This window comes from Sinohyriopsis cumingii, chromosome 13 (genome assembly GCF_028554795.1).
Source record: "Sinohyriopsis cumingii isolate HCF-2022 chromosome 13, ASM2855479v2, whole genome shotgun sequence".
Classification (NCBI taxonomy): domain Eukaryota; kingdom Metazoa; phylum Mollusca; class Bivalvia; order Unionida; family Unionidae; genus Sinohyriopsis; species Sinohyriopsis cumingii.
This window is the reverse complement of record NC_142973.1, coordinates 18,638,174-18,782,352: the sequence shown is the minus strand read 5'-3', so window position 1 is coordinate 18,782,352 and position 144,179 is coordinate 18,638,174. Positions and strand designations below refer to the sequence as shown.

Sequence of the window (144,179 nt, the reverse complement as noted above, 5' to 3'; positions counted from 1 at the left end):
GCGGTTGAGAAACTATTGATATCTCATAAATCTCAAATGTGATAGGCTGTCACAGGAACACGTCTTAATCGTATGCCCTTGCATTGTAAACTAGCTGTAGACATTACAATTAACGGGCCAGGTGTAATTCTAGTTGTGAACAACTCGAAAGATATTTTTGAATAGTTCCATTTTTATGGCTTTGGTAATATGAAAGTTTACCCATTAAATGATTGTAGATTAGGAGTACAAGTAGATTATCTTTCCTGGGAATGATATTTAGATGTGGGGGGGGGGGGCAGAATTTGAAAATACCTTGCACATTAAATTTGAATTTTTTCAAAAATGTTTTTCAATATATTGGTAATGTTTTGAGTATAAACATTACAATTTGAACATTTTCTGCTGCTGATCAGTAATTATTGTACATGCATTTCCTGGTCATATTTGTAGCATTAGTGTTCCCCAAATAAAGTACAGTAGTCAAGATATGATTGAATGTAAATTTAGTTAAACGTAACTAATGTAATGGTATGATGGCTTTGATTTTCTTTTGAAGCCAAATATAAGAATTTATTTCCTTTGACATGATTTTAATGATAAGAGTATTTCAAGTTATTATTTACCAATATTCGAAGTATTCTATCTAAACACTTGATTTTCAGACCAGTCTTATAGAGAAATTGTAGTACATCATTTGCAGTCTTGCTTTTTGTGCCTTGTTGTTATCAACAAGAGTTTTGGTTTTTTTTCCGTTTTTAGGATCACACCATTTTTCTTGCAGCTTATTAGAAGTCTGTTGATAGCAGTTTGAATGATGTTTTAACAGCTTCTGTCTGGTTGCTTTGAGCATCGAATAAAGTATTGTTTTAAACATTCATGTCAGTTCATGAGGCAGCATCTGCAATTATAGGGGTAGGTAATTTATGAACAACACAAATAACAAGGGCCCAAAGATAGAACCTTCAGGTACTCCGCAGCTGGTCATTTTAATTTCAGACAGATGTCCGTTTAATGTTACCCGTTTAGACGTATTTCTCAAGGAGGATGTGAATCACATAAGTGTATCTCAACTACAAAGATAGGTGTAGAGAGCCTTTCGAAAATCAATTATGACAGCAAAAGCTAACTTCAGCCACTTGTCTGCAATAGAGATCAATGCAGTTTCGCAAGAATAATTTTGCGAAAGCCAGAATGTTTGTCATGAAGTAGATTGTGATCATTGCCATACTTCATTAAGAAATGTGTACAAGCTTTCCTAGTAATTCGGAAAGGAATGGAAACATTGAAACATTTACACTGTTTGTATTGCTGTCATTTTTATCCTCTTTGCTATTTGTAGACCCATTCTTATGCATAGTTTGTTTCGTAGTCCTGTTCAATGTATTCTATACCGTATTTAGAGTCTCCTTATTCCTGGTATAAATTTTAGCTATATTGACATTTTGACTGCTAAAGATATAATAACAAGTACAGGTAGATTTATTACAGTAGCAACATACAGTAGTTAATATGCTGAAATGGTTTATGTAAGTGTGATCTGGATTTGCTAGACAGCTTTTGGGATTTATCCCTTGACAAGATTCTGGGATAAATCTATTTGCTAGACAGTTTTTGGGATTTATCCCTTGACAAGATTCTGGGATAAATCTATTTGCTAGACAGTTTTTGGGATTTATCCCTTGACAAGATTCTGGGATAAATCTATTTGCTAGACAGTTTTTGGGATTTATACCTGACAAGTTTCTGGGATAAATCTATTTGCTTCACTGACGGAAACAACCGTATCGGTATCATTGCCTGTATACTATTGACCAGAATTATGAGGTTTGGCTTTTTGGCCTATGTCAGAACAAACCCAACGTCTGAATTCTTTACCCCTACGATTACAGTCAGCAACAAATGATTATTTTCTCACCCAGATTACATCTTTTATTTGTCATTAAATATCCATAACATTGGAACTGTTTACCTTTGTTCACAAAGTTTTGATTTTGTTGTGAGTATTTGATTTTTCTTCTGAAAATGTAATTATTTTAATTGTTCGCAATTCTGGTGACTTTGTTTATGTTTTGACAGGTCATTCTACTCGTTTATATAAAACGTGGAATAGTTCAGTTTTACCACAAAGTCCATTCCCTGTATAGCCATCTTTAGTAATGAAATCCTGATACATGTAGGCCAGTTTACATTTCCATTGTTGTCTTAGACTTCCGATAGGTTCGTTTGTATCCCATACATCACAATCTTAACGTTGTTCCAGTTCATAAAGAACTACGTCACGTTTAAGATTTTGAGTATGTAAGTTTCAAAATTTGATGATATTTTTCTTCGGTCAATTCCAAATCATGAACTTATTGTTTGGCATTTATCACTATAACATATCTGACAACGGTGGAAATGTTTCTGAGATTGTAAAGCTTAATCTCAGCGTGTATTGTCTGTACAGTGGTATTGTACAGCTTAATCCCAGCATGCTTGATGTTTAACTTTGTATATGTTGGTCCATCTTTGGATATACTTTGTGTATTGTTTCCACTGGCATGGGACACATCTTTCAGTGTACTGGCTACATTATAGATCTCTGTACTGGACTTGGGTACGTTTTTTAGATTTCTGTGAAATTCTCACTGTAGCAGTAGTCCAATCTGTACGTTGTTTCATCTATTTTTCTTTTGAAGTGTGCAAATTTGCTCCTTAACTATTTTCTCAATTCGTTTTTGAAATTTGCCTACTTGTCTTTGACGAGACCACCAATGATACTAATTTATATATTAGTAAAACTGTCAACTGATAATGTTTTGCCTGGAGCTGGATTTATTGGGGTACAGCATTTTGGAACTTGGCCCGCCTAAGCCCCATTGTAGGTAATTTGTCCCAGCTGGTTGTCATGTTCACTATCAGTAATGGGCCTTTGGTTTTAAGGCATAGTATCAGAAGATAAAAGCGTCTCTAACATTATGGTCACATCTACAGAGCAATGATCTAAAATTGCACTAGATGCCATTCTAAAAAAAGGTTTCGTCACTTGCTAATTAACTGATTGTGCTTTACTGAATAAGAAAATGCAGTGAGCACATTTTAAACTATTAAGAAGTGTTGAAACAAATAATATGTCTAGGACTTTGTCATTTGTTTGAATTCCTGCACAATCACTTCTAAAAAATGTAGAAACACAAAGATGTGAATGTTATCAGGATCTGTGAGGAATATTGATCTTTCACTGTGTAGATTATTCCTTCTAATAAATCGTCATAGCTGGATCAAAATTTCTGACAGAACCCTCAGAAGATGAGCTGATACTAAATTCATTTTTATCCAGGCTAGAATCAAGGTTTACAGACATCGTGGCGATATAACTAAATTTTTAAGACTGTTAAAAATCTGAGAGTTCAGAGTGAGAGTTTAAGATGCATGGATATGGCTTCGATACTTTATATCCAAGCATGATAGTTTTCCCTGCCAGACTTGAGATTTATGACTATACCGAAATATTTAAATAAAATCCCTAACGAAAACAAAACAAACAAGATTTTGATGAAATCTTGATCTGTTGGGGGTGGGTGGGTCAGAATCAGGACTAAGTATGCATGAATATGCAATAAAAGTGATAATTAACTCTACACACTATGTGCGAAAGCTACCACTATCATTGTTGTGGATTCGGGACGACACTGAAAAGAAAACGTCGAACAAAAGCTACTTTTAAAAATTTTTAATGACACTGCCGATGCCTGAAGGTCGTATGTTGGGTATGAACGAATGGTTATATAACAGCCTTAACCATTTCTATTATACAGGTGTGATAGCTAGGTCTTTTAGAGTTAGACTTACGATCGCATAGAAACGTTCAAGCAGAACTATTGTTGACGAGGCCACCGTCACTAAAACGATTGTAACAAATGTTCTGCCTATAAAAAGTTGCTGAAAAAAGGCAATAGTCTTCTTGCTCTAATTCAAGTAAAAAAGATTCTTAAAACATTTTAAGTTATTATTAATACACAAAAGTCTTATTGATCAAACGCCTATTTAAATTAAACGGGATTGACCATTAAAGACCATATTTCAAAGTGCTCAACAATTGCTACAGGAATTCCGCCAGTTTTCAGAAACATTAAAGCCACGGGACAACGATTATAAAGAACGATGAAGATGAATGTTCATTTCTTTCTCGAAGAATAATAGATGAAATCAGATTAGATACTTTGTTCCCGGAATATAATTTTAAATTTTTTCTTGGAACAGAGCAGACGTTAACATAAAATTTCATACTCATAGACAATGCTTATCAGCTGTTTTCTTCAGAATATTATACATGGCAAATTCAGGACTGGGAAACAAACAAGAAAAACTGATATATATATAAATGCAGAATGTACATCGTTACTACTGCCCCAAGGACGTTGTTCCTCTGCTCGCGGCCGCACTGGACTACCTTTGCTAGCTTTTCATACGTGAGATCTTACTGATAGGTTAGTTAAATGAACAGTTCGAACTAATTCACCTTTTAAGATAGTGTCGACCCTCCAAGGTCGTGTTTATGCATTGCGATGCATTGAAACAAGTTTTACTTGGAGATCGGAAGAGCCGTCTTTTCTTGGTGCCTTTGGCTATGGTCGTAAAACCACATTGGTCCAGCAGTTTGTCTGACTGACACCTAAGTAAATATCTTTCTTCCATCTCAGGCAGCATTATAAATACGTTTACATGCATCGTTTATTTCTTATGCTCAAATAGTTATTACTGACATTATGGTATAAATTATGCTTTTCACTGAACATAAAAATGGAGAAACAGTGAGCGATATCTATCGGTAAGAATTAATTCTTAATACCTTTGTCATGTTACCGCTCGCTTTTCTCATAGTGTGGCGAGAGTCTACTTAAACGAAACTGTATCCATTGTCGTGCTAGTCTCATTAAACCGGTTACCCTGTTTATCTTCGTGAGGTCTTCATCATACGAGGGTCCATTTAAGAGTCCTCTATACACACGAATATAACACTCCAAATGATGCTTCGGAGCTACCGAGTATGCAGTGGAAGGGAGCTAATGGAGGAAAGAGCCACTGAACTTGCGGCCCAAATTGCCCTGATTCGAATCCTACTATGGGATAAATCTGGCAACTACCGTAACCTGTTCGTGCATAAGATACTTTATTGCAGTTGCCAATAAACCAAATTAATCTTCATTTGTTGATGTGGCGTTTAACACCAAAACCACAACAATATGAAACAGATATATAATTTCACAAAATGCTTCATCTGTGCTGTCAGCTCTACTGATGAATATTTCCTAGCTTTCTGCGCGCGAAAACTGAATGATTCAAAAGGTCAAACAAACAGTGATCGCGTTTTAAGACAGTGTCGCCTCTATGGGACGTGTTCTGGCTGTTCTCTTCTCAGGAACAAGTTTCGCCTTGGATGTCTGCTGGGCCATTTGTGGTTATATGGTGTTCCGGAATCAGTTCGATTAAAGTGTGACCTAGATTGTCATTCCGTGTTTAGTCAATTGACCGCTGACGACAATTATATACAAATCAGGAAACCCAGCTGATGCTAAAATCCAAGCTGTTGAGAGGTGCATTGTTTCCGATGTTAAGTCACGGATAACACGTAACAAGCTGATGCTAATATGCAAGGCGTAGAGATGTGCAATGTTTTCTGAAATCATTTGTCAAGAGCTGTCGAGCTTCCTTACCTGGCTTATATTAGGCTTTGACCACTCGCTCAGTCTCGATGGATTGTAGAGTAACGGCTTCCTGTCTCGCTCAGTCTCGATGGATTGTAGAGTAACGGCTTCCTGTTACCATGGTCAAGAAGTATCAGTTCTTTCGTTCTGTAAGGGGGATAACGGACTCAATGTCAAGCGCCACGCGTTTCAATGGAGTTTCAATCAAGGGCATGGTTACGCGCTGAACTCTCTCCTTTTATCGTCTTTTTTGACAAATCTCACATGATCTGCAATATCTCGTTACATCACCATGGGCAACTGGCAAGTAAAACGCCGTAAATACTCGGTCTTTGATTTTCTTAGACCCCAAATACCCCTCTCGTTGAATCGTGTGCTAACTGCAACACATTCTGTCTATAGTACTGTGGCACCACTACCTGTGTAAATCGTCTGCCCTCACGAGTAGTGTGCTCTCTATGTAAAATATTGTTGTTATAGTATAATCTATGACTACCCCCCCCCCCCCTTTGCATTTCATGACTTCCCCTGACACGGCTTTTTTCTGATTACTTACAATGACTCGTCTTTAGTTTGTTCCTCAATTAACGCCCCATTATTTATCAGTGATATGGCGTCCGGTACTTTTAGTTTCGGCAAAGGTTTCATAAACTCTGCGGCTTGCGATCTAATCTCAATCGACATGGAAGCTGGGACATCGGCCATTACTAACCCTGGCGCTACGGGATTTACTATTCCTTCTATGTTACCTACGTTAAAATCATACAACGTTCATTTCACGCAACACGCTGTCACCGCGCCTGTCCAACTGGGTGTTTTGATATGGACGCATGCAGTCGGCACCTATTCTGCAGTATTTTCCATCATTCTGACCGACATTTTTTCCCCCAGGTATTGATCTGGCCTCAACAGATTCTGCTTATCAGCAGCCCCTATTACATCCATTATTTCTAAGAACTAAAGCTCTGATCGCGTTTACTAACCTCTCGCTCTGTACCGCAACATTTAAAATGTTTTGATTGGTGCTGCCTTCATTGCTCTCCACACATGCTAATGAACTACCATGTACGAAATTCTTCTTACGCTTCGGAAATGCACTAAAAATATGTCCCCCACACCCCGCAACTAAAACACTGCATTTTCTGTCTAACCTAAGTTCTAGATCTCGTCTGATCTGACCTACCCAATTCCTCTTTTTGGTTTTGTGGAAAAATCCTCCCTAAACTACTATCTGAATTCATCTGCTTAATTTCCCGAGGTCCTCTCGTATCCCGGGCCACCACATTCAGAACCCCTCAGCGTGCGTCAGCAAATACATATGCTTGCTTAGCCATCTCACTTGCACTATTGATAGTTTTCCCTCTTACGTGTTTGAACAGTTCGTTACTAGTGCCAGCAATTGATCTCTGATGAGAAAATTACAAAACACACCATAAGTCTTTGCGACTCGCACACAAGCTAACCAAATGAATAGGTAATTAGATATCCTATACACAAAATGGTCGAAGCTTTTTCCCTTTTCTGGTTTACTTCATCGGAACCTTTACTTAAAACTCTTTTCAGTGATCTCAAACCTTTTCAGCAACGCATCCTTCAACGAATCGTAATTCAATGCATCTACACTAGTTATATCTGAGTACACTTCTAAAGCCATACCTTTCAGCAAAGTGCTACGGTGTAAAGCCCAGTCTTCCTTTTCAAGTTTCTGTGCAGTAACATACCTTTAGAATTTTAAAAAGTAACTATCCTAGTCATTCTTATTTTCTTCGAGTGCTGGAAGTTATTTTCTTTAATTTACCCAGTTGCGATTCCCTATCGTTCTCCAGTCGTAATCGTTATAAATATAACTTCATTCTCTAAAGTTTCCATCTGCGTTATTTCTTTTCTCGATTTCCAACCACTCCTTTTCAATATGCGCACTTTGCCCTAATGTATCACGCTCTTCCTGACGTATCTCCTTTTCAATACGAGCGCTTAACTCTAATTTCTCTTTTTCAGCTTGAAGTCTTTCCTTTTCGGCTTGTCACTCTTCGGCGCGTCGCTCTCTCTATTTTGTTCTTTAATAAACTGTCGTAAGATTTACCATTTATATCCCAGTTGTTTACTCAGCTCTGCTAATTCGCTAGTGGATGATGTGATTTTGAATATAAGTATGTTCTAATACCAGTACCAAAATAAATTGCTCACTTCCTAGAAGGAAAATGAAGTTCAGTTTCGTTAATGCTAATAGATTATTTCTCAAAACCATCATACCTCAAGGCTTTCCCCGACACTGTTAAATGGGTGAATTTAATTAGTAATAATCCAAGAGTATTCTCTCGGACAGAAAGTATCCCACCGCTGGCACCAACATTGTAATGTATTCGAGCTTTGACCCTTTGAGACTGAATGGGATTAAATGAAATAACAAACACGTCTGTGAGAGACAATGAAAAAATGTATTATCTTCTGGCACTAATGATTGTAAAAAAAAAGAAGCAAAACACTGAAATAAATACAAAGGTACATAGTATGAATCCAATGGAAAACAATGATGATGAACAAATAAAACATTATTTGGAATATTCCATAACTATGACGTTGTCTAAGATAGTCAAATACTACCGTGCCTTTCGTCTTTATAGTCAACAACTATACTGATATTTCTCTTATTGTCAGACACTATAATGACAATCCTCTTATAGTCAAATACTATAATATTTCTCCCAATAGTCAAACACAATAATGATATTTCTCTTATAGTCAAACACTATAATGACGTTTATCATACATGTGACAAATGTTTACTTGATATTTCATATGACGCTGATGACTCGCTTTCTCGGCTCGGTCACTTTCACCACCCCGGCTTTCCATGCACACACACGTTGGCACTTCTCTTGGCGGCTTTTCATCTCTCCTTACTACAGCGGCCTCTAGCTAAATCTAGTTATCCACGACTAGTCATCTGAACCTAGTTAACTGAATATGAGTAAACAACTTTCCAAAGAATCTGTTTTCTGATTATCGTTCAGATTATTAACATCTGAACATTTTAAACGAACCGATATCAACACACCGGAAAAATTTCCTTATGTACGACCGTCTGTATTGTACGAATAACATACCATTGATTGACTTTTAAAAAAAGATATAATAGCAACAACAACAAACGAATACAAAAAGGAATACTGCATATATGCCTTTATCCCTGTCAATAAGCTGAACCGTACGTACCACCTATCGCTACACAATTACATAAGCCATACACTCTTGGTGAATTAAACTAAAAGTATGATAAAACAACGCAAGCATATAATTTAACATTGAACGTGTTTTGCGAAACTGAGCATTAATTTGAAATTATAATAAAAAAAATTCACCCAACTCGTTGGCTGGAAATAGGCAAACCATTATAGCGATCCCGCCCCAACAGCTAAACGTACATAGACCTTCCCTCATCTGGTAGTCCCAATCAATATCCCTAAGTAATATATATAGTCACGCGCGGTAACATGCATTACGCACGTGCCGCGCAAGCAATGTAGGCGTCACGCGACGCAAGGAAAAATTATATTTACAAAACTATTATGGTGCGCCAAACGCGCCACCTTAATAATACTGGAATCTATGATGGTTTGGCCAAGCCATATGGGGATGTCCATTAATTATGTCAACAATTTTTAGGCAATTTTTTAACCCCCATCCCCCCCCCCTTGTCAACAGCTGTCAAACTTTCAGTGACCCCTAATAAAATGTTACCCCCACCCACAAACTAACAATATTTTAAACGGCTGGCTTTTATGCTAAAAATAGAATTATGGAAATTAAAAGGTCTACAAATAAATTTTAATACATTTTTTGACTTGTTTAACAGATTTCAAATTGACTATAACACTTTGAATTTATGAAAAAATCGACAGTTTATATTCTAGCTTTCGTATATAGGCTACAGCAATTTTACAGCACATGCAAATTGGGGGGGGGGGCATTTGCCTGAAATGAACAAATGAACAAGAGTCTGTTATCAAAGTGTACAATAATTGTAAGGCATTAAGGTTACTGCATCTGGTTGAAGAAGTTGTATGCTTGTGTAGGCTACATAATTTATTTTATGTATTATGTTAAAGATGACTGTATAATAGTCAAGTTCTCAAGTTTCCTAGGCTCAGTTATCCATCCTTTGAGGGATAGCTCATGGACTTCAATATATATAACATCTATACATATAACATAGATGCTATTTAATAGAAGTCCATGGATAGCGATACTATTTAGATGCCTATGGCTCAGTGCAGTCTTTGAATTTAGTAACAGCTTCCCTTAAAAATCTGTCTACAGTCTACAGTCTACATTGAATAAAAACAAAATATGATGATGCAAGACTATGACATCCTTGGCAAGAGCTCAGCCGGTTTAGGATTAAACTGGTGGGCTGTTGACGGGCGAGCGAGTGTGTGCCATACCAACGCACCGACTAATTTCTTATTTTTTGATTTATTAAATTTATTGTAAAAAATAACATTTTTGACGTAAATTTAACTTGATCTCCCCCGTCCCCCATCTCAACAATTGTCAAACTTCTTCAAACCCCCTCCCCCCATTTTGTTGACATAATTAATGGACCACCCCTATCAGGTATTTCGTAACAAACATATATATAAAAAAATGTGGTTAGCTTCGATGCCCACAGTGAAGTAATCAACTGTTTGTTAAATAATCAAACATATACGCATTGGGGTCCTTTATACCAGCACGGTTTGGGCATAGCGGGCAGTTTTTCCGTTTCTGTGGAAACGAATGGCAACAAGTGATCCCGAACGTTCATGCCACAGTTGGTGAGCGCGCACCAAACAACAATATTCACTTGACATTGCCAAACTTTGTCTCACCCTCTGATATCGACGATGGAGAATTGGTATTCGCAAAATATATGGAAAGCAACGCCCAAGTTAAAATCAAAATGATAGATATTGATTAATGATACCAGCCACAGCACACTAAGGTAACCCTTAATCATCTGTTAGTAATTGATCATTCAGTGTCATAACAAAACCTAAAAGTTCAGCCCTTCGCGGATCACGGGCGCGACAGCTACACCGTGGAATGTGGCGAAACGTGGTAGAGAATAACCTTTCATTCGGGGTGTTTAACACTTTCTATAACTAAGCTCACCAGACTAAATCTAGTGAAAGATATATTCTGTCTCATTACCGTCATCGGTCATAAAACAAGCAATTACTAAGCCTGCTATCAGAAAACACACTGGCTTCTTGAAATTTCATTTGCACTGATCGTTGTTAGTTTCACACACACACACACACACACAACTACGAACCTAAATAACACAGTCAATTGCTGAATAGACCTTTTTTCACATTGCCAAATTTTTAATTCATCATTTGTTTAACTTAGTATACGTTCAGTATTTAGTTCGTTAGGAATTTTTTACGCTGACCAGAGTAAGCAGAGCCATAAGCTGATAGTGGATGTTTACAAAGAGGAAAGTACATCGCTCACCCTCACCCTCACCTAGATCCATGAATTATGATTAAAAAGATCGGCCTTGACTTCTTCTACAACTGATAAATATTTTTTATCTGATTAGGATATGCACCAGTAAGTAAACACGAGGGCTTCCATCTGTTGTCCAGAAATTATATCAATATAGCCATCAAGGTTTTTATACAATCGGTCATGCGTTTCTTGAAGGCTTTAACAATGGAGGGATAGGGTGGTTTATGATTAAAATTCATACATATAGCTTACGGCAGCGACATTTTTAATTGAGGTACCTAATGGAAACAGTTAAATATGGAAAAGAGAGAGGGCTAGCGGGAAGGATATATATATATATATATATACAATTGTATGACTAAATAGAGAAAAACAGATTTATTGATATTTTTGTTATATATATATATATATATATATATATATATATATATATATATATATATTATATCTTGATATATGTCTAGATATATTATTGTCGAATGTTCGATATTTCATCAGAACGCAATTTATATAATAAAAAATTATGGCGTGCATAATACTTACTATCAAGTATTTTATAAATAATTAATCATAATTTATTGAGAATTAACTGAAAAACGCACTTTAATTTTTAAAGAATTAGTAATCTTATTTTTATGATATTAGTTTATGTTTTCACCAATTAAGTTATTCTGCAAAGTAGAATAATATAAAAATAGTCTTAACTAATTGTAAACAGGGGACATAATTAAAAACAAAACAAAAACAAGAACAGGATTAATGAATGTCGTATAGTGTTTTTGAATTGAGACCTTTCGGATATACCGTAATAAGACGGTGCATCCAATAGGTTTCCTTTAACAGACGTTCCATCCCAGAATCAGCTATAACAATAGGTTGGAAGAAGAAATCTTGCAAAGTATGGGAAATTTTGTTAAAATGTGCGGCAACATGAGAGGAAAATGATTGATCGATATAATTATTTTATAGATATGATCTATGTTGGTTCATCCGTTTATATATTTGTTGACTGGTTTGTCCAATATACTGGATGCCACATTTATTGCATGTAATCAAATAAACAACATTTGATGTTGCACAGTTAGTATCACAACGCATATTTAAAGTTTCTTTCGTATTACTACTATTGAAATAAGTATTTTCTTTAATAAAAGACCAGTGCGAACATCTAGGTCTATTACATTTAGTTGATGATCCTATTTTATGTGATGTATTTTCTAATTTAGAATTAGTTATGAAATCTTTATGATTTTTAGTCCTTTTATAAGCAAGTGTGGGTTTGCTTTCGTGTAACAATTTAACACTTGCTTTACATGATAATTTTAATAAATCCCAATATGTATTGATAATCTTACCTATATTAGACAAACTTGGATTATATTCGATATCAAAAGGAATGATATCTTCATTTCTATTTTTGATTTTACATTGTAAAGATTCAAGGTGTGAAAGAGAAGATACTTTTTTAATGATTTCAATAGGGTAATTTCTATTTAAAAGATGCTGACCTAACTCTGTCAAAGATGATTTAAAAACAGCTTTATCCGAAATAATCATTCTATATCTTTTTGCTTGTCTATATGGTATCCCATTTTTACATGATTTAGGATGACATGAAGAATATTCAAGATATTGATGAATATTCGTGTTTTTAACATGAACCATGGTAGTGTTGTCATTATTTTCATTTTTCACGACATCTACGTACAAAAATGATATTTTAGTTTTAGACACATGAAATGTAATTTTATTGTTTGATGTAATTTGTTTAAACTGTCTATAAAATAATAAGGTCTTCTAATGAATAACTCCAAATCATAAAGATATCGTCTAAAAATCTTAACCATACATCTGGTTTTAAGAGGCATTTATTTAGAACATCATTTTCTAATTTTCCCATAAATGAAAATGCATAAGTAAGTGCCACAGGACTACCCATTGCTGTTCCCATTTTTTGGAGATAGTTTGTATTAACAAACTGAAAAAAAAAAGTTATCTTCGAGCACAAGTTTTATCAAATCACAAACATGTTCTTTTGATAGTTTATATGTATATCATTTGTTTTCTCAAGATAATATTTACACGCTTCGATACGACCATTGTGTGGTATATTCATGAATAGTGAAACCACATCAAGTGTAACAAGGAATGAATTTTCAGTTAGTTTCGGTAAAGATTTCAATTTGGTAATAAAATCAAAATTATCTTTGACATATGAAGGTAGTGATTTCATCAGTGGTTGTAAAATGTGATCAATATATTGCGATATATTGTCTGTAATTGAGTTATATGTAGAAAAAATGGGTCTACTAGGATATCCTGAAGGTAGTGACTTATCAACCGTTTTATGTATTTTTGGTAAAATATAAAACTGAGGTGTGCGTCTCTTATTTGGGAAGATATCTAGTTCATCATATATGAAACAATTGTGTGTAGAGATTTGATTAATACATTTGTTTTTTTTCTTTAATTTAATCAGAAGGATTATAGGAAACTTTTGTATAATATTCTTCATCATTTAATTGTCATTCTACTTCTTTAATATAATCCTCCGTATTCATTATTACTGTGGTGCTAGACTTATCAGCTTTTTTAATAATAATACTTACGTTTTGTGATAAGGTACGAAAAGAATTTAGTTCTTCTTTAGATATGTTGTAAAATGTTTTCTTTTAGGACTGCTATTTAAAATTTCTTGTTTAGTTGCTTCAATATAAAAATCGAGATAAATCTCTCGTCCACTAGAAGGTGTAAATGTTGATTCTTTTTTGTTGACAAAAGGCTTATTTTGTAGATGAAAACTACTTTCATATTGTGAATATTGTACATAATTGTGAGAAACATTCTTTTAATTTTAATGATCTTGTGTATTTGAAAAATGCTTCAGGTAAATTAATATTATCATGCACTTTTGTTTTCGGACAATATGATAATCCCTTACCTAGTAGATGATAATCACTATTAGTTAGAATTCGCTTAGAAAGCTTTAACACAGTTTCTTTTCCACTTTTGATTTCCTTTTTTCTTTTCTTTCTTTCCTCAATCTGTTCTTGTTTTGTATTCTAATAAATCTCCTATTCGTTCTGCTGTTTGTGTTGTTTGCAACAGATCCTTGAGGGTTTCCATTAGTCTTTGTAATCCCTCAGCTTGTTTGTAACGCGACACGGCACGTCGTTGCCTCTTGCTTTCTTCTAATTTCTCATTGCAATCGTTTCATCTTGATTGCAAAATTTCATATGACTCAGGTTGATACTCAACAGCTCCCTTTATATAGGGCGAGTGGGTTACCCTAACAGTACTTATTCAGCCCTCAAAGATGAAGACGCCTGAGTCACACAGCTCGCCTTTCTTGACAGATATGTAGTACAATCATGAATTTAGAAAAAGACATTATAATTATGCTTTAAAGAAAACAACAGCCAAGAATCTTGTTATATCTGTGAGGAAAAAGGACATTGGGCCCCAGAGTGCCCACAACGACGAGCCAAAGGAACGATAGGATAAGGAGAGACAAAAGTCAGTATGCCTTTTATCATTGACTGGAGAAAGACAATGGTCTTCAGGGTGCTCTAAGAAAAAAGAGAACGAGGCCGATAAGAAAAGGTCTTCAAAAAATGAAGAACACATCAAGAAGTCCAGGAGATCCCAATCACGTGACGACGCTGAAGACGCGGAAGGGCCAACGCCAGTCAAGAAATTCAAAAAGGGACAAAGACAGTGAAATAAGAAAATGTACGTTTGAGATGTGTTGTGAAATTCATATTAGATTTAAAACAATAAAGGAATAAACAAAAGAAAATGTATGTGTCTCTTTGTGAACTCACGTAGTTACACATTCTGTCTAAATGGGGTTAATTGGTTTTGGATTGTGCTTATTGGGTATTGAATTGTGTGGATGGTTTGATGGATAGTATGTTTGTGAGGTTTCATCTTCTTTTTCACAATACTCTTTTCATCTGACAGTATTTATGGGGACACAACACAATGGGCTTTCAATTTTGTATATGGGGTGTTAAACCCTACAATAACAACAACACCAAAGTCACCGCTATTGAAGTCTGTCCCATGTAACAGTGTTACCGCATTGAGGCTATAAACCCTTTTGTCCATGTCAAACCGAAACATAGGGTTTCCCGTATTGCACCTGTCCCCATGTGCTTCTCCATGAGTTTTCCTTACTCTCTCCAAATGCTTCTCTATGTTAATTTCTTATATTGCCTCCAAGTGCTTCCTTTTGCCCCAATTAGACCATATTACTACTTCGACTATTTATATATATATACAAGTAAATTGCAAATTTATATAACTAGATGGAGGAAGCGCTCCAATGCCAACCGTCACTACATAGCCCCCACAGTTGTGAAGTGGGAGGGTCTAGGGACAATGGGACTTTAATGATAAAAGGGGTATATCCACTCTGGGGACTATGCAAATTTAACATGGGAAGCACAGGATATCTACTCTAGGGACAAGGGGAATTTAACATGGGAGAAAAAACTATCCACTCTAGGGACAATGGGAATTTAACATGGGAATAAATCGTGGGACTGTCTAGCGTCAAGGGAAATGGAACAGGGGAAAATTGAAACAGGGAGGGTCTCTATTTTTTTTTTTAAATGGGGTAGGCAATGAAAGTCAAGGTCTTTTCGAGATATAGGAGTGGCCCTGAAAAGGGCCTTTGGGTTTCTTCTTCTTCTTCTAACTCTTCCACTTCTTCAACCATCTTCTAACTTTTGCCACTATTCCTGTCTTCTTTATTTCTGACTTAGGCATCCAGTCAGGATGGCCTATCGCTCGGAATTTCTCCTGTATTCTTATCCAGTTATTGTTGAGTTTATCAAAGCTTTCTTTTCTCTTTCTATTTTCTTCTTCTTTTCTTTCCTTAGTCAACTTTTCTTTGATGTTCTTTACCTCTTCCGTCAGCACTTTCCTCATTACTTCTTTCGTTTTTGTCAACTGGTCGAACCCCCATTTTACGTATGCCACTCCGTCCAATTCAATACTTTTTCTAGGAAGCACCTGACTTGGATGACATGGTCCAGTGCTTCCTTCAAACTTCCCACTCTGACATAAGGTGGGTCAATAAATCCTATTGACTTGTTGACTTCTTCTTCTATCATCCCTGCGATGAGATCTCTGGCTACCTTTAGTCCTTTGACTTGAATAGTTAACACGTCTTGCCTATCTCCATCACTCCATTCCTTTCCTATTCTTCCTACAACATATTCAACATCCATTATCCATAAATAGATATCTCTTAATAGATTGAATAATTTTGTCACCTCCATCTTCTTTGTTTATTCCGTGGAATGGTCTGAACGACGAATACTGTGGGTTCTTATATAAAAAGCGCGGACGTGAAGGAAAACATCCCCCTCAGACCCAAAACTTATATTACCTAGATCATCACTTAAAAAGCGCGGACGTGAAGGAAAACATCCCCTACTTTTCTCATCTCATATTATCTACTATCCACATACGCAAAGCAGCAATAAACAAACCCAAAATCTACTATCCACACACGCAAAGCATTAAAATGAAACCCAAATCTACTATCCACACAAACTTACTTGATCACTTACAAAACCCAACAATCTACTATCTACACAAACATGCGTGAGCGCTTACAAACACAAACACATACACTCACACGAGGAAAAAAGAGTCAGTGTTTATAAATACACAACTTCACACACACACATTGGCAAATTGATTACTATTTCTTTTCTAGAGATTTCGGTAGCCCTGAAAAGGGCTGTTTGTTTTGAACTCCAGGACACCTGGTTAATGGTTGCACCTCCCCGGTCTGGCACCGCAAAGGCATCTTCTACTCCAATCTCTTTTCACTCTATTGACTGGGAGCGCAGAGGGAAGATGATTGGCTTCAGCACCCCAATCCTCTGTCTCTGGTATCTTGTAAGTCATCCTCTCTCCTATTTTCTTTTCCTCCTCTTCCCTCTGTCTTCTCTCCTCCTCTTCCTTCTTTATCCTTCTCTCGTCGACTATGGCCTCTGCAGCCAGCTCATTCACTATAAGCCTGGCATATTCCAGGTGCATCTGGAGTTCTAGAAGTTTTACAATCCTTGTATTCATTGTCTTGCTCTTAACAGGTCAACGATGGGTAGCCCAAGTGACGATTAGTTTTCAATTTATACGAAAAGCGCGGACGTGAAGGAAAACATCCCCCAAGACAAAACTTATATTACCTAGATCATGACCAAACAGCGCTCGGATCTAAAAGAAACACTCACTGACTTTTTTATACTACCCATCACTATTCTAAAAAATTTTCATTAAACAAATAATATACTATCCACATACGTAAAGCAGTCAAATCACACCCAGATCTGCTATTCCCACACTTCAAACAACAAAAAACATTATCATCATCTACTATCTACACAAACTTACGTGAGCGCTTACAATGACACACATACTTTTTAACTAATAAAAACAATTCATGTGCTTATACACTCCTATTTTTTAACTTATTATAGGCAATCGATTGTTATTTCTTTTCTAGAGGTTGGGGTAGCCCTGAAAATGGCTGCTTTTTTGTTTGCTATGGCAATTTTTTTAGGTTCTAAGATTGCGGCCTCCTTTGACGATAGGCTTTCTCGCAGGATAAGGTCTGCTTCTTCGGAAAGAGAAGAAGAACTCTTTGGTATCGATACGACAATCGACAAAGCCTCTGTCAGGTTCAGGTTGCTGCTGCTGCTGCTGCTGTTGCTGTTGCTGCTCTCTCTGCTGTTTCTGAAGTCTGTACTTCTCTGTCCATTCTTCTTTCTCCCTGTTAATTTCTTCTCTGAAGAGCTCTTCTATCAGGTCTTCAGTGACTTTTAACATTCTCACATTCTCTATCTCTTCTGGCTTCGGTATCAGACTGTGTCTGACCCAATGCAAATTCACGTAGGCTTCGTTTAACTTAGCTAGTCTGGAGCACATATTCGTAGGAGGATGAGTCGATAATGAATGGTTAGACTGGAGACTGCCCCCGGTTTTAAAGTCAAAGCGCTGACGTGAAGGAAAACATCCCTCCACGGTTTTCGAGCCGGAACGTTCAATGAGTGTCATGAGAGGGATAGTAAGAAGTCAAAGAGCATGAATCAAGATTCCTATAGCAAAACAAACCACAAAGGCATTTTTTCTTCAAAATAACATTTTTTTAATTCAAAATCACTTAAAACTAACAAACAACTATAACATTTTTAACAATAATCAAACAATATGACATCAAACATTTTTGTCATATTACAAACATTTTTTTCAATTAACACATTATTTTGGACAGGGCTGACAACGTTGTGAATGAAATTGTGATTTCCACTGTTGGAAGTCATTAGGCCTTTGATGGACACTACGTTTCCTAACTTGAGACAAAAGATAAGCATAATGGTCACAAAACCATCGATCTACTTTCACATCGTTTCTAGAAGAAGAACGAGGATCAAAATGAGTCACTAAATGTTCTAAGGAATAGCCCAGGCTGCGATGATGTAGAAAATACACACAATATTGTCCACACACCAAGGAATTTGTGCCTTGTAATTTCACATTATTGAATCGGGTGGTCTGAGCATTTCTTCTCTTAAAGTCAATGATATCATCTTCCAAAGGAGGCAATCCATACGAATTGAAATATTCCACACATCCTTCTTGAGGGAAGTAGACGGCTACCCAGTGGGTTCCTGGGAGATGACTGTCGTCCGTGTTGATCACATAAGCTTGATGGTCTTGAGGTTTGCGGTGCGGGAGTTCATCTTTTACACAGACGACAGGATTCCAAGAAGCCGTGTACGAACTGTCGTTCAAGAGATAATAAAGTTCCCAGGCATCCATTTATTTGTGTGGGTTTTTTTTCTTCTTCGCAGGTAATGATAAGTGATTAATTCGATCCTGATTTTCTCTTGGAAAATGTCTGAAAAGTAAAAGGCGTTTAGCTCTGACTTCGGACCCTGGTTCACGAGAGTTTCGATGCGACCGATCTCCAGAGGCGTTAATGCAGGACAAGAATGTTCACGCAAGCCTTTATACCACTGATGCAACACGACTTCTTTCGAGATGAGACGCCAAACTTAGTCCAGATACTCGTCCAATTTTTCTTCTTGACTCAGCATCCGACATCTATCGTGTTGAATTTGACTGGGATGATCGTTTTGACATCCATAACACTCTTCCTTGATTAATTCCTTCATTTTTTCTGCCAGGACTGTAGCAAAACAGGAGACTAAATGCGCTTCTTGTTCTGGCCATCTCAACTTCATCATAAGTTCGTCGTCTTTGTCTTGAGATTCTTCTTCCACGGTCTCCTCACATTCCATGTCCAAAGTTTCTTCACTAGGTAAAGAGGGTTGACAGTCTTCCATGACTTTTAATAATCTAGAATGACTTCTCTCAAACTGCTGATTTATATCGAATTATCGAATTCTGCATACAGGATGACGTTCACCGTTACATCAGGGTCTCGGTTTGCAAACTGAAGTTCCACACGAATCTGACCAGATTTTATAGGGTGGAAATGTCCTTCGTTGCTGCCTTGGTCTGGAGTGAAATCAAAACCCCACAAAGCATAACCTCCTGCATAATCGTCGTACGAAATACCGTGACTGGTGTTGGTTCCTAACTGTCCCGTGGCTTCGTACAGGGACAAGTACGATCTCAAATAATTCTTCGCGGCACCAAAGTTAGGCTCAAAGGGTCGGGTACACAAGGTCTTGCCGTCGCGACTGACTTCGATCTTGGACACGCCAAAGTGTTGAAACTCAAAAGGATTTTGATCGTGGGTTCCGTTGAAGGCTGAATTCCTGACGATACCAACGACCAAACGCTTGGGTAACTGGCCTTGGAACAGATGACCTTCGATCATGGATCGCTGTCCAGCAGGAGCAGTGAACGTTTTCACTTCTTCGCGTCTTATCGGATACTTGGCGGTCGTTCTGCTCAACGTGTGACTGACGTCGTTTCCCACTTTGGGTAACACTTCGACACGACGCACGTAGAGTCTAGTTTCTTGAATGATACTTTTGTATTCATTGGCATGGGCCATCAAATGGAAAGCGGCACTGCTACGATTCAGTCTCAGGCGGACATCCACCCCGTTTAGCAAATACTTTTCTTGTAACCACATGTCCAAATGCAAACGATCCATCAGTTCTAAACTTCGCCCTTGCAGAATTTTCTTACGACGGTCCATTGTGAGGATTGTCATCTTCTGTCAGGGCTGTGTTGTTAAACGTGGCTACACCTGACATGTCAGGTTTCCATACCACGCAAACATCCAGATGAGTATTCTTGGCTTCTTTTCCGTACGTCAAGAGATTTTCCAGGTAGGCACGATAAGGGTAAGTATCCATGTTGCTGCTGACCAGTTTATTATTCAAGTACAAATCCACTTCGCTGAACAAGAAATGCATGAAATTGTTGACAGGAGTTACTCTTGCATCGCCTCCTGGATTGGTGTACTCCGTTTTGATCACTTTGACGTTCAAATACAGGTAACTACTACTCAGATCGATGTAATCTTCGGATTGTCCTTTGATTTCAAACTCGATAGGAGCGGAATCCGTCAAAGAGGAGACGGGATGAAATTCCACCCACTGGGATTCTTGCATCGTCATCATGATGGGTGACATGGCAAACAGATCCAGTTCCGACTTGGAACAACCGCAAGACTCTCGGTGCATCATTTTTCCCTGTGTCTCAATACTTTAAAAATCGAAAACGTCTAAGTCTCGGACGGTTCTTCTTTTCTTTGCCTTTCTAGCTTTAGACGTGTGAAGTCTGGTGAAAGGGTGTTTTCTTCGTCGTCTTTTTCTACCTTGTCCTTGCTGTGGTGTCAGGGAAGTAGGAATGCCTGACTCGGTAACGTGCAGGGCATTTATTGGTGTTTCTCGTCGGCCCAAAAGGTCTTTGCACGTTTGCAACAAGACATTTTTGCCTGCCCTCAAGAAAGCTTCTTTGGGGTTTTGTTTGTCGATGATGACATTTTGGAGAAATTCTTTGCCTTGTGTCAGTGCCGCATCTTTCAAGGCGTGCAATCCGCGTGTCACCATCGGTTTCAACACCGGAGCCACCGAACGAAAAGTCGATTTTAACAAATCTCCTAAACCGTGTCCTCGCTGTACAGCAACCCCTCGGTACACTGGATACATGACTTACGAGTCGTGAGAGAACCGTTTTCGAAAATGGATTTTCACCGTGACTTTTCCTTTGGTGAATGAAATATTTTCTCCCATATCTCCTTTTATAGCAATGTTGACCGTGTCCAAATACGACTTGCTGACAGGCAAATAGTGAGGATGTACAAATTCGCGGTGGACGTGATAAGTGTTTCCACGTTCTTCGTCAGTGACCGTGGGAGAATCCACTTTGAAAGGAATGACACGCAGTAACGGTACAGAGGTGTGTCCACCACGTTATACTCCACTACATCGGAGTACACAAAAATCAAATTCAGTCCTTGGTTCAGTTCTACCGGAGAACGAAATAACTTGGTAAAAGAATCGTTGTCGGAAATGACTGGTAATTCGTTTTTCTTGATCATGGTCATTCTCATCTCCAAGTACCCGCCCAACATGTCAAACAATTCAGGACAAAATAAAATATACATGATTTTACCCCAGTCAAATTTCATCAAGAAGCGACGAGCTACTTTGTGGTATTCCATGGTGACAGCTTTTTTGACACTTTCCAAAGCTTTCAGAAACACGACATTAAACCTGGAGGTAATGGTGCTGACCAAATGTTGACCACTAAAATAATAGCATGGGGGAACGAACAAGTGGTAGGACCACTTTTGTGTTTGTCATCATAGGTTTTATTGTCATATTTGACATGGGTATTCAAGTACTTTTGCAATGGTTCGTCATGAACTTCAACTGAAAAATAATTTTGATTGGGAAGGACAATGAAGACTTGGGTCGGGTGAATGATTTCTACCAAAGCCACTTCCCAATGGGCATCGTGATCTAATTGGATGGTCTGAGATAATTTGACCGTGTAATAGCACAACGTGTTCTTGGGAAACACCTCCATGGAACTGTCACTGGGTAAGGTTAAGTAAAATTGGTTGTTATTGCTCTTAATTCCAGAGTTCTGTGGCTGTCCGAGGGGTTACTGGACGTCAGAGGCGTGTCTCCGACTAAAATGGGATTGTTGTTGTTGGAGTGGTGACTGCCACTGGCACTGGACATAAGGTTCCCGTTGTTCCCGTTGGAAGAGAATTTCAGGGAGGGATTGGGAAGCAGGTAACCGATGCAACTACTCAGTAAAATGGTCCACAATTGTTTGTCTCCTTTTTGCAAACTCAAATTGGCGATGGCTGCCCCGATGACACAATACACCACGAAGATTTGGCAGAAAAAGACGATTTGCGTTTTAGGCACACGTTCTCCACACCACACCCACAAGGGTTGTTTTTGTAAATCTTGCAGAGAAGAACTGGGTGAAGGAGTGGTCGCCGTAGCTGCGTCTGTGTGACAGGGCATGATGGTCACTTCTTTTTATAGTCGATGACTTGCGAAGCGTCGATCCAAGAATCGAAACTGGGTGGATATCTTTTCCAACGTACTTTGACTTCTTTGACACGTCGTTTGCCCACTTTACGGGTTCTGCGTTCGAGAATGCTTTCGATGTCGTACACGTCGTCTTCTTTTTTGGTGACACGTTGTAACTCGGGCAAATAAAACGTTCCTTTGAGCACTTCTCCGTTCATGTCTTCCAATGTATAGACGGCAGCATCACGGCCATGCACTCGTCCAGTGACACGAAACAATTCGGTCGTCCAGTTAGGTAAGTAACCTTTGTCGAAAGTGCGTTTGGTTTTGCCAATGCACACCCAATCTCCTACGGCCAACACTCCACTTTTCTTGGGGACAGCCATCGTCGGGGACGTACCAAACAGGCGATCATACACCAGCACTTAGTTCTCGGGAGTCAGCTCTTGCGGGGCACGTCCAATGCTTCGATGGTAAGATTTGTTGTACGCTTGCACCAGGTGCGGTAAGATGTCGATGTACTTCAGAGTGTGATGGTGCGTAAAATATTTCCACATGCGTTCTTTCAAAGTGCGTTGAAAACGTTCCATGATGCTGGCTTTGGTTTCGGGATTCTCGGTGGTAAAAAAATGAATGTCACGTTTCTTTAATTCTATTTGGAAAGCTTGGTTCAGAAATTGTGTATCTTTCTCCGTTTGCCATCGAAGAGGGTGACGACCGCTTTGTTTCAACACTCGTTGCAGTGCTCGCACTAACTCGTTGCTCGATTTGGAAGTCAAGGGTACGACCCAGGCAAATTTGGAAAAGACGTCGATGACACAAAACAAATATTTGTACCCGCGATTGTAGCTGGCCAAATGAGAGACATCGGCTAAATCGGCTTGCCATTGATGATCGATGCCTTCCACTCGGGTGCGACTTCTGGCAAACTTGCGTCGAATGGGTTTGTGTAAAGTGTAAGTAGCTTGTTCTTGTAACCATTGTTGCACTTGAGGTAAACGGAGACTTTTCAGTCGAGTTTTGGCAGCACGATACAATTTTTGAACTCCTGCGTAACATGCAGGATGGGAGGGATCGTAATGAATGCTGGCTAACACCTTCTCCATTCTGTTTTGTTTGTTAATAAGGCACCCACTCTTCGAGGATGCTACTTTGGGTGGGACGAAACGGTGGTTTGGAAACGGATTTACGTGTCCGATGGGCTACGGGAGTAGAAGTCAAAGGTAGTGGTGGAGATGGCAATGGAATGGCTTTGGTCTTCTTTTCTTTTTTAACTTCTGGTTTCCCTTCTTTCTTTTTCACTTCTGTCGAAGGAGGAGTGGACATCATCTTTTAAACCCAAGCTTTCATTTCTTCTCGTTGGGGTGTGGGGGACGGGGTCAACAAGGATGCTGCAATCTTACTTGACATGGGAGCTGCTGACGGTGTTTGAAACACTTCTCGTATCTTTTCTTCCTCAGGCCTTTGTGGGGTAGCATCTCTGGTGACCACTGGGGATGGTAGTAGTGGTGGTGGTGTTGGTGGTAGTGATGATAGTGCTGGACTTTTCATCAAGGTCTTAAAATCTTTCAGAGTGAGTAGAGCTGTTTCGTCTAAAGCTTTCGGATGAAAGAGCTGCAGTCGTTGCAAGAGTTGACCGTACTTTTGCGATTTTTCTGTTTCCGACAAATCTTGGCGTTCCATCAAGGACTGCAATTCGTGTTGTAACTGGGACATCACGCTCAAATTGGGATTGGGAGGTAAATGCGGGGTCCGTTGTTCTTGCCAACGATGGTATTCCATCCATCGTTTGTAAGGCACTAAAGCTAGTTTTCGTTCTTCCATGGGATGACAGGGGTCAATTCTGAGATCTTGGGACTTCAGAGGGCCTTTTTATCTTGCACCCACTAGTCCTCCCCACTTGGTTCCCAAGACTTCTTTCAGTAATGGGCCTAACAAGAGGGGTAAAATTCCTCCACGTTGGACCAACATCTTCTTTCTTTGTCCAATGGGAATTTTCTTTTGAACCATTTGGCGAAGAACGTGACGTTTGCCTAAGCATTGTTTCTGGTGTTTGGACAAAGGGATCGTGCCTTTCAAGACGTTCAAACAACATTCGCACACGGTATCGATGACCTCTTTGGAGGCTGTTTGAATGAGTTTTTTCGTAGGGGTGGAGAAGCTTTGGACAGGACAGATAACATGTCCCCATGTTTGACTAAACGAGGAGGCATTCCTTTCCTTTTCTTTCCTTGAGTTTTAGAAGAGGGATGTTTTCTGGAGGGTGACATCTTTGAGTCTTCAGAAGCACCAAAAACACTGATACCCCTACTTGGATACAGACCTTTTTTATACTGGAACGCGTCGCCACTGATTGTCTTTACGTCGTATTAACTTGAGGACAGGCATGACACGTCGTGCAGGGGTACGTAACGGACTAAATCGAGCCAGTTCTTGCTTGGACAAATCCAGTAAACTTTGTAACACGCACGATCTCTCTTGGACTTTGAGTTTGGGAGAAGGCACTTTGCGAGCAGCAGCCACTGCCACTAAATTGGAGGGTCCTGCCACTGGGGAAGTTCTTGGGGTCATCAACGGAGACGTTCTTGGTGTGATCAACGTCTCCAAGTACTTTTCAGTTCTTGGTGTCATCAACGGAGAAGTGAATGAACCTGAGGCTACCGTAGACGCGATCACCGTCGTTACAGGTCGTGCTTTGCGAGTGTAAGGTTGCGTCCTGGCCGAAGTGCCTCTCTTGCGACTAGTTTTCTGTGGCCTTTTCTTTTTCTGGGGACTTTTTCTCTGCTTCTTTTTCTGGGGACTTTTCTTTTTCCGGGGTGGTGACTGGTTAGAGGAGGGTCCCGCCACTGGAGAAGTTCTTGGAGACACAGATCTCCTTGGGGACCTGGTCTTACCACCTTGGCTCTTTATCTTATTCTTGGAGCTTCGTTTGTCTTTTTTCTTGGGGAGAAGTTTGGGAGCAGTAGGATCCCATCTTAAGAGAGAGCGAATGATGACCCCTCCTAGAGTACCGCTCCCTCCAGGTTTCAAAATGATTTGTTTTTTGGTTTGAGTGTCGATGCGGGGATCGGCCAGTTGGGTCAAAGCGACTTTGTTTCGATCAAAAAAGCGTTCGGTTTGATGAGGAATCTGAATGATCCCTTGTAGTAATTGACGAGCTATCATTGCGAACCATTGTAAGACTTCTTTGAGACTAGCTTCTAAGACACGAGCCGTATTTGTGGATTTTGTTCTCGACGAATCAATTTGACGGGAAGATGCGACTGAAGGGACGTCATGTTCAAACTGTGTGTGAGACAGACAAAAAGGGTCTGAGGTTTTTATAGATTTTTTATGGAGTGAAATTAAGTCGAGGACGGAGACGTGTACAGGACAGGCCCTCCGTCTTGACACCAGTGGTGAAACAATTGGGTAGAAATCGCAAGTCCTCGGGGGTGGTAGGTTTCAAATCGACGAGTAAATAAGCGTGTGGAGTTTGAGTGGCATCATCGTACACCTGAGTCAGCAAAGGCGTTCCTAACTGTTTGGCTAAGACTTGGACTTGCCATTTATCTCTAGGGCTTTTAAACAAGACCACGTAATGCGCATTGAGACTGATGGTGCGATGGGCTTTACTTTGTTGAAACAAATTTTGAGTGATGTAAACGACACTGGCATTACGATGATGCCCTTTGCGCGTGAACCACAGTTTAATTTCTTCTTCGTCTTCTCCTAACATGTCGTCGAAAATGACCAAATGGGTTTGACGGGAGTCTCAGACGATGCCGTCGTCTTCTTTAGGAATGCCTTCCACAAACACGATGGAATCGCCTTGACTTTCTCCAAGAGGCTGTACGCCGATTGCCACTCTTTGTAACACCACACGATGGGTTGAGGTGGACGATCGATCAAATGATGTTTATGTTCAATCAAACGTTTGACTAATTCGGTTTTGCCTGAACCGCTAGGTCCAGCAATGAGCATGTTAAAGGGATGGCGACGATACAAATCCTCCCAACTGGCACAATCTAAGTGTTCGTCGATGACTTTGACAGTGGAGGAAGAGGGAGCAGAGACAGCAGAGGTAGCCATAGTGTTAGGAATGACACTTGTGACACGAAAACAGACAAGACAAGAGTTTTTATACTTTTTTCAGGACACGTTTATTGAATGTTTTAACCATGAACACGAAAGACAAAAATACATAAAAGACAAAGGCTTAAGTACAACGATAATAGGCACATGAAAATCATCAACGTGGAATAAAAACAAGTGTCTGTACAACATGTTCTAGGTAATGTTCTGACCAGTTCTATAGTGGGTAAGGTCACACAAGAGTTCTCCCGAAAGGGTCTTTCAGGCATGCCCACGACAGTCCTGTCCTGAGTGACGGGTTCTTCTTCTGGTACTGTCAGTAACACAGGTTGAAAAGTGACTTTTTTCCTTGAACAACTCTCGTGCATACTGGGCCACTTCTTGGGTCCAAGCCTCAAAACCCCCTTTTTCCCAGGCACGTACATCTGTCCAATGGGGGTGTAAGTCACAAGCTACACATACATCGTCATAAACGTCTTGGATAGCTAAAAGTTGATGAATCTTTTTTTTCCTGTTGAGGTCGAGAAGTATCCAGATGAAAACGCAAGGCTTTGAGCAAAAGGAGTCTTTCGTGGCATTTAAGGCCATTTGGGTGGTAAGTACTGTTCGTAAAGAGTCCACAAGGAATCGGCTGGTAAACGAAATCTCAGAAAACACATCACTAAGACACACACTATGCGTCGTCCCAAATTGAACGGATACAGTTCTTGTAATAATTGATGGTAATGATCCACGGTTTGAATATGGTCATTGAGTTCCTTCCACGGAATCTGTTCAATCACATGTGATAAAGGTCGTGGCATGGATTCCTGTTTTTATAGTCTCTTTGTTTCGGAAGGAATACACGTACTTTCCTGCCAGAGATCTTCGTTCTCCAGTGGAGAATCTAAGACTTGCATACTGGAACCTAAACTTCAGAGTTCGATTAGAAGTTTCCTCTTCCGCTATGTAGATTCCACGTAAAATATGTTGGTAATCCTTTAACTCGTCTTCCTCAATGCGTTGCTCTATGTGAATCTCGAAGTAACCAAAATGATGAACATTTCGTTCATTCAATAACTCAAAGTGTTGAACAAGGTCTGACCACTGAAACAATTTCTGACGAATCAGTCCTCTTATGCCATTCAGGTACCAGTGGTTAAAGATCTGGTGACGTAACGGATGCAATAGTTCTTTACGTTGGACTTGCATTTTGACCAGTTCTCGGTAAATGCGTTCTCTCAACTCCACAGGCAAAGCACAAATGTTCTCTTGTAAAATATCCATGAATAGGTCATACTAAATCCTCTTTCTGACACAAGAAATGTACCGTTTGCACAGACATGGTTTTAATTCATTGTCGAATCTAAATCGTTTAATCACTAATTTACACAAACAATTCGTTCAGAAGTTTCCTCTTTCACTAAGTTGACATTGTGTAAAAGATGTTGGTAATTCGTTAACTCTTCCTCTGGAATTCGACGCAGTAAGTTTACAATGTAGTACACAGAATCATCAACAGCAAACCAATCCTTTTTTAAACCAGGGGGTCGTTGATCAATGTCTGTCCAATGGAACACTTTCAACTGAATCAGTCCTTGTATAGCATTCAGGTACCAGTGGTTCAAACACCGGTGACGTAACGGATGCAATTGTTCTTTACGTTTCACTTGTATTTTGACCAGCTCTCGGTAAATGCGTTCTCTCAACTCCACAGGCAAAGCACGAATGTTCTCTTGTAAAGTATCCATGAATAGGTCAGTCAGTACAATTCCCAATCTTCTCCTAGAGCAAAAGTAACCCACATAGTGAGCAATTTCTGACCACTTCCATTCAGGGTAACGTCCAAGAATCTCATTGAGCTCTTTTGATGTAAACGGTCTAGAGTAATATAATAGGATGAATGCACACTTGACCCAGAGAAATCTAACACACTGGTTGACTTTTTTCACTTTCCTCCTGTGAATTTCTCGACAAAAAAGTTCTACAGTTACCCATTGAGATTTCACTCTGGCAAGTCCCTGCCAAACTTCCTTGTAAATCTTCTCTTGAAGTTCTTTAGGTAATGATTCAATATCGTTTTTGAAATGTAGTTTAAATACTGGTCTCGTTGATGTCCAACATTCGACTCCTAGCTAATCTGGTTTCTTCTTCTTCGTCAACGACATGGTAAGTTACTTCAATGTCTCGGTCCCACTAAGGGTAAGTAATGACAATTCGGTGACCATCGAGCATGTTCTAGGTGGGCCGAATCTTGTGGTTCCCAGTGGTGAAGTGACACACCGCAACTGAAGCACTTGACTTTATCCCCTTCGCCCAAGTAGAAAAATCCGGCTCTGGCTAATTCTTCAGGGGTCGGTCCTCCCAGATACTTAGGCCATTTTCCTTTGAACGATTGAAGACGACTTTCAAAGTCGCAGTATTCCGACAAACGCACAGGGAACGAATATTCGTCTTTCACAGGTTCGTTTCGATGAGGGTTGGGTGACATGGACAGGAGTTTGCTCAGGGCTGGATGACATCCGTAGGGAGGTAGACGTGAAGGTGGACATCCACATTTAAAACGAAACCCAGTAAAGTGTCCAAGAGGACGAGCGGCATCGCTTTCGCATCCCTCAGGTTTGACACGCACAGCATCACTTTCCATGATAGGGGTAGTGACACTAAAGTTCCCATGATGCTTTGCGGCATCGCTAAGGTCACAGCGTACAGCATCGTTCCCATCGCAAGGCTCACAATCGCATTCCACTTCAGAAGCCCCAAACTTGAATTGTACCTGTCTGAACTTGTTTTGTGTTTCTCGGAAAGTATTCATCTTGTTCGCTTGGTCTTGGTAGTCACAATGAACTATCGATCTTGATCATAGCCCCTTTTTTTACTAGTCGCAATGCAGTCTCAAGCTTGTACATCGTTCCTTTTTTATGTCTAGTTTTGGAAGGTACTGTCTCTAAGGTACCGCCATAATTGTACCGTAGTGTAATGGGTGGAAAGGCCATAGAAAGGTAAGGGCAGTGCGGAGACCATCGAGTATGTTCCAGAATAGCTGAATCTTTATAGATACATAGATCCATTCGTAACTTCAGTCCGCAAGCGGAACACTGTACTTCGTATCCCAATCCTGACTCAGGTCCCAAGTAGACAAATCCTGTTCTAGCTAAAACATGCGAAGAAGGTAATCCTTCCCTATCCGTACGCCATTTTTGAAACGTGTCCAATCGACGGGCACAAGCACAATAGTCAGGCAAGAAGACTGGAAAATGGTAGGGTTTGAACTTGGAGTTCTCATCGGGTTTCGCACTCGATTCTTGCTGTGGCGAAGTCATGCTTCTGGTGAGTGGCTATCCACTTACAACCAATGTTTTATACCGACATGTCCATACGGTAAAGTGAAGTGATTGGGAAGTCGCACTCGCTTCTGGTACACGATTTGACATACTTTTTCCAAGGGTCGACTGACGATGTGGTGAGTGGGTAAACGTACAATCTTGTTGGGTTGATAGGTGGTCACTTTAAAGTGGTCATCTTTTCTAGAGTGTAAGGTTTCTTTAAATACGCCTAAGTTCACCCCTCGACTGGTACGATAATTCAGAGTCAATTCTTTCACTTTACACTTCGTGTGCACTTCTCCTTGTTTGTCCCAGTATTCGTAGCCGTAATTTTTAGGACCGCCACTGACGAAACTTAGAATCTTGTCGTCGGGGTGCTTGTCTGTCCAGGCTCCGAAACGGTCTCCTTCGATGTCAGGGTGCTGTTGACTCGGGTGATCGATGTAAATGCAACTGTCCGTGTCAAAGTACAGGACACGTTCCTCTAACAGTTCTAAAGCTTCGTTCAATTTTAAGTGAGCACGAGCTGTCACATCAGCCGCAATGATGACATTTCCAAATGGGTCGTCTTGTACAAAATCCAGATCTTCTTCGTAATTGACTAAGATCAAATCTTCACGAACGACGTCCACGTGTTTCATGAATTTGGTTTTGCCATGAATCATCTGGAAATAGCGGGAAGGTTCTGTCAAATATTCCGTCTTGGGTAAACACGGTCGTTGTGCCATTTTAGGGCACAAGCAATTTAACATCACTTTGGCAAACGATCGCCTGCCTTCGTTTTTCTCGATGTGATCTAAAGTAATGCCTTCTTGTGCCCAGTATTTCTCTTTGAATGTCTTTTGGTCTTCGGGAGTGTGACACCAGGAAGGATAGCCGCTGGCTTCTTGCTTCAGTTTCAAAAAGGCATCCACGTAGTCTGCGAAAATGCCTTTCTGCCTGGAGTCACCCTTGTGGTATTGTTGTGTCTTGGGAAAGTGGCAAATTTCGTACACTTCTAACAGTTGGTATCCCATGTCCAAAGCTTTGAACAATTCTACGCTGACCCACGTCCCCGTCAAGGCGCGTTCTTCCTGGGTGTGCTGACAAGGTTGGTCTTGGTTGCACGTTTTAGCACAAGTACGGCACAAAGAAAACATCAGTTTGTCTTGACAATCGTGAGGTAGCACGAGATGGTACAAGTCGGTGGGAGTCAAAACTTTACATTTGATCAAGCCTTCGTATTGTCGAAAGTGTTTCGGGTCGATGTGTTCCGTTAACAATTGTGGGTACCCTGCAGGAAAGCGACAATATTTGTACACGTAGTGATACAGCGAACACACGTCCAATTATTTGATTTCTTCTCCTTTCTCTTCGTCAGCTTGGTACAGCAAACAGGTGGCATTGGTCCTTCTTCCGTACAAACTATCCCTTGGGTTCAGGGGGTCCATGAACTGGTAACTTTCCACGAGGCGTTTAAACTCGGGATTGGTTTTCATACGGTGATCGTACTCGTGTTCCCACATTTCCACCACTTGGTATCCTTGCTGTTCCAACTTTAGGCGTTGCTGACAAGTGGCCTCGTAAAGTCTTCCATGGTTCGATGTAAAAACTGATTTTTAGTGTTATGATCAGGGTAGCAGACAGGACATCCGTGAAATAAGCAACCGTTAAACTCGTACACCATCTTGGGGTTTTCTAAGTCCCAACCATCGACCGAATACGTTCCGATGGTCCTTTCGCCTCCTCCGTTGCGGGCATGCTGAATCGATTTGTCTTCCTTGTCGCACAAGTAATGTAACCAGCGTCGGGCTTTGACCGAATATTGACGTTTGACATAGTTGGTCGTTTGAGGGCTGATGACAGCCACGGTGTTTTCAGGCATGAATCGTTGCCGGTACACTAAGGAACACGCTTTGGCAGTGGTGCAAGATTCTTTCAAAGGATCGACCCCTCCTTGTTCCATGAACAGTTCTCGAAATTGTCCACAGCAACGTCGTAAAATGTTCACGTCGGAACACAATACTTTAGCATTTCTTCCTGAAAGTCAAAATTGTCTGAGGCATGAGCCTGGTACCAAGCGTAGAAAGCTTCTCGTTGATCGGTACGCATGTTGTCGGGGTCGTAATAGTGAGCCTCAGGCAAATGGGGTAGGATGGCATGTTGATTGGCTTCCGTATTGAAAAAGTGAGGAAAATACCCTTTAGCCATTTCTGTCATTCCAAACGTTTTAGGCATTCGGCTCAAAGGCATGGCCTAATAGCTCATGGAATCTTTAAACTGTACTTGTCCCACTTGCATGGAAATGATTTTGGCTCCGTTCAAAATCACTTTTGGACGTTCGGTGCCTTGTTCCGTATAGTACCGCAAAAGAAACTGTCCATCGTATCCGGAAAAAATTGTGAGCTATGACTGTGGCATGGCGATGACAATCTCGGTAACGTTCGATGTCCTCTTGGCTCCACGTCTCGTCAATGGGGTCTAAGACCCATTGAGCAAAATCGGCTAACGTGTTAGGTCCTCGAAAGATTTTTTCACGTCCTCCAGGAATCTTGTTGCAGTGAGCTCAATAACTCAAGATAGGCTCTTGAATGCACTTTTCGCACGCTCGATCAGCCACGCAGAAATTAGGAATGTGAATGCCGGTCTCTTGCATGCATTCGAAATCGAAAAAGATGAAATTGCCTTTCTTCTTCTTCTTGTGACCGTCATCTTTCTCTGGTTGGCGTTAGTATTTTTGCACGTAGCATTGATGTTCCAAGTCCACGGTGTGATGACAAATGTGACATTTTTTTTTCCTTGACATACGTATGCCTTCACATTATTGGTACATAGACCTTGTCCAGAGGTAGGGCACAATCTCAGGAGTTGACAAGTAGATCTTCTGTGAACCTTGTGTCTTCAAATATTGTTGGTAACAGGCAGGGCTGACAAACGTGCGCAGACAAGCAGTACAATGCACTCGTTCTTGTCCTTCGCTCAGACAGGGTTGAGAGGCCAAACATCCTGAGCATTTCGATCCACAATGTTTGTGTTGCTCTCGATTATTATAACCATAATCACATTTCTCACAGTAATATTTGTATCGCAGGAATCCAGTGATACTGGTTTTGGTATCGAAATGGTCATCGTGATGATAAAGGTGAATGTATTTTCCTTCCTTAAAGTCTTTCCCTCGAAACAACAGAGACCCGCGCACTTCTTGAGGGTGCACTTTCAAGGTGTCGCGTGGAGCTAGGACATCTTGCAATTTTTGCATTTCAGGAATGCCACAGGGTGTGTCTTTGGACAGGCCTGCTTGTTGTAACAGAAGTTCTGCTTTATTTCGTTGTTTGGTTCTGTTCGATTTTCGAATGTTCTCCCAGTCTCTTTTCCATTCTACCGTGTCGTTCTTGTTAGCATAGGTTCGTCCCACCACGATAGTCCTGACTAAACATATGTGGTCTTGAAAATTGTTAATTTGGACGAGACTTGTTTTGGTAATGCGAATGTTGTTGACCAATAAGGTCTTTCTGCGTTGTCCGGTCCCTTGAGGAGGAGAGACTTGGGTCATGTCCAGTGTGGCTTTTCCATCGGTGATGTCAAACTGATCATTAGATTGTTGCACGTGTTGAATCTTGTCCATGACTTTGGAAGCGGTCAATTCTGCAGGGCTGCTAAACTCGATCCAAACAGGGGATTTCAAGCCGTCCTGTTGTATGGAAAGTCTCAAGCGATCGTCCTCTTTGGGTTGACATTGTCGCTTGAGTGTGGTGAGCAAAGAATCCCACATCTCGGTGATGAACCCTTCTGCTTTCTCTAACAGTACTTTGGACTTGAAATCTTTAAACTTCACCGTGTATTTGTAAGCCGTAGTTCTAAATTTTCTAGAGGGACGCTTTTCCGTCTCTTGAATGGAATAGTACTTTTCAGGGTTGACTAAGGGTGGTGAACTTTCTTTAGAGGGTTTGGATTCTGGTTCACTCAAGTCCTCTTCAAAATCACTGGCATGAATTTGTGCCAAGACTTCAGCCCTGGTACGAGGCGATAGATCACGTTTCTGCCTATTACTTTCTTCTTCTTTCTTCTCAAATGAATTGAATCGTTTCATCTTGATAGCAAAACGTCAAATGACTAAAATTTAAACACCATGGGTTACTTTATAGTCATGACAGACCACCGTATTTAAAGGGTATATGTGTCTTGTCCTTCCACTATTCATTTCACTCTCAAACCGAGCACAACGATGGAAGAGACTACACAAATCGAACGTTTCATCAGAGCTTTGCGACGGGTCATTAAAAAATTCTCTTCAGACCAGTCGAGGGACTACTGACCCTCCTATCGAGATAAAAGTCAAGATACTTGCTATATCTGTCAGAAGAAAGGGCATTGGTCTTCAGAGTGTCCAGGCCGTCATAAAAGCAAAAACAGGGGTTAAAAGAGACAAAAGTCAAATACCTGTTATTATTGTCAAGAAAAAGGACATTGGTCTCCAGATTGCCCTAAGAAACAAGAGGAGTCAGAAGAAGAGAGGGATTCTGAAGAGGAAGAAGAAGAGGAAGAAGAAGAAGAGGAAGAAAGCAGACAGGTGAATAAAAAGAAACAGAAGAAGAAAAGAAGAAGGGAAGAAAGTGAGGATGAAGAGGAGGAAAAGACTGTGACGATGAAGAAATTAAAAAAACAGAGAGAGTGAACAATGAGACAGAAGAAGTCTGTGGACTTTTTAAAAGTGTTATGTTGTGAATTGTGTATTGAATTGTAAATATTTATAAAAGAATAAATTAGATATAAAGGTAAGTGTTTTGGGGTTGTGATTTTAAAATAAAAAGCTATACTCACGCACTCATACACAAACACGTACTATAGGGGTAAAATTGTTTTTTTTTTTTCAGTTATTGGCAATTGAAAGTCTATCTCTTTTCGAGAGATAGGAGTTGCCCTGAAAAGGGCCTTTTTGGTGTAGAGGTGAGTTTAAGCAATCAACTTTAACTGTCTTAAGCCTTTGCCACGGCCAAGGCCTACTTCTGGACTGCGTAATGTTGATGATGATGATGATTTGGTTGAAATCACTAAGGGTGGTACGGTAGGCTTAGTCACAGGGTTGGAGTGTTTAGCTCGGGAAGGTCGTATTCTCTTCGGTCGTAATAAAGAAGTCTGATACATTTGTTTCAGACATTTTAACTCTGCTAAAATGTCTAACAATACCGTGACCGTTTTACTTTCACACCCTCGTTTCTTTGCTGCTGCTTCTTCTTCCTGTTTTTTTCTTACCTCTTCCTCCTGCTGCTGTTGCTGTAGAAGAAAAGCTTGTTCCGCTTCCTTTTGCTGTTGTATAAATTTCTCCAATTCTTCTTTCTGTCTCTGTCTAAAATTTTCCACGTGCGGTAATGAAGGAGAAGGTGGCGAAGGTTCCGGAACAAATTCTTGCGAGGTAAGAAAATCCACAAAATCCCAATTCATCTCTTCTGAAAGTAAGTCAGAGTTCCCTTGGGTAGTCTCCGCGGCTGGTGCACCCTAATTTATCGTTTTCTGAGTTTCCGTCATGTTGAAAAACTGTCGCATGGATTGACTGCGCATAGGCGCTAGCAAATCTGTATAGGACATGTGACGCCACAGACTACTCTTTTCGGATTGGACATGGGGTGAGTGAATTTTGTAACGCGTGTTTGGATTGGTTAACCAACTCAGTCCGTTTTAATCATTCCTCTCCCTATAAATAAGTGCAGTTCACTGCATTCCTTCACCTGCTCTCGGCACCCCAACATGTGGACCGACGTACAATCTTCAACTCTTGTGTCTTCCATGATGTTCCGGACGGACATACCAATGTATGTCCGATCCAACTGGACAGTTGTCCACAGGACAGACACCAGCCTGTGGATGCGAAGAATATATGTGCAGAGGCAAGGATGCCTCAAAATAGTCTTAATATATGGCCCTGCAGTCAGGCGCAGCCTAAGAAGAAGAAGAAGAAGATCTCACAGACGCCCTTTATGTTTATATACCCTTAATATTAATATAAAACCAAAGGCCCTTTTCATGTCCACTCCTATATCTCGAAAAGACCTTGACTTTCATTGCCTACCCCAATTTTAAAAAACCAAAACAAAAAAAACAAAATAGAGACCCTCCCTGTTTCCATTTTCCCCTGTTCCATTTCCATAGACCCATTAGGTCGGGACCGTATTAAAATAGGGTCCCGACCTTGTTCCATTTCCCTTGACGCTAGACAGTCCCACGATTTATTCCCATGTTAAATTCCCATTGTCCCTAGAGTGGATATCCTGTGCTTCCCATGTTAAATTTACATAGTCCCCAGAGTGGATATACCCCTTTTATCATTAAAGTCCCATTGTCCCTAGACCCTCCCACTTCACTACTCCCCACCCCCATTCTGAAAACTTAACCCGTATCTCCGTGAGTTATAGCACACATCCAGTAATTTAAATTTGTCTTAAATCTAGGGAAAGCACTTTCCTCTCGGCATTCTGAACATTTGTAACTTTGTGTATGAACTTCAATAGGCCTTGATTGGTGTCAGAAGAATCCATAGTGACTGTGTACTATAATAAGAGTTAATTATTGCTTAGTCACGAGACTGTTTCTGCTGTATATGTCGCTTTTACACATTTTCATGTTAGATTTAAAACAATAAAGGAATAAATTTGCAATTTACTTGTATACTTATATAAATAGTCGTCATGCGAGTATCTGATACGTGTCGTCATACGAGTGTGTTTGGTAAGTGCGTCGCCATGATACTATATCTGCTGCGTTCGTCGTCACGTAAATGTGTCTCTTTGTGTGTCATCACGTATGTCCTCTCAGCATAAACAATAATTCCCTTTATATGTGATATGTGACACATTAAAAACTAAGTTATATGACAATGTTCTTTATCCGTCTAAATAGGTTGTTATGTATCATCGTGCATGTGTAACCTTGCACGGTTGAAATGAGATATAGACAGATGTGTCGATTAATATTTGGATATCTGAATGATTTTATAAGGTTGATAGATGTAGGACTGAATGAGCATTTCTTCTATGGCGTAGGTCCTCCTTTTGACTGCATGTCTGAAAATTACGAGAAATATACAAAAATTTCGAATTAAACTTTCATATATTGCAACTATGTTTCAGACATTGTTTATATTTAAATCCACTGTATAACAATTTATATGAATGATTTCAGAACTTCATAGTATATCCAACCATTCTGACTGTCTTAAGAAAACAAAAGTTTACATTTACCAACAAAACAAAATAAGTTTTCACATTATATTTCGCAACAGATCAAGTGAAAATTATAGTTATGACAAAGCCGGGTTGACAGTTTTCTGAATAATGAAACAACATGAATCACTCATTTTGACTTGATCTATTGATCTATTGTCATTGCTAATATCGTTTGATTCTTTCGAATGCTAACTGTAGAAACTAAAATCTGACATTTCTTTTTATTAACGGATATTCATTGACAAATAGTACAAAACGTATTTTCGTCTAGCATAAATATTTTATTTCAGGACGTCATCCTTAGGAATGATTAAAATGAAAGCGTTTGAAGTTTTTTGTTGTAACCTTAGCTGGGATTTCAGTAATAATAAATTAGTAAATCGACTACTATTTGAAGAGATATTCAAACTGATCACACGCACATATATAGATAGATAAGATAGATATATAGATAAGATAGATAAGATAGATAAGATAGATAGATAGACTCATCCTTCTCTTCGTGTTAAAACGAGCACAGTAACTAGAGAAAAAGTAAGCATACATAGTCCAAACTAAATGTGCAAAATATAGAATATCATTTATCTCATCACATATAAGATCTGTAGCCTTCAGTATGTAGGAGAAACTGAACAGCTACACAAAAGGATCAACCTTCATAGATCTGATTGGATGACAAAGTAGCTGCACAGAAGCCCGGTCGCAGAACGCTTCTCCTCCCCTGGCCACACTTTCAGTGATATAACACTTATTGCAATTGCTCACAACCCCAACCAGAGTTTCCAAACTAGGAAAGAAAAGGAATCTTACTGCATACGCCGCCTTAGAACATTGAAGCCATGCGGTTTAAACCAAGAAGACTAGAAAAAGACAGCCATGAACAAATACAATTATTTTTTGCAGCCGACGTTCTTGTAAATAATTCTCTAAATTAGCATATAATGACTACTATAACAATACAATATCCGGGAAATAATTTGTGCTTACATAAATTTACATAAAATAACAGATGTCGTTATAGATCGCTGATTTCTAGGTCAATACAAATAGTTTACAGTATCAGCAATAAGTTGAAATAAACTAGTTGAAACATAATAAAAGTTAAATTTTTAATTCCTGTATAAAGAGCCATGTAAAGTTATGCAAATTTAACTGTTTTTCTGTTTTATATATTTGTCATCTCTGTGTTTTGTTTATGTCTTTGAAAAAGACTCACTGAAGAGTCAAAACCGCTCAGGCAAATTAGACACTAGTATCGCACTGTTCGTTGTCAGGATATATATATATATATATATATATATATATATAGAGAGAGAGAGAGAGAGAGAGAGAGAGAGAGAGAGAAGGCAAACATGTAATGATTCCTCGCACGTTCAATAATCGAATTGGGTCATGCTTTCAGCACATAGCTAAGTGAATTCGCAAGTAAACAACAAAATATTCAGTACATAAATTACCGGTTGAAAGCAGACTTATATCAGACATCTAGTTGAATGAGGAGTCTTCATATGAAAATGTATTTATATTTTTGTTTACTATGTGTTTCAAACTTCTAGGTCAAAAAGCAGTCCTTAATGTAACAAATTATAGTCCCATCAGATAACCGGTGCAGAACTTTAGTAAGGCCATGTGATCAAAACCTCGTCCTAGGGAAGCGTAAAGTTATTTTTTATTACTTGTACAATTAAAATATATAGAAATATTATTGCACTGTATGCTCTCTCTCTCTCTCTCTCATTTTCTAGTGGTTTAAGTTCGATCAGAGAAAAGGATTTTCGATAAAACTCAGCTCACTAATGATATTGATTTACCGAATATTGTTAATTAACCTAAATTTTCTGCGAGGATATATTCCGAGATATTTAAATATTGGGTCTTTTTTAAGCAAGTTTAATTTCTGAAATGCTGAGAGACTCCAAATTGAATGTATGACTTTGTTTTCAAATCGACAATATTTATCATGTGATATATTTATGACGTTAAAATTCTAAGACAGAAACAATTTTTATTTCGTTTTCTTTTTTTTTCTTCTTTTTTTTCTTTCTTAATCCATGTGCTTGGATGTATCCTTTTATTTACGTTTTTTTTTAGTCTTCGAGGAACATAGAAGTAGAGAGAGAACTTTTACTCTCAGAACCAATTTGTAAGCACGCTCATTTAACATGTAACATAACAAATCATTTCTACAAACAACTTTCAAATATCATGCATTACATTATGTCTTACTGAGAATGCAAAGTAAAGCAGCCCTTTAGCCTTTCAGCCCCTAATATATTAGTCACCAACACTCGCTCCCATTGTAGGGCAATACATGATGTGTTTACCCGATAGATCCATGCGTGCTTCATTGATAACAGATAACTATAAAAGAGTAACATTTGTAAACCTTGCATACGTAACATGTTCGTTGTCAATTCAGTATGATTAGGATTATGAGTTTTAGTTAACACCTTTGCTCCAAATTGTTTTATTACACATGTAATCATGCATCCATTGTAAGAAAGTATGTTTTAACTTTTCGGAGATAGAAATCTACATGTTTCTTTCTTTGTGGACTTAGGCAATCATATTATCCGAATTGTTCCAAATATTAAGTCTTTTTTATGCAGGTTTAATTCTTTTAAAAGAACGCTGAAAAATTCTGATTCGTATGAGTGATTTTGTTTTCATCTACAAAATTAAATGAGGCATCAAGCTCAGTTTGTTTGAATGGAAATTACTCATGTTCATCTAACAACTGACATTATTTATTAAGCAACATGTTTAACTTAAGACTCTAAGACATAATCCAAACCATCCTTCTTTTTTATTTATTTATTACTTATATGCTTGGATATATCCATTGTGTGCCATTCGTTTTTACTCTTTTGGAAGCATACCAAGAGATAAAACTCGTACTCTTCTTATTTTCAGTAATAAAGTGCATGCACACTCATATAATGTCACACATAAATGATTACTAGAAACATATTAGAACTACCATTTGTTTGTATGGCTCCAAAGTAAAGAACCTCTTTAGCATGTCAGCATCCAATCTATCAAACAACGACATTGACAGCCATGATAGGGCACCTAAAGCTGTGTATACAAGACAAGGTATTGTATACTTCATCCATAATAAAACAGTCGCATTTGTTCACGTTATATACGTAATATGTCCCTTGTGATTTCAAGATGATCGGTATTACGTTCCATTTCGGCTCCAAAGTATATAAATTATTACGCGTGTAAACATGAACACTTTAGGTAACACTTCCACGCGTCGCACATAGTCTCGCTTCTTGGATTATGATTTTGAAGTCGTTGGTATTGGTCATCAAATGGAAAGCTGCACTGCTAAGATTCAGTCTCAGATGAACATGCACGCCGTTCAGTAAATATTTCTTATGTAACGACATGTACAAATGTGGGCGTTCCATCAATTGGAAACTTCGTCCATGCAAGATTTTCATTAGACGGTTGTAAAACACAGATTGTGAAAATCTGCGTCGTCTACTGACAGTTCTGTGTTGTTAAACTTGTCCATGCCTGCTGTGTCAGGTTTCCATACACGCAGGCATTGAGATAAGTGTTCTTAGCCTCTTTTCCGTACGTCAAGAGATTTTCCGGGTAGGCTCGGTAAGGGTAAGTATCTATGTTGATGCTGACCAGTTTGTTATTCAAGTACAAGTCCACTTCGCTGAACAAGGAATGCATGAAATTGTTGAGAGGAGCTACTCTAGCAACGTCTGCTGGATTGGTGTTGTCCGTTTTTTGAACTTTGACTTTCAGGAACAAGTAACTGCTATTCAGATTGATATAATTTTTTTTTATTTTGGGGGGGGGGGGTCCTTTGATTTAAAATTCGATGAGAGCTGATTCTGCCGAAGAGGAGACGGGATGAAATTCTACCCATTGGGTTGCATCGTCATCATGGTGGGTGGCATGGCAAGCATATCCAGATCCAACTTGGAACAGGCGCAAGACTCCCGATGCAACACGATGGCACGGGCTAAACACATCTGGTCTTGAGGATTGTTAATTTGAACGAGGCTACGATTGATGCTGCGAAGGTCTTCCACCAATAACACTTTTCTGGTTTGTCCGGTCCTTTGGGGAAGAGAAACGTGGGTCATGAACAGTTTCGCTTTTTCGTAGGTGAAACTTGTCGTTGGATTGTTGCGCGTGATTAATCTTGTAGATGACTTTGAAAGGTGTCAGTTGTAAGGGGCTGCTGTACTCGATCCAAAACGGGGGACTTTAGACTGTGGTGATAAATGGAAAGTCTCAAGCGATCGTCTTCTTTGGCTTTATATTGCCGTTTCAGTGTGGTGAACAAAGAATCCCACACATCGGTGATGAATTTCTCCAACAGTACGAATCTTTAAACTTCACCGTGTACGTGTTGGCTCTGGTTCTAAATTTTCTAGAGGAGCGCTTTTCCACCTCTTGAATGTGGTAGTGCTTTTCAGGGTTTAGTAGTGGCGGTGTTCATCTTTGGTTTCGTGTAGACACTATGTCTGGATTCCGGCTCACCTATGTCATCTTCAAAATCGCTGTCATTAATTTGAGCCAAGACTTCGGCTAATGTGCGAGGCCATAAATCATATTTATGCCTCTTACTTTCTTCTCCTTTCTCCACGAAATGATGCGATCGTTTTATCTTGACAGCAAAATGTCACGTGACTACATTTCAAACGTCATGGGTCCCTATATCAATGCAGACAATTGTCTTCCCTAAATTAAGGATCAGTGTCTTCCCTTCCAGTATTTATATCGCTCTCAAACCTACCAGAAAGATGGACGAGCAAACACAGATCGAACTTTTGATCAGAGCTTTGCGAGGTGTCATAAGAATTTTTTCTTCACAGAAGCCGACTGACTACTCTCCCTTCTTTCGAGATAAAAGTCAAGATACTTGTTAGATCTGTCAGAAGGATGGGGATTAGGCTACAGAATGTCCAGACCAAAACAATACAGGTGTCAGAAGAAACAAAAGTGATGATACCTGATATCAATTGTAAAGAGAATGGACATTGGTCTTCAGACTGTCCTAAGAAACAACAGGAGGAAGAGAGGGTTTATAAACAGGAAGAAGAAGACATACCCTCCGAAAAGGAAGAACCCAGATACGCCCAAAGAGAGAAAAAAAGAGAAGAAAATAAGACGAGGAGAAAGTGAGGAAGAAGAGGAAAAACCTGTGAAAGTGAAGAAATTCAAAATAAAGAGAGAGTGAAGAAGGACACAGAAGAAGTCTATGAATTTTTTTAAGTGTTGTGTTGTGAACTGGATTGTAAAATTTGTACCAGACTATAGCAGAAAGCAAACATCTAAGTGTCTCTTGCTTTTGATTTTTGAAAATACGGACCTACAGCCACGCATTCACACATGTTCATCATGGGGTAAAAAAAAAGTATTATGGGTTTTAGTTGATTTCGACAAAGTTGGGTGTTTTTTGTTGTTTTTTAAACTAAGGAACGTGAAGCATTCAGCTTTAACTGCCTTAAGCCTTTGCCACGGCATAGACCTACTTCTGGACTTGCTCCTGTCGATAATTTGGTAGAAATCACTAGAGCTGGTATCTCAGGCGTAGTAGGTGTGTGAACATGGTTGGGCTGTTTGGCTCGGGAAGGTCTTTTCCTCTTGGGTCGTATTTAAGAAGTCTGATAAATTTGTTTCCCACTCCTTAACTCTGTCAAAATGTATATGAGTACCGACACTGTTTGACTTTCACTGAACTCCATCTCTCCTATACATTGTTTCTTTTCTGCTGTTTCTTTTTCCTGTCGTTTCCTTCTTCTTGCTCTTCTTTTTCTCGCTGTGTCTGTTGAACGACAAAAGCTTGTTCTGCTTCTTTCTGCTGCTGTGCAAATTTCTCCATTTCTTCTTTCTGTCTGTGTTTGAAATCATCGAAGTGTGGTAAGGAAGGAGAAGGTGGCGAAGATGCTAGTACCGGAACAAATTCGTGCGAAGAAGAGAGAAAATCCACTAAATCCCAGTTAAAATTGGTCTCTTCTGGAAGTACTACCATGTTGACTTTGGTAGCCGCTGCTATACCATCGCTTCTCTTCTCCATGGCCGGTGCACTCCAAGTCATCGTCTTCTTCGTTTCTCTCATGCTTGAAAACGATGTCGTATTGATTCACTGTGATAGATCGATGTTCATCAATCTATATAAGTGTTATATATACTGTATTTATCTCTATTATTTGTATTTGTATTTGACTCATATTGTCCGTATACAAAAAACCAAGCTATCTTCAACATTCCCTTGACACTCTTGTGGTCCAAGGTCAGTTTTGTCGCTATAGTGTCCCACGATCTTTTTGACAGGATTTTCCCTTGTTGCTATACATTTTGTCGCAATATCATCCCAGGGTGTGTGTCTTGTAATGCTAATTCCCTTTGTCGCTTTATCGTCCTAGGGGGTCTCGAAATGCTGATTCCCATTTCGCTATATCATCCCTCTTCACTACTCACGATTAGCAAGGCTCTGTCTATCAACATGCTGGTAGTCCTTTAATATATTTACATCAATCATGAGTGTTAATATTGTATCTTAGCTTGCTCATTTTCTTTCTAACTGTGTACGGAAAATGATGCCTAATCTTACGAACATTTTGAAGAATGAACAAGAGAAACACAACTCTATCACCAGACTGAGAAAGTTGCCTCCATTGTAGTTATTTCGTATTCTAATTTCAATTTTGATTTGACTTACTGGATGCATAATTCATATATAACTTAAAATTGGACCTTTGGTTGGACTGGGACAGGCCAATTGGTGTTAAAAAGAACCACTTAAAGCTTTATCGTTTGTTTTAGTTTCAATATTTCTCAAAGTATTTGAATCTAGGAATTTTGTAGACGCACACATTATGGTCAGCAAGTATTGATTGCTGACATATTCTTGGGTAAGGACCGACACAGGCAACCATTAATCTGCTAAATCGCCTCTCAAATAGGTTTCCTACAATTTGACATGTGTGACAAGATCAGCAGTATTTAGAAATATCACATTTTAGTTTTGTCCTTTAGATCTAATTCGAAATCGTGATATATGTGAATTTGGTCACTAAATGACCAACCAAAGGAGATTCATGGGCTAAATTAGGTATTGCCTGATTATGCGACATGTTATTACGATTTGATGGTTCACTGACCACTCGTCACCAGCTGGTACTTCATGTATGTGGTCTCCATTTTCTTATAAGGGCCCCATTTGTAACAAAATAAAAAACATTTACTTCTGTAGCTTCGCTAATATCCCTCTGTAGCAAAGGGATCTGATGATCATGTTCTTGTTACACGACATGTGATTGTCGTTTGTCACACTGATTGGACTAAAGAGAATGAGTATTTTAAATAATGAACAGTGTAATCAGTAACTTCAGATTGATGCCAACGAGGAGCAAAATTAAATCTAATTAAAAACCTGATAAATACATGTGTCAGTTTAAAAATTAATTTCCTGACCAACATCATTCTCATGAGCTTTCTTTGCCATGTTTCTAGTAACTGCACAAAATGGGTAAAAGTCATGGATTTCTTTTTTTTTTCAATAGGGTATCTACTTTCTGATGCGAACAAGGCTCTCAGTTACAACAAGTTTCACTGATAGGTCATTTCGAAACAACGTCATCAGCTCTCATATTCAAATATACGTATCAACTCATTGACAATGGCCTACCAATATTGAAATCGAGCATGAAGGAACTGTCAGTACAAAACAAGACCATTTCTCATATATAAGCACAGATTTGGACAATGTAATAAACGACTACTTGTTCTCAAATCGGGCTAAATGAGTAGGTTGTTTCAAACAACAGTTTCAAACATAGAGATCAATGTTGTATTAATGTATAACCTATTTTGATATGGAACTAAAAAGATTGGTCATTTCAAAAACGACACTATTTATCTGAGATTCAAGCATAGAGATCGACATTGCATTCATGGACTAGCTATCCTTAAATCGACTTCAAACAATAGTTTCATTACAAAAAACAAAGCCGCTGTCATAATCAAGCATACAGGTTGACTTTTTAAAGAGTATCTTTCTTTTTGAAGCTGATCTGAACAATCGGTCATTTGAAAATTTCGAATTTCTTAGGTTCAAGATGAAATTCAATAGATGGTATAACAATATTAAAAAACACCTCCTCATTTAGAACTCAGTAAAATAATCCGACATTAACTTTAAGAGTTGTCTCAATGGTCATCATTCTTAACTGATTTAATCACAGAGGTAATCATTCTTAACTGAACAACCTATTTAATCATTGACAAATGTGCAATCGATCGCCATGTTGCTTATTAATCAAATTGTGCCGCAAACGTCAGTCAGTTTTTCTAGACGGTATTAACTACGGGAATCGAGGTTTCTTGTGCAAATTTGCAATTTCAAGTACCAAATGGAGTGTTCAAATTTAAAAATGTAACGGAAAATGAATTGATTATGAACGCTACTGACTAAAAATGTATTTTAATCATTGGGATAATATGGACGCTTACTTATTCTCTAACTTTAGGATTCTTCCTAGGGACCAAGGAAAAATGTCTTCTAGATTTATTTCTTCTCAATTATCATGTATATTCGTTTCAGTTTATAGCAAAGTTTACCAGCATTGTTCAATTCCGCCTGCCTCTCGTCGTAGTTCTGGTAGACAACACATCTAAATTCAAGTGGGATATTATTATGTGCATGGCATTAAAATTAGACTTGACGTCTCCTTTTACAAGTCCTTCAACAAGCTCTTCTGCTTCCATGGTAGTTGTCTGATTCCCACTTTATTAATCTCAAGGTATGAAATCTATGATTAATGCTTTTGAGAATCTCACCATACGACCGGTTAGAACTGGATTAATGAATTTTTAATGTTTTAGATTACGAGAACATTAAAGCTCACACTTAAATTTGCTTAGAGAGCAAAACGGGGGTGTATCGATGAAAGTGGATTCGAGCATATTATTTCACAAATTATACAATACTTGACAACAAACTCGTTTCTTGAATGTAAATGAATTACATGTTACTAGATCAGGTAGACGCCATCGTTTCACGCATGGCAGACTCGTGGATATATTTTACAAATTAAAATCCAATCTGGACAATATATTATTTTCTTGAAGGTAAAGAAATTCAAATTTATGGTACGAGCGTGTTTATGTTGACAGTTCGCAATTCCATCATTAAGTAAACATTGTGGACACATTATACACAATGGTACATATTGTAATAAATTCAAACGTTTTAAGCAAAGACATCTAAATATAAAACGACAATATTGATATGAAGATATAATTTACATTTCTTGACAACCATGGACATGCTTAAAGTACGAAGGAAACAATTTTGCTTCAGAAGGACATTCAAGAGAACACAAGTCGTGTTTTGCTATCCGCAAGCATAAATGTATGTTTCAAAAGTTTCAGAAAAGATGCAAATTACTTTCTCGTAGTTCGAACTTGGCAGATACCTGGTTTGAGAAAGAAAGCACGAAAACAATATTTAAGATAAACCTTTAATTAGTATGCATATTTTCATATGTGACCTGCAGTTATTTAGTTCCATAATTAAAAATCAAGAATTGTTAACTATACATTTATGTGCATAAATAACGACAAAAAGGGTTTTATCGGAAGCGCGTTTTTAATAGTACTTCTGAGAAAATTGCGCTATCCCACTATACATTCTTTTAAAATTTATCGTGATAAATACTTTGTCCCATTAAGCAAAAGCGTAAAAAAACAACAGAAAACTTAGTCCTAAGATTAAAATCAAATTCGCCCTAAATGTCGCACAAGACCGGTGTGAAATTAGGACGTATTTGGGTATTAGTCAACTAGGTGTATATGTTGATATAGAGTAGAGACACCGAATTCATTTCTGGTGTATATGTTGATATACAGCAAAGACACCGAATTCATTTCCGACAGACTGTCAAAACAATGTTTGGCCATATTACTATGTTTTCGTGGTAAGACGACAAAACGAGTTTACGTTCTACGACGAATCTTCCCAGTATAAACACTGCTAAATGGTTGAAAATGATATGATGTATGGCTCGTTATTGAAAAATATTCTTTTGTAGATCTCCATGTTTACATCTAAAAAATTTTGTGCATCTACAGTGATGAAATGAAAACGGTTTCTGCGTCAAGTCTAGGGAGAACATAGTTTACCCCTAAACAGACTTGTAAAAACGTAGTCATTTTTTCTGATAAATACTTTTTAGCCAGTTAGTCACCTTACATCTATAAAATACGGTCAATAAGATACACCCATATACAAGCTTGTTCCTAAACCCACAACAATTGGTTACTTGTTACCATAACCTTTTTGTTTACTTATCCCCATATACATTGTAACATGCTGCAGGTGTCATTCAAGGGTGCACGTATAACTGTTTTCGAGGTGATGGGGAAACGTATAGTGGTCAGCTAATAAGTATTACGGATGCAGGCAAAAACAAGTTTATAGGTGATATCCTGGGGTCGGGTGAGGTGGCAAGTACCTCTGCCCCTTTGTGTGGGAGCCCGTTGTGTCATCTACCTTATTAAAACTGAAGAGGTGATCAAATCCCTCTTCTCACTCCAGCACAAATTAGATAAAGGGAGGTAAAAACGGAATGTAACATAAAGAACTACGTGTTCGAGTTCAATACCCATAAGTAGTGAACAGAACGAAATACAAATGCAAAACACTGCAGTATATTAATAGGAAACTGCGCCAAACATATTGATAGCATATTGCCGTCGGATATATTGATAGCATATTGCCGTCGGATACCAAAATAATAACTGCCATGAAAATTCTTAAACACAAAATTTATCCAAAAAGCGTTGAAAAGGATATCTTTTGTGTACATATGTCTTATGGGACGGTTGTTGTCTGAAGATTCTCATTAACTATAGAAAATATAATTAGGAGCAGGGAGACTTGTCACTGGTCAAACAAGAAGTGTATCCTGTTGTATGAAATAAGAAAATGGCTGGTCTACCTTGGCAGGTGGCACCCCGGGTGGCAAAGTGTCAAAGGCTCTCCCCTGTACCGATCATTGTCATCTCATCTCTTGGTTCGAGTGAACGGCTCGGCCAATGTGGTTGTGTGAAAAAGCTTGGCAGTAGCTTCCCTTGGGTCGGTGGTTCCTTCTCTGAATTTTATAGGGTACTTCCTCCAGCAGATATGATAGCGGCTATATATAGCTTGTCATGTGCTAAAAGTTGGCGTTAAACCTATAAAACCATAAAAATGTGAAGCTAGGCGAAAAATGTATGAACCGTATTACCTTCATAAAACAGGTGTAATATTTGGAATATGAATAATTTTATTCGAGTTAATGCTAGACTCTAAATAAATATAAATTCATTCTTACACTCTGTTATTATTATATGGCATTTTAAATTCTTGTCTCGTGAGATATAATTCGATGTATGCTCGTGATGAAGATATGCAAAATGAATACCATTTCGTATTTAGTTGAAAATACTACATTAAAAAGCGTAATATATGTGTTCAGACCCAAAATCATCTCAACATACAAGCGATTACAAATGTGCTGTCATACTGATCAGCTGATTTTAAGGCGAATGTTAATATCGGCTTACTTGCCATGTTCCAAACAAATCGGCTTACTTGCCATATTCCAAACATATCGGCTTACTTTACATGTTCCAACATATATTAATGACACGAAATGCTTTCCATAATTAAAGATGATTATTCCAAATTTGATTTCTCCGCTCAGCTGATTATTGCCTTCTTTAGACCATCAATTTGAGTAAAATTCAATATGTGTGAATTGAATTCCAAAATATCCTAAATGTCCAATCAAATCCCCAAAGGTGTATAATGTTCCAAATGAATTTGAATAGCCATGAATGTCCTGATGTACTCTCGTAGTCAACATGCGACATGGATCAGTTAGGTACTTATTGCGAAGTGGAGTCGTAGGGTGAATATAATGACTAAATGAGAATATATTCATAGCTATTTTCCTATGATCGTATTTTAATATCAGACTGCAGACGTTCTAATGTGTTGTATTTGCATATCATTTGAGACGAATCGTTTGTTTGGATTATTCCTCGGAATTATAAAGTGCTCGTTAAATTTGGATTTAAATTTTATTCTGGGAATTTGTTCAAACAGATTCTGCGTAATGCCACTGCGATACATAAATAGTGTTGATATTTCGTTATATTCAAATATATTGGCTTTACTTTCTGTACCTGGAATTCATTCATAACACCCCATTCTTTTGTACATGTGATATAACATTTTAGGATTATTTTGGATTTAATTCACAATACTGCAAGTTTCTCATATGTTTTTATTTTACAAGTTAGATGATCATATTATTTGTTAAGCTATAAAAACCCTGATGGTTTTGTTTTCTTTCTGTTCTTAGTTTAATGCCATAGAGTCGTACCAATACGTTTTACGATGATTAGGATTCATGACACTATGTGGTTCTCTTATGCATTACTAAGTTATAAGCGTAAAATTGGAGTCTATTCAATATTATAATAGATGAGGATGTAAATCAATAATAGTTCAGCACACCATTTACTATAGTAACTAGTTTTGCTGTCTTGGTCTGACCTTCAAATCTGATTGAACTTATCAAATACTAGTGCGCGCGTTAACTCTCGAAAGGGCAATTGTATTATAAATTCCAAGCTTGTTTACTTAACCCACATTCATTCTGGACGTAATGTTGATTTCATCAAAGGTCGGCTTTGTGAGGAACGGAATTCAGCAATATACTTAAATTTCCATTATTTTGATGTTACTGTTTTAAATGTTATCTCAGTGTCTTTCTTATTATATTGTAATAATTCAAGGAGTTCACTTGACCGAGAGATGTCAAACCCTGGCGCGATTGAGCTAGAAGTCATAACTTTCTCCTAATTCCAAAGACCTCAAAACAACTACTGTTGTAAACTGGAAAGTCCAAAGTGTGCATTCCATAATAACTATACTCTAGTAAAAGATCTCACAACTTTCCCAATTGTCTATCAACCGCGCATCTGCATGGTTTCTCTTCATTAACTTCCCGTAACGTACCGTCAGCATTTCACGCCGTAAATCTATACTTATCAACCACCTAATACAATGAACTATTTTTACCATGCCACATTAGGCCAGACAAATAATGGTTTTAAGCCACATTTCGCCTGTAACAGTTTGATGAATAGGCCAGATGATAATCATTTGCACAGTTAGCAATGATTACATCTCTTATACATTTGAGAAGACGGTCAATTTTATTTAGGATAATTCTGCTCAAATATATAATTGAGGATGTGCACTTTAAAAATGTTATGTCAATGCCTTCATCTCAAATTGAACCTTAGAAATTTGATATTTAACCGATTCTTTTGTTCCGTTACAAGAAGAAAGGTACACTTAAAACGTGCAGATCTGTAAGCTTGAATATGAGAGAGATGATGTTGCGAAACGACCCCACGAAGCTCAGTTTCAAGGCAAACGATCCGCTTAAACAGTGTCGGTTTGTACGCTTGGTTGTGGAGAGATGCTGTTGCTTGTTTTTAAATAACTTATATTTTAGTTCAATTTCTATTACTGAGCATGAGAGATTGTGCTGTTTAAAAACTACTTGTCGCTTTTGCTCGTTTTCAAGTTGCATAGTTCATTAATAATTACAGTCTCTACCCGTGAGAGACACAGTGTTGATGGAAAAGATTTATACTTTCAAATCGATTTCAAGATGAGTGTTCCACTCGGTTTAATTATGTAGAGATAGTGTTGGTCTTAAAGGACCTCATGTTTTTGCTTTTTGTTTATTGATAAACACCCTGAGACAACATAAAGCTTCACGATGCTGGACATGGCACTCACCAAATGGAACCCATCACAACCAGATCGACTACACACTGGTTCAAAACCGTTACCGATCTGGCATCAATAGAGCAAAAACAAGGACATTACCAGGTGCTGATGTTGGGAGCGATCACGACCTCGTGATTATGAACTTCCGAGTGAGGCTGAAGAAAATTAACAAACCAAAGAACATCAGGCTCAAATTCAACCTTGAACAACTGAAGGACCCTAACATCTGCAAGTCATTCCAAGCCACAAGTGGAGGAAAATTTGCTCCACTCCTTGTGATGGATGGTGATGTCAATGAGATGACAGACACCTTCAACACAGTCATGACAGCAGCTGCCAAGGACATCATTGGCCTCCATCGCCCGAAGAAAAAAACCTGGGTTACAGAAGAGATTCTGAAGTTGTGTGATGCCCGAAGAGAACTAAAAAGCACCAGACACACAACAGGGGCATTGAAGTACCGAGAAATAAACAAGAATATCAGAAAAAGCTTGAGCAAAGCAAAAGAAAATTGGATTGTACAAAAGTGCACAGAAATGGAGAACAGTCTGATAAAGAATAATAGCAAAAAGGCATTCCAAATTGTGAAAGACCTCACCAGACAGAAACAACCAAGAGTCAGTACCATTCAAGACAAAAATGGAAAATGCCTCACAGAAGCGAGTGACATTGCAGAAAGATGGACTGAGTATTGCAAAGAACTCTACAACCATCAGTCTACAGGAGACCCAGAGGTGCTTGAAGTTCCAGACTCCTCAAATGATGATGACTTCCCTATTCTCAAAGAAGAGGTGGAGTCAGCAATAAGAGCACTGAAGAATGGGAAGGCAGCTGGAGTAGACAACATCCCAGCTGAACTTATCAAGAATGGGGGAGAATCAGTGAAAGAGCTACTAACAAAAATCTGCAACAAGATCTGGCAGACAGATGTATGGCCAACACAATGGACCCAGTCACTGATTATAACACTTCCCAAAAAAGGCAATATCCAGGTGTGCCAAAATTACAGAACTATCAGTTTGATCAGCCATGCTAGTAAGGTAATGTTGAAGATCATCTTGAACAGACTGAAACCACAAGCAGAAGAAATAATCGCTGAAGAACAGGCCGGGTTGCGGAGTTTAAGAAGCACAACAGAACAAATATTCAATCTCAGGGTTCTGTGCGAAAAGTACTCGCAACACCAACAATACATCTATCATGTGTTCATAGATTTCAAAAAGGCCTTTGACAGAGTGTGGCATGAGGCATTGTGGGTCACAATGAAGAAGTATAACATGGGTCAAAAGTTAACCAATACCATCAAGCAGCTGTACGCCAAGGCTACCAGTGCAGTAATTGCCCAAGGTGCTGTGGGGGACTGGTTCCAGACAACAGTGGGAGTGCGTCAAGGCTGTCTCCTGTCACCCACACTTTTCAACATCTACTTAGAGCGCATCATGAGCGAAGCCCTGGAAAATTACTGTGGGACAATCAGCATTGGAGGGCGTAACATCACCAACCTTCGCTTTGCAGACGACATTGATGGGCTGGCAGGCAGTGAAGACGAGCTAGCCAGCTTAGTGAAGAACCTGGATGAAACATCTTCCAGATTTCACAGGGAGATAAGCGCTGAGAAGACAAAACTGATGACAAATAATGGCAAACAAATCTCAGCCAAGATTAAAGTCAGAGGACATGAACTAGAAACAGTGAGCCAGTTCAAATATCTTGGTTCCAAAATCACTGAAGAGGGATCAAGAGCAGAAATTTTGTCAAGAACAGCACAAACAATGGCAGCTATGTCAAAGTTAAGGCCCATCTGGAGAGACAAGAATATCTGTCTGAAAACTACAATCAGACTATTGCGAGCTCTAGTCATCTCAGTCTTTTTGTACTCATGTGAGGCATGAACCCTGACAGCAGAATTACAACGAAGAATCCAGTCACTTGAAATGAGATGCTACAGAACCATCCTTGGCATCTCTTACATGGATCACATCACAAATGAAGAAGTGCGTAACGCCATCAGGCGTGAAGTAGGCCAATATGAGGACCTCCTCACCACCGTCAAAAAGAGAAAGCTGAAATGGTATGGCCATGTCACTAGAGCCAACAGTCTATCCACAACAGTCCTGCAGGGCAGCGTCCAGGGTGGCAGAAGGAGAGGTAGACAGATAGAAAAGTGGACTGACAACATCACAGAATGGACCAGGAAAAGTTTTGCGGAGACACAGGCATTGGCACATGATCGAGAAAAGTGGAGGGAACTGGTCAGATGTTCAGCAGCACAGTGCCTCAACGACCACACTAGGTCATGAGACTGATGATGATGATGATGATGATGACTGATAAGTAGCCCACTAAAACGGAGCATATATATTTCCTCAAATATTAAAGAGATAGTGTAATTTAAAATAACCTATTCTTTAACCTCGATGTGAAGATAGAAAATTCATTTATATAGCGTTAGTCACTGTCTTTGAATCTAGAAGAGATTATGCACCTCTTTTTCTTATTTTTCAGTTACAAACAGCGTTAATAAGAGTTAGAGAGGACAATGTGATTTACATTATGTTGGATATGGTAGAGTGAATACTCTTATTTAAACAGTCAGTACTTTGTGGATTATGTGATTATATTCACGGAGTTGAATATTTAACTAATTTTCTAAGGTAATCCTTTCAGGACTTAAGTGACATTCTATGTGTATGAGATTACATTGAAGTGAAAGCATTTGGGTTGCTAATTCTTTTAAATGCAGTGGTTTTATCGTGGTAACACACAAGCACTATAGAAGCTTTTTTTCGGATTACATTACCACAGTTTCTGCATTAGTGAGAATTGATAGTACACTATTATGATTACATTTTAGGAATTAATTCACTGCAAATTATTTTTAATTCTTTCCCTTATTTTGACCTTTAAAAATATATATGTTGGACACTTGAATGCTTGTTGAGTATACCTTGTTCTGTTACTTACGTTTAGGCCCCTAGACGAAGAGTTATTAATCAGGACGAAAGATACTATTATCCTAACCTTTGATGTGATATAGATGTATTTATACAGATGACACATTAATGTGATTGTTTTATAAATTATAACATTAACGCATCTGAAAACGGACCAAGAAATCTACTAACGTCATTATCATCTTCCTGGTTCTGATTTTGGTTCTGGTTCACAATCCATCATCCTATGTGCCTGGCATTGGGATACTGATCCCGTTCTGGTTCTCGTTGCGCTTTATCGCCGGCTTTTCGTTGCTTCCATTATGATAGACTTGGTGTCTAATTCCTTCAACAATGTCTTGTTACCGAACTCCAAATTTCTCACTATGAGGCCATGTAATTGATTGTTAATGAATTTAACAATTTCATCCTCCTTACGTCAGAGCATTGTAGTATAGGAACGCGGAGAGCTTGATTAAAAATGATTCTTTTTATTTTAATGTTTTCGGGTACAGAACAGGAAGAAAAAATATCAAACTTAAAAATTGATAAATTAGGCCACACGGCGAAAAATCGCTGAAGGTGGATTCGATGATATTATTTCAGAAAAGTGAAAATTTACTGGATAACAGACTATTTTTTGATCGCACCTTAAAAAATTACATGCCCAGCCAGATGGTGGAGCCTTACACAAGGTAGATTCGAAGATATTTCACTAATTATAAAAAATAGAAATAAAAAAAAACAATAATGGATGACACATTCATTCCCTCTTGCGAAAAAATTCAAATTTACATAACTGGCAGGATCATGTAGACGATTTGCAAACGGAATCACCTGTGAAATGATATCATTAAAGATACGTTTTTCAGACATCATAATTAATGGAATAATGTTGTTGGTAATCAATTCAAGCGTTTGCGGAGGAGTCATATAAATATTTAACGAGTTTTATGTGAAACCTGCAATATTGTGAAATGCGATACTTTGTATTTGTTTACAAGTTTGGGCTGGCTCAAAGTATGTTCGAAGAAGTTATGTTACAAAACGTCACTCAAGAGAACATACATTTTATTTTTTGACATCGAACATAAAAAGATGCATATGTGCAGATTAATTTCCCATGGTGATTATTTTGACGGCGATATCATTACTGGTAATACTATTGGCTTCCAAAAGTGAACACGTTACTTTTGGATAAATATTGAAAGGGAAACTTGAAAAAGGTAAAGTTTAGAATAATTAAAAATTCCTAGAATATATGAAAATGTTCATTAGGAAAGATAGTCTTATACATGCACAACATACAAGTCTCTATTGATCAAAATCAGAACCACAAAGAAGATGCAGCTAAATCCATCAGAGGTAAACAACACAATGTCCCAAATGCGTAAACGTTCTAATGGGACTACAGGGTAGAAAATGTCCTAGCACGGTAATAAATGGCACTACGGATAAAAGAGATAACTTTCAAAATCATTAAGTTAAAATCTCGCTACATCTAACTAAAAGTTAAACAAACAAATACAATGGAAAAACTAAAATATGTTTTAAGACACCTTGAACAAGACAAACGGTAATTAAAATCACACATAAATTGATGCATTTATGGAACATTTAAATTTATCTCAAACGTTATAACACAAAGGTATAGCGGCAAATTGTAGATGCATCCAGCGGTAATTGAAACTAATTTACATAAATACAATTTGTATTCACTATTTGAGGTACAATTGGTTTTAGAATGTTACAGATGCAGTAACTAAAGCTGAGAAAGGAAATGGAGAAATGTAAATTCAGACGTCAATTAAATTTTCATTTTCCCATCTTCATGATGAAGGTTTTATTCAAAAGCTACCCAACACAGCACTTTTTCTTGCCTTCAGCTCAAATTTACTTCCAGTCCCAATAGTGATATAACAAATATATTTACTAAGATGCAAAGAAACTAAAGATAAAAGTATTTTTGCACTTAGAGTATGTTTAACATATTTGATAATCACGCATCACAATTGTATAGCGAAGATCCAGAGAATAAATACAGAAAAGCAAGGCAACATGAATTAAACTTCATATATGGCAACAGATGTATCATATGGGCATTCATCCTTCTAAAGCGTTCTTTGGCTTGTTAATCTGTTTACGGATTTCATATTTACTTCCAAATAATAAACCTGACGTTTGAATGTCTATTCTATTTCCTGACTCAGGTATTCAATCCATCTAAATATAACGTTTTACTTCAAAAATTGAAGCAGTCCTTGTAAACATGATAAGCGTAAAACTTTGTTTCTTTTTTATTATAAAATAGCTCGACTTATCACGTGACGAGAAATAAAATTGAATAGGGGCTGGTGTTTTCGTTTCTTTTCCTATTGGTTAATATGCAATGTATTCAAAAGTAAACGTACCAGTCGAGGAAGTAGGCCAGACATTCTGTTTTCTAGAATAAACCAAATAATAAACGTTTGAATGTTTATTCTATTTCCTGACTCAAATACTCAGTCAATCTAAATATAACATTTTACTTCAAAAATATTTTCTAGAGTAAACCAACCGTGTGACAGATGAAGATATTGTAAGACTGAATCAAAGCTAAAATTTAAGTCCTGTAATTTCCTATGAAAACCAGCGACGGGCTTACTAATAAAAAGATCCCTCAAAATCACTAAACATTTAATTTCCCAGTAAATACTGAACTAAAATATTATTTCTCTTCTGTGTCTCATGAAAATTATATATATTGCTGTGAATGACTAACTTGGAAGAGCACTTTCAGAAAAGACTTTTGTATCTACGGGCAGTTATTTATGCCTGATGTGTTTACATGCTTTAATCCCTGAACACTGAAATGTACACGTTTTGCATAAACATTACACGTTTATCAAATGCACAAAATGCCTTGTGTCTTTGATGGCATTCTCGGAATTCTTAGCAACATCTGTATAGCTCCTTCTTCCTCCTTCTCCTCCTCTTCACTGCTGTGAAAGTGATTGACGAAAAGTTAGAAACACAACGTTGGTAGGCCAGGTATCTTCGCCATCTTTTTAACATGTTGATTGCAGTATCAAGTGACTCAGGCAAAAACGAATTTGTCACACGATTGATAGAACACAAATCGCAATTGCTTGATTGTCATAGCCAATGTATCGTTTTGTGATACAAAGAGTGTGAATCGACTTACAAATAACTCCAAGTAAGTCAAGGCGAATCCATTTGTGTAAAAGATGAAATAGTCTCTGACTTCAGTCCAACACGTTTTGTTATCTTTGATAACATCTTAGAAGGAGACAAAGACAAACTTAAATATTGGTTTTTACGAAAAAGACATTGTCTTAATACCAGTATTATTTACATTACCCACAATTTCTTTCTAGTTTTGAGTCGACATGACTTCGAAATGACCCGTTGACCACTTATCACCAGCGGCTACCGAATAATGATATTTTTCTTTCACCCATTAACACACTGGTATTTTAGGTGGCTTCAGTGCACTTGTGTGACCTCATGTCCGATAATAACTCTCCGAACACAAACAAGATATATCAGGATCTTGTTCTTGGTCTACAAGTGGTGGTTGTTTTTTTTCTTACCCTAATTAGAATAAAGATTGAATAACAAAAATGATCACTGTGATCTATGATTGACCAATGCCAGGAGCAAATGTGATCTCATCGAAAAGCTGACCAATATTTGTGTCAGCTAAAGGAGTACTTTCCTGATCAACGTCAATCTCAAGAGCTCTTTTGCCATAGTTCTGGTCAATACTAAAGCAGGGTATGAATCAGGGATGTTAATCTCAACATGATCCAGTTTATCATGCAGACGGATAGTATCAATTACTAGTGGATTAACCACGACCATATATCCAGCTAGAGTATTGCCAAGTAATGAATGAATACCTCAATAAGGAAAGAACCACTGCTCCAACAGTCATGGGATCCCATCTTAATACAATGAAGAGGGACATTACCAAAGACTCGCTCTACTGCCTGAATAAGAAACGTTCACTAGACGACGACTTCCCAAACCAACAAAAAGTACATAAAAACAAAATAATCCGAGAGGATGTCGTGTCCTTTAATATTTTAATTTGGACTGGATTGGCAGAATCACCAAAACATTATGTGAAATCTTTGGATATGAATGATTATTCTTAATTCTTCTGAGTATAGTTAGACTGGTATTTGTTTGACACAACCATTATTTCGCTTTAATGCAAATCCATGACACTGATCTGTTTGATATATAATCATACGGAACAGCTCCTTCTGTATTATGCTGTTCACGATGCAATTTGTAGCAGTTCAAATCGACGTTCCATTTCTTCTTGAAATATATCATTGTCAATATATCGTATGGTACATAAACCTTCAAGACACAATCCTTAGCCACATCATAGTCAGCACTCTACTGTACCGAGAGTGACATGTACAGGACACAAGCTTTGCCAACAAGTACACCTTGTAACAATAACGTCCAAAGATGTCTTCGCCATTATACGTTTCCAGCAAATTTCTCAAAATGAGGAAAGTATTTATCAACTTAAAATTTCTGATAAGACCAAAACCTGATCTAGTGAGTAAAGATGGGGAGAGTTTTCTGCCTGCTGGAACTAAATCTTTAAATTTCCTACCAAAAAAAAGAAAAGAAGCAGGCTTACTAAACAAACCCAAAGCACTCTAACCATAATTGTATTTCTCGCTAAATACTACCCAAACTATTTTTTATTTAATGTGTTGTTAATGATACTTTACCTACCAAATGTCAAAATGTTTGGCAAGCTCAATTGAAAATTACACCAAATTGTAAACAACGTCAGACCTTAAACTTAAATTCAAGTAAGCATTATGACAAAAATCAGATACACAATATAAATTGTAAGGCAAGACAAATCTATTTTTAAAAATTATATTCATTAGCTAAGCTCAAACTCCTTTTCAAAATGAGAACAAAGGCCAAGCAAAGAATGCAAATTAAACATGCATAACACTAAAAATATTTGAACTAGAATAAACTGCGATCAAGTGTGCCAGGTAGCTTTTGTGCCGGTTTATATTAATAAGAATTCAGTCCAAATAAACAATTCTGGTAGAATGTTTCTGAAAGATGACATCCTATGATAGCTTCAAGTAGACTGATCGCAACGTCTTCCTGTTTAGTAGCTGTGTGGTTATCTGATTCATCCAGAGCAAACACAAGTCAACATGGCATTGGCAACGATAAATTAGGAATTTTGTGATCAAGAGGGGTTAATGCATAAAACATGCCGATAAAGAATCAATCAGATATGCAGTATGTGTATATATATTTAACATACATATTGAATGTCAGACACTAACAGATCCTCGTCCACTATATATTTGTCAACATAGCATTGCTCTACGATGATATTGGTGGTACAGTAAATTGAAGGGCATAGTGATTAAGAGTGCCTTATAGTGACAATAGCAGCAAAGTAAATTAAGCAATTGAGGGCACAGTGTCAAGGTTCTTCATTATCGTGCCAATAGTATTAAAGTAAAGTTAGCAATAATCGAGGGAACAGTGTCAAGGTTATCCATTATCGTGACAATAGTAGCATCGTAAAGTCAGCAGCTGAGGGCACAGTGTCAAGGTTCTGCATATGGTGAAAAATATAATGCATAATAGCAAAATATTTGCTTTGGCCTAGCTATGTCGAACACATGAAACATCTTAGTAGACATATGTTTAGATATCACATAGTTTTATAAATATTCATCGTTCTCAGACTGAATTAACAAATGAATGAACAGAGACGAATCATTGTAGTCGACGTGAATGCATAGTAGTTACTTTAATCTTAGCAATGTTTAATATGGGCATCAAAGAAACTGTTAATACATTATGAAGTTTCAATTATATCTAGGTCATTTACAGCTTTGTTTATAATTTTTCCTAAGATTTTCTTGGCTGAGGTCTGACATAGCAATGTATTTCGTATGTCAACCAGCATCTTATATTAACGTGAATGTTATGGTTTTTAGTTACCTTTTAATCAATACCATTTTATTTCATAGCCTTTAGATTTGGGGTGCACATTAAGCCCGCACTTGTCTTTATCTGTCTAATGATAAACCTCGTGATCGAAGCTCCAGGATGGGTTTATTGTGATAGCTATGATCAGAAGTGTTAACAGCACGTATTGTCGTGTTTAGTAAATGTAGCTTGAAATTGATTTATTCTAACATGTTATTTTCATTATTGTTGCCGTTATTGTTGGAAAGAAAATGATCATTGGTATCATAATAGTTTATTGTATTATTATTATCATTATCATCATTATTATTATTATTATTATTATTGGTGGTGGTGGTTGTGGTAATTGGGTTCTTGTCGGTTTCGTTTTGAATGACATAAACATTAATGTATACACTTCGTAATGATCATTTATGTTATGCCCTTAATGTTGTTTTCAGACCAGCACCTTTAATGTCCACTGAATCGTAAATAACTTTCCTGTCATGTTCGGTGCTTGTTCAGAGACATTATATTAATGGTGAGTTCCTTCTCGTAACTTGAGTTACTGCTGGCCGAGAAAGTACTGTTCTTAGATTCTGGCACAAATTTATGTTATTTTATATTTTACTTGTTTTGACTGACATTATGTAGCTGATACATGTAATTTGTATTGGTACACTAGTTCTAGACAATAATTAATGTCATTGTAAGATAAAAAAATGCTAGTCTGGTTCCCTGCTTAGTATGTTCCCTGCGTTGCACTCCGCTATATTAAGTAATTTGTATTGGTACACTATTGTACCAATCGTATTAGTCCAACGCATGGAGCATACTAAGCAGGGAACCAGACTACACTAAACCTGGTGTAGAATTCACAATTAGTGACAATCCTAACATCCGACGTTTCTGTCAGAACGACCTTTCTATAAAGTTTAAAAGTTTCAGTCATGGGATAACACTTACTACAAGACGACCGATACGTATGTATTACCTCGTGATGGTCGCCTCGTTCTGTATTCGTAAAGCCGTGTGTATATGCAAAATGGCGGCTTCGATTGCGTTTCACGGCCATGTTTGCCTCGTGCTGTGTTCATAAAACTGTGTGTATATGCTAAATGTAATACTTGCTGTTCATTTTTAAAGCTTTATTTAAAAAAAAGATGATTACATTGCAAATGTTAAATTCTATCTCCATGTCGTTATCTATTTCACGTAAAATGCAAAGTCAAATTTCACATTTTGACTATAATGTATATATTTTCTGCAAAACAGTATGTACCGGTACATTCGATTGACAGTCTTGTTTTATAAAAAATAAATAGTGTAGCAAATTTCCATTTATGGCGTTCTGTATATGAATTTTAGCGTTACTACACCCACCTACCCAGCTAGTCAATCCTGATATCATTTCCAACAGACCTTAAACGAGTATCTAAGCAACTGCATGCATATGATACGAATTATGAGGATACGTGTTATAAGGATGCGTTTTATTAAGATACGTGATCTTGGATTTTTACAAGTGCATCTCCTGCGTTGAATAATATCTTCCTAAGTAGTGGAGGTTAGATAATGATCTTATATAAAAGTTTAATAACATTATTCACGAAAGCATATTAAACACATCTCTGGAAATGTATAAAATAAACAAAATGCAAAACTTGTCAAACTTAAATTTTATGCATGCATATGTATGGAAACTGTTATACTGACCACAAAGGGTGTATTGGACAATACACAGTTTAAATGTTATATATAAATATAAATATATATATATATATATATATATATATATATATATATATATATATATATATATATATATATATATATATATATATAATTAATTATTTTATTTAATCTAATGCTAACACGACCGAGTCAGATTAATCAAAGCACTACTGAAGAGCTCATAAATATTGTTCCCGATTTGTCAAATGATCTGTAACAGTAGAAAGAAATCTTATATTTACTACAGGAATACTAATAATAATTATTTCATGGTTTCACATTTACCCATGTTACAGTTCATTAATGCAGCTAATAGTTGTTTGGACGCAAGTGTTGTAATCAAGCCAAATGGGCCCATTCTGATAACGAATTTACGATGACGCATTTCAAACGAAAGCAAGATAGCTATTGTCATTAGGATAAAACAACCTCATTAACATCCGTGTAGGCAGTATGGTCATTGTTTGGAGAGGTCAATGATGTCGGCCAATCTCCTTTTTACTGGAATAATTGTTATACAGTTATACAAAATATCTATTAGAGAATATGTAAGTTTTTGGCGAGTGTGCAATCTGGGGACCAGAAGGTCTTTTCATTTAAAAATGAAGCGATCGTTCTTTCGTCAACCAAAAATGGTCACAAGAACAAGTGAGTCCTTGCTGGAAAAAAGACAACGTCTTTATTGTTTTTGTTTTAATTGAGTCATTATTGGTTTTACATATTCGTTCTGGAATTTTTTTAACCGGTTTGGGTTCAGCAGTGAGTTCAACTTCATTGTAGAAATAATCCCTGAGTGAGTTCGTATCGGGTTGTGCATTCAACGACTGCTCGTTTTCACGTGTAATTTGCCAGCGAGTTGGTATTGATATATTATAGTGGTCCCAAGTGTCAGTTTCTATTTGACCCCTAGCAAGATTATATTGCATTGTATAGGAACGTTTGTTAACACCGTTTGCGTGCAGATATGCCTTGACAAATCGGAACAATGTCACTATCAATGTTAGCATCACTAGTCATCTTATCGAACGCTTTGTCGGTAAATGCCGCAACCACGTCATTGCGGCCAGAATCCATCACTCATACATATAGTGCTAATCACAAAGCCAAGGACGGTTAAGTGCATTGCAGTCTCTTTTAGCAGATGTGTCTCTATTCGTTCATCCTTATTCATCTTAAACGGTGCAGTGACCAAAAAAGTTTTTTTTCTCTTCAAATTCATTATTAAACATGTTACATATTTAACTAATGTCCTATCACGAAGTGATGGTCGGCTTGGTGTAAATAGACTTGCGAAAATACAAAAGTGCAATTAAACATTATTGTGGGGTCATACTGAAACTTAATACTTTCAAATTGACCGGAAATGGCCCCGTATGGTGGACTCAAACACAACTCGCTCAGCGAAATCTGCCAATCACAAAAGCACATGGGTGACATTAAAATTATCCAAGACAGAAGTAACAAAAGTGCAAGCGACCGGTAGAATATTTCCATTCATTGTAGCGATTCCAGCGCTGTTAGCAGCAGGGACTCTAGCGGTTACAAAAGCTACCGTGATAGGGCTGCGGAACTGCATCGGGAATGGCACTAAAAGAGGCGGTTGGTGGTCCTATAAATAAATGAAAAGTCTTTCCATTACCAGAAACAAATCCTCGAAGACTATTGGACAAGACACAGAAGATCACGCCGTTGACCAATCTTGATTTAATTCAGATGGAAAAATCATTCTCGCGTTTAGGTTTCGTCTTTATGCGAAATGAACTTATATCGATAGTGCCACTCACATCTGAAACTGGTATTGTCAACTTGGATTTGACAGGACATGGCACTCATTGTGTTGCAAACTTGTAGACACCTCAGCATCAATTATATTTAGACTCGAATGAATTTTCACCTTCAGTTAAAGTTGTTGATTATTTAACGAATGGCACTAGCGAATTGCGCGGACGACAACCACTTTTCAATAGAATATATGAGACCAAACTTGGAAGGATGGAAACATATGCGGTAATCTTGTTATTGTAGCGTTGCATGCACTTCCGGAAACCCGATCACCTCACGCACATATTGATTGCACATTAAATTAATTTTAATATTATACAAAATGCGTATTAACATCTACAGACTTTACTCAGCTCGGTGATAATGTGGAACTGCGCCGATTTGCCACCAACGCGGATTTGACCAAGTTTACTAATCACGTTGATGGCGTTGACCCAATGACCTTGTGATTGTTGAAGATCAAACTGGAAAACTTAAAACGTCCAGCGTTGGGTCGTTCAAGATATCATTGTCCAGTTGAAAGGTACTGTCGCACAAAACCAAGATGAAATCATTGGAAACGACGGATTCATGGACGCTGATATATCGATTGCCTATATCAAAGAGTATGCTGATGATACTAATTGAGGCATGACGGGGTTGTTATGCCGCCACGGTTGTAGGTGTGTTATGGTTGAGGTGGGGTGCTCCCGATATTCTTTTTAAATTATTATAGAAGTCCCATCTAGGCTCGATTTTGGTTGGAAGTTAAATTAGACAAAGATAGATGTAAAGCTCCGAGCCCCCAGTCAGCAATGCCGACGGTTAAATGACTGAATAAAAAAAAAGAAATTCAACGAATAACAACGTAATAATAACTAAATAGTCAAGTGCTTCAAATTTCTCAAGTACTCTCCTTCCGCTTGAACATGTGATAGCCTATTACATCTTTTGATTAGTAGTGTGAGATAACTTTCCACCTCTCCTTGTATTCTATACATCTTGTATGTTTCTCTCATATTCCTCTAATTCCTTCTCTTCCTTCCGATATCCTCCAAATTCCTTCTCCTCGTAGACTTCTCAATACTCCTCCTCCTTCTCCACTTTCTCGTACTAGACTCCTTTTCCTCCTCCTCCTCCTTCTCCTCTACTCTTCTCACCGACTAGACATGTCGACTCCGACTGATTTGCTAGTCTCAATTCCGTCTCCCCTCTTAGAGACTCGGGACTTAACTGAACCGGAAGTTCTGTCCCCAAAATCTTCCCGTGAAAACACAAGGACGGTACAATATTTTCCTAAGCCCAATAATTTCACACTACACCTAGCCTACCATCAGATAACGGCTGTTAAATTTCTTTGGTCACGCATTCATTCACATCGAAATACTCATACGTCCTTGTATGGTAAAAGAACGTCGTAATAAAAGCACGGTATAAATTACGTATAATTCATACATCAATAAATTGTGTCACATAAGTACATATTACCAATTTCACAGCAATCAGACGAATTTCTTTACATTCCAACTCATACAAAGTATACAAATATTCAAATATAAATGTTCTGGTACATCTATACATCCATATTAACTAATCTTACACACTTCAACCATTTCTCAAATTCACAATTCAAGCATGTGTAAAATCTAACATATCACCTGAATAAATGTTCTAGTTTGCTACGAAGTAACCTATTAGCAAATGACAACATTAATTCTGACCACAAGCTAACAATGTACAAGGGTAATTCTACGCACTAAGCGATCCTAGGAATTAAGTGTACATACAACACATAATTACAATTGCAATGCCGTAATATTCTGCAAAACTCTAGCAAATAACTTACTGACCTTTTACGACGCTTTGTCTTTCCTTAGAATGTCCTCTGTAAGTTTTACCGCAAAATTACAAGTGGATATCGTCGGAGTAACTTTATATTGCTCAGCTATCTTCCTAGGCGAGACTAAATTTTCGCTTGCTAGTTAGAAGTTATAATTCGGATCGAAATTGTTATCACACCCTCCGTCTCAATTTCAATTGGATGTCGCTTTGACCAGATCTAATCAAACTTAGCGGACAATGGCCTTCTTGCTGTCTGTCAACGTGGGGACGGATTCAGAAAACGCCCCATTTCCCCCTCGCAGTTCCTCTGGTCAAAGCTGTAACACATAGTGGAAAGTTGCGCTATCTAACGCCTGTGCCTATTCAAGATACCGGATCGTCTCTCTGGTCACGGTAACCTTGCGTAATTGATTAAATCTAGCCCGCGGAAATGATCTGACAGCAAACCATGGCTTGTAATAATAACTTAGTTTATATACGACTTAATAACTGTGGCTGAGCAAACGTGACACAAAAGCTACAACAAAACAATGAGTTGATGAACAGATCTAATATATGCCAGCATCACAACACGTTCTAACTTTATGGAACCAAATTATAGGTATATTATTTCAATCAAAAGAGGAAGTCACGGACAAAATCTTAATAAATAGTCGACTTATTTTCAGTTCTGGTGTAAACGTTGGTTTGGTTGCTCTGTTTATTTTATTTTTGGTTAACATGAACGTCATTTCTTAAAGGCGCACGTTTCCGGATTATATATGCTTATCATTACTGGCGATAAAGGCATGAAGGGTCGAATCGGAAAGTTGATAAGCAATAGTTTCGTCTTGATTTTGACTAATTAATATCACGTATTGATAAGCCGGACGGCGATATAAATTGTTACACATTTGCGTTATTAAATTCATTACTCGATAAAGGTTATGGCCGTCAAGCTGTTGTAGGGTATTAAATACAGGACGGCAATCTTTCCATGCAAATATTTTGCATGTGTACTTACTATGGTGGTATATCATTCGTGGTCAGTTTGCCTCCACACCTAAAGACACCTCCTGTCTGAAGCCTGTAATACTAATAATATTAAATCAATGCTAAATCGCCTGCATCATTGCGGAGATAATCGAATACGCTGAATGCCTTTATTCCAAACAAAATGCAGTCACCGATATCAGGACCGAGTCATTTGGACTTGCCAATATCAGTAACCTTCACACAAATTACAAATTCTATTAAAATTACGTTCATTCAAGTATTCGTGATATTTTCGAGGCTGATCTGTGCGATGATTCAATACATGTAACACTGCCAACAATGCCCATTCAGACATGTATCAGCATTCATTACATTTGACAAATGGCTTTGATGGAACACAGTTGTGGCGTTGGAATATAACTATCGGTGAAACGGTTGATATGTGGAAATATGCATTCGCACATATACCAAGTGTCCATCCTGATCCTGCATTGATGTATTTTCCAATGCATTAATAATCTTTTAATTTGCATTTTTGACTTCATTATTGATATTATTGATATTGTCAAGGTTTAAAAATTTCTGAACACCGCTGTTAATACAAAGTATTGTGATATCAAATCCACATGACACAGTCTGGATCTGTGGACACAGTATTTTACAAGGATATCCAGTGCAGTATGGTTCTTGGCGTGATTGATACTAAAGCCGATGTAGATGGTTGTAAACATTGTGACTTGAAGTGATGCTGCTGTTACGCTGCAAGCAAACGTATCTACTGATGCGTACCGTCAGCTCCAGAATTCAAAGTGACAGAAAAGCAAATGGTCGAGTTAATACATTTTGGAGCTTTAAAAATAGCACATCACAGCATCAAGTAAACAAGAATAATAGATTTATTCCAAACAGAGAATGTAACAGTTGTCTCCCACAACATCTGATAGCCCCCCCCACACACACACACAACTGCTCTAGTTTGTTACATTAGAACTTCAGAAACTGACTGTACACAATAACTTTAGCTCATATTAATTTTTTTTAAACTTATTTTGTAATTCATTTAACGCTGTTAAATCGTTCTCGATTTTATGTTGATCCCTCTTCCATTGCCCTCCACAAAACTTTTAATCTTTTCTAACACACCACTCTCAGTTCTTATGTAAAGGTATATGTAAGACCCTAAAGGTATATGCAAGACCCTAAAGGTATATGTAAGACCCTAAATGTATATGTAAGACCCTAAATGTATATGTAACACCCTAAAGGTACATGTAACACCCTAAAGGTATATGTAACACCCTAAAGGTATATGTAACACCCTAAATGTATATGTAACACCCTAAAGGTACATGTAACACTCTAAAGGTATATGTAACACCCTAAATGTATAAGTAACACCCTAAAGGTATATGTAACGCCCTAAAGATACATGTAACACCCTAAATGTATATGTAACAGCCTAAAGGTATATGTAACACCCTAAAGGTATATGTAACACCATAAAGGTATATGTATCACCCTAAAGGACCAAAAGGAGTCTTACAGTATCATTAAAACCCCTGGTTTCTGTTCTCATAGTATAATTGGTGCATTTTGGCTAAAATTGTAAAATAGAACATAGTTTTCTGATTTAAAATATTTATTTAAATTTAAAAATCACATGAGATAATTATTCTACTAACTCAGTTAAAAGATATTCAAATATCACGACCAGTCATCGGCTACTGGCTGTTTTCAGGACGGAATACCATCTACATTATTAAAATATCGCTTTGACAATCTTGCAACGACAAAGCATAAATTTACAAAGATGGGTAGAGAGAAGAAAACAATAAAGAATCTTGAATTGTCGTTTTGGTAACAAACATTCCTTCATTAGACATTTGTGTCGCAAATATTAAAATTGTTATTCTCAAACATTTGGATTGGTAGTATCAGAATATTAAAATAGATTTAAAACTTTGTTAATGTATCCATTGAGATGATTCTCTGCAATTCTGAGGTCTGGTTTGAAGCCTTGTGATCGAGATCTTTTACGAGACTTCCAGGCTGTAAATTCCTTTTATCATGGCTGTTTTGTGTAATTTTCCCTTTATCTTCTGCATTTTTGAAGGAAACATCAAGTTCACAGGTAAGATGTCCTTTCTTTGCATGTATCATTCTAAAGTCTGCTTTGTCGTTTGAACTGTTTTCATTCACTTCGGTGATGGTATGGTTCAGTTGATGACTTAGAGCTGGTCTCCATTCTGGATGATCATGTGAAACCTTCTCGTGTAATGGATAGATGGACCTGCTGGTCTTTCTAACTACTGACCCAATTTGGACATCATGCATGTCAATGCTGTTCTTTCTACTTTCTGCCAAAATTTCTGGGTGTTCATATGGACCCTTGTCATTCAATTCTTGGAATGTCATTGCCATATTTGTGTAACCTAAAGCGAATATACGTTCTCGTTATTATTTTTATTATTATTATTATTATTATTATTATTATTATTATTATCATTATTATTTAATAACAATTTTAAAAAGACATTAGCAAATATATACATGGCTGTACACGAAGCGTAAATTATAAAATCAGAAAAAATAAAGCCTATAGCAATCTCTTATCCATATATTTATATAAATAGGAAAAAACTAAAATAAAATAAATAACTAAAAAATGTATTATTAAATGTAACGAGAAACAAATGTAAAACTATAAAGTTTATCCTAAAGACAAAAGGGAAAAGAATAGGTAATCAAAGAAATCAACATTACTGCCAATAATTCTTGAAATAATTTAAATAATCATCGGACAACTAGTCTTGCTGCAGTCAAATCAGAAAATAGTATTCTACACTGATGATTAGGATGTTTATTTCTATTTTTGTTTAAAACGAATTTGATAGATTTTTTAAATGTTACTGCAATTGCTGCTTAATTGAATGTAATAGTATTTCAGTGTACAAGACAAATATGAAATTTAGACGACAAAATAATATTTAACTTCCCGAATCAATTAAAACGAATATTAGACAAAAAATACATTTTCAGCAACACAGGGAATCAGAGCAGATAGCATATAATGAATTAGTAGATGATTCTCACGCATTAATAATGTAAGCCATTGCACTGTTTCATAGCGACGACTATTATAATACATACTATCTTACTGAGCCTTTTTAATTTACGTAATATAAAACCCAGTGTCAGACATAAACAAAACATTATGATATTTATTATGAACTGACGGCATATATTGATACAGTATTTTCTAGTTGTAACCACAAGTATCTCATATTTAAAATAATATTTATTTTCTGTCTACCACTCAGAAACGACATTGGCGATAAAAATACAAGTCACCAAACTAACATTGGTGATCAAAGTTCTCAGCGAGTTGATAGTTCCCAGGCAAATAGTACATATATATTTAGTGTCTGACTTTATTGTAGTCAAAATTGTATACGATGCACGTGATATAAAGAAACTTGACAAATGGTATCAATTTTGCCAAATAAAAAAATAATGTTTCCGAAATTTATGCATATTGTTTTCCTTGGGCCTCGAGTGGCCGAGTAGTCTAAAGTGCCCACCGTTACGGATCACTGACGTATCACCTCAGCCAACATGGATACGTGAGAAAGCTTGCTAGTAGCTTCTTGTGGGTCGGTGGTTCTTTCTGGTGTTTTCCCGGGTTCTTCCTTCACCATTTATACTGGCCGCGTTAAACCCTATAACAACAACATTTTTCCCATTTAGCAGCTTTTCTTTTGTGCCTATCTGTTATGGGCAATAAAAAATGAATAAAGTATAGTATCGATTTTTGATATTTCTTCAACTTACCTTTCTGTTAACCAGTCAATTCTATTAATGAAATGCAACTAGTACGCAATATTTAGGATACTTTATGTGTTTCAATATTAAACCAGTTTGACATGATTCCTATTAGGAAATTCAAATTGACATATGTTCAATTTTTACTTAGACAAATGTGTTTTTAATGGCTATTAAATAAGTTATGGAACATATAATATGTAACACAACAATGTTATGACATTGCTCTCAATATAAAAGATATAGTTAGATAAACTTTCACCTTGGAATAATACAATTATATAATTTATCACCGTTGTCGTATCTTTATCAAAGAGTTTACAAATGTGCAAAGGAACGTGTCACTTGCCACAGTTTGGTCATATGTAGCCATGCTTTTGCCTGTTGTTTTAAATTATATATTCATGCAAATACCGAACGGACATTTTTACCAACTGTTCATTTTTCTTTAAGTCCATTGTTACCGCACTAGTTATGTCCCGTTCAGTCGTAAACTTCCTCACTGTATCTGACTTGTTGAGAAACAAATATTCAAGGTTGCAGGGTCAGGGATAATAAGTTGAATTTGTATGTGACAGTATTTATTGATCTTATTCTTGGCGTTTTTAAGATTGTGAGGCAGATATGTCTTGTGAACGCACACGCACTATATACATATTTTTATATAAAGTAACGGTGAACAGAATTATGTATTGCTATATAACACTTTTTCTAGTGGAATCAATCTTTAAGTTTTATACAGTTATAATCTGAGAGGATTTATGTCTTTAAATTCTTCATTGGAATTGCAAAGTTCTCAGTGATATATTTGGACTAAATTATTATTTTGGAATTATTGTTCGTTCATTCAAGGATGTTCTGGATTATATCATTTCGATAGATCATAAGTATTACGATATTAGCACATACAATGCTAATGGCACATCATCACATTCAAGATTGAAATTACTTCGGAATAATCTGTACATCTGGACTTGTAATAAACAGTTATAGCTCATTTGGGATTGAACTCACAATAATGTATGTTTCTTTAATTGTTATGTATATTTGATTAAATATATATGTGATTTAATTTTTTGTAATTTTTAAAATCTTTTTGATTTTTAATTTCATTATATGTCAAAATAATGTAGTTTTATTTAATAGATACTCGATACTTTTCCAGAAAATAGTTTAACCTTGACTGTTCATTTTGTAATCACATACGGCTGACCTGCTTCCCGACCTTAATTCACAATTAGTAACAGTCACGTGAACACGTTCTTTTTTATTTTTTTCTATTGTGGGAATAATAATGATGAGATCAAGGCTGTGTTGGATGTGTGGCCCTCGACTTGTAAATAGTTTTTAGTGAAGCAATCAACATTTTTATTTCATTCTCGGAGTAAAATGGATGGTTTTTATCAAGGTCATGCTGGGGCTACGTGATGTTTTATATCGTAATGTTTTATATATAAACATAATCAAGTGACCCTCTGTTTGGCAATTCAGGCATTTCCGAAATTGCGTATTACTTAGTTTTAGTAGTGATGCTGAGAGAGAGAGAGAGATAGATAGAGAGAGAGAGAGAGATCTTTCAGTCTGGGCTTAAAAGACTTAATATCAAGTCGTTTCCCTCTGTTGAAGCGTTTTTGAGCTATATGTTACTTTTTCTTCAGATTATTTGGATTTTAAGAGATTAATTCGTTTCTTTGGAAATATTTTGAGTACTCGTACGGAATTCTTGGAAAAAGACATTTCTTAAAAATTGTGTTCGGATTTTCAACACCGGATTATTGTTTGTGAAAAACATAGAACTACAGACATTCCAAAACCATAAAGGATAGAGTATACGTTATCGTCTTCCATCTTGGAATCTTCGTCGAGACTCGAACGTGAATTTATTAGAACGTTTCATTATTATGACTTCTAAAATTTTATTCGTAGATTATTCTTGGAACTTTTCGGATTTGATTCTTAAAACCGTATGTTCTTATTTTTTCATTTTTACAGTATTTTTCCAGGGAAATAAATTATTATAAACTTTTCAAAGCTTGTAGTTTTCACTCTCATTTATGTTGCTGTTGATTCGAGCATAAACACGAAACATAAGATCATATTTTCTCTTTTTATTCAGAGGAAACTATTTGGCTGAAATTTGCTAAACATTTTAGTTTCGCTCTTTTACGTTACTTAGTTTGAGATCATTAGTAGTAATAACTGAAATTATTAACTTAATCATTGCAAATATTTTAAATATTAACATAGACATATAAAGTTTGAATGCATATGCAGTTGTTTTGACTTCATTGTTTTCAGGATGACGCCAAACAATTCAAAGTGAGATTGTTGCGTGCAGAGGTTAATATAACGGATAAAAAACCTATATAGTTAGATTTACTCAGCTCGCCAGATGGAATATCTAGGTTTATCATAGTATATCCTTGTAGTTTTGACTTACCCTGGAAGACCTCCATGGGTGTACTCTCAAGTATCTGTATTATCTTCTCGACATGACCGTGTCCGTAGGACTCGACTGGGTAGCCAGGCTCTTTGTGTCTCGGGATGTCCAAGCCTACAAAAGGTAAAAAAAGACAACCACAAATGCTTGAAATCATGTTGTAAAGTGCTTGTTAAGCTGAAGGATATGCGAATCGTGCAAACTTGAATAATGTCCTGGGTCTTAGTTTTTAACGCCAAAGCGTCCTAAGGAAGAAATCAGAGATGCGATAAGCGCTGATCTCTCATCACACTCGTATATCGCCAAATTATATGATTTCGAGATTATTTCTGTTTTTGTTGTGTTTACTCACAAGAAATATATCTGACACTGGGAAATAAAGCAATTACAAATCCATCGTATGAAAGAACTAATGCTCAAGAGAGTTCTTTTTAGCAAAAACCGAAATCGATCAATTACGTAAATTTGAGTAAACATTTCGCCATAGAAATTTACTCTTATTGTCAGTAGAATCGCTATCAATTTTTGTTATATAACATTAAGATTGAATCTATTGAAGATAAGCAAAAGATATAACAAACATGAAACCACTTTTAAGATAAGTCAGAAAAAACTATTCCGACATAAAAGGTTTGACCTTGCTCGTGAGACATAAATGCCTGAAACAATACAGAAAGATTAATACACAAATAACATTGTCATCTTTTGTATTGATATGTAGTACTCTTCTGGATGCATATACATTTTACTGTTCATGATGTAGAAGCAACAATGTCTGATAAACAAGCCTAAAATATAATGGGTACTTCAAAAACTTGCTTGTCAGTCGTGTAGCAGTGCAAACTGCGTAGACCCTGATCTACAATATCTTGGGAGATCTGGTTATGTGCGACCGTTAGGATTAATCAGTGTAGCAAAAACATACGTACATAGGTCTACCAACGCATTATACAGAGGCAGGGCAGTGTCAATGTTGTCTATTGGCTTCGACCTCTGAGTGACTTAAGTGGTGCATAGACATGCCAGTTTATAAAGAATGTGCTTTTTGTCCAGTCATGTTTTGAAACATTAAAGCTGATGTGATCTCAAGAAATAAGAACACACGTTTCGTCTCTTCTCACAATGTGTGCACGTATGTGTTTTACAGTTAGGAAATTACTGTTTTAAAGTTACCTAAAGACAATAAGTGAAAATTCTCATTTATGCAAGTGAATTGGAGTTTTAAATACTAATAAAATAGTGACAGGTACTATATACTCATTTTTGTTTCTCCGTTAACTTTACATTGAAAGAATCCTGCAGTATTGTACAACAATGAACACCTATTCTAAAAATAGTATATTGTATTAGTAACTAATTTGTAAACAAAGAATGTGCATCCATGTAGTATACGTTTTGGTTTTATTTTATTAAATTAGTTTATGGATGAACTGAAGAAGCTGTTGCGCATATTTAACGGTAAAGATAATAAGTGAACAATGTGGGTGATTTTGCTGAGCCACACATGAAACTTTCAAACAAGCGAACGAATGAAAGTTATATTCGCCATGTCCAGAAAAAATGTGAGAAACCCAGTATTAAAAATACCAATCTGATCATTTAAACAGTTATTTAGAGGAAATGTTGGTAATGTTTCGTCAATGGAATGGCTCAGACTATGACCAGTGCTCTCTGGGGTATATAAAAATAGCACAAAAAAACATATTAAGGTCAAGGGCTATTGCACATTTATCAGACACGTAACATTTTATAAATTTATTAAATCTGAGAAAAATGTCACTGAAAGTTTTGGTAGAAAAGTAAGGGCCCCCAAGTCAATAAGTCAAGACGATTGAGAATTCTTATTTCCGCTCCCTGAATTGAATGTCAAACACCAGCTGCTTTGCAAATTTCCGTGTTAAACATTAGATATACAATGTTTGTGATTAAGGCTAATGATAGGTGCCACAAGGGTCATAATAAAATTGGGTCCCTACAAATAACATGCAAGGCACAAGGCAAAAACATGCCTTCTTTAGCTGGTAATAAGAATTGCAAAAATATACTTGTATCTCGAATATCCTTAAAATGTAATTCTTAGTTTGGCAAATCCGAATTACATGAGATATATAATGGCTTGGAAAACTTGATTACATATCGCAAAATTGTACTGTAATTTGACTACATTTCCACCGCAATAACGTTCTCCTTATTGTACTAACAATGAAATGAACATATTTTATAGCGTGTTTTTGATTATTTCGACTGAAAGAGTTCATAATTTTCCCACGTTATGATCTCAAACATTCAATGAGAGAATAGAGACACACATGCAGCTGCGTCAAGACCCGTCCCTCCCTGCTACAATCACACGTACTTCGCGTTGAATTGACAACAGCTGATAAATCCAGCCCATAACCTATGAACAGAGTTGAATTGACAAATAGAACTAAAATCCATCCAGTCCAGACCACCAGGAAAAGTTGTTGCAATGCACATTCATATTCATTTACAATATGACTCTAAATTTCAAATTTAAGTAGACCTAAACGATAATTCCTTTTGAAACTAAGGTCCAGCGCATGATGAAGTACAAAGGTCGCTGAGCGGGGCTATATGCGCATTAATATTGTTATTGTGTATTGATCAATCTACGGTTGTGTATTTATTTTTTAATGCAACATAAATTCAATTACTTTTGTTTCTTGTGGTGTATTTTATAATGAATCCTTAGGGGGAAGGAAAAATGAGTATATCATAAAAACGTTACTGCATTTCCATGGCAAACTATGAAGTCGATTTCTTGGAATAATGCCGCACTCCCAAAAGACATAAAGTATTAATAAGAAAACACTTGTTCATATTTTCCCATGCAAATGCAATAACCTATAATATGTGTTTATGTTATAAACTTTATATTACACAAAACGAAATCTTACATGCCTTTTATTATAACTCGTTTCAACGAAATGCAATATATATATATATATATATATATATATATATATATATATATATATATATATATATATATATATATATATATATATATATATATATATATATATATATATATATATATGGGGGGTATTTTTGACATTGTTTTCTTTCTGAAGTTTTCGCCATTTTCATTGCCGACACAGTAACTGAATGCTAAAAAAAATGATTGGTTAAAAATTCAATAAATAAAGAATAAAAGACAAGCAATCAAAAGAAACCAAAATTTAAGTTGACTGGACTCGTGCAAGCTTTTCGTGTATCTCTTAATTTAAAATGGAAAACAACAAAATCTTTCACATTTTTAAGCAATGCATATGACATTTACGAGACTTTTCGTCTGGTCTCAAAATTTCACTCACAAAAGCATAAAAATATTAAACGTTGATTTATGTCTTTTTACTCAAACAAAAATGTGTGCAATTCTGTTTTCTATCTAGGCAATATTGAATTCCCCGTTGATTCATCACCTTTGAGTTCAATATCCTCTGGTACCCTCAGGATCTTTATCCATCTCATGATTCCAAACGAAAACGCACTCCAAAAGGCAGTCCAGCACATAATGAGGGTCATACCAGCCAACTGCCAAGCCAGGCACTGAAATCAACAGGCATGGATAAGTCAATTTATCCATCATGGTCTTTACTATACTTACCTACGAGAAGACAAACATCCCTTTATCACTGAATCATAAAATGCAGATCTTGCTTGGCGATTCCACCAAATTACGTTATTTTTTACGCTGTCATATCCGTATATATATGCACTGAGTTGCTTCCGTATACAATTGTTTTGTGCATTAGTTGAGTATCAACATTTATTGTTTACTCTTCGCTTATATAAACAAAACATACTACTTTGGATGGTCTTGATGAAACGGCTACTAATACAATGAAAGTCCTAGTGCTCGCTTGATTATTTCAGAAATCCATCTTTGCAAGTACATTGTTTCGTAGGTATGTTTTGTTTACGTATAACCTTCAGCTAGGTACACACAGTGCACTTCCCTTAATCCCTTACCTTTTTATGTAAATATTATGATGAGTAAATAAAAGAAATCAACATACCAGTCCTGACTGCTGATTCCACTTAAATAGGATGCCATTATTCCTGTCCAGAAATCCTACGGCAATAACGCCCAATGTTCCTCCGCCTAAATTCACTGAAATTGAAAGAAAGCTACAGTGTCAGCATGGACATTCTTTTCGGAACGAATCAATTATGTAGTTAAAGTTGTACGAAGTTTTATCACGCGTTTAGGAAATATGTCTTGATGATGGTACTTATTATACGTACTAACCGAAAATTCCAAAAGAAAAAAGCAAATTATAGCAGTCGCCTGCTTTGCCATAATCTTAAAACGAAAAGTGACTGCGACTTAATATTATTAATATGATCATTTATCCTTGAATTCAGTTACAAAGCATATTTTCGTATGGATTTATATATTACACCGGATTAAGGAAACGACGACAGTAATGTTTATTATAAAGGTATTGGGGTTGGTTTAATTTGAATTGTTTTTTAGTTTAGGTTTTAAATTCCCTTTTATTTAATTATATGCAAGTGTTATATAACATTGTATGTTGGATTTAAACTTGTCCAATATAAAGTTTATTTTTTAACTGACCTGAATTATTGATTTATTTATTTTATTCTGTAAACAACTAATACATAACTAAAATAGTCTCCGTGTGTATTAATATTAGGATCATTATTAATAAGAGTAACTATGTTTATTTGGGTCTAGGTCTAGGTTATTGGAATTCTCCTACAATTTATCTTGCGTACTTGATATAGTCCAGGTTATATTATTATAATTTTAGATAGAGATTTTCTAATTCTAGCTAATATTTTGTTGTGCAAACATTAATCACTTTCTAGAAGGTTATTTTACATTAGAAAATGCTAATTGTGACCTGAGGTCAAGTAGACGACTATGTAGTCCTGTTACTGGAAAGAGTATTCATTCGTGATATAAGACCTAACAGAATCAATTTTGTATTATTGATATGTCCAAAATTTGATCTGGGACGGAATTTATTTCATCAAATTTTTTATTTCAGTGATTAGTTTCTCTGCTAATAGAGTGCTAAATACAAAAATAATCTTGGGCAGAGACTTTCAATGGGATTTATAGTGAATTCAAACCTGGAATGATATTACTGTGTTTAAGCAAAAGATTGTTGGTACATCACAATACAAGGAGCCATAGACACGAGAACACCGTCGTCTTTGGATTTAATTTGTATTTCTACTAAGGTTAATCCAGCGCTTTAATTATATGGACTTGTGTATAGTAATTCTAGGAATATTTTGGGATTGAATTCTCAATACTATAAGTTCCTTTTCTACTTTCACTTTGTATTCTAAGGTAACTTATCTGTTGAATTTTACAAAGCTTGTTATTCTTCAGTCTTTTCTTTTGCTTATTTTAAGACCATAGACTCGTAATACTCTTTGGTAAAAGAAACTTAATAATATTATTACTTTTAATGATGACTTTTGATTTTGTGTGTGTGCGTGTGAATAAGTATTCTTACTAGCCACGGCATCTGTTGGGTCATCTACATGGAGTGTACGGACGATCCAGCACCAAACGTGATATGTGATGCCTGCTACGATACCCAATATGCATGAAGCCCACGGATAAAAAACGTTACATCCGGCACAAGAAGCAACCTGTACGGAAAACAATTATTATTGAATTTACTTTCGTTTCTCGGCCTTGATCGAACAATACATGTTTGTTGGCTACACATTCTTTAGCCCAAGCCAATGAAAACGCACATGCATGATTTCATTGTATCCTCTTGTACTCATCAAGCACATGCATGATTTCATTGTATCCTCTTGTACCCATCAAGCACATGATTGATTTCATTGTATCCTTTCGTACCCATCAAGCACATGCATGATTTCATTGTATCCTCTTGTACCCATCAAGCACATGCATGATTTCATTGTATCCTCTTGTACCCATCAAGCATATGCATGATTTCATTGTATCCTCTTGTACTCATCAAGCACATGCATGATTTCATTGTATCCTCTTGTACCCATCAAGCACATGCATGATTTCATTGTATCCTCTTGTACCCATCAAGCACATGCATGATTTCATTGTATCCTCTTGTACCCATCAAGCACATGCATGATTTCATTGTATCCTCTTGTACCCATCAAGCACATGCATGCGTAAAGGCATAATAAGACTGCAACGATTTAGTCGAACGGAAATGGTAGGAAACTGCAACTGAGAGAGAGAGAGAGAGAGAGAGAGAGAGAGAGAGAGAGAGAGAGAGAGAGAGAGAGAAAGTTCTAGTTCTTGATAAGTAAAAGGGTGCATACATATGTGAAAATAAAAAAAATGGAAGTGAATTGTAAACGGAGAGGCAAGTAAAATAAGTTAGAAAGAAAAATTGGTTATTAATGATTATACTGACAAAAACAGAAAAAAATGCCAAAATAAATAAATTAACATCAAGATAAACTAAGTTTTGAATCTTACCATTCCGGTGATTGCGCCGTTACTGGCGACAGTAATACACCAAGCACCAGATCCAAACCTGGGTATACGGTATACGAAAGTCGCAGTAAAGGAGGCGAAGGTTGCTGTGATCATGGTGTTGACGATGGCGAGACTAATGGCTTCACCGTCACCCGCCTTACTAAGGGAAAGTTGGGAAGCACCATTAAATGTCAGGAACCCAAAAAACAAAATAAAACCACCTAGAGATGATAGCTGCAACAAAAAAAGACATTTATTATTAACAACATGTACATTTTTGCGTGCACGCATATAACTTAGCGAAGAAGTGTGATTTAATTTGGTAAATTATACCGACTGAGAATGTGGAGTTGAAAGCAATGAATGATCAGTCATCCATACATGTGAATATTTTTATTCTTAGTCTATGTTTGGCATTTGTTTATAACATCGTTTAGTAGTTTTGAGAACACTATAGATCCTCAAATGTGTTAATTGAGACAACGTAACGGACTAGAATAAATTCAATCAATTGAAAACTTACTGGAATAGAATGCCCTCTGAGATGGACTGCCTTTCCAGTCTCAGGGTCAAATCTGCCAATTCGTGGTCCAAGTATTGCCGCCCCAACAAACGCAGCCATGCCCCCTACCGTGTGCACCACTCCACTTCCGGAAAAATCCTGGTAAATGTATGAAACTACTATTAAAATGGCAATCTTGGCTGCTGTTATACTGATTAATAATTTTGGTCACAATAATGTATTTATAATCTTGAAAGAATAAAACCATTTTTCCCTTCAGTTTAGCACGTTTCAAGACACAGTTTTATACTATATTTTTGGACAAAAGGAAAGACAGCTTTATATTAAAATATCGTTGATTATAACAAGATTTCATCTTCAATTGAGTCAGTTTGTTTGTTTTTATTTTTGTGGGTTTAGCTCTAATCTTCATTACATGAAAGAATTTATATTGGTGAGGAAGAACCCAGAAAAACTACGAGAAGGACAGCCGGTCCATGGAAAGCTAGTGGAAAGCTTTCTTACTTACCCAAGATGGCCAAACCGATACTCTAACCCGCACGGAAGGAGGTGAGATGTGTAATTTATCTATAAATGCCAATGCCTTATTAAACTCTGGCATACAAGGTACCAGGGAGTTAGTCACATATACATAGCTAATACAATATTACTTTCTTTCCCATACCTCAAATGGCATACCAGGTACCAGGGAGTTAGTCACAGACACATAGCAAATACAATATTACTTTCTTGCCCATACCTCAAATGGCATACCAGGTACCAGGAAGTTAGTCACAGACACATAGCAAATACAATATTATTTTCTTGCCCATACCTCAAATGGCATACCAGGTACCAGGGAGTTAGTCACAGACACATAGTAAATACAATATTACTTTCTTGCCATACCTCAAATGGCATACCAGGTACCAGGGAGTTAGTCACAGACACATAGCAAATACAATATTACTTCTTGCCCATACCTCAAATGGCATACCAGGTACCAGGGAGTTAGTCACAAACACATAGCAAATACAATATTACTTTCTTGCCCATACCTCAAATGGCATACCAGGTACCAGGGAGTTGGTCACGGACACATAGTAAATACAATATTACTTTCTTGACATGCCTCAAGATCCTCTTTAGGCTTAGTAGCAGGGTACTTGTAGAATTGAAAAGAGAGTACGTGACTTAAATTATATCATTAAAACTCCCGTGAAAAACATTGCCATGTAGATATGTTAAAACGTATGACGATAGAGATATCCCCGTTTAATCACTCAGTAAATTAAGCTGTGTCTGTCTTGCACAGTAAGGATTTAAATGACTGCAATGATCGGATTGGTTTAACCAATCTCCGGAACTCGGAAATATTCACCAATCTGGACCGGACATTTTCACATCCACACCCATAAGAAAAGAATGAATTAAAACAGTTTTTATATGGAATATGAACTATGGTTTCAGATGTTCCAACACGAACATTTACCATTATGTTGAATATAATGTATGACCTGGAGTCAGAACAAAATATTGGGGCACTCGTTTGGGATAAGAAAAATCAAATTGCATTTAAAATTTAAATGTACGCTGCTTAAAAATTTTACAGAATTTAATTTCACGTATTTATGAAATCTTTAATGAAAGCAACAAGCATTCCCAAAGTCATATAATGGATGAAATTTGTTTCAAAATCCTACCCAGTAAGGTTTAGAGTCCTTGGAATAGGACGAGTTGTTTCAAAATCCTACCCAGTAAGGTTTCGAGTCCTTGGAATAGGACGAGTTGTTTCAAAATCCTACCCAGTAAGGTTTAGAGTCCTTGGAATAGGACGAGTTGTTTCAAAATCCTACCCAGTAAGGTTTAGAGTCCTTGAAATAGAACGAGTTGTTCGACCTTGCCGGATCTTACGATCTTTCTGAATCAAAGGGTTCTATAACAAAGCATGAGAAAATAATAGTTTGGTCCGTTATTTGTTGAAAAGAATTGTTTTTTTTTATAAAAGTACTTTGATTTTCAAATTTATACACCAGATGAAACTAAGAGTTAAAAAGCTTCAGATAGAAATGATGCAGAGATAAGAAACAGAAAAACAAAGTCAGAGGCGGAGGCAGAGAAATAAAGACGATAATTGCAAATACAAAGAGAACAAATGGGAAATGGAATTTAGATTTAAAGTTTTAGAAGTAGCAGGAGGAAAACACTCTTCCCTTTAACAATCAAGTTCAAGTTTTGCTGTTACCAGAAATAATAGGTTAGCATCCCCGTTTTAAAGAAACAAACGCTGATAAATGTTCCTCATTTTTTTAAAAAGAAAAAGCTGAAAATTCGAAATGGCCATGATAGGGATCTTGGATCTGATTTCAAACATAAGGTGTCAGAGGCTTGCCAAGTTGCAAGATATTATCTTCACTCTACTCAGCCAAACAGGAAATTAAGGTATGATAGAAATGCAAAGTAAACGAGTTTTCCGATTTTGAGCAGAGTTCCCAAAATTGATAAGAGTATCATGTAAAGATGATAAAAAACCATTTTGATATAGATAGACCAGTTAATAATTCAATCCATGTAGCTGTAACTGGTTTGCACTATATGGCAGTAAAAGATGGAACGTAATCTGACTGTAGTGGCTCAGATTTAGCCAATCATCGGAAGACATAAATATGAAACAATCTGGACATGAAATTTTCACATCAACAACCACTGGAAAATCGTAAATTAAAATAACGATTATATGAATATGAACACTTGATTTGTGACATTCCAACGCAAATGAATAAAATCTATCTGATGTTGGCTTATAAAATATTTATTTACCAAATATGTCATCGTGGTATGTCCATCACATTTAAGAGGAGATAGGGAGGATTGCGCAGCAAGCATAAGCGTATTTCGAGTTTTTTCCTCATTAACACTGTTTGTTTTTATGATGTGACTGATGTGAAAAATGAATGTACAATATTACAAATATTGAAACTTGCTAATAAAGTATTAAAGTAACGAATTGTAAATACAATATTATAATTGTGCCAGGCTGTTACTAATAAGTGTTTACATGTTAAGCATACTTGCCAATCAACAAAATAAGAGAAAGAAGCAAAGAAGCAAACTATAAGGCAGTTGGCACTTATCTAGCAGGGTAGGGTATGTAAAGGACTTACAACTTTAGCGCAAGTGGTATAGCAAACTGTAAGGGGCTAACCGTTAATAACAACGTTGTAACTGTGATATGGGGTACTATTCCTTTTGTTCTGTTTCTAAGAGTAACATATTTTGTACAATCTAAGAGAAATTGCGTTGCGGTTTCTGGTACACAACTTGAGCTTCTATTACTAGCTGACAAATGTTTCTTTGTTGTTGACTAGCCTGTCGTTTAATATACTAAAACCAATTCGATGTCTTGTACGCGTAAATTGTGCTATTCTTTCTCCTTGATAGTAATAAACTGCTGATTTATATATAGCTAGGATTTAAAGGAGTGCAAGAAAGGTTTGATTTGAGCCTCATGAAAGAGACGAGTCTACTCTGCAACAGACTTTGGCAAACATGAACTTTGTTATATATTTGTCCTGGTGTAGGATGTTTGGAGGTTTGTTCAATCAAGAAATTGTATATTACATTCTTCCTGGACCCTAGGCGGAATCAATGCCCGCACGTATCCTGGAGCAATATCATGATATATTTTTCAAAAAAGTTGTCATTCTGCGTTTGTAGCACTTTGTTGAAACTGTTAAACTATTTCCCATTTCATTTCTTCCAGTATTCAATCATATGTTGTAGTTTTTGTTGCCCCACAGACAAATCTACTTGCCTCAACTTGTATTGTTTCTTATTCTTCTATTTCTTGCTGGATGCAGTCATCCCAGATAATATTCCCTTTCCTTAAAATAGGTCTAATAATGGTGAAATATTTAAGCTCTGGTGAGTTTCTGTCAAGTTTATATTTAACATTTCGCAGCATATGTAACCGTTTCTATTTATTGCAGATATTTTACGGACGTGTATATGCCGATGGAAAAAATCTTTCCGATTTAGGCCCAAGTGTTTATGCGAGGTGACATTAATAATAACATTGACATTTGATAAAAGCTCTGGATATTTTTATCTTTGAAATTTTTTGGATGTGGTCACTCGTTCAGTTATTGATGTAAAAATTATAGACTCCACTCGCAAACGACCATCTTAATAAAATGAATCCTAACAAGCAGGAACGTTTGAGAACTGATACTCAGTATCTGGTGGAGAATGATGCAAGTGATGTAGGAGTTGATGGAGTATTGATTGAAATGTATAAAAACGATGTGGATCATTCCAGTGTTCTAACGAAAACAATAAGAAAGCACCGGAGAAATTATTCCACAATCCTGAAGGAATGTTTGGCTTTGATATTGTTCAGGCAACACTTTGAGGTGTATATTAGTTCAGTTCCTCCGATTAGGACTTCTTGCATTACATTATTGCGATTCATCAGAAGAGTGTTGGAACATACTTACAAGTCAGGACATTGGTACATTAGAACAGTAGACACTGCATGTCACTACCGGTATATCAACACATTAAGTGTTGCAAATTATTTGGCATATCAGTAAATTTTATCCAGAACTTTATTAATTTGGAATCATACGCTTATTTAGGATTTGCTTTCGCAAACTGTAAGTTATGTTTACATTTTCATTTTGTATTCTAGGGAAATACCGTTTTTGTTGAATTTTACAAAGCATGTTGGTCCTCAGTCTTTTTAAATACTTCTTTTAAGACCATAGAATCGTAATACTTAGGACGAACCCACTGTATTCACTGGGGAAGATGCAAGCCTAGAAAATGGGCACAAAGAACGAATTTCCTGTACCCACTGGGGAATAATAGGCAAGATGAAATCCGCTGGACCCATTGGGGTTAAAACGGACAAAATGCAGACTGACACAACGTCAGTCTACAATCATTTTCAGAGTTTGCTATATTTTTGAACTAGTGAACTATATCATTGTAGTTAGAATACTGTGCTCTTGGTACAGTTATCACTATCAATAAGTACAATCTACAGTTTAATTAATTACACTATATAAATTTTATTTTGCTCATTTGAAGTCTTATGGAACGAATAAATGTAATGACCTCAGGAGGAATATAAATCATATAATACCCCCCCCCAAAACAAAAAAAAAAAAACCACATACAGCAGAACACAATGCACTCACGCTATCTAGTAACAGAAATGAATGAAGATTGAGTTCCATCATTAATGATGACTAAAACAAAAAGGACAAAATTAAAAAATACAAATGAATCAAATGATAAATAAATTAGGACTCACGAGCTTGGGATTCAAAACTACAGTGTCTCCATAATTACAAATTCCATTTGCCTTCAAAGGAGTTCCCCTTCCTTTGCCTGGAACTAGTTATATAACTAACCTGGTATCCCATTCGCCCAATATCGCCTCCATAATCTATTCCTCTGACGAGAAATCCGTTATGCCACCAAGTCCAGTGAGTCACCAGCGGGTAAATAAACCCTGAAGATAAGATGTGAAGGAAATACCTTATTCAGTTTTGACTGGAATAAGTTTTGTAACGATCCTTTAGACGTTGGTAACTTGCTTTACACTTTGTATATATCGCTGACGAGTATATGAAGAAAGAAAAAAAAACATTTTATGTCCACGTGATAAAATACAGTCTGGCTCAGCTTTCAAAATAAGATCTAACATAAAAGGTATAAAAGGCAAACTTAGCACCTGCAATTGCACACATAGGGATGATGAATTCACTACGTTCACAGTATACCATTATTCGATGATTTCGTGGTTGTTATGAACCAACAAACCAACCAAAACTCATTATTCTTTAGAAAACATCAGACTCCTTCCTGAATCCACAAATTAAAGTACATAACACAAATGCATTGTTTTGCCAAAACATGAAAAATTATACGAAAATAACTCAAGGAAGAATAAATACATGCAAGTCGGCAGGACCGGCGTTGGGGGTGGCAAGTGACACGAACGCCCCAGGCCCCGCTCTTGAGGCGGCCCCGTGCTTCAGGCCTAAGGTTGTCCTTATGAGTTTGTCAAGCTATATTCTCCGGTAAATTGGAAACGCTGATACAGGCCGCACGTACTGCACGCAAATCGCGAAAGTTGATCTAGTCTAGACATAATCATTGTTTGCAGTAGCATACCAATCAAGATACCGATACTCTGGCCCCGCGCGGTCATGCTCGGCCCTAGGCCCCGCGTACTCCTCTGCAAGTAGGAACCTTATTAAATAATATTTAGAAAGAGGCAAATCAATGAATTTACAGTATTTTCAATACAAATCTTTAATTAAGGAAACCAAATTGAAAACTGATGGTCAAATAAAATCCATAGACTTATATCGCCTTTGTAACCTCCAAATGCCAATATGAGATATTGAAATGTATCAGTTGGCGAAAACTATTATCTTCATAGTAGCGATATCACATTTGGAACTACTTTTATTTTCCATTTTGGAAGTATATCTGCCGTTTTGTATGTTATTCTGACATGTATTTTCACCTTTGGGCCTCTTTTAGTTTATTATTCTCTCTCTCTCTCTCTCTCTCTCTCTCTCTCTCAGGATGAATATATTTTACATGTGTCAGAATGTCAAGACCGTTTACTCTGCGGTATACATGTATGTAGTTAATGAAAACGCTCCTGTAGAAATACCTAAAAGTGGACCCCAAACAACGAAAAACATGTTTCAAGTATTAACATTTTTATAATTCGTTTTTCACATGAGTCATGCAAATTGTCATTGACATATTCAGCATCGTGTACCAATTACACTCGGGGACAAACGAAAAACACTTTATAATAAAGTATCTCCATTTTCGAAAATATTCCTTAAATTGACAATATACACAGTTTAAAGCAATATACGTACAATCTAAATTTGCCCCAAAATACCGCTCTTGTAAACTTCTTTGTATCGACGTGCACATGCAGCCGTTAATCGAACTGACATAGTATAAGGAAAACTCCATGCGAATCTAAGGTTGTTGCCTTAAAATATAGACTAAATAGAACTTTTATTACGTTTGAGTGGGCATAAGGAAATATTTCACTCGTGGTTGAAACATGGGGGTATTGTCACTTTCGGCATTATCACTTGTGACAATCCAATGTTTTCACTTAACTTGTGAAATATTTCCTTATATCCATTCAAAAAACGTAGATATCTTCCATACGCATGCATATACTAAAATACTATAAGAATGGAAATATACGTACATTAAAATACGAAAAAGTGGCACATTTGTAACTCTTCCTTATTGTCATTTTCAACAGTCAGCACCGAAAACTGAATTCTGTCTGAATTAGTTTTCGTAAAATGTACAATGCAAGATATTTTATAAGATTTTTATTTTATAAGATTTTGTTTTTCTAATTAAGCCAGTGGTCTCAATTTTACTAGCCATTATATATATTCAAGAACCTCATTTGCGCCTTAAGAGCAAAACCCAAGGTACAAAACGAGCATATTAGGCCACGATATCCGGAAACGGACAGTCATATACGTTTTGCGTGCGAAGTCTTTGTTGACTAATCATCGCATTTTAATGACAATACGTTATGCCTGTATCCTGTCTTCAAATTTACATTTTAGTTAGAATTTCAGGTTTGGTCAATGTGGGAATGTGAGATTGATTACCAGTAGCTTCCCATGGGTATATGGTTCTTACCGAGATTTCGCGGGTTCTTCTCCCAGAACCTACAAAGGCCGCCATGTATACCCTATCATGCGCTGAAAAATGGCGTTAAACTCCAACGAACAACATTTTGTTTCAGGAAGAAATTTAATTAATCCATTTAATGTGTTGTGTTTTAGTCTCTTACCAGTTATGATGAAGCTGAAGCAAAAATAAGCCATAAATTCACACCGCTCGGCCATCGCTCCCGACACAATAGTGGCGGCGGTTGCAGAAAACGTGAACTGAAAGAAGAAGTATCCATAGCGATTGGCAGGAAGGTCAGTGATGGCGAAATGCGTATAACCAATGAATTGATTTCCATCTCCATAAGCCAGTGCAAAGCCAAAGAGCCAATAGGATACACCGCAAATGACTGAAAATATAATGTATATATATATATATATATATATATATATATATATATATATATATATATATATATATATATATATATATATATATACACACTTTTTTGTACAAATCAGCAGAAAACGTGTGATGCTACAACGAGATAAACCTGAGAGATCGTTTCGCCCACTCAAAACAAAACACGAATATTTTTGTAATAATTGTACAGGTCCGCTCTTCCGCTTTTCATATATGTTAGCTAAACAGTGCAAATTTTAAATAAAACCAAATTGCGATTGGCAAAAGTCTGATTAGTTACATCTAGAAATGCTTCGAACATTTTAGGGTGGACTTAACACCTTTTGACTCTATGGATGAATGCTTGGGTACATTTATGCATATCACTTTTTACAAAAATGAAGCATTTTCCTTTTGATGTTATTTCCTGTTAGTACTATGTATTTTCATTTATTTGGAATGGATCGTCTTGCATAACATTTTTATGCTGGTCATATCATTACATTTGAAGAATGTAACTGATAAGCAGTACCATTTAACCAGTATCGTACTTTCGTCACGTTTGACCCTAATCCATCTAGGTTCTAGGCCAGGGTGTGCAATACGGATATACGGATGATATTCGAACCGAACGCCATACCAACCATGTAAGATTAAATAAGCGCATAATAAATTAGATTATTTGTTTTCATAACGAGAAATTGAAATGTATTGCGTAATCATTTCATATTAATTGGCTAATCTGGCGGTCAAAACAGTTGCTAAATACTTATTTCCGCAACATACACCCCGACTATAACTCTTTTGGTCCTTCTCTGACGTCCATGTGTCGATACTTTTAGATCCAGTGAATTTTAATTGATAAATCTGAATTTACTTTGAATTTATTTCATGCTGTAAGGTTATGGATATTTGAAAAGTGTAAATGAAGAGGAATGTAATTCATCAAAAAGTGCTCTCATATTCAGGTTTGAGTCAAGAAAGAGTAATTCATTGGGCATGGCTCACAAACACTTTTCAGCCAAACGCCCTCAAGCGCCCACATAATGCATAATGTGTCGAATCGATCAATACTTCTTAGGGTATATAAAGCTTACTGTGTAATTGCATCATCCACAACTGTGGCAGATTATATCCCAACGGTTGGTTTTTAGTGCGTTTAAATACAGTGATAAGATAAGTTATTTTGATTGAATGAGCACAGAGTCAGAACAGCTTTTACTAATATCGAAAACTAATAGAATATTTCGAGCGAAAGAGCTCGAAATATCCGGTTGGCTGACAATTACGATATAAACTTATCATTGCTCGACTGTTATTGTCTGTAAATCCGAAATCGAACAATGTCTTATCTGAGCTCTTAGTTGTTGGGTTTTTGCCATTTCAGCCAGCACTGTCTCGAATTCGGTCCTGCTAATTTAAACTTATACTATCCTCGATTCGCACAAAAATATAGTTTAGTAATTGTATTCCGACTCATTAGTGCAGCTGCAAGCAGTTCTAAATAAACACGTACTCGTGAATGAAATCATATAAAAACTAATTTTAGCGCGACCAAAGGCACCGGTTATTATTGATATAGCCCCAACAACAATTTGAATTGTTGTCCATGTAAATAGTTGTTGTGGTTGCATCACACCAATACCAAGAAATAGCATCTGCTACCAAACACGCTCGTTTGTTTGTCATGATCAACGCGGTTCTCATGATGATATCATTTACAGTTTTTGCTCAGATTCGATATTTTTCCATCAGTAAACGTTACGGTCCATCTTAGTTCTTCATATTATAATACAATCTCTTAGTACAATTGCCATGACTGATTATTTATCAATGGTGTTACTTGACTCCATCCACTATAATAACTGGATACGATAACAAATACGATCCAGACTTGCGGTCAGTGAAGATGTTAGATTTAAGTTTATCAAAACCATTCACATCTTCAAAACAATTCCAGCATATGTTATTTTAATTTTACCTGCTATCTTTCCTTCAGAGGTCTGTATTGTGTATTCTGTAAATGAACGTAATATACGATCACAGCAACGAACACACCAGTGACTCTGATTCCCCCCGTTTCAGTTATCTCAGCCAGATTCTTTTCGACAACGCCTTTCAACTGTACGAAAATTTCTTGAATGTCTAATTTGACGTTTTAAGTTTACCAGTTTGATCTTCGAAACTCACAAGCTCACATTGATCAAAGCGACCAGTAAACTCAGTCAGATCTGCTTTGATTATAGACCTGCCAGGGTCTACAACAATACCACGTCGGGCTTAATAACGTCCGTAAATGTTAATAGACTTTTCTATAATATTAAACGTACTTCAATGCGAAATCTAAAAGTGTTTATATTCTTGATGAACGCTCCAGTGAACGCTGAGCTTCAACAACGAAATCATGTTTGTACTAACAACTCCTTCGACACCGTTGATGCCAAACTGTATCGGAATTCGTCGTTCCCTTGGGTCCATCAGTTGCGCGGAGAGGAGGCATCTGCTGCATGGGCAACAGCTGATTCTCCATACCACCCTGCCTAGGCTTCGTAGCTCTACTGGAGACGACACTTCAGCGTCGTCGTAAGGCGTTGGTACAACACGGGAAGCAGCAGTTTACCGGTTCTAAGTCAAAGCTTGATTGGCATAGAGCTTGGCACCGGGGTTGCTTCCGACGGTGGGAGATATCGCCATGTCTCACTGGACAGCTACCACCCGCTTCAAGTTGGACAACCCACAGGGAATAAGGTGCTACCCCGCCATGGCCTGTCTGCTTGGCTAGGTGCGTGGAGCGTAGGGAACCATCTCGACAAGTGAGCTACAAACTCCGCACCAGGCAAGACTCCAGCCCTTCGTTTTTCAAGCTGGAACATCAGGACCATGTGTTCTGCATTCACCTCTGACCTGAAGCAGATCTACCACGCATGGAAGACTGCCGTCATTGACAGAGAACTCTGCTGACTGAATGTCAACATTGCCTGCCTCCAAAACACCCGACTGGGCGACAAGCGGTAGCATCAGGGAAGCCAACTACACATTCACATTCTTTTGGCAAGGGAAGCCCTCCGATGAATCTAGGCAGCACTGTGTCGGCTTCGCTGTAAAGAACACTCTATTCGCCTTCACTGGCCTTCCGCCATCAGGCGCTGAGAGCATCTTTACCCTCCGGTTATCAACATACTGAGGGAAAGCAGAGATCTTGAGCGTGTACTCCCCAACCCTCTCCTCTACCCACGAGGAGAAAGACAAATTCTACGACGATCTTGATTGATATATGGTACCCTCAACACTGAAGGTCTCTACATACTAGGAGAATTTAATAATAGAGTGGGAGCTTACCAAGAGACCTCCTCATTTTTCTCGGCTCTCAATGAAGGGGCAAGATCGACGAGAATGGTCAGCAACTGTTGCAGATGTGCTCCTCACACAGCATATGTGTGACCATCCCCTTCTTCAAATACAAGGAGAACCACTATCTAGACATCAGCGTGTGTGCGGTACTGGCCAGTGTCCTCCTCACCCGCAGCTACCACAGTGCCGACTGCGACACGGACCACTCCGGCGTCGCATGCAAGGTGAGAAACATTCCCAGGAAGCTGCACCACGCTAACAAGAAGGGTCGCGCACGCATCAGCACCCGCTGTGTAAGATACCCAGAGAAGACATAGCAGTTCATCAGCAAACTGCAGGAAGCACTCACCAAAGAGATACCTGATGACACCATCGACTCCAAGTGGTTCCACCTCCTTGACTTTGTGTACAATTCAGCCAGCACTGCCTACGGGAAGAATGAGCGTAAAAATGCCGACTGATATGAGGCCAACTTGGAGGAGAGGGAGCCCGTGACTTAGGAGTAGAGGAAAGCCCTCCTGGTATTTAAGGCTTACCTAACCCTATTACACTACAAGCCCTCAGGACTGCCACGAACAACGCCCAGTAGACCGCCCGCCGATGAGCCTTAACCTACTGGCTTAACATCTGAACCAGTATACAGTAAGCAGCTGTCAATTGGGATGCAAGAGGCATGTACGAGGGTATTAAGAAGGCGAGACAGGGCCCTCCACTTCCAAGAACCCCAGACGAAGACCAGACAAGTCATCACAGACAAGGGGAAACAGCTGATGCAATGAGTTGAACACAATCTCGAACTGTATGCAACCCAAAACGTCCAAATTCAGACTGCATCCCGTCTGAAGTCCTCAAGAGCGAGAAATCAGTACTGCCTCAGCCCCTGTACGTACTCATCTGCTTCTGCTGAGAACTGAAACACATCGCCCAGGACATGCGGGACGCCAACATCGTCACTTTGTACAAGAACAAACGAAACCGTAGAGACTGCAATAACTACCGGGTCATCTCCCTATGTATCATTGTCGGAAAGGCATTTGCCCGTGTCGCCCTGGCGCTCTTGTAGACCCTAGCCCTCCGCGTCTACCCAGAGTCCCAGTGTGGCTTCCGAGCCAGCCGGTCAACTGTAGACATGATATTCTCACTACGCCAGCTGTAGGAAAAGTGTCGTGAGCAGCATATGACCCTCTATATCGCCTTCATAGACCTGACGAAGACGTTTGACATGGTCAGTCAGAGAGGACTCTTCAGGCTCCTGCAGAAGATCGGCTGTCATCCACGACTGCTCGCTGTCATCACGTCGTCCACGGGAACATGAACAGCACAGTTTGCTTCAACATCGGAGGCCTTCCCAGCCAGCAGCGGAGTGAAGCAAGGCTGCGTACTTGCGCCGACGCTCTTTGCCATCATTTTATTCCATGCTCCTCCAGTACGCCTTCATGAACTGCAGAGATGGCGTGTACATCCATATCAGGGCTGGCGGAAAGCTGTTCAACATCGCCCTTCTCTCTGCTAAGACTAAAGCCTTAGAGGTTCTCATCCGTGATCTGCTCTTCGCCGACGATGCAGCCTTGACATCACACACGGAAGATAGACTTCAGCTGCTGATATGCTGACTCTCCAAAGCCTGTAAGGAGTTTGGACTGACCCTCAGTCTGAAGAAAATGAACGTCATGACGCAGGTCGAAGACTCCCCTCCCACCATCGCCATTGCTGGGTTCGAGCTGGAAGTTGTTAACAACTTCACATAACTCGGTTACCACCATCTCCAGCTCTCTCTCTCTATTGATGGTGAGACGAACGGCAGGATTGCCAAGGCATCAGCGTTATGTCCAGACTGATCGTGAGAGCCAGGAACAACCCCAACCACACTAAGAAGATCGAATTGCACGTCGTACAGGCCTGCGTGCTCAACACACTCCCTTACAGCAGCGAAGCAGGGACCACCAATACGAGTCACGAGAGGAAACTCAACATGTTCCATCCGAGAGTCATTCAGCGCATTCAGTACATCCAGTCGCAGGATAAAGTACTCAAAACAGAGGTTCTGGAACGCGCCAAAATGAACAGCACGTTCTCCATTCTCAGCGAGAGGCGCCTTCGCCTGCTCGGCCACGTCAAGAGAATGGACACAGTCCGCATTCCCGAGGACCTGTTATATGGTGAGCTAGCGGAATGCGCACGACTGACTGGACGGCGACGTCTGCGTTACAATGATGTCTGCAAGGAGGACACGAGGACGGCCAACATCAACATCAACGACTGGGAGAGCTATACTGACGACGGCTCCACCTGGCGCCTATCTGTCAGACATGGCTTTTAGAAAGCCGAGGAAGCGAGAAACACAAACCTCGCTGCAAAGAGAGACAAGAGGAAGGAAAATATCAACAGTCTCAAGAATCATCGACTTTCACCTTCAGCATGTGCAACAGAGACTATCAGTCTAGGGTCGGACTCTTGAGCCACGTGCAAAGGTGCAGATAGGACACCCAACAAGAAGAGATGCTTAGCTTCAAAAGTAACCTTGCGAACATCTGTGCAAAAACCAAACATGTGACTGAGAGGAATTTCAAACGGAAATCGCAATGAGGATCCACGCATTTGTACGTTGCGCTGAGAAAATCAAACATTAAAAGTGCAGTTAATGACCACAAGAGCAGCTTGTACATCTGCATCTTTATGCGTGGAAAGTTTCTAGGTCGATTAATGGAATAAGGTTGAAAATCCGCGTTATCACATCCATTATTGATAACCCTCATGGTCGGAAAAGCTGATCTTGCGTAATTATCTATGTAACTTGCAAGTTCAATAATCATCATGGCAACATGTCAAAATATTGTCAAGAATTGATTCCTTTTCCTTTTCATCTATGGAATAACGAAAACTGTTCAACAACTTCTTGATACCATTATGAACAAATCAAATTGTCATATTGACAGGATAATAAGTATAATCAGGCTGCACAAGTTTTCCCTCAACTCTCGAAATTACCTTACATGGAAGGTAAAATCTAGACGTGTCCTATACTTGCAATTCTACTTTTAAATCATTGGGATCACTTGTAGGGTATAAGCAATACTAAAACATCTCGTTTACTTAAATCTCCAACACAGACTCGTCAACCGCGTAAGGTGCTGTATCGATCGAAACGGTAGAACTGAGTGTGGATTAATTTGCACGTATATAAATTTTGCAGACGTTACCGGCCACCAAATTGATTCTTCGTCGTATTTCTTCATTGATCGATTCCATTTTGAACACGCGGGCAAAGATTTCAAGTGTTTTCCAGATGAAGGCAGTGTCTGCTGAAAACACAAATATATTATTTGTGGGCAGAAAATCAACGCTTGTGATCGGTTATTATGCCAACTGTTACACACTCACAACAATGCTTGTGCAATATTGACTCTGCGTTATTCCACAGCGGTAAAAGGAGCTTAAAATGTCACACTGAATTCTTGTTTTCGTTGGTGAGATTGTGATTGTCGAGGTAACGGTGTAGGTTGTATTTACAACAACCTGTTGCGTCACAGCATATATTCCACGTAAACAACGATGCGTTTGAATTGTTTCAGAACTTGTAATCGGTATCATATTAATAAACATCATTGATATATTTCAGTTTATGCATCAGCGCGAAATATGTTTTTCTGTCCCTGATGTCATTGGTGACCAGTCGCTAATAAATCGATGTGGCTTCATTAAAGACTTCTTGTGCGTTTTTTCCAACCCGCACGAATTGATCCAACAAGTGTTTTCAATGGATTCACGAGGACATCAGGGTAACACAATCCGCCAGGTCTTCTCCTCGCTTTAGTTGTTGCTCTGGTATGAGTGCAGTAGAATGTTTTGGTTGTTGCTTTTGAATGATTACAGACGATCTTTGTTTTGTGGCAGATGATGCCTTTTGATTTGTTCTTCAACACATTTGAAATATTCCTATGAGCAAATTTCGGGTGCAGGTTGTTGTGCATGCCACTTTTAAAACCCTTCTTGTATTTGTTCACGTCGTTTGTCTACATGTGCGTTTGTAGATGGTGATACACGTTTTGGATGTGCAGGTACAGATGTTTTTGGTGCACGTGCTGTGTGTTTTTATTGTTCATGTCGAAGCTATTTATCTTGTTACAGAATAATGACACAGATTACCGGTACATTGTTCATTCCAGCAAACTCACTAAATACCATGATCTATATTTTTACCATGAATTCTTCCCTGTTAGGAGGTCTACTAAGAACAACACGTATAGGATTTACAAAGATCATCTAGCCTTGGTAAACTCAGCTATCTTACGAACTGGACCTGGTTCTTCTGTTCCCGTTAGCATTTCAATTCTCGTTGGATTTTACTTTACTCGTTTAATCAGCGGTGCAAATGTTTCTGAAATCTTCTCGCTCAGTTTGTTGAGACTCTAACATATGTTGGAACATTTTGTGGCCTATTATAACATTCGGAATAAATTCACCACGATCAGTAGCAGTTTCACGGCGTCGCTTGCCCTGCTCTGCTAAGACATCACTTGTGGACATTTTATATGATTGCCATGATTGTTAAATTGACGTGTGAGACACGTTTGTGTCCAGGCCCGCACGATATTTGCCCCTGTAAGTTTCAGTCAAATCAATAGTGTGAAAACTATACAGATCCTTTTTGATCAGTAGAAACATGTCATGAACTTCATCGCACGTGTGGTCGGCGGAACACCAAGTCCAATGAATATATAGAATATGTGCGTCAATATCACGAACAACTATATATTGCAACTGTCAGGATTATATAGAAATGCCTGTGTGTATCGTTGAGTCAAATATATAACATCTGCGTTTTTGTGTCGACCTCGTGGATATACTGGTGGAATCGACTGGATTCTGAAGCATCGTATGTATATTACAATAATGTTTTCGTTTGCATCCGAATCGTCATTGATAGGTGATTCATCGATGGTAGAAAAGAAATCGATTGCTTTGGTGCTTTTGAAATATTTTTTAAAATCATCACCTGCCTGATCATCAGCCATTGGTGCAATCATATACAATAATCCCACCGCAGCCATCGTAACATAATGTTCTTAAACAGTTTAGATTTTATCGCGATCCAGCAGTACCCATGATTAGTGTACTAAATGAATTTAGAAATACTGAACCTTCAGTTCTTTCATCATCAGTGAAGTTAAAAGTATTTTCGAATTCCCTTTTTCGTGATGATATTGAAACATACAGTAGACAATACAAACACGACTTCATATTTCGGAAAAACATGTACCTCAATGTACCACAAATTCAACTTTAGTTGAAATACGCAATAAACAAACAGCGATCGCTGAAACTTGTGTTCGATGTGGAGCAAAGAAGTAATTCCATCGGTGGATACGGATGAATTCACGTCTCACGAGTCAGGTTTGCTCTAAATTGGTGGCTATATCGCGGATGGAGTAACAATGTTACCAGAAACACCGTGAATAAATGACCCGGTGAAAAGTACCTTCCCAGATACAATTTTTGTAGACCTGGTATACGGCTGGATAACACGACTCGATTCTAGCAAATACGAAGCCTGGTGATGGACCTGTGAATTATGTTGATGCTGAGTGTTACCGACATGACCTTGCGTACAAGTCATCAAAAAACATTCGTGCACGTGAACGCGCCGACTTGGATCTTAACCATGACTTAAATGTAATTGCGGCACCAGACGATGGATAATGAATCGCGGGATAAGACTTCAGACGATGTGTAATGGCCAAGAATACAATTGGAGGCACTAATTAGAAGTTAACTTATATTAATACAAACAATGATTACAAAATGTCTGACATTATCAAAACTATTCTACAGTCCGAATGGATATTGGAGAGGTCAAACCGTCGTGGAATTAAGTACGACAATGTTCATTCATGGGATTGCTCGAACATCGTTGGTCACTAGTGCCACGAAAGGTTTCACGTGGTAGTTTCATGTCCAAGGCTAGTTTGTTGTTTCTTTCACATAATCATGTACGTGATCTACGGGGTCGTTCCTGCACCTACAAGTAAGCGTTAGCCGTTCCAGATATCTGGCTGAATTGTTAACAAAACACCGTGTGCGATTTCGTGTTGGAAATGTCAAAATTCATCGTGACTAAGTTAGTGTTGATGAAGTCTTGGAGTGCTTGTCTCCCAAGTGCAGAGCAAGCTAGAACCACAGAAAGGTCTAGCGAATGGGTAGCATGACTTGTCATAGCAGCGCTAAACAAAGAAATCACACGCACCATTGGATTAAAACCAGCCAATGCGATTCGACAAATGACAGTTACTTTTACTCAGAAGATGATCTCATAGCCGGCACTGTTAGAACCATTCAGAGACAAATTTATATGGTTAGAAGTTGGACAACGTCGGGAAAGGGATGTATATACCATTTCGGAACGAACTGATACTCCAAGACAAGCAACGCATTATTGACTGGGACCTGTTAATGAATAAGCAGCAAGGCCTCCCAGTCGAGCATATGTGCGAGAGGAATAAATATTCGTTGCAGCAAATACGGAACTTCCACCAAGATTTGTGTAAACACTTTGATGCACAAGTGGGCTTGTTAATCATAAGTAGATTCACAAGAGCACAATGTCCAAACTAATAGGCGGCGATTCCATCGGTGAATATCCAAAGTTTAGTATCAAGAAGAGACAAACGCAGTTCAGTGCATCTATATACCTGCCGTATGCGCAAATGTACGTCTCTCTCGAAGACATTCCACGAGCATGTATTTTAGATCCTTTTGCACAATACACTGTGGAGTACATTTCGCTCTCCTTTTGCTTTCAGAGACGTGTGTCCAATCATTACTGGATACATTTTAGGTCGCAGTTCCGCACACTATTCAACTGGTTTACCCGAGCATTCGTCTTTGACATTACCAGCAACCTTTTATTTGATGTTACTGTACAACGAATGTTCTTTTGGCTAATCGATGGAATCAAATTCATTGACCAAACATGGTTGTGCCATGACCGCGATAACATCGCTGGTTGTGATATGCATCAGCAGTGAGTTTGTATTGGTGCACATACTCTTGACCCGATCCTGGTACGATGGTTTGATACTGTCGTAGTAAAACTCGACAAGTCCAACAAGGACGAAACAACACAGATTGGTTACGTCAGCTTCAGGTTTGACATTTTACTGTGAACGGCAGCACCTCCAACATCCAAGCACTTTCTGGATTCAAAGGTCAGATCAGTACTTAGCCTTCAAAGCCTGTCTTTTTTCAATATCACGTACATGGTTGACTTGAATTCTTGTGAGCAAATTCGCCATCGTTTCTCCGAACAAAGAATTGTTCGTGAACTTGAAAATATTCAGATCAGTGTCATTTTTGACCGCTATTTTCCGATCCACTGTCGTCTGGATATAAGGTACTTACAATCGTGCAGACATAATCCAAGCACCCGATGGGTCTTCGATACACCCATACCCAATCACAGATACAGCTGGAGGTTTTGCACGAACAGCACGTAATTTGTTATCGATTTGAGACTTGGTACAAGTTGCTTGCATTCAGGGTATTTGCATCCCAAGTCATCATTAACAATCGCACAATGATAACGAGACTACCACATACCGGCACCGACAATGCTTCAGTGACCAGTGAATAATTGTTGTGCGCCACATGTAAATCTTCAGGGAATTCCAAATCGCCTTCAAAGAAGTATCCGTACTCGCTGTTGATGATATGATAGTTTATGTGACTTTGCAAGTAAAAGTGCCTACGACCAATCCACCGAAACCCACCCACCGGCAAGAGTTGCATCATTGCCCAACCATAAATGTTATCTCAAAAAGGTGTATGATGGAACCATTGGGGCTGCCGGATCGTATCAGTCCACGTCTGGTCTTTTCATGCGTGCATATATATGACTCAGCGTAGAAATCGTGCCTCGAAGTGATCGCTCAATAAATAGACTCATTTTGTTATCGGAGAAGAATTCCAAATCATTTTGGTTTTGAACAAAACGCACTCCAAGCTATACCATGTGACGAGAAGTAATGTGCAAAATCAAGCGTGCATGGCAGCGCCAGTAATTCTCTCAAGCATATCGGTGAGCATGAACACATCAGTGAGAAGATACATATTGTGATAGCCACTCAAGTGTTTGAGTTCGAGTGTGAACCTTTTCTGCGTGCTCGTAATTTTTTCTGGGATACATTCACGTGACTGCAATGAATAAAACGTATGTCTGTGGCTTTTGAGCTTCAGCAAACTCAAGTCCCTCATTTAATCGAATTGGTACATACTTTTTTGATCAGGAGATCTGTGTTGGCTAAAATCTATCGACAAGTGATTGCATAGTTCTCCGATGTGAGATTGCTCGATATTTTGCTCTTTACCAAAGTGACTTGCACAGATCCAGCAATAAGTGGCTGCAAAAGAAGACGAATGTTATCAGTCATAGTCATGACTGCTGGAGAATAGAGCTGCTATCGAATCAATTTCGCTCTAACCTCGAGCGATTAAATAAACATATCAACCGAATCCCTGGCACGATACAACCATGGTGGTTTAGTTTCCTTTAACATCAAATTATTATGTTACAAACTTTGCATGGTGCTTTGTCAGCAACATGTTTATTTTTTCCTAGACGCGTTCTCGTCTTTGAGAGCTTTGAAAATATTTTTACCTCAAAGGCATTATCTCCGTCAAAGCTGTGCTTTTGAATTAGTTTTTGAAATTCCGACACACGTCTAATTGTAAGCATGTGAAGTTTCACAGCCAACTAATGTGCCAATTCAAATCAGCTTTTATGATTATTCGTACCACGTATCTATTCTTGAAATAGAGACAATCGTCAGATTAACTTTCACATTCACCAACTAGATTAAGTTGTCTCCCTAAGTATAAAGAAAGTTTTTGTCCAAAACTTAGATTTGGATCAGCGATCTTGTGTACAGTACATTGCGTTAGTTATCACTATGTTTGAGAATCTAAATAATAACGACGTATTTAGGATTATGACGTCTTTGGAAAACATGTACTTGGCCCCTCTCTTTTAGAGCTATTATCGAAGAAAAGCCATTACTATTTATGCCTCGTGTAATGATAAGCAAACGAAGTAATGGAATGCCAGCCGGATATTTCCAGCTCTTTCACTCGAAATAGTCAGGTTTTTACATTAGCAAGAACAGTTCTGACATGGCGCAGATTAAATCAAATGAGGTTCAGTTTTGATACAATCTGCATCAATTGTAGATGATGTAATCACACTGTAAGCTTTATATAGCAAGTACTGATCCATGCAGCTCTGATGGTTTCTTCGTAGAAAACTGCCTAAAGAACAAGTATACGTCTGGACTACTTTCGTGGATTAATAACAGGTTACGCATTTTTTCCTTGCCAAATCATTAGAGAGTAGAGGCTTTGGTTTGTGTTCATAGGAGAAACAATTCCAAACCGGCATTCTAATGCAAGTAAATGCGAAGGAAATCAATTTAAATACCAATTCCTTGATCCACTCTAAAAATGTACTTACACGAATCGCAAACGTTCTTGATTAGGATGTTGGTGACATTTTTGCTTCTGACTGAGCCCGCCTCCATAATTGCAAAACCAGATTGCATGACTGAAAAAGAAATGTATTTAGTAATTATTTCATTCTACTTTGAAAGCGAATTAAAATTTCAAAATATAAATTCAATACTCAAGTCGGCTGTATAAGAAAGTTTTGACAAAGAGGATTGTTTCGTGGCAAGTCGATGGTTATTCAGAGGTACAGCAATTCATGATAGACATTTGAATCATATGGCAAAGTAAGTACAGTGCAGTTTAAAAACACACATCATCGCAGTCGACATCGTATGGTGTAAGCAGAAATATTGACGCTCAATACCACGCACAGAGACACATAACAGTAGCCAACTAGTGTGGGTAGAGACAATAGTCCACAGCTCAGCGATTATTAATTCGGCACGCTATCCACTGAATTACTGCGTCTCCCTTTCAGGTAAAATAAGAACGGAGGTTCCATTTAAACCACAGAGATAATATGGACACGACTGTTGGAAATAATAAAGATGCAAGTGGTTGAACAAGAAGTCGAAAACGGTATATCAGACATAGACTGCATGATTGCTGTTTAACTGAATAAGTGCTCATTTCTTTTTAAGGGAAACTCTTTCATAACCATTATTTTGCAAGAACAACTTAATATAGCAATTTTGTATTCTTTTAGTTGAGGGGTGGAGTGTTTAGTTTTTAGACTGGGACAGGGTTTGGGTTATTTTTTTAATTTTTGCTCGCTACAAGCTGATTTGCAGTAAAGGAATGGTGGAGGCTGGAGTTCCTCCATCGCTATTTTTCGAAATTCATAATTAGAAAATGCAAAACGTATATATATATATATATATATATATATATATATATATATATATATATATATATATATATATGTGTGTGAGTGTGTGTGTGTAGAGAGATAGAGGGTGTGTGTGTGTGTGTAAAGAGAGCGAGAGGAGTTAAATTAGGCATAATTAAAAAGAAAGTATTTCAAATGCGGAGAATGAAAAAATTAACTCGCATTGGGTAAACCAGAAATCATCCTATTTATCTTTTAAATTACACTGGTATTGGTCACCACGAACGAAAATGATGCTTAAAATTGTTGATTTGTTTTGTTGATTGGTTCTAGTTTTAAAGTTATGATACTGGATTAGTACACACGACCTTGAAATTGGAATGGCGGACGATAAGTGAAGTATAAAAGGAATATATATCAATTTAAACCAGAAATTACTAAAATACATTTTTGACTGGATCTATGAATAAATCTATGATTAGGTTTGGACAGTACTTGCTTTTAAGGCAAAACAATCAATGATGCAATCAAAAACTGCTATTGCGTTATGCATCATATGAATTGCATCATCCTATTCCTAGAAGTCATGGACGATGCAATCATAACTAAGCTTACATCACTCTGCTGAAAAAAATTACCCTATCTCAGCCCTAGAAATCACACAGTGTCGTGCTCTCTTATTTGTCAGTGTTTGATTTTGCAAAGGGACATATTTCTGTTTAGCCAAAAAGAGATGAGATGAATCGTACTTGTGTGAACAATGCAGACAACGTCTGCAATATGTTTGTTGAAGTGGCTTCTGCGACACAAAAGTGCAGTATAATCACTATGGTTAAGAAAACCAAGCACCTTTATTTTGGCTGCAAAACTGGAGATCAGGACAAGACGTGAGCCTCACACATATATGATGCAACATTTGTTCAACATATCGTCGCCAGTGGTTAAACAGGAAAAGGAAATCTGTCTTTTGCAGTGTCAGTGATTTGGAGAGAGCCAACAGATTATATCAGCAATTGTTACTTCTGTATGATGCTTCCAGTTGGGAAAGGTGTGTCAGAGAAGAAAAAGTGGACTGTGCATTATCCAAACATTCCATCAGCTATATGCCCAGTACGCCACGGAGAAGGACTGCCGGATCCTGATGCACCATAATCATTCTCACTCGAGTCAGACGAGGAAGAGGTAGAGGATGAAACTTCTAGTCCTGTACCATCAGTGCCACATGATCCATATTTTCTACCATCCTCCTCCTCTGAACCACACCTCATAACACAAGGTGAACTGAATGACCTTGTCAGGGATTTGGAACTGTCCAAGAGTAAGGCAGAGCTGTTGGTATCCAGACTATAGCAGTGGAATCTCCTGGCAGGTGATGTTAGGGTTTCTTTGTTCCGTGACCGTCAAAAGGATATTGTCACCTTCTTCTTACTGGAAGGTGATCTTGTAGCCTGCATCAACATCGATGGTGTGATGGCAGCCCTCAACATCGTTGATGATCCAGATGAGTGTAGACTTTTCATTGATTCAATGAAGACGAGTCTTAAATCTGTTTTGCTGCATAATGGAAATGGTTCGCCGTCAGTTCCAGTTGGTAACGCAGTCCATATAAAGGAAACCTTGAAAGCAGCCTTCAAGAAACAAGGTTAAGTGAAACTAAAAAAGGGAGGTGTCTTTGTTGGTCCTTAGATTCGTGTTTCTCTTCGAGTTCATGCATTTGACACTGCACTGCGTGACAAGGAAAAGACGGCATAAAACGTTCTCCAGTTAGTGGCAATAAAATTTCTCGGAAACAACAAGGCAGACAACTGAAGTATGTGTGTGTGTGTGTGTGTGTGTGTGTGGAAAACCTCCTCAAGGCATACAAAAGCCTTGGCTGCAACAAGTCACTAAAGACGCATTTTGTGCACTGTCATCTAGATTTTGTTTCCACGGAATTGAGGAGCAGTGAGCGATGAACAGGACATTGAAACAATGGAGAAACGCTATCATGGCAAATGAAGCCGACCAATGCTTGCAGATTATTGATCGACAGTGACAAGAGATGACTACATGAGATAAGACAAGAAGTGCTGAGTAGACACTGAATAAGGACTAAACTATGGACTTACATGTACATAATAGATTTTTGCTTTTTGTTTCAAAATAAATTTTGTTTATATAACGTTTTTGCTGTTTTTTAAAGTGTTACATAAACAGGACAGGTGAAATAATATCATGTAAAGCAACCATAAACACATGAAAAAACCTAGGTTTACAATTTACTATTAAAACTAATATCTATACAATATACATAGACCTAAAACATAAAAACATAAATATCTTGAAAGCAGTAGCCAATCAGTTGTTTTAATTGTCATATTTGAATTTATCACATAAAAAATCCATAACAAAATGGCACATTTTATCTCTGAAGCAGAAAACTTCTAAACAAATGTAGACCAGTGTTATTTACCTGTGTGATCAGTGAAACAGAAGAAGAAAAAAAATGAAAAAATGAAAAAAATAATAACGTCTTAAGTGGACACTTTTCATTATGAAGTGATGTATTTATGTGCGTAACGGTGAATGTATTTACTAGACGAACTTTTTATTCAGTGACTGGCATACATAGAATAGAAACCTGTTTATCTGTTTCTGTCTGCCAGGTGTGTGTGTGTGTGTGATTTGGATTTTTAAAGTAGCTTTAATAATGTTTCAGTCATATCGCTACGATGTCTACAGTGTGACAGTTTATAGTGATGTCTATCACTGGGGCATCATGCCGCAGATATGTAGCACGATGTCCCACCCAGTCACATTATCCTGGCACCAGACCGACCAGTCCTAACACTAACCTCTTAATGCTGAGCGCCAAGCAAGGCAACTGTTAGTACTATTTTTGTAAGTCTTTGGTATGACTCGACCGGCTATCGAACCCACGACCTCCCGAATCCAGGGCGGACGCTCTAACCACTAGGCTTCCGGAACGGTCATCTGTTAGGTAATGAATGTATGTATGTATGTATGTATGTATGTATGTATGTATGTATGTATGTATGCATGCATGTATGTATGTATGTATGTATGTATGTATGTATGTATGACTGACTGACTGACTGACTGACTGACTTTATTTCCTATTTAAAAAGAGATTACATCAGAATAAACAAATTCATGATAATACAAGATCATAAAATAAATCAGAAAATTGACAAAAATACAATAGTAATACTGTGTCAGCTACCGTATTGACAAAACGAAATATCTCACTGCTTGCAATTATGCAAATCTGCAGTCATTTGGCGGAGCAAGGCACTAATCTTTTAACAGTTGCTTGATGATGATAATATTTCGAAAAGTTAATACGTCTATAGTGTTATGTGCTTAACATTAAGTTCGAGATAGTAACGAAAATGAAATGAAAAACTTTTAACAGTGTAATTCTATATGTAGTTTTTTTTTCTTTATATGACGCATGTATTTATGCATATATATACTTGTTTGCGCGTATGCGTGCGTGCATGCATTTATCTATGACTGACTGTCTAAATGACTTAGTTACCTCTACAACAAAGAGTATATCAGGTTGCTAAGATACATATTATACATATCATAGGATTATGAGACACATCATAGACGAGAACGCAAGCATGATATATACATCGTCAGCTAATGTGTTTACAAAATGAGATATATAAATACAGAAAACCATATAGAAATCTCTTGGAAATAAACATAAACAAATACATAAACAAATACATAAACACACACACAAACAGCTGTCATACAACAAAATTTGCGGATTTGACAAGAAGACTTTGGCCTTTAATTGTTTATATTTAATGTTAATTTACTACTTACTTTTAATATCATGTTAGGGCATGTTAGTTGATAGCAGGGCACACATTTTATTGTAGAATGAAGCTATGCTGTTTGCAGTCACCAACATGAGCGTATCTGATACGTCATCGTCAATAGACGACATGCAGTCAACCCTGCTTCCAAGAAGTGTCTCCAACAATATATCGTCTTCTTGATTGAATAAGTTAACCCCGTCTCTCACTTCTAAAGAGTCAATCACTCTCTCAAAGAAAACGTTTCGTTCCTCAAGCAGCATTTCGCAACCTAAAATAAGATGTTTCGCTCTGTCGTCAGTCTCTTTTCCACAGAGTTTGCATACCATAACTTTACCAACAGGCATGATATATAGTTTCATTACTTCAGAGAGAGGCCATAACATGGATGGAAATTTACGCCCAAGAAACCATATATTACTTGGTTTTAAGTCCAAATGAATGTTTCTGAAGTGAATTAAATCATCCCTTAGTTCCATATTTGCTCTCCAGGTAGTTTCTTCATGGTTTTGGATAATATCAATAATATGTCGATTCCAGATGAGTTTTTCTTCAGTTTGTACTCTTTCTGCATAGTCTAAAAGAACACTTCCCATACCATATTTCTTAGTTATTTTGTCAATATCAGGTATAAATCCCGTCTGTTTTAGCGGGTTGTTCAGATACTGACATAGGCGCATAATGAAAATCTTTTTCCAGATAAAGGTCCAATCGCCCTTACACAATCGGTTGAAAAAGAGCAATTTCATCCTATCTATGTATGCTTCCATTGACCAGAGTCCTAAGGTACTACTCGTTGCCTCCGTAGGCGAATATTTATCGAAAGCTTGCATACGTCGCGCTGCATATCTCTGGCATAACTCAAGTTCTTCTATATTTGAGTTTGTGATACCTGACCATAGTTCACATCCATATAGGACCGAGGGTAGAATAATTCTTTTCCAAATCTTCAGACTTGTTAGAGGGTTCATTCCTCCATCTCTGATACCAATAAAATATAAAGAGTTTAACAAGTGTTTGCCTTTATCACATGCTTCCTTTATCGCGTCGTTTGGTTTTAAGTTGTATTTTAGAGGTATGCCGGCATACTTCTTACTTTTGACTGCCGGAATTGGAGATTTGTCGAGCATAAAAGAAGGTATACCAGTCGTTCTTTTGTTAGTAAACAAGATGGTGCAACTTTTATCTGCATTATATCTTAATCTCCACCTTTTCGCATAGTCGGAAATTGTATCAAGCAGCTGTTGCATTGAATGATGCGAGTTAGACATTACAGTTGTGTCATCTGCTGATAAGACACAAGGCAGGTGGAGATCAACAAGATTTAGACCTCGCAAAGTGTGATCTAATTCCGTGATCAAATCATCTATCATTACAAGAAAGAACCAGGCAGACAAGATACGGCCCTGTCCTACACCCTGCCTAATATCGAAGCGTTTGGACAGCTTGCCCGCATATAAAACAGAGCTTGTTACTCTCTCAAACGAATCTTTCATGATGCGCCAGGTCTTCCCTTTGATGCCAAGTCTGTACAACTTGTAGAATAACCCGTTATGCCAAACTGTGTTGAAGGCTTTAACATTATCAAGAAATGTAGCATAGACAGGAGTATTTTTATCCAAATAGTAGCATATAGATTCTTTGATACAGAACGCTGCAGTGATACTACCGCAATTATTTCTAAAACCCTGTTGCAACGAATTTGGAAAAGAAATCTGCTTAGAAAATATAAGTAGTCTACTATATATAATTTGTTCTAGAACTTTCTGAAGCACTGGAATTATAGTTATATCGCGGTAATTATTCATATCTAATTTGTTCTTTCCCCCTCCTTTGAATACTGGTATAACCAAACCTTGTTTAAAGTGGCACGGGTACTTCTCGGCCTCGTACACTTTTGTGAATATAATTTCAAGTAATTGTACACTGCTTGGAGGGTCCGCAAACAGTAAATGCTCAGCAACAATACCGTCGTGGCCACATGCCTTATCTTTATTGAGAGAGCTAATTGCACTACTGATTTCGTCTCTAGTGAGGATTTTATCAACAAGTTCATCAAAGTGTGAATAGGTTTCTTTAGTTTGTTTTCTGACCTCTGCTAAGACCATCTGGTAATGATTTTCATCGTACAGATAAGTATTGTCAGGCAGTGATAAACTGGAGAAATGATTTGCCCATAACTCTCTAACAGAGTCGTGATCGCGTACAATTTTTCCGTTTGATTCGATTTCGTGAATGTAATCGCGTTTATTTCTTTTATTCCGTATAAACTTATAGAAAGTAGAAATATCGAGCTCTGCAGCCTTTTCAAGCTCACTAAATTGTTCTCTATCATATATTTCTTTAGCTTTCAATAATTCTTTTGCAAACAATTTCTTCGCTTTCTTATAGTTCGCATATGATATATATTCCCAGCCTCTTGGCCTACCATTAGAAATCCATACCCTGCGTTTCAGCCGCATTTCCGTGTGAAACTTTTTTACGTTTAATAGTTTCCAATAGGGGTTAGCGTATGGGCAAAACCTCTTTATGGGGAGAAACCTAGAAGCTGCTTCATGTAAAATCTTTACTGTGTCTTGAATAATAATTTCAATATCGACATTCGTCGCTAGTTCTGCTTTATGCATTTGCGCTAACAATTCATTGCGTGTTGCTTCCTTATATCTATTTATTTGTTCTGCTGAGGCTTTCTTCCAATTTATGGAATGAATGATATGCTCGTCAGCCATTGTTGCCTTATGTACTAAAAGTGTGACCAACTCTATTTTTACAGGAAGATGATCTGAAATGTTCAAAGGATGATCATCTATTATTTCTGCCTTAACCACTAAATCGAATTTACTTTTTTGCAATAGTATATGGTCTATCAAAGATTTTGATTTGCCATCGGTTGAGAAAAAAGTAAAATCTGGTCCTTCACAAATTGATTGACTATTAACAGATATTAAATGTCTATCGCTCAGAAACTTTTCCAGAATAGTGCCTCTAGCGTTTGATGTTAAACAATTTGCTTTGGAGCTAAACAGTGAACTTAGCTGACCATTGAAGTCTCCGGCAAGTACGGGAATGCCTTCTTTGCAGAAAATATCAAACTGATCCTTTAGTTCTTCTATTGTTTCGGAGTAACTTGCAATAGGAAAATTAGTTGATGGCAAAAGTGCCCCGAATATAAAATATTTAAGTCTATCATTACATTTTACCTCTATCCCTAAAACTCTGTCACTGCCAGCGCTCGACAAGGGATTAACGCGGAGTGATTTCCTATAAAGGATTGCTATTCCCCCGAACCCCGTATGCCTTAGCCTTTCTTCGAAATTTACTGCTAGTCTTTTGTCAGAGCGTGCGAATGATTTAAAATCTGGATGTATATTATCTAGGAAATTGAGCTGCTCCGGGAGAAGCCAATGCTCAGTAAGTACAGCAACATCTACCTCATTTAGCAAAGAATACAAGTAAGGTGACCCGTACATGACTCCTTTTACGTTCCACGTCAACAAACGAAATGTATGACTAGACATTAGTTGACTTAACGAAAAATAGATTTTCAACACAAGTATTGCAAAGACTATATAGCAATTTACCATAATATATGTATTTTACTTACTATTCCTTTATTTATTTACGCCAGTACTGCTGGGTGTCCTTATCACCATAATCCTCATACCATTCTCTTGCCCATACAAAATTTGGCCAAAAACCTTCCTCTAAAACTTTCTCAAAGTCTAACTTATCTACCGTGATTAAAACAGTAAAGGTGTCCTTTCCTCCTTTTACTCGCCAATGCTTTAATATTTGAGAGTCAATTACTTCTACCCCTTTAATTTTAGCGTGTTTTTTAATACAGGTTCTTATCTCCTCTCTTGTTCTATCAACTGGTATTCTTGACATTAGAACTCGACGTTCATAAGAGTCCCTCATTCGTTTATGTGGTCTGTAGTTTCTGTTGGTTGTGATAACTTCAATCGGTTTGTTTACTTCATCAGTGTCCTTCAATGAGGTGCCCGGATTGTTTGCTAGTGGTGACCTTCTCTCCCTATCGTTGTTCCTTGTGTGTACTCGTGCCGAGTATTTCTGATCTTGGTGATAATCACGTACACCGTTATCTTTAACTAATGTAGGTTCTTCGTTGGAGGTATTGAGTATGGTGGACAGTGTCAACGTCACTCCTTCCCTTGAGTCAGTTGACTTGGCCGTATATTCAGTTTGATCCGATAAATGCTTCCGCCGTTTGATATAATCAGAGTCCAGAGCATTTAGCCCTCTTTTCCGTTTGTGTTTCATTTGAATGATTGCCCATACGCACTATATCAGCTAGTAATGTCTGAGTTTCTGCCTCACATTTTGAAGTTACATTTTCTTTAGCCTTGTTATATACTTTATCACCGAGCAATTGGTGTAGAAACAGCTGGTGAGCATTTATAGTTTCCAGTTGGTTATTATTCTCCCTGAGTGAGATTCTCAAGGCCAGGTTGTCTTGTGATAGCTTCTTCTCTTCCTCTTTGCATCTTCCTAATTCTGATTGTAACCTAGTCGAGTTAACATCTCTACTGAGCAGTTCTTTACGTATCTTGTCAAGCTCAGTTTTCAATTCATTTCTAATGTCATCTTTCATTTGTTGAATACTGCTTTGTATAAAATGTTTTAGGTCTATTATCTTGTATAAGTTCTCTGTTGTTATTGAACTGTCATTTTTATCATTTGATAGTGAAGATACTGAATTGTGATCTGATAACGTTATCACCTGTTCTGGTTTTGGTTCAGATCGCTGAGACTGTTTGTTAGATCCTTTTCTTTTAGATGCTTGACTCACGCATGTACTGTTATCAATCGTGCCCGTGCTCGGCTTCTGTCTCGACGCAAGGCTTTTCACTTCAGATAAGTTGTTATCTCCTGTTAAGAAATGGTATAGAATAAATATATCCTCAGCTAATCTCTCCTCTAGAGGAGCACTATCACATCTTACTGTTCTCTCAACTATACGAGTCACAGGGTAATTGACATTTTCCAATTTAGCCAGGTCGTGAAGTGATAGTCTTATATCTTTTAAACTCTGTACATCCAATTCCAAACACATCTTCTTTTTAAATTCATCAATATATATGTAAACACATGACCGAGATAACTAATTGTAAACGAGATGTTGCGTTAGGTAAAAGTTTAGATCTTGATTCCACAATCTCTCTTAGAAACAGTAAACTGTTGTTTCAATATTCCTCTTTTGACACAGAGTATGTATGTATGTATGTATGTATGTATGTATGTATGTATGTATGTATATATATATATGTGTGTATGTATGAATGTATGTATGTATGTATATATATATATATATATAGGTATTTAAGTATGTATGTATGTATGTACGTATGTATGTATGGATGGATGGATGGATGGATGCATGCATGCATGCATGGATGGATGGATAGATGCATGTATGAATATATATATGTATGTATGAATGTATGCATTTAGGTAGGTATGTAGATATATAGGTGTGTAGGTGTGTATGTATGAATGCTTTGCGTTTATAGTTGTCAGTTCTTAATTAAAAGATGAGTATGCTAGGAAATCTTAAGAATCTTAATTTGCATGTTTATTTTAGATCAAAATGCGCAGATTAAAATCGGATTATCCGGTAAAATATACTGTACCAAATTCACAAAATGTAATCTTAAACTTAAAAATGAGTTACGTTGTCCGAAAATTACGACGGTTTTTTTTTGGACGTAATTCTCGAACGAACCAATCAATCTTGTCCGTTTTTATTTCCTCATTTAATGGATTAATAAATAAAATAGAAAATTGGTTCAGACATGATAATGACAAGGAAATGACGTAGAATTACATATATAAATTGCAATATCGTACATACAGAAGTAGCAATATTAAATGTTTCTATATGTGTCAATTTTGAGATTGCTTGTACCATACAAGCGTCACCCGATAGTTGTTCCTGCCGTTAAGGAGGAAGGTAATTTGTTCGTCTCTGCCGTTTAAGTGGTCTTACAGAGTCCACACCAGTGAATCAAATAACGCAATCAATTCGAAAGGCATGAAGCAAAAATTTTAATGTTAAGATTTTCCATTCTATGTGTAAGATTTTGATGGTGTTATCTATAGATAAATGGGTTATTCGCATATTCCCAAAATTTCATCATATAGATCAGGTACACAACGCAATTTTCAAGGTTCAGAACTTGGATAAATATTACATCAAAAGTATAAGCAATGACATAACGACGTAATCAATGCTGTGAAATAAAGTTACCTGTGGATTAAATCAGTTTGATAATTTAGGTAAATACATTCATTAATCATCGTTTCGTTAGGTAGCCATTAAAAAAGAACAAATATAATAACATATCCACAAGTAAATAAACAATGAAATATTCTGATTAGTTGCAAAACACATGTAAAATTTCTACACAAAATATTGCGGCTGGCATTATTAAATTTATGTATACTTCTAGGTCATTCAATCCACATGTGTATCGGAATTACCTCACTAGTAAGTGCTGAAGAAATTCTTCGTCATATATATTACGAAGATATACACTAAGTAAAATATAAAATTTATTGATAATATCTGGCCAAAAGTGGTCCTTCCTTCATTAAGTTGTTGAACACGAGATGAACGTACAAACTATAACACCAGTGTAGCCAGTAAACTGTTATTTGTATTTAATTTGTATTGCTGGCTTTTTGTAATATATGTTTTCGCAATGATCATATGTTTTATGCAGATTTTGTACATGACCTAAGTCGAAAATCAAGTGCACTGTGTATCTGACTAGGGACATTTATTTTTTTAAAACACAATGCATAGTTAATGTCTTTGTGAGTATAGATTAAATATTAAGATCAGTATATATGGAGGTAAAAATGTTTATCTTAATCTGAGACAGAGAGTCGCATTTCCTCATGGGAAAACCTGGTGTACCTGTTGTTTGCCATGTCCTTTATTATAATTTTAGTATTGTACATTAGTTTGCTGACAACATAGAATATTCTAGAAAATGAACATTTGACCTTCATCCTGGTTCTATTGTATGTCTTTTCATTTTACTTAATGTTGTTTACTTGAGAAATTGCTCGTTCTCGTCTTATTGTTGTGTTCAGATTTTCATTAGGGAGGAATTATTACAAAGAGCTTATCAATAATATTTTGGACTGGAACATTAATTTGGAATTATAGTGAATTCCGACAAGAGCACTTTTTGGATTATATTAATGTGATATATCAAAAGGCAATTAGCATATCATCACACTCTAGGCCATTGGCACATTAAGACATTCAAGATTACAGGCACATCAACACATTCAATACTGGAGCTTATTTTTAATACCACTGGAATTCAATTGGAACATCATACATCTGGACTTGTGATAAAACTTGTAGGACCACTTGGGATGCCTTTGACAATAATGTAACTTCATTTTGAATCGTCACTTTGTACTACAGGGAAATAAATTATTTCTTGAATTTTACTAAGGTTTATGCTCTTTTTTGTTTCTTTGGTTAAGGCCATAGAGTCGTAGCAGTACGAAGTATTGCTAGGTTGACCGTTATCAGGCATCATACCGTATGGAGTGACCATAAACCCGGATTAACCTTTGACTTGTTAAGCTCTTTTTTTGGACCCAGCTTTTTGCCACAAAATTATGGGTTCAGTGCAATGATGTATATATTTTTTGGGAGGAATCATTCAAACATAAAAGTGAATATTCTTATATACTTTAGCAGCAGAGGGGGCGAATCCGACATTTTGTCCAATCGTTATTTTGCTTAATTATTACTTTCTGCACTCAACGATCTAGTGTCGTCAGCGCCTGGTAAAAAAAAAACGACGACGTCGTTGGGGGGTCGACGCGTCGTCATTTGGTTTAATTAACATCTTCTGCGCGCCGATCCCCAGCGTCGTCAGCGTCCGGTAAGCACATCGACGACCGCGTCGATGTCATCGCCCCCTCTGCTGCTAAGTGGTTATTTACAATGAAAATTATTTACAACTAACCGAATATTTGGTCAAGTCCAATACGATATCGTGTCCGAGGATCATGTAAATTTATCGTTACGAATCCATGTGGGGTCGACTGAGCATGACTAAAAAAGTTTCGAAAACCATTAAAGTCCATGTCACCGCCGCACCATGTCTGCCAAATATTTCGTAGCGTGTGTGTATCAACGCCGTTGAATACAGCAAGAATATTACAGTTGTCTCTAATTACTTTTGGAATCTGAGTGTATCGTTGAGTGACATATATCACGTCGGTGTTTTTATGCCTGCCTCTGGAAAATATCCTAGCTGGGTTTTTTTGATTGTCTAACATAACATCATCGTACACGACTAGATTGTTAACGTCGCCATCAATATCATCAATACCTGGTGCATCATTGATATCCGTAATAAACTCAATAACATTTTTTTTAGCGATCGCTGATGCATTCTCGTTAAAATCTTTCAACACCTCGTAGCATCGTTGATCATCTACGCTAGGAGCAACCAAATACAACTTATCCCACTTCATCCATCTCATTATTAAATTGAGTAACAATTGCGTCTTGCCGGATCCAGATGGTCCGATGATAATCATCCGGATCGAGTTTGGTAACGCTGCAACATGCTTAACTGGTTCTCTTGTTTTAGTCGCCGAAAAATCAATTATATCCATATCTCTATACATAAATTATGGATCTATATTGTGTGAAGTGTAGAGTGCGTACTGGCACAAATGATATGACAACCGCTACAACAAGAAATAACAGATCGGCGCTTACTGGTAAGTGTGTACAATGCGGTACAAAGAAATTTAGATTTATTTTTATTAAACCCGGGGACGCTTTAAAAAAAAGCGAGGAGGTGATATTGCAGCCAAATTGGCAAAACTCCCCGGAACACCGTGGGCAAAGTATCCAGGAGAAAAACACCTCCCAGGATATAGCTACTGTGGCCCCGGAACACGATTAGATATCAGACTCGATGATCAAAATCAGCCCAAACCCGGTGAGTATCCAATAAACGCTATCGATAAGGCGTGTCATGTTCATGATGTTGCTTACAAAAGTAGCGATCTGCAACAGCGTCATATCGCGGATGTAAAATTAATTCACGCATTAAATGCTATTCCTGATAAATCCGTCAAAGAAAAATTGGCCTCATGGTTGGTAAAATCGGCTATGAAAGGTAAATTAATGATTGGAAGCGGAGCTTCTCGCGCTGGTAATTGAAAACGCTAGCGTTTATAATAACAACATGGAATCCATCTATTATTCTCCGAGAGGATACTGGAAGGGGAAGGCCGCAATTGGTAAGCTTGCAAGCGCTGCAAAGGTAACAAAGACCACTGCGGCTAATTGGTTATCCAAACAGGCTATATGGCAAATCTATCTACCACCGCCTAAACAAATCAACTTCTCGCGCTTTGATGTCAGCGTACCTAATGAAGTTCATCAGGCTGATATACTATTTTTGCCGCATGACAACGGTTACAAATACGCGCTAACCGTAGTTGATGTTGCGAGTCGATACAAACAAGCGGAGCCGTTAAAAACAAAGTCGGCAACTGAAGTAGCCGCTGCGTTTGAAAGAATTTATCGAAGAGGCCCTCTGCGCTGGCCAAATCTATTACAAGTTGATCCCGGTAGTGAATTTCGCGGCGCTGTTTTATCAACGCTGAAACATCATAGCGTTGCGATACGACGAGGTCATACTGCGCTACATCGTGATCAGGCAATTGTTGAACGATTCAATCGGACTCTCGCTGAACGGTTATTTGGATATCAATACGCGAAGGAATTCATTCAGGAAAAACGATCTCGTGAATGGGTTAAAAGGTTGCCAGGTGTAATTGCAGCGTTAAATAACGAGATTACCCGAGCAATCAACATTAAGCCCAGCGACGCGATTAAATACGAGTATATACCCGGAAAATCAAAAATAAATAGTGTTTCCAAGCCGATTCTCGGCAATGTCACCGTGAGATATCTATATGAACCAGGAGAGCTTGAAGGCGGTAAAAAAAGAGCTACTGATCCTATTTGGAGTGTTACCACACATAACATATCAACGATAACACGATCAACTGGTAGACCACCGATCTACAGACTGGATTCAACTGCTCCTCAGCGCGGATTTACACGCGAGCAACTACAAGTGATACCTGACGATACTCAATTACCCCCGCGTGGTCTTAACTAGCGCCGTTGCGTCTATTGCACTCAAGACAGGTCAACCTCACATTGTTTTTGACATGACCGAGACTGTTATCGATCCTGTCCACGGTAAATTGGCGAGCGTCTTTATCCGAATAACGCCAGCGCATTACACAATTACAACTCGCGCAGTGATTATTCTGTTGTTGTCGTAACGCAATTATTAATTCGGCATCAATATCAAAACGCCGCTGTTTTTTTTTATCCTGTTGGCGGTAACCCGAGAGTTTTCTATCAATGACGCTTGCATCGATGACTCCGTCACTGGCTTCGTCACTGACTCCGTCAATAACAATTCTTCGAAGCTGATTTATCCTTCGTACTCGGGACACTGCAAGATAGACTAGATTCGACCATTCGATGCGATTATCAACCATCCAAACAATTGTGTCCGTGATGGTTAGTCCCTGCGAGGAATGTATTGTTGTTGCGTATCCTAGCGTCCACGGGGATTTATTAGCACGTAGCGCGTCCTCGACGACGCTGATATCAACGAGCACGATATCATTCAGCACGAGAATTTGTTTTTTTGTCCCTGACGCTGTCGGGCCCGGGATTTCAACTTCAATGTTCTGCTGCCGTGTGTCCGCGGGTCTATAACATAACGGCACTGGACGCGTTGGAAACTTTTCCTTATGCAACGCAAACAACTTCCGCTGAAGTGTGTCTCTGACTATCTTTCTACTCGCTACAATCAAATCGTTTGGTCTCCATGTTTCCCAGAATTCATTCAACGGCGTTTCCGGAATCACCTCGCGGATTATTTCACATTGAATTTTATCCGGCTGTAATCTGATTAGTTTTTTAACCTCGCGCAGTTGTTCATCAAGTGCTCGGTAATCAGTATCGGTTTCTTCATAATAGTCTACGAACCCGCTCAACCACTCATGTGGACCCTCGCCGACAAATGGTGGTGGTTGGCCATGGTCGCCACACATGATCACCGCTGTATTCGCGCGCAGCAGCCACTCAAGAAACATTTGTAAAGTATCTAACGAAACAGTACATATTTCGTCCCAGATGATAACCTCAGGAATAAATTTTTCACCCATTCGATCAGGAGTCCACTCACCGCCGCTGTATCGAAAAAAGCTGTGATAAGTAACGGCGTCAACATTTCGTTGTTTTATCTCTCGCGCTAGTCTATGAGTCGGTGTAAGCACGATTATACTTGCCCGCGTTCGAAATAATTCAATTGCCCGAGTCGTCTTTCCTGACCCGCCACAGCCGCTTAAATAAACTGTTTTGTGTCTACAAATTGGATCAGAACACGATGGTGCATTAGACCATTCTGACAATTTATCACCGCGTAAGTAGTTGTTCTCAACGGTGACATCTGCTGACGGGGAATAATCGCGTCGTATTTCATTTTTAATTCTCCATGTACCCCAACTCTCGTCCGGACTAGTAAACCCGGCTACGTTTTCCTTATACGCTACGTCAACATAAAACGAATCAACGGCTACTCTAACCGCGGTATCGGGGAATCTATTTATCATCGAGAATAAATTGATAGCGGCATAACCCAGCATAGACGCCCTCAAATGCGGATACGCGGGGCTGTCTCCATCGCTGTAGGTAACAACTGTACCCAACCTCGTTCCATTGGACAAGAAAGCTGTTTTGCAGTTCACGTATCTATTTTTTGCCACTGCGTCCTTGATTACGAAATCATATTCTGCGTCATCTATAATCAGCCGTGAGCAATATCGTTTGTAATCGCAGTTTTTTCCACCTTGTGTGAACTTACCAATTATTCTTCTACCGAGATCTTTTGCCTCGTGGTTTCGTTGGTTAAATATCCTCCTGGACCATTCGATGATATATTCCTCGTCGGCATCAATGTTTTTTCTGGACTCGTCAATTATGCTATCTAGACGCTCCGGTTCTGGTAACCAGACTTCAGTCTGCGCCCGGTATGATATAATCGCGTCACTGACAATCAACGAAACTAGCATGCTACAATCAATCATATACCGTAGCAGCGCTATTGGCAACCACTTCTTTTCAGCCATGTGTCTACCGATCCAAATATAGCAACAGCGATGGAGTCCTGCCGCGAATTCAAATGATACTATGCGAGCGAATCCGGTTAAATCAAAATCAGGCAGTGGTCCATTAATAGCAACACGAGTCATTTCATGACTGGGGTGTCCAAATCGTTTGAAATATTCAGCGGCGGATCCATACCCGAGAAAACTCGCTGGATAACAGGCAACCATATCAACCGAGATCATAGCGTCGCGGTTGTATTCAGTGTTCCATAGTCCACCGTGATAGTATTCCAAACAACTGGATTGTACATCCGGTAGAAATTCCTTGCGTGTTGGTCTCCACGCATTTTTCCTTGCTGCAACATGAGCTACAACCGATGGAATCGTAAAACAATTTGTTAGCAGTTGTTCATCATGCTCTTCAAATTCCATGGCGGTTTTTTTCATCCTGTTGTGAAATGCTTCAGTGCGATATAATTCGCCGTTTGGTCTTACAAACTGATCAAAGGTATCCATGTCGTTTTCAGCGCTGCGAAGTAACCACACTGATACAGGGTCGTTTTTACACAAGTAGGCAATAGCATCAAATAGTTTCCTCTCCGCGAGAAAACCGTCCTCTCCTAAAAATTCCCCCGGGATATACTTTACTGTTCTATCCCGTGGAAATATTGTGATCGCGGGCGTCCATGCGTGTTCGTTATGATCAATAATTTTGATTGGGGCCCCATTTGATTTGTACTTTGATTCGTATAATACTTCACCGGTTATCGTTGTAACGGTTATTGGAAATCTCAACGACGTTTCTAATCTCGCTATGTCGCTGATGGTTGCTCCACGCTCTTTTACGGTTAGTTCCCACTGGTTGATTTTGCTACGTCGTAAATCAGTCAATTTGTTTCCTCGACATGCATTTGTAAAATGTTCTATTATTCGTTCTGCTACACAATTTATCCCCGTTGACTGTTTCATCGGTTTCAGTTTTCCGATATCAGGTTTCTTATTTAACGGGTATATTCCATAAACAACTGATGTTTCAGGATACGCTCGTTCATAGTATGGTCTGTCAATTCCGGTTAACAACCCCGGCTTGGAGTCGCGGCTGACAATGACTGTTTTCTTGTCGCTGAGAACTGGTTCAAATTTATCACGTATGATCCAATCGCCTGATTTCACCCGGACAATGAATTTTACTCTGAAGAAATATCTTTTACCGTCAAGTTGTGATATTATCGTTGCTGCGCGGTTGTCGTTCATGGTAGCATCAACAACGCCATCAATTCGAAATGTTGACCAACTATGAGATGCACCATCACGTTTGAATTCATTGATACAATCGCGTATTTTATTTAACAGGGTTCTATCGTTTATTAACGCTTTTGGTGTGTCCTTGAGGACTCTATCGAGATTGAACTTAATATTTTTCCGGGGCTTAATTGCTGCTAATCTCTCGAACTCATCCATATAATTCAAACAAGTATTTAAATGAAAGAATATAGTATAATGAATAAATGCAAATGGTTGATGATTGGGTCGACAACCCCGTGCAATAAATCATGTAGAGGTGAATTCTGCGGATATCATTTACAAAGCGTTCGTAATGGCTCTCTTGGCCCTCTCCCGTGCTTGGTTTGCCACGTCGGTGTAAGAGGAAAATCGCAGTTGTGTATTAATTGTGGCGGAAAGCGATACAGGGAACTAAAACGCTATTATGACAAGCGAATTAAAAACGCCGTCATCGACCCCACCGCCGACTTCGTCATTAAAACCCCCCAAGACTACGTTGAAAGATTCATAATTAAACCAAATAATAAATTAGACAAGTAGTATTGTTATACAAATGGACCAAGAATTTCAGCCGCACCCCCTGCTCGTCAATTACGAGGCATCTCGCGACGGTATTGTTAGAAACCGCAGACTGAAGAAGCCGGTTGGATGGAAAAACAATCACGGGTATTTAATGTTTACTGCTGGAGGGAAAAAATATCTCTGTCACAGAATCATCTATGAATGTTTCCACGGATTAATCAAAGATAGTCTCGTTATTGATCACATTGATTCTAATTATCAAAATAACAGACTGTGTAATCTGCAAGCCATCTCTCAGAGTGAAAATAGTAAAAAAGGCCAAACTGGTAAATACTCAAAGAAAGCAAAACCCGTAAAGTCATTTGATACAACAACTCACGAGGAAAAAATATTTCACTCCATGAATGAGGCAGGAAAATATTTTGACATTTGTATTGCCTCAATACAATTTGTTGCAGAACGAATATATCAAACAGCGATCTCAAAAAAGACGGGTCACAGAATTCGATTTTCATATATAACATCAAAGGGAGATAACTCGTTTTGTGATAGCGTCGCATGACAAGAGTTATGTCCCTTGAAGTCCAATTAATGTTGCGATTAATTAATCATTTTACGATGAAAACTAATGAAATACACGCTATTATCTAACAGCTGTATTCTTTTTTTTAATGTTTTATTTGAGTATTTGGTTTCATTTAAATGCCGTGAAACACCATTAATAAGTATTTAAGGATTCAAACGATTCAAGGGAATTCAAATTAACACACACCTTGTGACTGACGCCGCTGTATTAGTCACTTTATATACAAGATGACTCGTTATAAGCCTGGGGCTTTCGAAAGCCAATTCAACTAATCAAAACTAACCCACGCTCTTGACCCGGGCGTGTGGTTGTCTTTTGTTCACAATCATGCAACCGGGTTAATTTAATTGGGTTGCTTTTGATTGGTTGAATTGGCCGTAGAGTTCCGCCCCGCCGTTTTATGTTTGTGCTGTCTTGTGCCGTCCCATCATCCATCAATCATTTCATCCTTAATTAAGTACATGTAGTGATGTCCCCCAAGCATATCTTCTGGGCGGTCTACGATGACGTTTGTCACCCTAGGCCTCCCTCCCGGAGATGTATGCTTTGGGGTTCCAAGATGTGAATGTCCTTAATTAAGTATATGTATATGCCTGTAATCTGCCACAACACTCGAGTGGAGATTTACGGCATTGTACTGTCCATGTATGCCTGTAATCTGCCACAACACTCGAGTGGAGATTTACGGCATTGTACTGTCCATACAAAAAACGGGGTCAAAAATGACCCCAATAATTTTATTAAATTTTAACTTAAATTTTATTAAAATTTTTGATATTAGAAATAAGATGTTTATAAGAATAATGAATATCGAAGACATCAATAATATATTAACTGAGATTTCAAAATTAAAAAATCAAGGAATTGAATTATCTGATGGTCTCGACAGTGAAAAAATATTATCCGATTATGAGATTATTAACGAACAGTCGAAACGGGGGCGTTTTACCCTGGCCCGCGAGTACTTTTTTATAAAACGATTACAACATACGATTAATGAGAACCTGTACCACAATGACGCAAATGCATTCATTGGACTATTCACTGCCGTTGAAATAATACGAAAAAAACTCGGACGTGTTTATGAACGACGCCGGGAGATTTCTAGTAAGATCAAAAACATTAGAAGGATTATAGACGAAAACTCCGTGGAGCCCCCGATGGTACACTCGGCGGAAAATTAGAAAATTGCGGATCAATTTACAATAATGGTAGGTGAATCACTTACTACTCGGCTAGCCAGAGAGCGGCTAGCAGCGCTTAAAAAGTTTATACCGTTACGAGACAGGGTGAGAGAGAAACTTCAAACGCGACAACAAATGCAAACCGATTTTACTGTTGGAAGCGAACAACTCTTTGCCCCGGTAACTAAAGCGACTAAGGATATTACGGCGGCAACTGTACCCGTTCTTGGTGCACTTGAAAAGATAGCGGCAGAGACAAAACAAACAAAAAGGTCTTTAGAAACACTCCCTGCAAAAATAGCGGCTGCTACAACACGGAAGCCACCACCACTCGCTATAACCGAACCACAAGAACCTTATGTTACAATGGCCGACGAGGAAGAATTAGGTGCTACTGCGAAAGAACCAGAAGAAGAAATACCCGAAGAAACACCCGAAGAAACATCGAAAGAAAAAAAGAAAGAGGGAAATATACCCCGTAATGTTCTTAAAAAGTCCGCAATAGATCAAATAAGAGACATCGACGACGATGAAGAATTAGTTAATTTTGTTGCTACAACATCAACTAAGAGCATTCGAGATGAGTATATCAATGAAGGTTACAAGAAAAAAATAACCTCGACGGAGAACTGGGCAAGAATAGTGTATTTAGCGAGTAAACATAGAGAAGCATTACCACATCGTGGTGATCCCGATTACGATAAATTCCTCGAGAAAGTTAAGAGTAGAACACCAAAAAAAGGAAAAGGATACCCTGTTGGTAAAGAATCCTACGGCGTTACCTGCCCTAATAGTGTTCTCAGTGATATATCACGGCTGGAAGTACTAATTGGAGGAAAACGAGCCGGAAATAACTCTCCGGAAATAATCAATGAGGCCGCTGATATTTGCAAGCGGTTATTTGCAGGCGGTATTATGGACATTAATGCATATCGAACGCTCATAGACGAACTCGTGGATGATTAATTGGAAAACTGGTGTTTTTAATAAGGATGATCATACACTACAACCATGATAAACCAGTACTCGTCTACGTGGTAAACTCGCGATTGCCTATTTACCGCGCGTACTATGGAGATGGTCTCGGTAGCACCATTGCGGGGTTATTTACAAGAATGGCTCCAAAAGTAGCGCCGTTAGCCAAACAATTAGGAATGAAGGCTATTGATGTTATTCGTGATAAGGGTATTAGTGCCATTGGAGATGTTGCCGGAAGGGCGTTTTCAGCCGCGCGGGACAAACTAATGTCATTGGTGAAATTCAGGAGAAAAAAACAGAAACCACCGGTAATGCCATCAACGACAGTGATGCCTGCAAATGTCAGTAAAGTAATAAATAACGCCGTGGAAGAAAAATTAGAGTCGTTGGCGACGACTTCGCCATCCGCCGATGCGGCAACCAACGCGCTCATGAACGCGATAGCGGGGAGTGGTTTAAATTCAAAGAATTTACGACGAAAAAATCGCAATTGAAAACATCAACATGATAAATAATAGAATGTTTGCGCGTACCGCTGATCCCGCGTTTGATATGGACGCCCCAGTACGCAGGGATGATTCTGTCCGTGATTATCAATATTATTCTTATTATGCAGCGCAACCTGACCTACGATCGCGAATTGAACTTCAAGTCCAAGATACCAGTAAATACTTTCTGCCGTGTGAAGCGTTTATCGAAATCGAGGGAGAACTCGTGACAAATGCCGCCGATAATGCACCATACGCAGATGACCATCGTGTTCGAGTTGGCTTCGTCAACAACGGTATCATGGCGTTATTTGAGAGCGCCAGATATCTTATTGACGGGCGAGAAATTGAATCAATAGAACGCGAGGTTGATGTTGCGACGACGATAATTGGGCTAGCAAGATACTCGGATGATTATACAAGATCGGCGGGCCCATCTATAATGTTCGCAAAGGACTCCACCGATAACGCTGATCATCTTCAGTACATCAACGTGCTGGTGGAAAGAGATACCGCATTTAATAATCAAGCTGAAGCAGCCAACCCAGACCGCAGAGCAAGACCGGGTGCTGAGTTCAATATCATAAAAAGTACTAACGATAATTTTAATCTAGGGTTTGCAACACGAATAGGAATGTTGCAAGGACCACGCCGAAAGTTTTCATGCGCGATTCCACTCCATCACATATTTGGATTCTGCAGAAATGTTAGAAAAGTTGTCTATGGGGCTAAGCATACAATCGCGCTGACGCGAAGGGGCGATGATAGCAATGCAATATGGCATGCTGCTGGCGTCGCTGCCGGTAAAGTCATTTTAACTAAAATGGCATTGTGGATGCCGGTGCTGACTCCATCAGTTACCACGGAAGCACGATTGTTAGCATTTATGGAACAGGGAGGGAAATCGTTGTTGAGTTGGCTAGCGGTAACAACTGATGCTAAAGAGGATAACGTCGCCGATACGTTTACATGGCACCTAGCATCAAAACAGGGTGTTTCAGCCCCGCGTCATATATTCATAGCGCTACAGAATAGGGAACGATTGGGTAATCAAGAACGCAGCCATATGATATTTGATCGATTAGGAGTCATGGAGGTTTCGCTGAGAATAAACGGACAACAGGAACCATCCGAGGATATACAGCTTAATTACGGTGACAACCATGTCGCACGTGTGTATCATCGATTGCTGTCATATATGGGTCGTGATCAAAACGTCGACACTGGTTTGCAAATATCACAACTTGATTTTAAAAACCTGTATCCGATTTATTACTTTTCGTTGGAACATCTTGATTTAACGAGACAATCCGTCGTTGATATACACTTCCGAGCTCGTATAGCCCCGGCTGGTGTTAATTATAGAGCGGTCGCTGTCATTCTCAGCGATAAATCAATGCTGCTAGAAGGTGTTGGTGGACGAATGAGAATCGTTGATGCGCCAGTGGAAAACATGTAATTGAAAGCACAAAACGCGTTTACAATAAAATGTCGTATAGTGTCGTCAATGTAGAGTTGACTGATGGTCAAGTCAAGAAATTACGATCAAAGTCGGCTAAACAATGCGGGATCACAATAACGCTGAAGCCGTCACAGATGGCGGGTGGTAATCATAAGATATCGTTGACGGCGCGTCAAATAAAACATTTCAATGATGCGATGAAGAATAAAAAGGGTGTTCAAATAGATTTTTCAGCCGCAGCAATTAAAAACATGGAAAAGACCGGTGGGATATTTCCGCTGTTAGCCGCGATTCCAGCGTTGATTGCCGCGGCCGCACCAGCAGTGGCTAAGGCGGCGGCGTTAGGAGCCGTTGGTACCGCGGCGGGAATGGCATTGAAGAAGGCAACCGGGAAAGGCTACAAAAAAAAACGACCCGTGGCCGGAAAGGGTCTAAGACTACCGGGAACCCCGTATTCATGGTACTCGGGAAAGGGTCTAAGACTACCGGGAACCGTTTATTGACTCGGGAGTCAATGACTCCTGAGTCTATGACTCCAATGTCTAATTTTGATTTAATAGATGCCGCAAACGCGCTAGCGATAAAAAACTTCAGAGGTGTTTTTATGAGGGATCAATTACCGGCGGCACCAAGAAATATTGAAACCGGCATAATTAACCTCGATGGGTCCTCCGGAGCGGGAACTCATTGGGTTGCATACGCAATTGATCCGCGTGCGATCGTCTATTTTGATTCATACGGGTTAGCCCCGCCGAAAGAGTTCATGCGGTATATCCGGGCGTGTTCAGCCCGGGCGTGTTCAGCCCGGGTTTTTTATTCCACGCTGCCAACACAGCGATTAAGCGACCCACCGATATGTGGCCGCGAGGTATTGAACGTACTTGCGGCGATTTCATCATCGCGAAAACCACCTCATGTGGTTGTAAACGAATACACTAGTGGGGTCGTAGAAGCTCAACGGATTTTAGAGAATAACATTTACAATAATAATGATTGATATCTGGGGACGACCGGTTTCGGCGCTGGAAAAGCCCACGGAAACGCCCGCCACCGATGACATAAAAAAACTAATTGAGGATGAAATCGCTGATACGTTGAACTTAACCAGTGTTGACCCGGGCGAAATAGTTGTGTTTCAAGACCGCCAGGGTAAATTGAAATCCAGTAATGTGTCGCTGAATGACGTTTTAATACGACAGCGTGATGCCGCCGAGAACGCTATCGCGCTGTATACCAGCGACGGACGACTCAAACCGGGTGAAGATATATCGATGATAGATGGAAGAATAAGTATACTTGGCAACAGTTATATAACCATGTCGAATTCGTTAAAGGGTTTACGTGGTGAATTTAACTTTCATGGAGAACAGTTCAGGTCGATGCTAACGCGTTTCACCAATGTGCAACACATTGTCGATAGTTTTTTTCGGGGACCCCCGACGGCAACCGAACCAAATCTTGCAACAATAACAAATGCTATTTCGGAACTTATGGCGCTGTCGGCCAATTTACCACCGTTACGAAAAAATGTTAACAGGATCGATGACAACTTTGATAAATTCTTTGGTAAAAAAAATACCAAGCCGGATGAGATTACAATAACTATAAATGATATCACTGCGTATGGACAGGAAATAAAAACAATCAAAACTGATATTGAAGCGAACAAAAAAAATGTAGACGCGCATACACAGGAAATAGGAACAATCAAAACTGATGTCGAAGCGAACAAAAAAAATGTAGACGCGCATACACAGGAAATAGGAACAATCAAAACTGATGTCGAAGCGAACAAAAAAAATGTAGACGCGTATTGGCGGGGAATAGGATTAATTAAAACTGATGTTGCAGCGAATAAAAAAGGTATAGACGTGCATACATATGAAATAGAAACAATCAAACTTGATGTTGCAGCGAACAAAAAAAGCATGACCGAGAATACACGGGAAATAGAAACAATCAAAACTAATGTTGTAACGATCATAAATAATGTAGACGCGCATGGACAGAGAATAGAAACAATTAACACTAATGCTATAGCGAGCAAAAAAAGTATAGACGTGCATGAAGGGGAAATAGAAGTACTCAAAATTAATGTTATAGCGAACAAAAAAAGTATAGACACGCATATACAGGAAATAAATACACTCATTACTAGGGTTGCAGCGAACAAAAAAGATGTGGACACGCATATACAGGAAATAGGAACGATTAAAACTGATGTTGAAGCGATTAAAGACGGACTACCGAGAGTAGCAGAGCAATTCGAAAAAATAAAAATCCCTCATGAGAACATCATCAACACAGTATACACAATTCGGCATGGATCATTCGATTGGACTCCTACACAGAATACAGTAAATATCACCGCAACTGTTAAGGGCATTTATCGATTGACACTGATTTCAATGATGCAGTTTAATATATTATCGTCGAGTTCATCCGGGTTTAACAATACAATATCAACAATTATAGACAAGAACGCAACTGAACAGTTTACAATTTATGCCGTTGATAGAAATCTAGCCCGGGCAAACATTACATGGTATGTGGAATTTGCAGCGAATCTAAGTAATTAAAAACACTAGCTCTTTTAAAATAAAAATGACCACCAAGGAAGTTGAATCAGAGGTATCACCGACGTCACATCAATATCGATTCGATACCGCAAAAGAATTTTCCGCGAACTTGAAAACGCTTTCCGAACAATACCGTGTAAAAATAAAAAAATACCGTCGTAAAATAACCGCCATCGACGCGGTCGTGTACTCGGTGTCGGGTATAGTAGCTGGCGCCGGTGTTATTTTATCCACGGTGACCACGATAACCCCGATCGCTGTTCCAATCGCTGTCTCCGCAATGACAACAGTTGCTGGAGTTGCCAACGCAATCACTAGGAAGATATCATCGTGTTTTCAGAAAAAACTCAACGAGTATACAGTAAAACATCAAATAGTATCCGACGCATACTCGAAATTATCCGGGTTGATCTCGTTATCGATTGATAATTTGTTCGTATCCGATGTTGAATTCTCCACGATGGTCCAGTTATATAGCTCCGCGATGTCAAAAATCGAGGATTTTCAACTGGAAGCCGAAACCACCTGGTTGTTAAAATTAGACACTAAAAACAACGAATAATAATAATGTCGCTGAACCCCGAAGGGTTTCAATTACTTCAGCGGATCGCGGAGAACACCACTCCGGTACAAACAAATATGATATCAATAACGTCAACGAAACCCGAATTCAGTGTGAACTTCCCGTCGCCGGTTCCAGTGAAGGAAATAGCGCTGGCAAAATTGCGAGTATATCACAGTTGGCCTAATATTCGAGCGGAAGCATTTAACGGACAACAACCTAATAACTCGCTGGTTTTTGCACGGAAAAATAAACCCGATGGGACCCCAGACTGGGAGGAGGTTACAATACCAACTGGGTCATACCAAATAGAGCAAATCAATAAAGAATTTCAACGCAGAATAAAATCGATCACAGGAAAGGAATCAAAAATCGCTATTACGGTTCATGAACCGACGTTATCATCGACGATTGAAATAAGCACACCGGGGTATATGGTTGATATTTATAACAGTTCAATAAGAACCATACTAGGATGGCCTAAGAATCCACCCGCGGATTTGCACACAAATATGCAATCGTATCATGAGATTAATCCCAGTTATCTGAATGATTTGTCTATTATAAGAAACACGTTATTACCCAGCGAGTTTATATTTCAAGACAGGAATACCATGCAATGGTTTTTTCCGTATAAGAAAACTCCTGAATTGTCAGCCAAGGTCACAGTTCGTTTAGATGATATCACTGGTGCGTTTGCCGAGATTAATCATTATTACCAATTACAACTAGAACAACTACGAGAGACAAAAGCACAAAAACACGTTGAGGTGTTAAATCAACTTATATCAGACATGGAATATATCAATGAACGAATCGTTAAAGTAATATCCGATAGCAGCGATGATAATAAACAAAAATTCCTAACCGGGTATAATATCACAGAAGCCGATTTACCCGATTTCAAGTTTCCAGGATACAACGCGCCAGAACTAAGAAAGTCTCTTAATGATTTTCTCGATCCATCAACTTATATCCTCAGACACGATAACGGAGATGGTGGTAGGCATATTGCTCCATACAACGTAAATATCGCATCGGTGATAGCAATCAATCTAGTGTGTGATGTTATCGAAGGGAGTTACCAGGTAGATACCAATCAATCAAATCAAGCTCAACAGGGGTATATCCTTTATTCATTTTCACCAACAACCCCTCCGGGATTTTTAATCGTTGAGAATCCGATTAATCCGGTCTATATGCGATGCCATGATCGGTTTTTAACGAGAATTAATTTTAAACTCACCGATCAGTCAAATAACCTAATTGATCTACAGGAGGAGGAGTTAGTGATCACTCTGTTTGTAAGATCATTGTAAATAACCACTTAGCAGCAGAGGGGGCGATGACATCGACGCGGTCGTCGATGTGCTTACCGGACGCTGACGACGCTGGGGATCGGCGCGCAGAAGATGTTAATTAAACCAAATGACGACGCGTCGACCCCCCAACGACGTCGTCGTTTTTTTTTTACCAGGCGCTGACGACACTAGATCGTTGAGTGCAGAAAGTAATAATTAAGCAAAATAACGATTGGACAAAATGTCGGATTCGCCCCCTCTGCTGCTACTTTTATGGTGTTGCATACAACACTCTTCCATGCTCTCAGTTGGATATATGCGAGTGTGTCTGCTACACACGAGTGAATATAACACCGATTGAGTAGCAGCATTTTTTGGTGATGTAGGCTTAGTCGTGAGGTAATATGGGCTCGTGTGTGCAGGCAAGGTAATGGGTGCCGTTTGCCCGCGGACCTGTGTTCGAATCTCCGTAGAGTACGAATTAATATTTCTCTAACCTGTATGATAGCAATATTTGTATTATACACACACACACAGATATATATATATATAGTATTATTTGTTGGCATTCCTTAATGATTATGTTATGTATAATTGTCCAAAATCAAGTTCATTGTGTACAGACTAGAGTCATTTATCGTGTACCGACAAGTCATTCATTGTGTATCGACAAGAGTCATTCACTGTGTACAGACTAGAGTCATTCAGTATGTACAGACTAGAGTCATTCAGTATGTACAGACCAGAGTCATTCATTATGTACAGACTAGATTCATTCAACGCATACAGACTAGAGTCATTCACTGTGTACAGACTAGAGTCATTCAGTATGTACAGACTGGAGTCATTCAGTATGTACAGACTAGAGTCATTCATTATGTACAGACTAGATTCATTCACTGTATACAGACTAGAGTCATTCATTGTGTGCAGACTAGAGTCATTCAGTATGTACAGACTAGAGTCATTCAGTACGTACACACTATAGTCATTCATTGTGTACAGACTAGGATCATTCATTGTGTACAAACTAGAGTCATTCATTGTGTACAGGCTAGATTCATTCATTATGTAAACAAGATAATACATAGCTGATATTTCTTTGTGAGTGTACTTTAAATATTAGGATCATGATCAACGTAAAAATATTTACCTTACTCTGAGTGGGAAAAGGAACCATTTTACCTGATGTATACCACATTATTTATTATACGTTTAGCAACAGAATTTAAATTGTTCTTACTCCAATTCAGGTTCTACTTTTGTGTCTTAGTTTTTTTATATAATCTTATTACTTGAGAAATTAATAGTTTCGTTTTAACGTCTTTAACAGAAGCATTCTTATTGTTGTGCTCAATATTTGTTTTGGGTGGAATTATTTATTCAAATTACTATGCACTGGAATTACAAACGCTAAATGATGTTCATGGACAGAAACATTAATATGGAATTATAGTGAATTCAGATCAGGGCACTATGACTGTATTATTATAATTCGTCAAAAGACTTGTTGGCACATATCTACTTCATTGGCTACTACAGGTATATCAACACGATCAGTGTTGTATCTAATTTTGAACATGAATTTAATTGGAACTTAAATAATATTGGGACTGGTGATAAACGTTTTTGGACTTTTTGGGAATTAATTCACAATACTGTAAGTTCTTTCTAAATTTCATGTTTTCATTTTAGGAGAAAAACTATGTGTTTAATTTTTGAAAACTTTTTGGTTTTCGGTCTTTTCTGTTACTTAGTTTCAGAACATAAAGTCGTAAATATGTCATATGGCATAATTTACAAAGGAATTTGACCTTTCTCCTAGCACGTTCAGCGACAAGTCTGCTTTCACTCATTGTTGACCTGATCTTACGTGACATTGGTGCCGAATACATCTGATGTTTAATGTTTTTTTCTATTCAATCTTTGACCATACCTTACAATACTAGAGATGTTGTAACTGTAAACAAAGATGCAATAGCTTTGAAATAGTATGTATGACAATTGCAAAAAAATGTTTTCTTCGAATTGCATTTAATTTTATCTTGAGTACCCATTAAGTTTCCCTCATTTAATTCGATACGCCTTACAAGCAAGTAAAGATATATTTAATTATTTATTTATTACCTGATTGCTAAATGTAAATATCAGTCAAGAAGTATGTATGTATGTATGTATGTATGTATGTATGTATGTATGTATGTATGTATATATGTATCTATGTATAAATTAAATTGTATAGTATTTAAGCGATAATAAAAAGAGAGAAAAGAATCTTCGAAAACGAAGATGCAGAAAATAGGAATCTACATATAATAATTGTCGATTATGCGAGTAGTAGTAGTACTACTAGTTGTAGTGGTGGTGGTATCACATATGTCTAATACAGATAAACCATACTGATGACTTTAAAACTTTGTTTTTATAAGTTAATGTTTTTGAGATAATAGATGATCACCATCAGATAGTAAATGATAAACTTCAGATGGTCACCAAGATGAGGAAATAGATGAGACAAATTAATAAACAATTTCTTTTTACAGAAAAAGAAAGAGGATAGCATGCTGACATGTTGACTGTATTGATCAGAAAAGAATCTCGTTATTGTCGGAATAATGTATGTCCAATCGGTCTAAGGCCAGTCCTGGTTGACATTAAAGAGATACATTTTGTGAGCATAGACATTTTATGCTCTCTTACTGTGCATGTGAACGCTGGCTAACGACAAACAATATGGCGGACGTAGCAGGTACACTGTAACTGGTATAACGGTACCAATTGTATAACCCCTTTTGGGAAGGGTTTAATGTGAGGGAAACAGTGTATTTAGAAATAATCAACAAAACTATTTGTGATTGGTGCATAATGTAAGAGTTGTAGAGTCTGTAACGCTTTAAAAAATTCGAGACTCTTGGCAACATGTGAAATAATGTTAATTTGTATTATGGATAATACTTTGTATTTTTATGACATTTTTAGTGTGATATGCATCATTGAAAATGCATCTGTTGTGACTGGATAACTCTTACTCCTATTTCGTTCCAGCAGAATTATCTCCCTTACATGCAATCGAGTAACTAGACGTGTTTTTGTCAAATTAACCATCTAAAATTGTTCTCTGTGATAGTTTGTGATATTTATGCTGAGGTAGGGTAGAAAGAATATTTTGTCATCCAACATTAAGACTGAGGTCTATGAAAACACACTTAATACCGTGATGATACCAGCTGTGCTTGCCGCTTTTTTCGTCCCTATTTGCAACATTTCAATGCAAAGAGCATAAAATAATAAGTTAGACGCAGGTTTCTCATTACATTCTACTGTGTATTTATTCTTTCATGTTCTAATCCCATTGTATGTTCATGATATTTCGTTGATTAGAAAAGGTTCATATGTTGAGCCTTAATACGAAACAGTCTGTTTTCGCCATAGCCTGGTAAAACGAAAAAAAAAATAATAATAATCTAAAAGTCAAAATAAAACGCCACAAAAACTGGTGAAGTTGTTCATCTCTTTATATCTCCTCCTCAAGTTTGAACAGTATTTATTCGAAAATACATTTTCCTGTATGATTTATAATAATATATTATATATGGGGATTCTATAGAAAGGTAGTAGATTGTTGAAAACTGTCTCCGCTATTACACAGATATTTTAAGATGCAATAATTGGCTCCGACTTAAACTGGATAAATCATATACAAATATAAAATTAGACGTGTTAAGTTATAGAATACATAATTATTTCAAAGATCATTTAATGGTTTAAAAAAGAAGGGATACACGTGCTTGGCTGAGACTCGTGTGTCAATTTGAAAACAATTTCATAATAAAATGCACTTCATAAATATTATTAATTTTGTTATGATACATTGGATTGCAAGCTAGTAATGTCCTTATTGTAAATCGGGTCGGTAATGAAAACAGAATGCAATGTATATAGTTCTATATTTTTGACATTCTAACTGAAAGTGCACAATTGTTTCGACTTGTTCGAAGGTGTACAACTGTTTCGACTTGTCTGAAGGTGCACAATTGTTTCCACTTGTCCGAAGGTGCATCACCTATTATTAGCAACATGATTCATGAATAAATCATTACTTAAACTACTGCATTTCTTTCTCAATGGCGCATGCTGAACTTAATCACCAACAAAATAATACTAAAGCATTTCATTTTTGTCAAGATCCAGGTAAGTTTTAAAATTTTACATGTATGGGTAACTAAATATTTCAGTCGGTAACGTGTTCCACAGTTGAATTGATGAGGACAGAAATTATTTTTACTAAAGTGTCGGTCGTCACAAACAAGGACGAAGTGTTTTCGATGATCACGTGTTGTAAACATCATTCTTAACAACAAGAGGTTGAATTAAGTAATTAATTAATTGTAAGTAATTTGGATCGAAACCATGGTACATTTTAAACGACTCAATTAACTTTTGCTGATAGCTTTCATGATTCAGGATATCCTCCCCGTTTCCTCATAATATAATGTCCGAACCTCACTCCTAGTAACAGCTATTGCTATTCCCATAACCTCCAAATGTATGTTTTCCAGTTATTTTTCTATGCGGATTCGTTAAGCCAAATTTCATTACAAGACATTATGTCACACTGCGTATCATTTGCATAAATCAATTCAATTGAGGTTTCAGACTCTGAATATTGCAGTATACTGAGATTGTTTTGATGTGACACACGTTGGCAATAAGGAGTAAGTTATATGCCCGACACAAATAGAATGAAACATAACAGTAAATAAGAATGACATAAGACATAAGTGTTGCTAACGGCGACGCAATATTCATTTTTTCACATTGAAAGTAATTAGGCGGATATGACTATATCTCTTTTTAAGTAACAGGAAGTAGCCATCTCCCTGGAGAAATATTAAATGAGTCAGTAGCAACAGAGCCACACACATTTATACTTTCCAGTGTAAAACACATGAACAGTAATAATAACATATCAAAATAATTCTGTACATCAGAACGTAAAACCCCATGGGGCAACTCAATTATCGGTCTGTATTGATCATTAGTAACTGACATTTAATCTGCCCACTTGTGTCCTAGGGTTAGTAACAAAGCAGTTCCAGCAAATTTGTGTGTGTGTGTGTGTGTGTGTGTGTGTGTGTGTGTGTGTGTGTGTGTGATTTAGATTTTTAATGTAGCCTTAACAAGTTTAGTCCTATCTCTGCGATGTCTACCGCGTGGAAGCTCATAATAATGTCTAGCACTGGGGCATCATACCGCAGATATGTAACATCATGTCCCACCTAGTCACATTATCATAACACCAGACTGACCAGTCCTAACATTAACCTCTTAATGCTGAGCGCTAAGCAAGGAAGCTGCTTGTGCTATTTTTAAAAGTATTTAGTATAACTCGACCGGGTTTGAACCCGCAACCACCCGCTTCAGAGGCGGTCGCTCTAAACAGGTGATTTTGTTCTGGGCCTCGCTGCAAAAATTTGGATTGATATCCCTCCCCTGGGATTGTGTAAGCCTCACAGAGTTGGAGTAGTAGGTAAAATAATCTCAAGATCCAGCCCGATAATCGCTAAGCTCATTTCACATCACATGAAAGTAGAGATGCTAACGACAGGAACAAATTGAAACATGACATTAGAAGAGCTCCATCTGCGGAAGCCGTGTCAGTACATTTTGAATCGATTGTTTCAACAAAAAAGACAGAATGGAACAAAAGTTATGGCAAATATGTATCAAAGAGGACCTAACTAGAACCCGTTAAAAGTGGATCAAAAGTGTCAATAAACCAAGAAATCAACGGGTGATGAAGAATTTGTGAACAAGGGTCGGGAAAATTTTCCTTAAAATTCAGGACGACTCAGTCGATCACATGTTCGAAAAAGTGAAGTTGGAAGAGCTGGAAGCTTTATTTAACAATACTATCACCTTATCAAAGCAATCCCTATCTTAACAAACCTCAGGTAGCTCAAGTTGGAATAGTTCCCTTACCAAGAAACATCTCAGTAGCAAATCGCTTATTCTAAGAAACCAGATTCAGAGGTAAAAGTACCATACATGGAACAAATCTTTTCCGTTCATATCACATTTACGATCTTCTGTTATTAAGGAAGTCTTTTGTAATATAATAGTAAATTCAATATCTGATCTAATCTGGCTCAGCTAAAATGGACCATGCAGGCGTTGTATTTACTCAATAGCTTTGCTGAAATGGACCATGCAGGCGTTGTATTCCCTCATTAGTTTGCTGCAAAATATCTGCTTTTATTTTTTGCATCAATATATTTTTTATGTTCTAAAAGGAAATTACTCGAATTTTACTACCTGTCCTCGGTTGCGTATCTGTGTTTGGAATTGCCAGCGGCTTTCCATTTCCACCAGCACAGCCTCGAACTCAATAGCTATCGAGTAGAATTTATTAAGTGCACTTAGACCGATGTGTGCCGCCGAGAGAAGCTCTAAATAACGACGTTGTTTGTATGATTGTACTAGCGCCAACAATAACACAAATAACGTTTGATAAGGCTACAACAATACCGACTGGTCTAACTATACTAGTTGCAACAGAGAAGTTGTGATTACTATTACACTATGATCAACCATGGATGCTGTAGTAAAATACACCAATCACCACACACAGGCGTTCATAGTTTCATAAGTCGCAAGGTTTTCTTGGTAATTTCGTCTTGCACCTGTTGCGTCGCTTCTATTATTGTTTCACGTTGGTAACAGCGATGTTCTATCAGAATTCTTATATTAATAATGTGATCGCGAAGTATAATTGTAAGACAGGCTGACCTTGATCAGTTGCCATACGTACGCGCACTTCCAACAAATTACCATGTTTTAATGGTACAACTATCATACTGTAACAAGATAACCGGGTGGGATATCTCGGATCAACAACAGAACACGTAATGACGACACATATATATGATTTAATGTGGCGATTTATATGAATAGTGGATTAGGAAGATGTGTGCGTATTTATAATCCAAATATTGGATCTATTTAACATAAAAACGCACAGTTTCAAAGATGGAAAAAATATACAAATAAATTAGTTCAGTAACCCTAAAATACAGGATAAATGATTTCACAAATGATTCAATAATGGAAAGATGAATATAGTTCACTCAAATAGTAAACAATGTAAGCCAAATGATTCAATAATGGAAAGATGAATATAGTTCACTCAAATAGTAAACAATGTAAGTGTTTACAAATAGTAAAAAATGTATTCGCTCAGGTAGCGAAATTATGTCACTAAACAAGAACGGATATACAATCTATCCTTCCAGTCCTGAATAATACACTGGGTCTTACTAACCCAAATTTAGCATACAGCTAAAAATACATGTGTGGAGATGCACTCCGTCACCCGTGCACCATATCCGCTCCACAGCTCCTCCGAATCAATTTCACAACCAATATAGACTCCGGACCCTCGGAATACTATGATCACTTGAAACATTAGACCCTCCGGACACTTGAAATATTAGACCCTCCAGACCCCCTGGTCCTTTGACGGCTCTACAGCTGGGTCACCTTAGTCCCTCTTGACATTCCGGACGCTAGTCATTAGACGCTCCGGCACCTTAAACGCTCCGGACACACGGACGTTTCTACTCTGACAACACCGGACACCCCGGATATTTCTACCATCAAAACTCAGCCCTACAGCTGGAGTTGTGCGAATCCTTTTAGCAGGCCGCTTGCTGACAAAACCATTAGTATTGTCAAGGTACTTTACATGTAGTAACGTATTTATACCTTTAGAATTTTCGTTATTCTTTATCAAAGGCACTTTGCACGTGTGGCACAGGACGAATCGTACTCACGATTTCGAAATACATAGACCATATTATAATCACCCTCGGGTATCGTTGTACAGAGAAAAGAAACGAAACCCGAGTACATGTATTTAATTAACAACATTTACACCATTCCGTGACAATACCTCCCCCCTAAAAAAAAGTGGTATCACTTTTAGAACAATCACGGAATGTGAACAATGAATCATTATTAAAACTTCCAATTTTCAGACAGAACGAAATGATTTGCTAATTACACCCTACTTAAAAAATCAGCTCCCACATTTTCTGACCCTCGAATTGCCTCGATTCGAAAACTGTATGGTTGCAAAGACAATGCCCAACGCATCAATCTTGCATTGGTGACCTTTGCTTTATTCAAATATAAAAGCGGCTGATGGTCCGTTTGCAAGGTAAACTCCCTCCCAAAAAGATATGTATGGAATTTTCCTATTCCCCATATTAAACCTAGGCACTCCTTTTCAATCACGGAGTACTTTTCCTCTCTAGGGAGCAATTTCCTACTTGCATAAGCAATGGGCAATTTCATCCCCCCTTGCTCCTGTAGTAAAACAGCCCCAAGACCCGTATCGGACGCATCAGTCCTCAGTACAAAAGGTTTATCTATTTCCGGCAACTTTAAAATTGGTGCACTTACCAGTTTGTGTTTTAAAGTGTTAAACGCTTTTTCCTGGCATACACCCCATGAAACTTTATTCGGTTGCCCCTTCCTAGTCAAATCCGTTAATGGGCTGGCAATAGCCGAAAAGTTGGGGACGAATTTCCTGTAGAACCCGATTAGACCTAGGAAAGACCTTACTTGTTTTTTTGTCTCTGGTCTAGGGGCATCCCTGATTGCTCCTATTTTATCTGGATGAGGTTGCAACTGGCCTAGTCCACTTACCAGATGTCCCAAACATTCCAGACTGGAATACCCTATGCTACACTTAGTAGGCCTAACTGAAAGGTTTGCAATGTGAAGTCTATCGAACAGATCCCGTAATACCTTAACATGTTCATCCCATGTATGCGTGTAAACAAAGATGTCGTCTACGAAGCTGTCGACGTTTTCCGTTCCGTTTAATAATTTGCGCATGAGACGAACGCACGACGCACCGGCGTTGACTAAACCGAAAGGCATAACTTTAAATTGAAACAGTCCTTTGGGAGTCGCGAATGCCGTCAACTCGCGGACATTATCGGCGATGGGTATCTGCCAATATCCCTTGCTTAGATCTAATTTGGAAATGTATTTATGACCGGCCAATTTTGAAAATACACTTTCCATATCTGGCATTGGTTCTGCATCAAATACGGTGATCTTGTTTAATTGCCGAAAGTCGATGCAAAACCGGTTGGTCCCGTCTTTCTTTCTGACTAACACAACGGGGGACGAGTATGGGGAGTTTGAAGGTTCGATCACTCCCTGGTCTAACATTTTCATCACTTCTTCGCTGATTGTCTCCCGTGCATTAAAGGGTATCGGATATCCTTTAATCCTGATAGGCTCAGTGGTATTCAATTTGATCTCGTGTCGAATTAGACCCGTACAGCCTGGTCTGTCCGTGAACACATCTGGATATTTGGACAAAACCTCCATAATCTGTGTACGTTGACCCTCCGATAACTCAGGGCATACATTTATCTGGTCAATACTTTCTTTACCAACGTCCATGGGGTATTCAAGGGGTATTTCTGTGCTGGAGACGAATTCCGCTTCGTCACCAGACCTATCCTCTATCACCGCAACGCATACTACATTCAAAATCCCTTTATCAATCGTTTGTCCAGGTCTCGCTACGTAGAGTTTAAGCATATTGGCATGAAATGTCTTGGACTTCCCCTCCATATCAATGATATAATCCATTTCGCCTTTAACCTGTCTGACTTCATATGGCCCTTTCCATTGGACTAGCAGCTTGTTGTTATTCGTTGGGAGAAGCACCAACACTTGATCGCCTACGTCAAATTTTTTTCTCCGAGTTCCTCGGTTGTAGTACTTGGCGTACCTACGACTAGATTTCGCGAGTTCGTCTTGCGCCATTTGACAAGTACTTTCTAATCTTTCGCGCAAATCAACTACGTAATGGTATGTGGTCTTAACTTCTTCGTCCGCGACCTCGTCTGTCCACAGTTCACGAAGTATGCGCATAGGACCACGAACTGTCCTACCGTACAATAGTTCAAACGGGGAGAAACCCAAGCTTTCCTGAGGAACCTCACGATATGCGAACAGAAGGGCGTTCATATATCTATCTCAATCCTTCGGTCTTTCCGCACACATTCTCCGCAACATTTGCTTCAATGTGCCGTTGAATTTCTCGACCAATCCATTGCACATAGGATGGTAAGGTGTTGTGCGTAACTGTTTAAGGGACAACAACCTACTAATTTCTGCCATAAGATCTGAGGTGAATTGCGCTCCACAATCCGTAAGAACCTCTTCGGGCACTCCGACCCTGCTGAACATGTCTACGAGCGCTTCGGCTACACGTTCGGTTTCAATTGATGGCAAAGCTATGGCTTCTGGATATCTGGTAGCGTAATCTACCAGTGTCAAGATGTATCGGTTTTTCCGATCTGTATGCGGAAATATTGGTCCTACAATGTCGATGGCTACTCGTTTGAACGGAGTATCTATCAAGGGCATCTGACCTAACGGTACTCTAGTTACCCTGCCCTTAGAGATCGTCTTCTGGCAAACGTCGCACGAGCGACAGAACCGCGCTATGTCGCTATTGACGCCAGGCCAATAAAATTCTCTTAATACCCTATCCGTTGTTTTCTTTACGCCTAAATGACCTGCCATACTCGACTCGTGCGCGACCTTTAATACATGTGCCCTAAATTTCTGGGGAACCACTAATTGCAAGAACTTCCTATCCGATGTAGAGTATTCCCTGTACATTAAACCCTTTCGAACAAGGAATTTAGAGGAACCCCCGTTCTTACACTTTCTCACGGTACCCGTTAATGCCTTCTCAGAGGTTGCACGTAAAGACGCGTCACATTTTTGCTCATTTTGGAATTCTTCGCGGGATATATCAGTAATAGCTTCCGGTACTTTTAACTTACGCAAAGGTTTATTTTCCTCCTTTACCTGAGCCCTAGTTTGCACTGCCTGGATGATAGGGAATCGGAAATCTGCTATGGTTGGAAGTCTAGAACCCGGTACGTTGCCAATCGTCATTTCATAGATCGGGTTGGCTACGCATAAAGCTTCCACAGTCCCGGTCAAAAAAGGTGTATCTATCATTATCCTTGCAACTGGAACGTGGTCGATTGTCTGGTCAAGCAACATGCAAGGTGATTTAACCCCAAGCAATTGATCATCGCGGACTAAGGTCCGTTTCACGACTACAGTAGTGCATCCCGTGTCTCGTAGAACGGTGACTTCTTGTCCGTTAACAGTGCCGTTTGCGGTCGGCACCCGTGCCTCTGGAAAAATACACGTGCCGATTGATTGGATCACATCGCGACTGGTCTCTGAACGCACCACCGGTTCACGCACCGCTTTCCGCTTAACTTGCTGGGAAACATTAAGTTTTCCATTTACCGATCTTCTGCCTTTAATGGCTACCGCTACTTTCTGGACTGGTCCCTTCCGTTTAGGACAATAGTGGGAGATATGACCCACTTCCTTGCAAATGAAACATTGCATGTCACTCCGCTTCCCCTGGTTACTCCTACCAGATTTTTCAGGTTCCCTGGGTTTTCTGTCGTTGACCTGATTCCCACCTTTGACATCTCGCGTGATGACATTCTGCGAACCTCCCCGAGCTTCGGCGAACAAATCCGCCTGTGTGGCCATTTCATGTACATTTGTGAAGGATCTTTCCTTCAAGAAAAAATATAACTCCTTGCCACAAGTTGTTAACAATTGGTCACGAAGCAAGAAATCGACAAGACCCTCAAATGTCTTGACGACTTTACCACATTCCACCCATCGCTGCAAATAATTGCAAGTCCTACTGACGAACTGGGTGAATGTTTCGCCTCTCTCTGGTTTACTATACTTAAACTTCTTGCGAAACCCTTGCTCGGTTAGTTCATATTTCTTGAGAAGTGCCTCTTTCAACACGGGGTAATTGAGCGAATCGGCCGTGGATAAACGCGAATACACGTCTAACGCTTTACCTTTCAATAACGCGCTAAGATGGAGCGGCCAATCGTCTTTCTTCCATTTTTGTACCGTAGCATACCTCTCAAACCTATTTAGATAACTATCCATATTATCTTTATCGTCTTCAAATGGGGGCAATTTTGGACCTCTCAGTTTAACATCATGTTCCCCCTCTTTTTTAGCTTGCAATAGCTCAGAATTTCTTAGATATTCCTTCTGCCGATTTCTATCTTCCCCTTCTAACTTCTCCCTCTCTGCTTCCCTTTCCCATTCTATCCTTTCCCTCTCAGCCTGTTTCTCTAGTTCAATCTTACCCTTCTCTAATTCTATCATTTCCCTCTGGGTTTCCCTTTTTTCCCTTTCTATTTGTTGTTCCCTTTCAAATTTTTCCCTTTCTAATTCCCTCTCAGCCTGTTTCTCTAGTTCGATCTTACACTTCTCTAATTCTATCATTTCCTTCTTGGTCTCCCTTTCTAATTCCCTCTCCTTTAATCTTTGGTCCCTCTCCCGGGCTTGTTCTTCACGAACGAAATTTCTAAGGGACTCCCCCTCATAACCAAACTGTTTCCCCAGTTCTACCAGTTCTTTCATAGAAGTCATTTCAAAAGTTTGGTGGTGACCAACCTTAAAGTGCAGTTGTATACAAAACACGTAATTACCACAAACCGTATTTTCTTTCACGAAATGCAACAAAAATATTAAATACAAAAAATAAAGTAATATTAGGTATCTACCTAACCTTGGTGCTTTGTCAAACGCATCTGAAACACACAAAAAGCATACAAATATAATAAAACAATTTCAGTGCTCTGTTATATCCGAAATGATCCCACTTCTGACACCATTTGTAACAAGATAACCGGGTGGGATATCTCGGATCAACAACAGAACACGTAATGACGACACATATATATGATTTAATGTGGCGATTTATATGAATAGTGGATTAGGAAGATGTGTGCGTATTTATAATCCAAATATTGGATCTATTTAACATAAAAACGCACAGTTTCAAAGATGGAAAAAATATACAAATAAATTAGTTCAGTAACCCTAAAATACAGGATAAATGATTTCACAAATGATTCAATAATGGAAAGATGAATATAGTTCACTCAAATAGTAAACAATGTAAGCCAAATGATTCAATAATGGAAAGATGAATATAGTTCACTCAAATAGTAAACAATGTAAGTGTTTACAAATAGTAAAAAATGTATTCGCTCAGGTAGCGAAATTATGTCACTAAACAAGAACGGATATACAATCTATCCTTCCAGTCCTGAATAATACACTGGGTCTTACTAACCCAAATTTAGCATACAGCTAAAAATACATGTGTGGAGATGCACTCCGTCACCCGTGCACCATATCCGCTCCACAGCTCCTCCGAATCAATTTCACAACCAATATAGACTCCGGACCCTCGGAATACTATGATCACTTGAAACATTAGACCCTCCGGACACTTGAAATATTAGACCCTCCAGACCCCCTGGTCCTTTGACGGCTCTACAGCTGGGTCACCTTAGTCCCTCTTGACATTCCGGACGCTAGTCATTAGACGCTCCGGCACCTTAAACGCTCCGGACACACGGACGTTTCTACTCTGACAACACCGGACACCCCGGATATTTCTACCATCAAAACTCAGCCCTACAGCTGGAGTTGTGCGAATCCTTTTAGCAGGCCGCTTGCTGACAAAACCATTAGTATTGTCAAGGTACTTTACATGTAGTAACGTATTTATACCTTTAGAATTTTCGTTATTCTTTATCAAAGGCACTTTGCACGTGTGGCACAGGACGAATCGTACTCACGATTTCGAAATACATAGACCATATTATAATCACCCTCGGGTATCGTTGTACAGAGAAAAGAAACGAAACCCGAGTACATGTATTTAATTAACAACATTTACACCATTCCGTGACACATACAATAACAGAAACTATCTACTAGGGGAATATATAAATTCCCGGAGATTGTACGTTATGTGGGCCTAATACCGCGTTAACATAAAACCATACTGATTAAGCCATTGATTAACGTCCGAAATGATCGTTCTCATCTTCGACTAAAAATTGTTGTAATGACATGTACGTTATTGTTAAAAAATTGTTGTGATATTTTTCATTTTAGTTAAGTCAATACTGGTGTAACAGAATTATCGGAAAATTTAAATAGGGTGCATTCAGTAGATAGTATTTGATTTTTCCGACTTCACTCATCCCGATCCGATTATTTATAAAGGCGCCTCGCAGTATGGACATCATACATCGAACGTCCAGGTTAGATGTTTTAAGTCTGCAGTTCAAATTTCAAAGTCACATGTTCTCCCGTATCAACGTAAGCAACAGTTAGCCTGGTAAAATCCGTCAAATCCTCCTTGGTTGCATAGCTGGTCGAAGCCACATCAACGTCTCACCGTCGGGTGGTTGAACGTCCGTAAATACCAATAGGCGTGCAGTAATGACTGGAGAGCATTTGGCTCCACGTTCATCCTGTATAAATCTTGCAATGAGTTCTCATCGCGAATAAATCAATATTGGTCAATGGACAAAATGTTGCCTTCAACAGCAAGGCCAAAAGTAATAGATCACTTTCGCTCGATAACCTCTCATTTCTACGTCTGAGTGATCGAAAACTTCCCCTTTTTCGAGAGGCTCCACCTCACACTGCTTTTCTTTGGACCACATCTAGGATGAAGTTCCGACGGGTCCTAACACGGCAACATTAGCAACCGTACGAGCAGCAGATGATAATAAAGTTGGAATGGCTGCGAGGAATGGAAATGTGTCAGCATCATATTTTATGGCGTCGACTCCACCATTGACTAATTAATAGTTATTCCGCTGCTTTTGAAATTTCACAGGTTCAAGCTGTTGCACCTGAGTTAGTTTCAGTATCGTTGTTCTGGAAATAAGCTCCAGAACATTTTGGTAGGGGTTCAACGCCGCTGAGATCATTTCAAGTTCATCTCGGCTCAACTTAACATATTTGGTTGATGTGAAGTTTCATTTAAGACGTTACAATTTCAGTTATAAATAGTATACAGGTGTGTCAATAATCCCCATTGGCCAACTTAAACCCTACAGCAACAGAATCTTGTCAGAGAAAGTTACTGCAGTGCATTTGTAAAATATCTCATTTCGAATTGTATTGAACCTTAAAGTTGAATGCATTGAGCATTAAATATTCCTCACATTTAAGAATAAAAAGTCTTTGTGAAGTGTCACTTCGACCTTTTTTCTTTTACCCCCCCCCCCCCGGTGTCAGCGTTACAATTTAAAAGACTAGCATTTATGACTCATTGAGATTCGAGCAGGGCATTGCTTCGCTGTCCTGAAACCTTAACCGATTGATAGGAACCCATGTCAAATTATCATTTTCAAAAGGAAACTGATACGCCCCGTAGTTCACATATTCTATGCTGTCTAAAGTCTGACGAAAGAAATTATTATCTTGGGATAATTTAAGAACCGCTGCATACGATTGGCCAGAGTACATTAAGGCGTAAACTTTAGAAGTAATGTGAATTTAAAGTGACAACCTTAATCGAAATTATTTAGTCTTAAAATTCCTGAGAGAGAGAGAGAGAGAGAGAGAGAGAGAGAGAGTAGTTTGACTACGAGGAATTTTAAATAGAATAGTGCTTTCCTCGTTAAACTAAAAAAGGGGACCATGTCGCTTTCTTGTAGGAAAAGATAGGGTTTAGTGCTAGGATGCACAATGTCTGAAAGAGGACGGCATTAAGGTACGCAATTTTAATTTCCCACGTAATTTTCTATTTTTGATTGCTTGTTTTGTGCAAATGTATTTGATATGACTAGGATCCATATCATGTATCGTTTATTCAATTTCAGGGATATATGTTGATGCTAGAGTTATGCAATTTATCTCTTTAATTTTACGCTACTAGTCCATTAATAGTATAGACTATTGCATGCTATCC

At 38.2% G+C, this 144,179-nt stretch overlaps 1 protein-coding gene across 1 annotated transcript; it reads right to left on the bottom strand.

The window, feature by feature from the left end:
- Nucleotides 1-68,252: 68,252 nt before the first annotated feature.
- LOC149785007 (putative ammonium transporter 1) lies at nucleotides 68,253-129,364 on the bottom strand. Its single transcript, XM_089931268.1, has 11 exons — nucleotides 129,040-129,364; nucleotides 100,489-100,578; nucleotides 87,415-87,642; nucleotides 84,968-85,068; nucleotides 79,572-79,709; nucleotides 79,049-79,282; nucleotides 78,081-78,219; nucleotides 76,605-76,699; nucleotides 76,008-76,134; nucleotides 72,562-72,675; nucleotides 68,253-68,731 (listed from the first exon to the last, which is right to left on the bottom strand). The coding sequence occupies exons 1-11, from the start codon at nucleotides 129,362-129,364 to the stop codon at nucleotides 68,253-68,255; spliced, it is 2,070 nt and encodes a 689-aa protein (XP_089787394.1).
- Between the last annotated feature and the right edge of the window lie 14,815 nt (nucleotides 129,365-144,179).

Bases quoted from the DNA above. Each gene is read 5' to 3' on its own strand.
- LOC149785007 (XM_089931268.1), bottom strand. From the start codon at position 129,364: ATGAATGAATCTAGCCTGTACACAATGAATGACTCTAGTTTGTACACA. The intron at 87,643-100,488 runs GTAAGTACATTT...TTATATTTTCAG, and splicing joins CAAGAACGTTTGCGATTCGT to TCATTTGCGGTGTATCCTAT. The intron at 78,220-79,048 runs GTAAGATTCAAA...TTTTCCGTACAG, and splicing joins ACGGCGCAATCACCGGAATG to GTTGCTTCTTGTGCCGGATG.